The following is a 144,179-nucleotide window of genomic DNA, read 5'->3' as shown; positions in this document are numbered from 1 at the left end:
AAGATTCTAAGTGCAGTGAAATTGCAAAAAAAGTGCAATCCCACACTTTTTTTTTTAACCATGCTAAAATTTCACTAAATGTTAAAACTGACCTGCCATTATGATTCTCCATTACGAGTTCATAGACACCAAACATGCCTAGATTCTTTTTTTATTTAAGTAATGAAAAAAAAAATCCAAAGTTTAAAAAAAAAAAATTGTGCCATTTTCCAATACCCGTAGTGTCTTTATTTTTCGTGATCTCGGGTTGGGTGAGGGCTTATTTTTTGCATGCCGAGGTGTTGTTTTTAATGGTACCATTTTGGTGCAGATATGATCTTTTGATCGCCCATTATTGCATTTTAATGCAATGTTGTGGCAACTAAAAAAACTTAATTCTGGCGTGTTTAATTTTTTTCTCACTACTCCACTTAGCTATCGGGTTAATCCCTTTTTTTTGCTGACAGATCGGGCGATTCTGAACGTGGTGATACCAAATATGTGTATGTTTGATTTTTTTATTGTTTTATTTTGAATAGGACAAAATTTTATTTCTTTTATTTTTTTATTTTAATATTTTTTTACATTTTGCATGCTTCAATAGTTTCCATGGGAGACTAGAAGCTGCACTTGTCCGATCGGCTCTGCTACATACAGGCGATGATCAGATCACCTGTATCTAGCAGAATATCTCACTTGCTGTGAGCGCCGACCACTGGGCGGCGCTCAGAGCAAGGCGGCAGTGACAACCATAGAAGCCTCTAGGAGACCTCTGGTTGTCATGCCAACCCATCGATGACCTGCAATTAAGTGAGGGGCGTACCGATGGGCGGATTTCTGGTGCAATTGTCGGAAGCGCATGTTAAATTCCGCTATCAGAGTTGACAGCGGCATTTAACTGGTTAATAGCTAAGGGTGTATCGCGATTCCACCCGCGGCTGTTCCGGGCACATGTCAGCTGTTCAAAACAGCTGACTTGTGCCGGGAAAGATGTGGGCTCACCGCTGGGGCCCACATCAAAGGCAGGAAGTCCGACATCGGCGTAAATTTACGCCCGATGTCGAAAAGAGGTTAAAACACAGACGGCTCCTGCACATCTACTGTGCACACACCATATCTGGGATGTACAATTACAGTAGTTTATCTTAATGGGCTTCTTTGGTTAAAAGAAGTTCTAATAATATCACATAAATGTGATAAATACTGCCACACCATAGTTCGACTACATATTCTACCACATAGTGACCAAATAATACCACATACAGGGACAAATACAGCCACACCATGGCCGGACCATATATTACCACTACATAGTGACCGAATAATACCACATACAAGAAGCAAAAGCTGCCATGGTCCTATGTGGTGGAATATGTAGTCCAACCATGGTGCGGCTGTATTGATCCCTTTTATGTGATATTATTATAACTTCTTTTAACCAAAGAAGCCCAATAATATAAACTACATGACCAGACCACATATTACCACCACATAGTGAATGAATACTACTGATTATTAATAAAAATCACAATGCTAACAACACTATTATCACCAGTGCCATTATATTCAGGAGTGTACGAATGTATAGTATAGTGTTGGTGTACAGATAATACAGTAATAACCAGTGACATTATACACAGGAGCTCTGTACATAGTGTATAGTGTACAGACAATACAGTGATCACCAGTGACACTATACACAGGAGCTCTGTATATAGTGTATAGTGTTATGATCTGGTGATTAGGGAGCGACATGCGTCTAGCTCTGAGCAGGTGGCAACTATACTGACCGCAGTCCCTAAGCTCAACACAACACTAGAAGTAGCCGTGGAATGCTCCTAACTCGGCCTAGGCATCTCGTCACAGCCTAAGAGCTAACTACCCCTAAAGATAGAAGCAGGAAAACTATCTTGCCTCAGAGAAAATCCCCAAAGGATAGATTAGCCCCCCACAAATAATGACTGTGAGAGGAGAAGGAAATGACATACGTAGTATGAAACAAGATTTAGCACAGGAGGCCACTTCTAGCTAAATAGAAATAGTACAGAACAGAACGCTGTGCGGTCAGTAAAAAAAAACTAGAAAAAGTCCACCGCAGAGAAATGCAAAAATCTCCACACCTGACTAAAGGTGTGGAGGGCAAACTCTGCTGCCCAGAGCTTCCAGCTTAACTGAATAGATCCATACTGAAAAGCTGGACAAATGAACAAAAACAAAGAAAGTGCTGAACAACAAAGTCCACAACAAGAGAACCGAAAAAGGACAAGCAAGGACTTAGCTTAGATGAACTGGTCAGAGTGTCAGGAAAGTCCTAAGAGCAATGACTCCAGGTAGGAACAATTGACAACTGGCATTGAATGAGGGATAAGGCCAGACTAATATAGCCGAGCCAGAAAGACGATCAGTGAAAACAGCTGCTGAAGCTAAATCCAAGAAGCAGCCATACTGTTATGAAAGGTAATTCAGTACCACAATGGACATAGAGGTCAGCGCACATACAGTGACCTGGCAATAACCCAAAAAACAAGAACGAGCTCTGAGACGTGGGAACTCTGTTGACCGCAATCCCTAATCCTCTCCAACCACACTAAAGGCAGCCGTGGATTGCGCCTAACGCTCCCTATGCAACTCGGCACGGCCTGAGAAACTAGCTAGCCTGAAGATAGAAAATAAGCCTACCTTGCCTCAGAGAAATACCCCAAAGGAAAAGGCAGCCCCCACATATAATAACTGTGAGTTAAGATGAAAAGACAAACGTAGAGATGAAATAGATTTAGCAAAGTGAGGCCCAACTTTCTGAACAGAGCGAGGATAGGAAAGGTAACTTTGCGGTCAACACAAAACCCTACAAAAACCACGCAAAGGGGGCAAAAAGACCCTCCGTACCGAACTAACGGCACGGAGGTACACCCTCTGCGTCCCAGAGCTTCCAGCAAGCAGTAAAAAACAAATTGACAAGCTGGACAGAAAAAAACAGCAAACAAATAGCAAAGAGGAACTTAGCTATGCAGAGCAGCAGGCCACAGGAACGATCCAGGAGGAAACAGGTCCAATACTAGAACATTGACTGGAGGCCAGGATCAAAGCACTAGGTGGAGTTAAATAGAGCAGCACCTAACGACTTCACCACATCACCTGAGGAAGGAAACTCAGAAGCCGCAGTACCACTTTCCTCCACCAACGGAAGCTCACAGAGAGAACCAGCCGAAGTACCACTTGTGACCACAGGAGGGAGCTCTGCCACAGAATTCACAACAGTACCCCCCCTTGAGGAGGGGTCACCGAACCCTCACCAGAGCTCCCAGGACGACCAGGATGAGCCATATGAAAGGCACGAACAAGATCGGGAGCATGGACATCAGAGGCAAAGACCCAGGAATTATCTTCCTGAGCATAACCCTTCCACTTAACCAGATACTGGAGTTTCCGCCTTGAAACACGAGAATCCAAAATCTTCTCCACAATATACTCCAACTCCCCCTCCACTAAAACCGGGGCAGGAGGATCAACAGATGGAACCATAGGTGCCACGTATCTCCGCAACAATGACCTATGGAATACATTATGTATGGAAAAAGAATCTGGAAGGGTCAGACGAAAAGACACAGGATTAAGAACCTCAGAAATCCTATACGGACCAATAAAACGAGGTTTAAACTTAGGAGAGGAAACCTTCATAGGAATATGACGAGAAGATAACCAAACCAAGTCCCCAACCCGAAGTCGGGGACCCACACAGCGTCTGCGATTAGCAAAACGTTGAGCCTTCTCCTGGGACAAAGTCAAATTGTCCACTACATGAGTCCAAATCTGCTGCAACCTGTCCACCACAGTATCCACACCAGGACAGTCCGAAGACTCAACCTGCCCTGAAGAGAAACGAGGATGGAACCCAGAGTTGCAGAAAAACGGTGAAACCAAGGTAGCCGAGTTGGCCCGATTATTAAGGGCGAACTCAGCCAAAGGCAAAAAGGACACCCAGTCATCCTGATCAGCAGAAACAAAGCATCTCAGATATGTTTCCAAGGTCTGATTGGTTCGTTCGGTCTGGCCATAAGTCTGAGGATGGAAAGCCGAGGAAAAAGACAAGTCAATGCCCATCCTACCACAAAAGGCTCGCCAAAACCTCGAAACAAACTGGGAACCTCTGTCAGAAACGATATTCTCTGGAATGCCATGTAAACGAACCACATGCTGGAAAAAGAATGGCACCAAATCAGAGGAGGAAGGCAATTTAGACAAGGGTACCAAATGGACCATCTTAGAGAAGCGATCACAGACCACCCAAATGACTGACATCTTTTGAGAGACGGGAAGATCTGAAATAAAATCCATAGAGATATGTGTCCAAGGCCTCTTCGGGACCGGCAAGGGCAAAAGCAACCCACTGGCACGAGAACAGCAGGGCTTAGCCCGAGCACAAATCCCACAGGACTGCACAAAAGTACGCACATCCCGCGACAGAGATGGCCACCAAAAGGATCTAGCCACTAACTCTCTGGTACCAAAGATTCCAGGATGACCAGCCAACACCGAACAATGAACCTCAGAGATAACTTTATTCGTCCACCTATCAGGGAAAAACAGTTTCTCCGCTGGGCAACGATCAGGTTTATTAGCCTGAAATTTGTGCAGCACCCGCCGCAAATCAGGGGAGATGGCAGACACAATCACTCCCTCCTTGAGGATACCCGCCGGCTCAGATACACCCGGAGAGTCGGGCACAAAACTCCTAGACAGAGCATCCGCCTTCACATTTTTAGAGCCCGGAAGGTATGAAATCACAAAGTCAAAATGGGCAAAATACAACGACCAACGAGCTTGTCTAGGATTCAACCGCTTGGCGGACTCGAGATAAGTCAAGTTCTTATGATCAGTCAAGACCACCACGCGATGCTTAGCTCCTTCAAGCCAATGACGCCACTCCTTGAATGCCCACTTCATGGCCAGCAACTCTCGATTGCCCACATCATAATTTCGCTCAGCAGGCGAAAACTTCCTGGAAAAGAAGGCGCATGGTTTCATCACCGAGCAATCAGAACTTCTCTGCGACAAAACAGCCCCTGCTCCAATCTCAGAAGCATCAACCTCGACCTGGAACGGAAGCGAAACATCTGGTTGACACAACACGGGGGCAGAAGAAAAACGACGCTTCAACTCTTGAAAAGCTTCCACCGCAGCAGAAGACCAATTGACCAAATCAGCACCTTTCTTGGTCAAATCGGTCAATGGTTTAGCAATACTAGAAAAATTGCAGATGAAGCGCCGATAAAAATTAGCAAAGCCCAGGAACTTTTGCAGACTTTTCAGAGATGTCGGCTGAGTCCAATTATGGATGGCTTGGACCTTAACAGGGTCCATCTCGATAGTAGAAGGGGAAAAGATGAACCCCAAAAATGAAACCTTTTGAACACCAAAGAGACACTTTGATCCCTTCACAAACAAAGAATTAGCACGCAGGACCTGAAACACCGTTCTGACCTGCTTCACATGAGACTCCCAATCATCCGAGAAGATCAAAATGTCATCTAAGTACACAATCAGGAATTTATCCAGGTACTCTCGGAAGATGTCATGCATAAAGGACTGAAACACTGATGGAGCATTGGCAAGTCCGAATGGCATTACTAGATACTCATGGGGTGCATTAAAAGAGGTCTGGATACACATGATGAGAGCATTATACTGCCTCTGTACAAATCCCTAGTTAGACCGCACATGGAGTACTGTGTCCAGTTTTGGGCACCGGTGCTCAGGAAGGATATAATGGAACTAGAGAGAGTACAAAGGAGGGCAACAAAATTAATAAAGGGGATGGGAGAACTACAATACCCAGATAGATTAGCGAAATTAGGATTATTTAGTCTAGAAAAAAGACGACTGAGGGGCGATCTAATAACCATGTATAAGTATATAAGGGGACAATACAAATATCTCGCTGAGGATCTATTTATACCAAGGAAGGTGACGGGCACAAGGGGGCATTCTTTGCGTCTGGAGGAGAGAAGGTTTTTCCACCAACATAGAAGAGGATTCTTTACTGTTAGGGCAGTGAGAATCTGGAATTGCTTGCCTGAGGAGGTGGTGATGGCGCACTCAGTCGAGGGGTTCAAGAGAGGCCTGGATGTCTTCCTGGAGCAGAACAATATTGTATCATACAATTATTAGGTTCTGTAGAAGGACGTAGATCTAGGGATTTATTATGATGGAATATAGGCTGAACTGGATGGACAAATGTCTTTTTTCGGCCTTACTAACTATGTTACTATGTTACTATGTTACTATGTAAAATGGCCCTCGGGCGTATTAAATGCAGTTTTCCACTCATCGCCTCGCTTAATACGCACAAGATTATACGCACCACGAAGATCTATCTTGGTGAACCAACTAGCCCCCTTAATCCGAGCAAACAAATCAGATAACAATGGCAAGGGGTACTGAAATTTAACCGTGATCTTATTTAGAAGGCGGTAATCTATACAAGGTCTCAGTGAACCATCCTTCTTGGCTACAAAAAAGAACCCTGCTCCTAATGGCGACGATGACGGGCGAATATGCCCCTTCTCCAAAGACTCCTTCACATAACTCCGCATAGCGGCGTGCTCAGGCACAGATAAATTAAACAGTCGACCTTTTGGGAATTTACTACCAGGAATCAAATCGATAGCACAATCACAATCCCTATGCGGAGGTAGGGTATCGGACTTGGGCTCATCAAATAAATCCCGGTAATCAGACAAGAACTCAGGAACCTCAGAAGGGGTGGATGACGAAATAGTCAGAAATGGGACATCACCATGTACCCCCTGACAACCCCAGCTGGACACAGACATGGATTTCCAATCTAATACTGGATTATGGACTTGTAGCCATGGCAAACCCAACACGACCACATCATGCAGATTATGCAACACCAGAAAGCGAATAACCTCCTGATGTGCAGGAGCCATGCACATGGTCAGCTGGGTCCAGTACTGAGGCTTATTCTTGGCCAAAGGCGTAGCATCAATTCCTCTCAATGGAATAGGACACTGCAAGGGCTACAAGAAAAACCCACAACGCCTAGCATACTCCAAGTCCATCAAATTCAGAGCAGCGCCTGAGTCCACAAATGCCATGACAGAATACGATGACAAAGAGCAGATCAAGGTAACAGCTCAGGTAATACCGCCAAATGGTGCACAGATTTACGCTCGCGCAAGCGTCGACCGATCTGAATGGCCAAAGACATAGATTCATTCAGACCAGCAGGCATAGGAAATCCCACCATGACATCCTTAAGGGCTTCAGAGAGACCTTTTCTGAAAATAGCTGCGAGCGCACCTTCATTCCACTGAGTGAGTACGGACCACTTTCTAAATTTCTGACAATATACCTCTATTTCATCCTGACCCTGACACAGAGCCAGCAAATTCTTCTCTGCCTGATTCACAGAATTAGGCTCATCGTACAGCAATCCGAGCGCCAGGAAAAATGCATCGATATTACTTAATGCAGGATCTCCTGACGCAAGAGAAAATGCCCAGTCCTGAGGGTCGCCACGCAAAAAAGAAATAACGATCCTAACTTGTTGAACTGGGTCACCAGAGGAGCGAGGTTTCAAAGCCAGAAATAGTTTACAATTATTTTTGAAACTCAGAAATTTAGTTCTATCTCCAAAAAACAAATCAGGAATAGGAATTCTCGGTTCTAACATAGAATTCTGAACCACAAAGTCTTGAATACTTTGTACTCTTGCCGTGAGCTGATCCACACATGAAGACAGACCTTTAATGTCCATTGCTACACCTGTGTCCTGAACCACCCAAATGTCTAGGGGAAAAAAAAAGGCAAAACACAGTGCAGAGAAAAAAAAAAATGGTCTCAGAACTTCTTTTTTTCCCTCTATTGAGAATCATTAGTACTTTGGGCCTCCAGTACTGTTATGAAAGGTAATTCAGTACCACAATGGACATAGAGGTCAGCGCACATACAGTGACCTGGCAATAACCCAAAAAACAAGAACGAGCTCTGAGACGTGGGAACTCTGTTGACCGCAATCCCTAATCCTCTCCAACCACACTAAAGGCAGCCGTGGATTGCGCCTAATGCTCCCTATGCAACTCGGCACGGCCTGAGAAACTAGCTAGCCTGAAGATAGAAAATAAGCCTACCTTGCCTCAGAGAAATACCCCAAAGGAAAAGGCAGACCCCACATATAATGACTGTGAGTTAAGATGAAAAGACAAACGTAGAGATGAAATAGATTTAGCAAAGTGAGGCCCAACTTTCTGAACAGAGCGAGGATAGGAAAGGTAACTTTGCGGTCAACACAAAACCCTACAAAAACCACGCAAAGGGGGCAAAAAGACCCTCCGTACCGAACTAACGGCACGGAGGTACACCCTCTGCGTCCCAGAGCTTCCAGCAAGCAGTAAAAAACAAATTGACAAGCTGGACAGAAAAAAACAGCAAACAAATAGCAAAGAGGAACTTAGCTATGCAGAGCAGCAGGCCACAGGAACGATCCAGGAGGAAACAGGTCCAATACTAGAACATTGACTGGAGGCCAGGATCAAAGCACTAGGTGGAGTTAAATAGAGCAGCACCTAACGACTTAACCACATCACCTGAGGAAGGAAACTCAGAAGCCGCAGTACCACTTTCCTCCACAAACGGAAGCTCACAGAGAGAACCAGCCGAAGTACCACTTGTGACCACAGGAGGGAGCTCTGCCACAGAATTCACAACACCATAGCACTCAAAACCACAGGAGGGAGCCAAAGAGCAGAACTCAAAAAAATGCTACTTACAACCACCGGAGGGAGCCTGTTATGGACCTGGTGATTAGGAGCACCCGGAACGACCTGATGGTTAAACTCACACAGGACAAGCTCTGCGAAGTGGGAGCTCTGCTGACCGCAACCCCTAATCCTATAACACAACTAGAAATAGCCGTGGAGCGTACCTAACACGACCTAGACACCTCTTCACAGCCTAAGAGCTAACTAGCCCTAAAGATAGAAAATAAAGCCTACCTTGCCTCAGAGAAATTCCCCAAAGGAAAAGGCAGCCCCCCACATATATTGACTGTGAGTAAAGATGAAAGTCACAAACACAGAAATGAAACAGGTTTCAGCAAAGGGAGGCTAGACTTACTAAACAGACTGAGGATAGGAAAAGTATCTTTGCGGTCAGCACAAAAAACTACAAAAGACCTCGCAGAGTGTGCAAAAAGACCTCCGCACCGACTCACGGTGCGGAGGTGCCACTCTGCATCCCAGAGCTTCCAGCTAGCAAGACAAAATCATGATAGCCAACTGGACAAGGAAACAATGAACAAATAATTAACTAGCAGGGACTTATGTTATGTTTGCTAATGACAGGTGTTATGAAGGCAATCCAGAAACACAGTGTGCTTAGCGATCAGAGCGCACACAGTGATCTGACAAATACCCAAAAATACTAGAACGAGCTCTGAGACGTGGAAACTCTGTAGACTGCACACCTGATCCTATCCTAAACACAACTAAAAGCGGCTGTGGATTGCGCCTAACAACTACCTAGGCAACTCGGCACAGCCTAAGAAACTAGCTAGCCTGAAGATAGAAAAATAGGCCTGACTTGCCTCAGAGAAATACCCCAAAGGAAAAGGCAGCCCCCCACATATAATGACTGTGAGTAAGATGAAAAGACAAAACGTAGGGATGAAATAGATTCAGCAAAGTGGGGCCCGATATTCTAGGACAGAGCGAGGACAGTAAAGCGAACTTTGCAGTCTACAAAAAACCCTAAAGCAAAACCACGCAAAGGGGGCAAAAAAAACTCACCGTGCCGAACTAACGGCACGGCGGTACACCCTTTGCGTCTCAGAGCTTCCAGCAAAACAAAAGACAAGTTGGACAGAAAAAAAGCAACAAAAAAGCAAAAAGCACTTAGCTATACAGAGCAGCAGGTCACAGGAACAATCAGGAGAAGCTCAGATCCAACACTGAAACATTGACAAGGAGCAAGAATAGCAGCATCAGGCGGAGTTAAGTAATGAAGCAGTTAACGAGCTCACCAGAACACCTGAGGGAGGAAGCTCAGAAGCTGCAGTACCACTTGTGACCACAGGAGTGAATTCAGCCACAGAATTCACAACAGACTTAGCTTCTGCTGAAGTAGACAGGTCACCAGAAAGATCCAAGAGCGAACTGAACCAGTACAAGAACATTGACAGCTGGCATGGAGTAACGATCTGAGTGGAGTTAAATAGAACAGCCAGCCAAAGAATAAACTACGTCACCTGTGGAAGGAACCTCAGAAGCAGCAGCTCCACTCACAGCCACCAGAGGGAGTGCATGGACAGAACTCGCCGAAGTACCATTCATGACCACAGGAGGGAGTTCGAAAACAGAATTCACAACAGGAGTCCAAGAGCGGAATTCACAACATTATAGTGAATGAATACTACTGATTATTAATAAAAATCACAATGCTAACAACACTATTATCACCAGTGGTATTATATTCAGGAGTGTATAGAGTACAGAATAATGTCAGTGTACAGATAATACAGTAATCACCAGTGTCATTATACACAGGAGTGTATAGAGTAGAGTATAGTGTTGGTGTACAGATAATACAGTAATAACCAGTGACATTATACACAGGAGCTCTGTACATAGTGTATAGTGTACAGGCAATACAGTGATCACCAGTGACACTATACACAGGAGCTCTGTATATAGTGTATAGTAACATAGTAACATAGTTAGTAAGGCCGAAAAAAGACATTTGTCCATCCAGTTCAGCCTATATTCTATCATAATAAATACCCAGATCTACGTCCTTCTACAGAACCTAATAATTGTATGATACAATATTGTTCTGCTCCAGGAAGACATCCAGGCCTCTCTTGAACCCCTCGACTGAGTTCGCCATCACCACCTCCTCAGGCAAGCAATTCCAGATTCTCACTGCCCTAACAGTAAAGAATCCTCTTCTATGTTGGTGGAAAAACCTTCTCTCCTCCAGACGCAAAGAATGCCCCCTTGTGCCCGTCACCTTCCTTGGTATAAACAGATCCTCAGCGAGATATTTGTATTGTCCCCTTATATACTTATACATGGTTATTAGATCGCCCCTCAGTCGTCTTTTTTCTAGACTAAATAATCCTAATTTCGCTAATCTATCTGGGTATTGTAGTTCTCCCATCCCCTTTATTAATTTTGTTGCCCTCCTTTGTACTCTCTCTAGTTCCATTATATCCTTCCTGAGCACCGGTGCCCAAAACTGGACACAGTACTCCATGTGCGGTCTAACTAGGGATTTGTACAGAGGCAGTATAATGCTCTCATCATGTGTATCCAGACCTCTTTTAATGCACCCCATGATCCTGTTTGCCTTGGCAGCTGCTGCCTGGCACTGGCTGCTCCAGGTAAGTTTATCATTAACTAGGATCCCCAAGTCCTTCTCCCTGTCAGATTTACCCAGTGGTTTCCCGTTCAGTGTGTAATGGTGATATTGATTCCCTCTTCCCATGTGTATAACCTTACATTTATCATTGTTAAACCTCATCTGCCACCTTTCAGCCCAAGTTTCCAACTTATCCAGATCCATCTGTAGCAGAATACTATCTTCTCTTGTATTAACTGCTTTACATAGTTTTGTATCATCTGCAAATATCGATATTTTACTGTGTAAACCTTCTACCAGATCATTAATGAATATGTTGAAGAGAACAGGTCCCAATACTGACCCCTGCGGTACCCCACTGGTCACAGCGACCCAGTTAGAGACTATACCATTTATAACCACCCTCTGCTTTCTATCACTAAGCCAGTTACTAACCCATTTACACACATTTTCCCCCAGACCAAGCATTCTCATTTTGTGTACCAACCTCTTGTGCGGCACGGTATCAAACGCTTTGGAAAAATCGAGATATACCACGTCCAATGACTCACCGTGGTCCAGTCTATAGCTTATCTCTTCATAAAAACTGATTAGATTGGTTTGACAGGAGCGATTTCTCATAAATCCATGCTGATATGGAGTTAAACAGTTATTCTCATTGAGATAATCCAGAATAACATCCCTCAGAAACCCTTCAAATATTTTACCAACAATAGAGGTTAGACTTACTGGCCTATAATTTCCAGGTTCACTTTTAGAGCCCTTTTTGAATATTGGCACCACATTTGCTATGCGCCAGTCCTGCGGAACAGACCCTGTCGCTATAGAGTCACTAAAAATAAGAAATAATGGTTTATCTATTACATTACTTAGTTCTCTTAGTACTCGTGGGTGTATGCCATCCGGACCCGGAGATTTATCTATTTTAATCTTATTTAGCCGGTTTCGCACCTCTTCTTGGGTTAGATTGGTGACCCTTAATATAGGGTTTTCATTGTTTCTTGGGATTTCACCTAGCATTTCATTTTCCACCGTGAATACCGTGGAGAAGAAGGTGTTTAATATGTTAGCTTTTTCCTCGTCATCTACAACCATTCTTTCCTCACTATTTTTTAAGGGGCCTACATTTTCAGTTTTTATTCTTTTACTATTGATATAGTTGAAGAACAGTTTGGGATTAGTTTTACTCTCCTTAGCAATGTGCTTCTCTGTTTCCTTTTTGGCAGCTTTAATTAGTTTTTTAGATAAAGTATTTTTCTCCCTATAGTTTTTTAGAGCTTCAATGGTGCCATCCTGCTTTAGTAGTGCAAATGCTTTCTTTTTACTGTTAATTGCCTGTCTTACTTCTTTGTTTAGCCACATTGGGTTTTTCCTATTTCTAGTCCTTTTATTCCCACAAGGTATAAACCGCTTACACTGCCTATTTAGGATGTTCTTAAACATTTCCCATTTATTATCTGTATTCTCATTTCTGAGGATATTGTCCCAGTCTACCAGATTAAGGGCATCTCTAAGCTGTTCAAACTTTGCCTTCCTAAAGTTCAATGTTTTTGTGACTCCCTGACAAGTCCCCCTAGTGAAAGACAGGTGAAACTGCACAATATTGTGGTCGCTATTTCCTAAATGCCCAACCACCTGCAGATTTGTTATTCTGTCAGGTCTATTAGATAGTATTAGGTCTAAAAGTGCTGCTCCTCTGGTTGGATTCTGCACCAATTGTGAAAGATAATTTTTCTTGGTTATTAGCAGAAACCTGTTGCCTTTATGGGTTTCACAGGTTTCTGTTTCCCAGTTAATATCCGGGTAGTTAAAGTCCCCCATAACCAGGACCTCATTATGGGTTGCAGCTTCATCTATCTGCTTTAGAAGTAGACTTTCCATGCTTTCTGTTATATTTGGGGGTTTGTAACAGACCCCAATGAGAATTTTGTTACCATTTTTCCCTCCATGAATTTCAACCCATATGGACTCGACATCCTCATTCCCTTCGCTAATATCCTCCCTTAAAGTGGACTTTAGACAAGACTTTACATAGAGACAAACCCCTCCTCCTCTCCGATTTTTACGATCCTTTCTAAACAGACTGTAACCCTGTAAGTTAACTGCCCAGTCATAGCTTTCATCTAACCATGTCTCGGTTATTCCCACTATGTTAAAGTTACCTGTAGATATTTCTGCTTCTAGTTCTTCCATCTTGTTTGTCAGGCTTCTGGCGTTTGCGAGCATGCAGTTTAGAGGATTTTGTTTTGTTCCAATCTCCTCACTGTGGATTGTTTTAGAAATGTTCTTACCTCCCTTCTGAGTATGTTTTCCTGGGTCGTCTTTGTTCGAGTCTAATGTTTTTCTTCCCGTCCCCTCTTCTTCTAGTTTAACGCCCTCCTGATGAGTGTAGCGAGTCTTCTGGCGAATGTGTGTTTCCCAGGTTTGTTGAGGTGTAGTCCGTCTCTGGCGAGGAGTCCATCATACCAGTAATTCACACCGTGGTCCAGGAATCCAAATCCTTGTTGTCTGCACCATCGTCTTAGCCAGTTGTTTGCATCAAGGATCCTGTTCCATCTCCTGGTGCCATGCCCGTCTACTGGAAGGATAGAAGAAAAAACTACCTGTGCATCCAGTTCCTTTACTTTCTTCCCCAACTCTTCAAAGTCCTTGCAGATTGTCGGTAGGTCCTTCCTTGCCGTGTCATTGGTGCCAACATGTATCAGAAGAAATGGGTGGACGTCCTTGGAGCTGAAGAGCTTTGGTATCCTATCGGTCACATCCTTGATCATCGCACCTGGAAGGCAGCATACTTCTCTTGCAGTTATGTCCGGTCTGCAGATGGCTGCTTCAGTGCCTCTCAGTAGTGAGTCTCCCACCACCACCACTCTTCGTTGCTTCTTGGCTGTACTTTTTGCTGTCACTTGTTGCTGTGTGCCCTTTTCTTTTTTGCTTGCTGGTATTGCTTCATTCTTAGGTGTGCCATCTTCATCCTCTACAAAGATTTGATATCGGTTCTTCAGTTGTGTGGTTGGTGATTTCTCCATGGTCTTCTTGCTTCTTTTGGTCACATGCTTCCACTCATCTGCTTTTGGAGGTTCTCTGACACTTTTTGCACCTTCTGTGACCAGTAGAGATGCTTCTGTTCTGTCTAGAAAGTCTTCATTCTCTTTGATGAGTTTCAAAGTTGCTATTCTTTCTTCCAGACCCCGCACCTTTTCTTCTAAAAGGGCCACTAGTCTACACTTCTGACAGGTGAAATTTAATTCTTCTTCTGGTCGATCTGTGAACATGTAGCACATGCTGCAGCTCACCATGTAGGTTGTCACATCTGCCATGTTGCTCCTAGATCCTGCTGACTTGCTGTGTGTTTTCCTTCTTGTGTAATCTACTCAGCCAAGCTCTCTTGCAATAATGTCCTACAGGCAAAAATAAGGCGCGCGGTTTGGTGATGCTTTCGAAGCAGCTGGTCCCGGCTGTACCCAACGATCTTCTAGCTTAGGAAGACTTCGCTTCTCCCAGAAGGCACCTGGAATATGCAAATTAGCCTCCTGAAGCTTGAATCCCTGGTTTTCTAGTGTACTGGCATTACCGTGATCAACAGTGATATTATACACAGGAGCTCTGTATATAGTATACAGTGTATAGTGTCAGTGTACCGGTATTGCAGTGATCACCAGTGACCTTATACACAGGAGCTCTGTATATAGTACAGTGTATAGTGTCAGAGTACAGGTAATGAAGTGATCAACAGTGACATTATACACAGGATTTCTGTATATAGTGTCAGTGTACAGGTAATGCAGTGATTACCAGTGGCATCACACAGACACTTTGCGTATAGTGTTAGTGTACAGGTAATGCAGTGATCACCAGTTACATTATACACAGGAGCTCTGTATATAGTGTACAGGAAATACAGTGATCACCGGTGACATTATGTACAGTAGCTCTGTATATATTGTCAGTGTACAGGTAATACAGTGATCAATGGTAACATTATACACAGGAGCTCTATATATAGTGTCAGTGTACTGGTAATACAGTGATCATCAGTGACATTATACACAGGAGCTCTGTACATAGGGTGTAGTGTACTGGCAATGCAGTGATCACCAGGGACATTATACATAAGGGGTCACAGCAGGAGGACCTAGAATACTACTGACTATGGGTGAGTGATGGCTTCCTATTGGGATTTCTAGGGGGTCTGGGGATCCTATTTTTTATGGCAGCATCTATAGGAGTCTACGTATAGAACCTGGATGTTAGATCCATTTGGATTATACCTTTTTTTCCCCTCCCCCGTTTCAGGATTTGCTATACTTACCGGTATATATGTTGCACTATTGGTCCAGATAGCCTGCTGTGTTAGCAGGTTCCTTGTATTCCTCCTCTTTGTATTTTGCCCTGTGATTGGGCTGGTATTGTAGATTTATAAGTGCATTAATAAAATGATTGTTTTATCTTCTCAATCTATTGGTGTTCATTATACTCCATGTCCTCTAGTTCTTTATATGTCCTGGGAGTAGTACACCCATTACCATATTTGGCTGTACATATGCATTCACGTAGGGAGCAGGGCCATAGCCCCTCTCAGCCTGGATATTTTGTTATATTTGTTTTGATTTTTGTTCTAACATTATACATTAGAACTCAGTATACAGTGTAAAGTGTGCATGTACATGTGATACACCAACTCACCAGTGAAGTCTCTAGGCGAAATCCCGTGGCCTGGCACCCGCATCATATCGCATCCACAGTGACGGAAGAAGGGGAAAAAAATCCTATTACCTGCCTGCGTGCCATCCTTGTTGGAGATCTGGCACGTTCATGTTAAAATGGCCGCCAACCTAGCAGACACTGACAGCTGACATGAGTGCACCCGTCGCAGGTGTCGCATGAAAGTGACATCATATGCTGGTGACATCTGTTATGACCTGGAGGTCAGGACAATAATGGACCTGGTGGTTAAGAGCACACGGAATGACCTGATAGTTACTGATAATAAGGACGAGCTCCGGGACGTGGGAACTCTGCTGACCGCAATCCCTAATCCTATCACACACTAGAAATAGCCGTGGATTGCTCCTAACGCTCCATATGCAACTCGGCACAGCCTAAGGAACTGGCTAGCTCTGAAGATAGAAAAATAAAGCCTACCTTGCCTCAGAGAAATTCCCTAAAGGAAAAGGCAGCCCCCCACATATAATGACTGTGAGTAAAGATGAAAATACAAACACAGAGATGAAATAGATTTAGCAAAGTGAGGCCCGACTTACTGAACAGACTGAGGATAGGAAAGGTTGCTTTGCGGTCAGCACAAAAACCTACAAAAAGACCACGCAGAGGGCGCAAAAAGACCCTCCGCACCAACTCACGGTGCGGAGGCGCTCCCTCTGCGTCCCAGAGCTTCCAGCAAGCAAGACAACAATAAAAATAGCAAGCTGGACAGAAAAATAGCAAACCAAAGAAAAACAAGCAGGAACTTAGCTTCTGCTGGGAAGACAGGTCACAAGAACGATCCAGGAGTGAACTAGACCAATACTGGAACATTGACAGGTGGCATGGAGCAAAGATCTAAGTGGAGTTAAATAGAGCAGCCAGCTAACGAATTAACCTCGTCACCTGTGGAAGGAAACTCAGAAACACCCACAGCCACCAGAGGAGGTCCATGGATAGAACCAGCCGAAGTACCATTCATGACCACAGGAGGGAGCCCGACAACAGAATTCACAACAGTACCCCCCCCTTGAGGAGGGGTCACCGAACCCTCACCAGAGCCCCCAGGCCGACCAGGATGAGCCAAATGAAAGGCACGAACCATATCGGCAGCATGAACATCAGAGGCAAAAACCCAGGAATTATCTTCCTGACCATAACCCTTCCACTTGACCAGGTACTGGAGTTTCCGTCTCGAAATACGAGAATCCAAAATCTTCTCCACCACATACTCCAACTCCCCCTCAACCAACTCTGGGGCAGGAGGATCAACGGATGGAACCACAGGCGCCACGTATCTCCGCAATAACGACCTATGGAACACATTATGGATGGCAAAAGAAGCAGGAAGGGCCAAACGAAATGACACAGGATTGATAACCTCAGAAATCTTATACGGACCAATGAAACGAGGCTTAAACTTAGGAGAGGAAACCTTCATAGGAACATAACGAGACGACAACCAAACCAAATCCCCAACACGAAGTCGGGGACCCACACAGCGCCGGTGGTTAGCGAAACGTTGAGCCTTCTCCTGGGACAATGTCAAATTGTCCACCACATGAGTCCAAATCTGCTGCAACCTATCCACCACAGTATCTACACCAGGACAGTCCGAAGACTCAACCTGCCCTGAAGAGAAACGAGGATGGAAACCAGAATTGCAGAAAAACGGCGAAACCAAAGTAGCCGAGCTGGCCCGATTATTAAGGGCGAACTCAGCCAAAGGCAAAAAGGACACCCAATCATCCTGATCAGCAGAAACAAAACATCTCAGATATGTTTCCAAAGTCTGATTAGTTCGTTCGGTTTGGCCATTTGTCTGAGGATGGAAAGCCGAGGAAAAAGACAAACCAATGCCCATCCTAGCACAAAAGGATCGTCAAAACCTCAAAACAAACTGGGAACCTCTGTCAGAAACGATGTTCACCGGGATACCATGTAAACGAACCACATGCTGGAAAAATAATGGCACCAAATCAGGGGAGGAAGGCAATTTAGACAAAGGTACCAAATGGACCATCTTAGAAAAGCGATCACAAACCACCCAAATGACCGACATCTTTTGAGAGACGGGGAGATCCGAATTAAAATCCATAGAAATATGCATCCAGGGCCTCTTCGGGACCGGAAAGGGCAAAAGCAACCCACTGGCACGAGAACAGCAGGGCTTAGCCCGAGCACAAGTCCCACAGGACTGCACAAAATAACGCACATCCCGTGACAAAGACGGCCACCAAAAGGATCTAACCACCAAATCTCTGGTACCAAAGATTCCAGGATGCCCAGCCAACACTGAACAATGAATCTCAGAGATAACTCTACTAGTCCATCTATCAGGGACAAACAGTTTCTCCGCTGGGCAACGGTCAGGTCTATCAGCCTGAAATTTTTGCAGCACCCGCCGCAAATCAGGGGAGATGGCAGACAAAATTACCCCCTCTTTGAGAATACCCGCCGGCTCAGGAACACCCGGAGAGTCAGGCACAAAACTCCTTGACAGGGCATCAGCCTTCACATTCTTAGAGCCCGGAAGGTACGAAACCACAAAATCAAAACGGGAGAAAAATAACGACCATCGAGCCTGTCTCGGATTCAACCGTTTGGCAGACTCAAGATAAGTCAAATTCTTGTGATCTGTCAAGACCACCACGCGATGCTTGGCTCCTTCAAGCCAATGACGCCACTCCTCGAATGCCCACTTCATGGCCAACAACTCTCGATTACCAACATCATAATTGCGCTCAGCAGGCGAAAACTTTCTAGAAAAGAAAGCACATGGCTTCATCACCGAGCCATCAGAACTTCTTTGCGACAAAACAGCCCCTGCTCCAATCTCAGAAGCATCAACCTCAACCTGAAACGGGAGCGAAACATCTGGCTGGCACAACACAGGGGCAGAAGAAAAACGACGCTTCAACTCCTGAAAAGCCTCTACAGCTGCAGAAGACCAATTGACCACATCAGCACCCTTCTTGGTCAAATCAGTCAACGGTTTAGCAACACTAGAAAAATTAGCGATGAAGCGCCGATAAAAATTAGCAAAGCCCAGGAACTTTTGCAGGCTCTTCACAGATGTCGGCTGAGTCCAATCGTAAATGGCCTGGACTTTAACAGGGCCCATCTTGATAGTAGAAGGGGAAAAAATTAACCCCAAAAATGAAACCTCCTGAACTCCAAAGAGACACTTAGACCCCTTCACAAACAAGGAATTCGCACGAAGGACCTGGAACACCATTCTGACCTGCTTCACATGAGACTCCCAATCATCCGAAAAGACCAAAATATCATCCAAATACACAATCAGGAATTTATCCAGGTACTCTCGGAAGATGTCATGCATAAAGGACTGAAACACTGATGGAGCATTGGAAAGCCCGAATGGCATAACCAGGTACTCAAAATGGCCCTCGGGCGTATTAAATGCTGTTTTCCATTCATCGCCTTGTTTAATACGCACAAGATTATACGCCCCTCGAAGATCTATCTTGGTGAACCAACTAGCCCCTTTAATACGAGCAAACAAATCAGACAGCAACGGCAAAGGATACTGAAATTTGACCGTAATTTTGTTAAGAAGGCGGTAATCAATACAAGGTCTCAAAGAACCATCCTTCTTGGCCACAAAAAAGAACCCTGCTCCTAACGGTGATGACGACGGGCGAATATGGCCTTTCTCCAAGGATTCCTTTATATAACTCCGCATAGCGGCGTGTTCTGGCACAGATAAATTGAACAATTGGCCCTTAGGAAACTTACTACCAGGAATCAAATTAATTGCACAATCGCAATCCCTATGAGGAGGTAGGGCACTGGCTTGGGCTCATCAAATACATCCCGATAATCCGACAAAAACCCTAGAACTTCAGAAGGAGTGGAAGACGAAATAGACAAAAATGGAACATCACCATGTACCCCCTGGCAACCCCAGCTGGACACAGACATAGATTTCCAGTCCAATACTGGATTATGAACCTGTAGCCATGGCAACCCCAGAACGACCACATCATGCAACACCAGAAAGCGGATATCCTCCTGATGTGCAGGAGCCAGGCACATGGTCAATTGGGTCCAGTACTGAGGCTTATTCTTGGCCAAAGGCGTAGCATCAATTCCTCTCAATGGAATAGGATACTGCAAGGGCTCCAAGAAAAAACCACAGCGCCTAGCATACTCCAAGTCCATCAAATTCAGGGCAGCGCCTGAATCCACAAATGCCATAACAGAATAGGATGACAAAGAGCAAATCAGAGTAACGGACAATAGAAATTTAGACTGTACCGTACCAATGGTGGCAGACCTAGCGAACCGCTTAGTGCGCTTAGGACAATCGGAGATAGCATGAGTGGAATCACCACAGTAAAAACATAGCCCATTCTGACGTCTGTGTTCTTGCCGTTCAGCTCTGGTCAAAGTCCTATCACATTGCAAAGGCTCAGGCCTATGCTCAGATAGTACCGCCAAATGGTGCACAGCTTTACGCTCACACAAGCGTTGATCGATCTGAATGGCCAAAGACATAGACTCATTCAGACCAGCAGGCATGGGAAATCCCACCATGACATCCTTAAGGGCTTCAGAGAGACCCTTTCTGAAGATTGCTGCCAGGGCACATTCATTCCACTGAGTGAGCACAGACCACTTTCTAAACTTCTGACAATATATCTCCGCTTCATCCTGACCCTGACACAGAGCCAGCAAGATTTTCTCTGCCTGATCCACTGAATTAGGTTCGTCATAAAGCAATCCAAGCGCCAGGAAAAACGCATCAACATCACGCAATGCCGGATCTCCTGGCGCAAGGGAAAATGCCCAGTCTTGAGGGTCACCACGTAACAAAGAAATAATGATCTTTATTTGTTGAACAGGGTCACCTGAGAAGCGAGGTTTCAAGGCAAGAAACAATTTACAATTATTTTTGAAATTCAAGAACTTAGATCTATCACCAAAAAACAAATCAGGAATTGGAATCCTAGGCTCTGACATCGGATTCTGAACCACAAAATCTTGAATGTTTTGTACCCTTGTAGTGAGATTATCCATCCAAGAGGACAGACCTTGAATGTCCATGTTTACACCTGTGTCCTGAACCACCCAGAGGTAAAGGGGAAAAGAGAGACAAAACACACTGCAAAGAAAAAAAAATGGTCTCAGAACTTCTCTTATCCCTCTATTGAGATGCATTAGTACTTTGGGCCACCTGTACTGTTATGACCTGGTGGTCAGGACAATAATGGACCTGGTGGTTAAGAGCACACGGAATGACCTGATAGTTACTGATAATAAGGACGAGCTCCGGGACGTGGGAACTCTGCTGACCGCAATCCCTAATCCTATCACACACACAAGAAATAGCCGTGGATTGCTCCTAACGCTCCCTATGCAACTCGGCACAGCCTAAGGAACTAGCTAGCCCTGAAGATAGAAAAATAAAGCCTACCTTGCCTCAGAGAAATTCCCCAAAGGAAAAGGCAGCCCCCCACATATAATGACTGTGAATAAAGATGAAAATACAAACACAGAGATGAAATAGATTTAGCAAAGTGAGGCCCGACTTACTGAACAGACTGAGGATAGGAAAGGTTGCTTTGCGGTCAGCACAAAAACCTACAAAAAGACCACGCAGAGGGCGCAAAAAGACCCTCCGCACCGACTCACGGTGCGGAGGCGCTCCCTCTGCGTCCCAGAGCTTCCAGCAAGCAAGACAACAATAAAAATAGCAAGCTGGACAGAAAAATAGCAAACCAAAGAAAAACAAGCAGGAACTTAGCTTCTGCTGGGAAGACAGGTCACAAGAACGATCCAGGAGTGAACTAGACCAATACTGGAACATTGACAGGTGGCATGGAGCAAAGATCTAAGTGGAGTTAAATAGAGCAGCCAGCTAACGAATTAACCTCGTCACCTGTGGAAGGAAACTCAGAAACACCCACAGCCACCAGAGGAGGTCCATGGATAGAACCAGCCGAAGTACCATTCATGACCACAGGAGGGAGCCCAACAACAGAATTCACAACAGACATCACTGTCATGCACCACCAGCGATGGGTGCACACAGTGCCACACACATCTTCCTCAGGCCTCTGCTAAGACATCGGCCTATTGCGAAGGCGATGAGGCAATACATTTCAACTTAATGTGTGTCTGATGATGTACATTCAGTTCTAACCAGTGGGCCCCCTCTATGTCTTGCTCGGACAGTGTCCCAGTGGGCCAGTCTGACCCTGAGTATGCCTTTGAAGTGTGGAAGGAAACTCGAGCACCTGGAGGAAACCCACACAAACAAGGGGAGAACATACAAACTCCTTCCAAATTTTGTCCATGGTGGGATTTGAACCCAGGACCTTAGTGCAACTTACTTTAAATTAATCGACCAAAGCCACACAGAGTTAGAACCAGCTAAGTAGGTAAAACCTCGCTCTAAAAAGATCTCCTTTTTTTACCTGATGAAGACTTTGGTTGAACATTTGGTTTAGCAATTTAACCCCTTAACGACCGCTGATACGCCTTTTAACGGCGGCAGTTAAGGGTGCTTAAACCACAGCGCCTTTAACGGCGCTGTGGAAAAAGTGAATAGCGCCCCCCAGAGTCGGATTTTCTCTGGAGTCTCGGTTGCCGGGGGTAGCTGAGACCCATAGAACATGATTCGTTTTTTTTTACCGACCTCCGGGTTGCGATTGCCGGTAATTAACCTTTTTTCAGCGGTCGCAAAAAAACCAAAACGCGATTTCCCATTTAATTTCCCCGATAGTTCCCCGATACTCACCTGTCTCCCCCGGTGCTCCTCGTGGCTCCCGATGGGCGCCGCCATCTTGTTCCAGCAAAAAAATTGCAGGCGCATGCGCAGTGCGCCCGCCGGCCGGCACCCGGAAGGTCTTTGGGGTCTCGGCTGCCAGGGGTAGCCGAGACCCCAAAGAACATGATCGGGGTCAGTTTTTACCGACCCCTGTTTTGCGATCGCCGGTAATTAACTGTTTACCGGCGGCCGCAAAAAAAAAAAGCTATGTGTCATTCTCTGTCCTCTGATGTGATTGCACATCAGAGGACAGAGAAATAGGGGGATTCGGGGACCCTGTTATACTTACCGGTGTCCCTGGGTCCTACTGCGTCCCCTCCTGCCCGCCGGCTTCTTCATCCGGTAAGAAAATGGTCTGCTGGCCCTTCAGCTAGAAGAGTTGGGGCTAAATTTAGGGTTAGGGTTAGGGTTGGGGCTAAATTTAGTGTTAGGGCTAGAGTTAGGGTTAGGGCTAGGTTTAGGCTTCTTTCACACTTGCGTCAATACGGGGCCGTCGCAATGCGTCGGCCTGATGTACCGACGCACGTTGTGAAAATTGTGCACAACATGGGCAGTGGATGCGGTTTTTCAACGCATCCGCTGCCCAGTCTATGTCCTGGGGAGGAGGGGGCGGAGTTACGGCCATGCATGCGTGGTCGGAAATGGCGGACACGACGTGCAAAAAAAGTTACATTGAACTTTTTTTTGTGACAGCGGTCCCCCAATACACAACGGATCCAGTGCACAACGGACGCGACGTGTGGCCATCCGTCGCGATCCGTCGGCAATACAAGTCTATGGGAAAAAACGCATCCTGTGGGCACATTTGCAGGATCCATTTTTTGTCCAAAACGACGGATTGCGATGGATGCCACACGACGCAAGTGTGAAAGTAGCCTTAGGGTTAGGGTTGGGGCTAAATTTAGGGCTAGGGTGAGGGTTGGGGCTAAATTTAGGGTTAGTGCTAGGGTTAGGGTTGGGGCTAAAGTTAGGGTTAGAGTTGGGATTAGGGTTAGGGTTTGGATTAGGGTTAAGGTTAGGGTTGGGATTAGGGTTAGGGCTGTATTGGGATTAGGGTTAGGTTTGAGGTTAGGGTTGAGATTAGGATTAGGGGTGTGTTGGATTTAGGGTTTTGATTAGGGTTATAGTTAAGGTTGAGATTAGGGTTAGGGGTGTGTTGGGGTTAGTGTTGGAGTTAGAATTGGGGGTTTCCACTGTTTAGGTACATCAGGGCGTCTCCAAACACGACAGCCAATTTTGCGCTCAAAAAGTCAAATGGTGCTCCCTCCCTTCTGAGCTCTGCCGTGCACCTAAACAGTGGTCCCCCCCAAACATGGGGTACCAGCATACTCAGGACAAATTGGACAACAACTTTTGGGGTCCAATTTCTCCTGTTACCCTTGTGAAAATAAAAACTTGGGGGCTAAAAAAATCTTTTGTGTGGAAAAAAAATATTTATTTTCACGATTCGACATTATAACCTTCTGTGAAGCGCTTGGGCATTCAAAGTTCTCACCACACATCTAGATAAGTTTCTTGGGGGGTCTAGTTTCCAAAATGGGGTAACTTGTGGGGGGTTTCTACTGTTTAGGTATATCAGGGGCTCTGAAAATGCAACATAATGCCCGCAGACCATTCTATCAAAGTCTGCATTCCAAAACGGCGCTCCTTCCTTTCCAAGCTCTGCCGTGCGCCCAAACAGTGGTCCCCCACACACATGGGGTACCAGCATACTCAGGACAAATTGCACAATAAATTTTGGGGTCCAATTTCTCCTGTTAGCCTTGTAAAAGTAAAAATTTGGGGGTGAAAAGATCATTTTTGTGGAAAAAATATTATTTTTTTTATTTTCATGGCTCTACATTATAAACTTCTGTGAAGCAGTTGGGGGTTCATAGTGCTCACCACACATCTAGATAAGCTCTTTGGGGGGTCTAGTTTCCAAAATGGGGTCCCTTGTGGGGGGTTTCTACTGTTTAGGTACATCAGGAGCTCTGCAAATGCAACATGACGCCCGCAGACCATCCCATCAAAGTCTGCATTCCAAGCGGCGCTCCTTCCCTTCCGAGCCCCAATGGGTGCCCAAACAGTGCCCCCCCCCCCACATATGGGGTATCAGCATACTCAGGACAAACTGGTCAACAGATTTTTGGGTCCAATGTCTCTTGTTACCCTTGAGAAAATAAAAAAATGCAGGCTAAAAAATCATTTTTGAGATAAAAAAAAGGATTTTTATTTTCACGGCTCTACTTTGTAAATTTCTGTGAAGCACTTGGGGGTTTAAAGTGCTCACCACACATCTAGATAAGTTCCTTAAGGGGTCTAGTTTCCAAAATGGGGTCACTTGTGGGGGTTTCTACTGTTTAGGCACATCAGGGGCTCTCCAAACGCGACATGGTGTCCCATCTCAATTCCAGCCAATTCTACATTGAAAAGGTAAAACGGCACGCCTTCTCTTCCAAGCTCTGCGGTGCGCCCAAACAGTGGTTTACCCCCACATATGGGGTATCGACCTACTCGGGAGAAATTGCACAACAACTTTTGTGGTCTAATTTCTCCTGTTACCCTTGTGAAAATAAAAATTTGGGGGCAAAAAGATCATTTTTGAAGAAAAAAATGTGATTTTTTATTTTCACGGCTCTACGTTATAAACTTCTGTGAAGCACTTGGGGGTTCAAAGTGCTCACCACACATCTAGATAAGTTCCTTAAGGGGTCTAGTTTCCAAAATGGTGTCACTTGTGGAGCATTATGTAGTTAGCAACACGTGTGCACAACCGTATGAGGTGCACGGGTAGGTTCCCAAACCGTAATCAGCAAATAATACAAAACCCGGCACTCAACTTTGTGGTGTGAAGAAATGAAAGATTTATCATCCCAAATCAGAAAACGTTTCGGTCCCACAGCTGGACCTTCATCAGTAACGTTTAGTGGGACAATGTATAGATTCAAGTGGCTATATGGCCTGCCCGGAGGTTGCTACATATATAGTATTGGATATCCAGAGAGAAAAGTTACAGCCTATATAGGTGCTGTCATCGCGGCGTCCACTGCTGAATAGCAGGCCGGGATCACACATGCGAGAAACATGTCCGTGTCTCGCATGTGAAATCCAAGCTCTGGCGCCGGCACTCCAGAGTGGAGCGTGCGGCCGCATAGCAACACATGGAGCCGCACAGTGGTTTACCCCCACATATGAGGTATCGGCGTATTCAGGAGAAATTGCACAACAAAATTTATGGTTAAATTTCTGTTTTTACACTTGTGAAAATAAAAATAAATGGTTCTGAAGTAAAATGTTTGCAAAAAAAAAGTTAAATGTTAATTTTTTCCTTCCACATTGTTTCAGTTCCTGTGAAGCACGTAAAGGGTTAATAAACTTCTTGAATGTGGTTTTGAGCACCTTGAGGGGTGCAGTTTTTAGAATGGTGTCACACTTGGTTATTTTCTATTATATAGACCGCTCAAAATGACTTCAAATGTGATGTGGTCCCTAAAAAAAAAAAAGGTGTTGTAAAAATGAGAAATTGCTGGTCAACTTTTAACCCTTATAACTCCCTAACAAAAAAAAATGTTGTTTCCAAAATTTTGCTGATGTAAAGTAGACATGTGGGAAATGTTATTTATGAACTAATGTAGGTCAATGACCTGTAGTTACCTTCAGTCCCGGTGATGCGCCCTCTGCTGGATGTCCTTCGAGCGTGGGAAAAAAATCAGACAAGTTCCCAGGCTCGAGTTCATATGAGGACAACCAGCAGAGGGCGCATCACCGCGAATGAAGGTAACTACAGGTCATTGACCTACATTACCTTCATTCCCTGGGGTTTTACAGCCACCAGCACAGCTGCATTACAGCAGAGCTCCTGCCTGTAAAATATTTTAACCCCTTCAGATGGATTTACATCGTGGGACGTTACAGATCATCGGAAGGTATGTATATTGTTGGTTTATTATGTTTCCTTTGTTACAGAGCGAGGGTCTTCAGGTGGATTGAGAGAACAATAAAATATTCAAACAAACTGTGTTCATTTCATTAAAATAATTTTTAATAATGTGTGTGTTTTTATTAACCATTTCATGCTATTGGATTAATAATGGATAGGTGTCAGAATTGACGCTTCTCCATTATTAATCTGGCTTAATGTCACCTTACAATAGCAAGGTGACATTAACCCTTCATTACCCCGTATCCCACCGCTACACGGGAATGGGAAGAGAGTGGCCAAGTGCCAGAATAGGCGCATCTTCCAGATGTGCCTTTTCTGGGGTGGCTGGGGACAGATGTTTTTAGCCGGGGGGGGGGGGCAAAAACCATGGACCCTCTCCAGGCTATTAATATCTGCCCTCAGTCACTGGCTTTACTACTCTGGCGGAGAAAATTGTGCGGGAGCCCACGCCAATTTTTTCCGCCATTTAGCCCTTAAATTTAATAGCTAGAGTGCCCAAATTTTGCACATACACACTACTAACATTAGTAGTGTGGAATATGCAAAAAAAAAAATGGGAATATGAGATGGTTTGCTGTATGTAAACCATGTCTCATATCATGTCGGGTTTAGGAAGGAGATAGCAAAAGCCGGCAATTGAATTACTCCCATAGTTGAGGTCTACCTATGATGTAAATTACAGACGCCTCTCATCTTTTTAAGTGGTGGAACTTGCACTATTGCTGACTGACTAAATACTATTTTGCCCCACTGTATATATATATGTATATATATATATATATATATATATATATATATATATATATATATATAAACCTATTCTATGTGTACACATTTATTCTACCTATTCTATTGTAAGCTGTCAGTGTGATGTTACTGTACACCGCGCTGAATTTCCGGCTTTTCTCTCTAACACTGCTGCGTATTACTCGCAAGTAACACTGCTGGTCCGTGTGTAATCCGTATTTTTCTGGCCCCCATAGACTTTCATTGGCGGATTTTTTGCGCAATACGGTGACAAACGCAGCATGCTGCGATTTTTCTACGGCCGTAGAAGACCGTATAATACGAATCAGTAAAATATGGCTGATAGGAGCAGGGGCATAGAGAAGCATTGTACCGTATGCAATCCGTATTTTCAGCACCTCTCTTACGTCCGTAAAACACGGTAGTGTGACGCCGGCCAAAAGGGCATAAAAATACAAAGTTTGAAAATTGCAAAATTTTAAAAATTTACACCATATTTCCGTTTTTTTCAGAAATAATCGCAAGTAATATCGAAGAAATATTACCACTAACATGAAGTACAATATGTCATGAAAAAACAAGCTCTAAATCAGCGGGATCTGTTAAAGCTTTCCAGAGTTATAACCTCATAAAGTGATAGTGGTCAGAATTGTAAAAATTGGCTCGGTCATTAAGTACCAAATTGGCTCTGTCACTAAGGGGTTAAATACCAAATATTTCATTAGATTCTTTTGTTTGACTTTTTATAACTAATAAATAAGTGAATGTGAGAAAATATCTGCATATTTCGTTAATACTAGCTGATTGCACCGGATAGAACCTCATTCTTCTACTATTGGAGTTTATCTTCTATAAGCATGGTACCCTTACCCAGGGAGATTTGGATATTGAGGAGGAAGAAGCCAGCACATACATTATTACGGATGCGCAGTCACCTGAAACGCGTCGATGTCGCATACAATGTAACCTACATCGCTGATGCTGTTTTATCCTCTACTGAGCACTTTCAGTGAATAAAGAAAGAAGTTTGTTCATAAGTTTGTTGTTCATTAGACGCTGGAACACAGCGTTCTCATAGACCAAATCTTTCCTAACATCGGTAATATCCACCTCTACGTCTCCCTTCCATCCTCCCAGCCTAGCAAACTATATACTGCCCTTTTTTCAGCCTTTTGCTTCCTTCGTCTCGTTCCATTTGGTTTCTGTTAGTCAGTACACAGTTTTTAAGACCTTTTTGTCCCTCTCCGGTTTCCGTAGGTCGGCCATTGCTTAGCAACCATCAAACACCATCGCACAGTTTACGCTGTCCGGGTTTGTATAACTTCCTTCCACATTGTGTCTGACGCCTTCACAATATGTTTAGCCCCTATTTCTATATTCCCATCTCGCAGTGCGTAAAGACCCTGTATCAGCTCACATCTGCCATCATTCAGGTGTTTATCTTGGATCTATGCATAAGCGACATGTTTATTTTTCTATATGTACATTAGCGCTTTATGACGAATGCATGTCCCAGGTTTTAATGAACAAATGTAATATGTTTCAATTTTTATCATTTTGTTAGATTACTTTTTTGGGGGCACCCACCTATTACTGTTATTGTATATATACTCACGTGTTCATTTTTTATTTGTCCATGGTGGAGACTGAAGAGTTCACCCGAAATGCGTTGTACAGGCATAAAGGATAGAAATCTGATACCCATAAGCTCATTGTCTCATCTAGTGGGCTCGCTCCACCACTATTGTCACAATATCTGTAGGTTTTAGTAGTTGGTCCTGAGCCAACCATTGCCAGATTATAAAAGAGCAACCTGGGCCACTGCCAGAGACCCAGCCCTCCAGGTGAAGGGAAGTAATTGTCCCTATTGTCATCAGGGTGTCAAGGCAGAATGAGATAAGGATGACTTTCTGTGCCTCAGCTGCCTCATATATACAATTGTATCTGCATCGTAAAGAGTTAAGGTACCGTCACATTAAGCGACGCTGCAGCGATATAGGCAACGATGCCAATCGCTGCAGCGTCGCTGTTTCGTCGTTGTGTGGTCGCTGGAGAGCTGTCACACAGACAGCTCTCCAGCGACCAACGATGCCAATGTCCCCTGGTAACCAGGGTAAACATCGGGTTACTAAGCGCAGGGCCGCGCTTAGTAACCCGATGTTTACATTGGTTACCATTGTAAATGTAAAAAACCCCAAACACTACATACTTACATTCCGGTGTCTGTCGCGTCCCTCGCCATCACCTTCCCTGCACTGTCTAAGCGCCAGCCGTAAAGCAGAGCGGTGACGTCACCGCTGTGCTCTGCTTTACGGCCGGCCGGCGCTGACAGTGCAGGGAAGCAGTACGCCGGGGGACGCGACAAACACCGGAATGTAAGTATGTAGTGTTTTTTTTTTTTTTACATTTACACTGGTAACCAGGGTAAACATCGGGTTACTAAGCGCCGCTCTGCGCTTAGTAACCCGATGTTTACCCTGGTTACCAGTGAAGACATCGCTGAATCGGCGTCACACACACGCAGATTCAGCGATGTCTGCGGGAGATCCAGCGACGAAATAAAGTTCTGGCCTTTCTGCTCCGACCAACGATGTCACAGCAGGATCCAGATCGCTGCTGCGTGTCAAACACAACGATATCGCTATCCAGGACGCTGCAATGTCACGGATCGCTAGCGATATCGTTGTTAAGTTGTTCAGTGTGAAGGTACCTTTATTATCATCTTCTTAAATGGGTATATTTGTTAAAACATGCACGTTTTTAATATTTTTTTTTACAATGTGCTCCCTTTTTCTTAATAAACCTCATTTTGTCTTTTACTGTTTACATTTTGTTATCAAAGAAACCAGCCACTGCTGATATATAGGAGTCATGGGTGAACAAGCACAGTGTTTACCAGCTCTATTATAATGAACTTGTAAGCACTGCACTGAGGCTGGCCAAAGAGTGTGCAGTTAACTCCTGACCCCAGACCGCTCCTTCCCCTTGCTGCAGAGGAAAGGCTTTCTCTTTTAGCAGCATCAGAGCACACATAGTTTGTGACAATGCTGCTTGCTTCCAGTCAAAGAGGCATGCATGGAGCTGCTATTGTCATTGCTCACAGCATTGTGAACAGCAGCAGTAAGCATGCCATGGTACGATGTCAACTCGCTGTGCACAGATGTGCTACAGAGCTAGAAGTCAATCAAAGTGCGCTGTCAGCTTTCAGTCATAGAGGGATACATGGAGCAGCTAATGTCATCACTCACTGTATAGTGAGCGGAGGCTGTTTGCACGCCCTGGCCCTTTGATTGACATCCAGCTCAATAGCACATCTGTGTAGAGCAAGTTGTCAAAGTGCCAATGCTGTGAGTGATCGTAATTGCCGCTCCATGTATGCTTCTGTGACTGAAAGCCAGCAGCTCTTGGGAGGAGCACTTTGATTGACATCCAGCTCTGTAGCACATCTTTGCAGAGCAGGTTGTCAGCTCCTGGGAAGAAGGAAGGTACTTTAGTTAAAGCGACTGTACAGCATTAAAAGCTATTAACCTGAAGATTAACCCATATTTGCAAGATAATAGCATTTTTGGACATGACAGGTTCCCCCTAAGGACACAAATAAAGTTAAATATAGCAGTGGTATTGCGGAAACCAATACAAGGACAGCTGCCTGGAGTTTTCTCCATGAAGCTGGTGGCCCAATGAAGCAGATGAGTCCTGTGTGGATGTACCCTTATATGGGTTGTCCAATCATGGTGTTGAAGGGGGGCCCATGGCTTGGTGCTGTGTGCCGGAACTGAGTTCTTTTTGCCCTGAAACCCCTCTTCTAAACAGGAATCTGACTTCTGTGGGTTGTGCTGTAGGATGAGTTCTGTATTCACTTGTCGTTCGGGAGTCCTCGATACCTCCCCGTCCATGGGACCGGATACAGCAGCACACAAAGGAGACATTTGGTCCAGGTTCAACAGGTTCATCTTTACTGTGCAATTGGGATACATATGGCTGCAGTATACAGGATGAGATGGAGCCCCCTCCAGTTTATGTTCCCTTTGTCCAGTGCACTATCAGTCCTTGCCTCCATTCTGCCCAACCTGCCCCACATCAACAGACTCAGTTGGTACCAGGTACTTTATATCCGGCATTACAGTTTCCCTGAGACCCACCAGCTTACCCTCTCGCTGTGATCTGATCGGCCTCTTCCACTTAGGGGAGAAAGAGTCATGGCATCCAATGGCTCTTCTGGGTCCTACACCCTGGACCGTTCCCATACTGCTTTGGAGTGTTGTAACTGACCGGACCCTTCACTTCCTCACAGAACTGCCAAAGCAGGAATGCTTCACCTTCTTATCTGATCTAACCCCTCCCCATATGTGGGCTACTCCCAAGCTTTTAACTATATACTACCCTGAGCAGTGGCGTCACTTGAAACTCATGGACCCCAATGCAAAAGCTCCAATGGGGCCCCGAATTATTGCTTTAACAGTATTGGTCTATTCATATAGGCCAAATGGTCTCTTGAGGCCCCTTAAGCTTCAGGGCCGTGGTGCGATTGCATCACCTGCCACCTACTGTAGTTACGCTCCTGGCTCCTGCCCCTGAGTGCTGCAAACTGTATCCCTATGCCTTGTAATAGTTCCCCTAGTGCAGGGGTCCCCAACTCCAGTCCTCAAGGCCCACCAACAGGTCATGTTTTCAGGATTTCCTTTGCATTGCACAGGTGATGTAATTATTACCTGGGCAAGACTAAGGAAATCCTGAAAACATGACATGTTGGTGGGCCTTGAGGACTGGAGTTGGGGACCCCTGCTAGTGGACAGCCCTCCCCAATCGCTGGGGACTGCCTTGAGGTTAAACCTCCAGGAAAACCGAGACACAAACTGGCTTTAAGGATTAAAATGCAGATTTATATAAGAACGCACAACCATAAAACATTAATATACATTTGTGAAGAGGGAGCAGCCGCCATCTTTGGATATCGGGCATAATGCTGGCCTCCTATCAGAGATTGGCCTGACTCCATTTTGTCTCATATCAGAATTCGCCTGGTCACACGACTGCAGGGACATGAGCACGCCTGGCCCCATCTGTGACGCTGTGACTGTCCTGGTGGGACACGACCTGGCGGGTGGTCGGTCACAAAATGATGAAACACACAAGGGTACACCGGGGACACTTTAACAACGATGGGCCCTGTCGGTAGGGAACGGGGAATGGGCACCTCCTGCACTCACCTGAGGCTGTGCCCGGATCTTGCTACCATCCCTATACGGGTTCTTTCAACCCGTCGCCAACTAGGATACCTAGTCCCTCACTTGCCATGCTCTAATCCCTATATAGGGAACTGGCAGGTGAGAGCACTGGTCCCACCGCTGCACTAATACAACACTGGGAAAGTTACAAACAACAAAGGGACAAAGAAACAATAACACCACACTTAGCTTTCTCTGCTGCAATGCACCGCACAGCAGAGTAAGGCACCAGGAATGAGTATTCAGTTGTAGAACAACAGCACTAAGCAAGCTCCTATTCCAGCAAGGTTGGTATCCAAAGGACCTGTTTAACCAACAGTTAGCTGATGAACCAGGTGACCTTTAAAAGGAAGGTGGGAGTAGTCACCACCCACAACAGCAGAACAAGCTGCAATGCAATTACACCAGCGGCCACCAAGGAAAAACTGCATTAACCCCCGATGACCTGAAAGGAAAAAAGGTTTTAATCTGAAGGAAACCAGATCTGCCACAGATCCAAACATGGATAATGACACTATCTTTTTCCTACTTGAATGAAGACCCTTTAATAGGGTAATGGACTGAGACCGGTGTAGCAGGCAGATGGCACTTGAATGAGAAAGCCATGCCAGCAGGGGGCATGTAGGTGCCTGGGGGCTCAATTAAAGCATACATGTCAGACGGCTACAGAAGGACACGTCTATTGTCTTCCCAGCCGGACCGTCTACAACATGAAATTATGAATTATGGACACATCGTCCGAGGTACAGGCTCATAAAAAATATCCTCATAGCCCTGAAGAAATTGCGCATCTGACAGTGCAACTCCCGAGTCAGTGAGAGTTCTGGAACCTGAGATATAGAGATCAGCCTCCCACAGCAATCGAATTGGTCCAGGTTTGATCCCTGTACGACTGGCAGAACAAACACACATGCACTGGTACTGCCCGTGTACTGATCCGATCATCCTGAGAGAAGTTATTCCATTTATTAGGTATTGGGAATAGATTCTGCAGGGAAGCTGAAGGGTTGAGATTGTTAGCCCACTCAGGTACAGGGGGGAGGGACACAGAAGGATTAAGAGCTGAGGACACAACAGAAGAAGATGATGATGAAATAAGGAAGCGGGCATATGCCAGCCAGAGGGGAGCAAGCACATGCTTTTTGGGGGCTGCCCGGCAACTAGAAGTCTTGTACCTGTGGAACACAGAGCTCCCCGGCCTCCACAAGCGACCTTCAACCTGGTAATTTGACCTCTAGCTTTATACGTCTAAGCCTTGTACTATTATTGTTATATTTTACTCTGACTGTAACCCTTGGTATATTTTTACTGTATATTTTTTGTAATTATCTAGTGCCCCCTTAAGGCAATTAAACCATAAATTAATTTTGGGCTGATCCTTTTATTCTGATTGCGAATCTTAGAATACCCAGCGTGGGTAACAGGGCAGTCTCCCCGGCGGCTATTTGCTCTAGCTGCAGTTCCCTTATTGAACTGAGAGACAAAGGGGGCACCGGAGAGCTGTGCCTGTGTAGTTACGTCACGGATTGGTGACATGGGAGGAACCAGTTTCCTTCACAACATTACTATACAATTTAACTCTTCTTGACTCGGCATCTTCTTCCCTTACATGCCCCCATGGTAAATGATGGTCGTCCCCGACCATATAACTCTGTAAAACTTTTAAACGACACACATCAAAGTTCAAAACAGTCCTAACCACTCTGTTCTTCTCCTGTGTATGAAGTCCTTCTCTGTTGGTGTCTGCGGGTCACTTGGCTGGAATGACCCCGGCTCCACTGGGTTGGGACCCTGTACAAGAGTGTTCTTGTCCTATTTTTCTTCTACCCCCTTAGAGTGTGACGTAAGAGTGCACTGATCAGCAACCTCCTTTTAGTGTCACCAGTAGGCCGAGGTCACACTTGCGAGTGCAATGCGAGAAACTTGAGCGAGTCTCTTGCATCAATACCCGACGCTGCCCCCGGCACTTGGGACCGAAGCGTTCAGCTGCATAGAAATACACGCAGCCGCATGCTCCGGTTCCGAGTTTCGGCGGCAGTGCCGGGTATTGATGCGAGAGACTTGCTCGAGTTTCTCGCATTGCACTCGCAAGTCTGACCCCGGCCTTAGAGCAGAGATTACAAGTTCTGCAGGAATCAGCTTGTAAGCACTGTGCATGGTCGCCTCCACCACTGCTAACTGGTAACCTCGGCAACGAGCAGTAAACAATACATTCAAAACAAGGATTTTAATAAGATGTAAATTGCAAAATTGCTTTTTTATTACAATTGTACCAATAAAAGTCCATAAGAATTAATGTGTATGATGTGAGTGTAGGTTAGCAGCTCATAGTGGGCTCTGCCTCAGAGGGATCCCCTCACTCAGCTTCCAGGGTGATGCAGGACCCAGGACACATCCTTACATCACTGGAAATAATTCCTGCAGTATAGCGCTGATTTCCAGAAGACAGGGCGCAAAGAGCAGGGGGCGGGCGGATGTGTAGACAGGCAGAGCTTGGGTCGGCAGGAGCAGAGCTGGGAGTGGGCAGGACATATAGACAAGCAGAGCAGGGGCGGGCAGGAGCAGAGCTGGGGGTGGGCAGGACATATAGACAGAGCAGGGGGCGGCAGGAGTAGAGCTGGGGCGGGCAGGACATATAGGCAGAGCAGGGGGCGGCAGGAGCAGCGCTGGGGGCGGGCAGGACATATAGACAAAGCAGGGGGTGGCAGGAGCGGAGCTGGGGGCGGGCAGGACATATAGGCAGAGCAGGGGCCAGCAGGAGCAGAGCAGGGGCCGGCAGGAGCAGAGCAGGGGGCGGGCAGGACACATAGGCAGAGCAGGGGCCAGCAGGAGCAGAGCAGGGGCGGCAGGAGCAGAGTAGGGGGCGGGCAGGACATATAGGCAGAGCAGAGGCCGGCAGGAGCAGAGCAGGGGCGGCAGGAGCAATGCTGGGGGCGGGCAGGACACAGACAGGCAGAGCTGGGGCCGGCAGGAGCAGAGTAGGGGGCGGGCAGGACACACAGGCAGAGCTGGGGCCAGCAGGAGCAGAGCAGGGGCGGCAGGAGCAGAGTAGGGGGCGGGCAGGACATATAGGCAGAGCAGGGGCCGGCAGGGGCAGAGCAGGGGCGGCAGGAGCAATGCTGGGGGCGGGCAGGACACATAGGCAGAGCAGGGGCGGCAGGAGCAGAGCTGGGGGCGGCAGGAGCAGAGCTGGGGGCGGGCAGGACATATAGACAGAGCAGGGGGTGGCAGGAGCAGAGCTGGGGCCGGCAGGAGCAGCGCTGGGGGCGGGCAGGACATATAGACAGACCAGGGGGCGGCAGGAGCAGAGCTGGGGGTGGGCAGGACATATAGGCAGAGCAGGGGGCGGCAGGAGCAGCGCTGGGGGCGGGCAGGACATATAGGCAGAGCAGGGGGCGGCAGAAGCAGAGCTGGGGGCGGGCAGGACATATAGACAGGCAGAGCAGGGGGCGGAAGGAGCAGAGCTGGGGCGGGCAGGACATATAGACAGGCAGGGCAGGGGGCAGGCAGGACACAGACAGGCAGAGCTGGGGCCGGCAGGAGCAGCGCTGGGGGCGGGCAAGACATATAGACAGAGCAGGGGGCGGCAGGAGCAGCGCTGGGGGCGGGCAGGACATATAGACAGAGCAGGGGGCGGCAGGAGCAGAGCAGGGGGCGGGCAGGACACATAGGCAGAGCAGGGGCCGGCAGGAGCAGAGCAGGGGGCGGGCAGGACACATAGGCAGAGCAGCGGCGGCAGGAGCAGAGCAGGGGCGGCAGGAGCAGAACTGGGGGCGGGCAGGACACATAGACAGGCAGAGCAGGGGCCGGCAGGAGCAGAGCAGGGGCCGGCAGGAGCAGAGCTGGGGCCGGCAGGAGCAGAGTAGGGGGCGGGCAGGACACATAGGCAGAGCAGGGGCGGCAGGAGCAATGCTGGGGCGGGCAGGATATATAGGCAGAGCAGGGGGCGGCAGGAGCAGTGCTGGGGGCGGGCAGGACACGCAGGCAGGGCAGGCTCCGTGTATGCAGATGTAGCACTGGGAGTGCAGTCTGGGCGGCGCGTCCACACACGGCGCTGCTGCGGCCACATCTCTATAAATAGCCCGGCCGGCCCGGCGTGCTGCACGTTGTCCTGTGGCTTGTGGAGGTGAGTGTGCGGAGGCTGCGGCAGAACCGACGGCTGCAATATGGGTCAGATTGCGCCTTCTGTGATGTGCGGATTTGCCAATGATGCGGGGTGTGCCGTACTGTGCCTGCTGGGGGTTATAGTTCTCTGCAGGTTCCCATGTGGCCGGTGCGAGGCCTGTGCTGGGTATTGGGGGCTGCGGGGGGATGCCCGGCATTAGTGCTGCCCGCCCCGTTATTTCCTTGGTCCTATGACTGTAAATTGTCGCAGCTGCTCCTGTTGTCGCTTCTGTGCTCGTGCAGTTGGAGTGCAGCGATTTCCTCTTGGTAATTTAACCCCGTCGGCGCCTGCTGGCTGTGGCTGCCGTCCTCCCGCCATTGTGGATTTCCCAGGTCTTCTAGCAGGGTTTCCTGTTGCAGTGTGCTACCATCTGACTGGCGCTTCTTCCCTCTTGTCCCCATTATCTGTGTGTGCCCAGCAGCAGTGCCCTCTCCTGTCAGTGGGTGCATCTATAGCCGGGCACCCTGCTCATCACTTCCATATCTATCGTCCCCTCACCTTATTGGGGTCTTTTACAAGAATTGCATGGTATAATGTAACATTTGCGTTGCCTGTCATGGGGACCCCCTCACCCAACTCCTTGGCTCCATCCCTTGCAGCTGAGACTGTAGGAATCTGGTTGCTCAGTTACTTATGGTCCGTCCCCACCGCCAGTTTCATCAGGTCAGCAGTATTGGGGTCTGTAGCCAGCTAGGGCCAGATTCCCACATCCATGTTCCACAGACAGAGTGTGGCGTGCCATCCACGGACCGGACGCCCAAGCTTGACAACCACGTGGAAGTCAGATGAGTCGCAACCGGTCTGTACCCACAAAACACGGCCGCGAGCCTGCGCGGAGCTCACACAGGTGAAGAGGACACGGCCCAAAAATCACTTTGGCTGTGTGTACACTTTGCGGATTTCCTGCGGATCCGCAGCGTTTTTTTCCGCGCAGAAAAGCTGTAAATCCGCAAAGTGGTTTACAGTACAATGTAAATCGATAGGAAAACAAAAATGCTGTGCTGATGGTGCAGAAAATTCCACACGAAAAACACAGCGGATTGAAAGGAGCATGTCACTACTTTTGTGCGGATCTACAGCATTTCTGCACCCTTCCAATGTAGAAATCCACAGGGGTAAAAACGCATGAAATCCACAGAAAATCCGCAAGAAAAAAGCATCAAATCTGCACTTGCATTTTCTGCCAGGAGATGCAGATTTTGTGCAGAAAACTCTGCACCCAAATCTGCAACGTGTGCACATAGCCTTAAACTTTTTGTTAATTTCAATGTCAACGTAAAAAAAGAATCCAAGGCCACACTGTGTCCCAGCAAAGTGAAGGCGACTTCATGAAAACTCGCGTCCGCTTAGGTTTAGATGCTGCAGAACAGTTTGTTTGTTTTTTCTCTTCCTTGTCCCTACAAAATTGATTGGAAGCCTGAAAAAAAAAAACTTGATGTAAAAATGCAATTATGTATCTTAAGGGCAGAATCAAAGCTTTTCTGTACCAAAAAACAAAACAAAAACCCTTACAAAACTCTGCTTTAAATTTGCCAAAAAAAGTGAAAAATACATTAAAAAAAATCCACCCTGATTGTTACAAATTGTGATGCTGATATAAAACGCAGCACATGGACAGTGTGTGAGTACAGCCCAAAAGCTGCAGAAGAAACTGAAGCCGGATCCGCTGGTCAGTCTCCAGCACACTGTGTGAACAAGCCTGTAGATGATCTCGTTATCTGCCCGGAGGGTTTCTGCAGCCGCTTTTTTCTGATTTCTCACTGCAGGCTTTTTACCTGCAGCCTGCACAGTTGTGGAGATTGAGAGTTCACTAACACGAGCCAAAAATCTGTCCCTTTCTCGTTTTTCTCCCCCATCAGATTTTGAAGTTAATACAGTTGTGAAAAAATCTGCAGATCTGTGCTGTCTCATTGAGTGCAGTCCCAATTTTATCATATTGCATTAATCTGATTTATACTCTAGTATGAGCGAACCCGAATACTTGAAACCTTGTTGGAAGCAACAGGTGTAATGGCAACAAGCGCAGTGGTGATGTCTGAGTCAACATGGGGGAGCTGAGCTACGTTACGTTGGCCTTTTTTGCTTTTGTGATTGTATAAGGCCTCATGCACATACCAGAGTGGTGTACTGAGCCTTTATGGCACTTGCAGTCTTTGGATCTCCATATGGCACTGCATTACAGATCTGGTCTTGCCTGTAAAGAGGGCTTTTCAGAGATCTCCTCTAGGGCATGTCGTCTGATGGATAATTTGGGAACTATTGTCTATTATGACTTCAATAAAATTGGCTTTTGTGACATTGCATAGTCCTAAGGCCCATGATGGGACTCGCTAAGAGGGGCATGGCGGAGGCATCCAACAGCTACGCTGACGTGCTTAATCTGATGGTGTGTGTGTGTGTATATATATATATATATATCTCTCTCATTAGAGGGTGTACAACTCCTAGCATTGCTGTTCAGGTTCCATTCCTCAACTCTATGGCCATGTTCAGGCTTTCTTTTCTTTTCCTTTATTTTTTTTTTTTTTATGTGGATCTGAGTCACAAGTTCACAACCAACATAAAAAAAAAAAAAAAAACCTCCATGTGAACATACCATGCGCATATTGGAATGAATGCAACGAGCTGTATTATATCAGACTGCACTCGCTTTTCAACACATTTTTGCATCGTTTCTCCCCTCTATCCAGCCGTTGTCTAAGAATAGGTGTACAGCATGATCCCTGCACTAAGTGCCTCTGTAACACGGAGTCATGAAATGCATTGAGTCCTCAGCAGTCCGTGCCAAGATTACATTTCCATATCTCAGGTTAGCTGTTTTCAGATTAAGGAAAATTTCTTTCACCTCTGCCATCTTCTCTGCAGCGACCAAGTTCATGCAGAAGACCACACGTGTGTCTATATAGAGTCCTATGCGGGTTCTGTCTGATCTACACTCCGACAGCACTCACGTTAACATCGCTTATGTGAATAGGCCAAAAGTGAGAAACGGAGTGTTTGTTTGCTAGTGACAGCTGTCTCATGTAACACTACACAGGGGCTGTGACCAGATGACGCTGTGAGATATTGATGCGTTGTTACAAAGTCCTAGATGTGTCCTGTAGGTGCTGTGCCGGAGCCTCCTGATGTGTCCTGTAGGTGCTGCGCCGGAGCCTCCTGATGTGTCCTGTAGGTGCTGCGCCGGAGCCTCCTGATGTGTCCTGTAGGTGCTGCGCCGGAGCCTCCTGATGTGTCCTGTAGGTGCTGCGCAGGAACCTCCTGATGTGTCCTGTAGGTGCTGCGCCGGAGCCTCCTGATGTGTCCTGTAGGTGCTGCGCAGGAACCTCCTGATGTGTCCTGTAGGTGCTGCGCCGGAGCCTCCTGATGTGTCCTGTAGGTGCTGCGCCGGAGCCTCCTGATGCGTCCTGTAGGTGCTGCGCCGGAGCCTCCTGATGTGTCCTGTAGGTGCTGTGCCGGAGCCTCCTGATGTGTCCTGTAGGTGCTGCGCCGGAGCCTCCTGATGTGTCGTGTAGGTGCTGCGCCGGAGCCTCCTGATGTGTCCTGTAGGTGCTGCGCCGGAGCCTCCTGATGTGTCCTGTAGGTGCTGCGCAGGAACCTCCTGATGTGTCCTGTAGGTGCTGCGCCGGAGCCTCCTGATGTGTCCTGTAGGTGCTGCGCCGGAACCTCCTGATGTGTCCTGTAGGTGCTGCGCCGGAACCTCCTGATGTGTCCTGTAGGTGCTGCGCCGGAGCCTCCTGATGTGTCCTGTAGGTGCTGTCCTGTTGAAGCCCACCTTGTAAAGTTAGCAAGATGTATGCCACTTTGGCTGCACAAATTATGCCAGAAATGTACTCCCTAATGACAGGAGTAATATTTCTGGCAGAGGCACATGTCAGTTGTAAGATGCACCTAATATAAGTGGTATGTGTCTCTTAATGAATTGGTCGCATCCTACTCCAGTCCTGCCTTCAGTAAGACTGGATAGGTCCTCATTCATCAGTGTTTACATAACATACTTTAAAAAGTATCAAAATTGTTTACTTTAGTTTTTTTTTTTTTTTTTACCTCACTTTTGGCCAACTCCACCAAAGTGGGTGGAGGAGCCAGGACATGGTAATGTCGTCTTGATAAATTAATCAAAAGTAGCTGCATTCTTTATGCCATAAATGTTATGCCAGTCTCTGACTGGTGTAACATTTCTGGCTAGAGTCACGGAGGCGCTTTTTGATGAGTTCTGCGCATCTTATTCCTGCACACCTCTCCATTAACCTTTATCAGGCTGTATAATTTTACAACGTTAACAGGCTGCAGAGGAACAATTGTACCTTCATATATATTTTATTGAAATTTGGCCAATATATTCTGGACCAAAACTGCAGAGATGTCACGAAATTTCAGCCCTCTACGGCTTTTCGAAAAAAAAAAAGTTAATTGCAATTTTAAAACGGAAGAGTTACAATTGTACCTACTCAGCCGGACGAAGGTTAAGGCTGGCAAACAACACCCCAGTCCTAATGAATCTGACCCTTGGGGTATGTGCACACGTCAGGAATTCTAGCAGAAATTTTCCTGACAAACGGACATTTATGCCAGAAATCCGCATGCGTTTTTCACGCGGTTTTGACACGTTTTTTATGCGGTTTTTTTTTCTCCCCCCAAATGCATAGAATAGCAGGAAAAACAGAAAATCCGCAAAATTAATGAACATGCTGCTTTTTTACCGCGATGCGTTTTTTTGCGGAAAAAACACGTCATGTGCACAAAACATGCAGAATGCATTCTAAATAATAGGATGCATAATGTATGCATTTTTATAGCGTTTTTACCGCGAAAAAACGTAAAAAAAGCGAAAAACCTGAACGTGTGCACATAGCCTTAAGGTACCGTCACATTAAGCGACGCTGCAGCGAAATAGACAACGATGCCGATCGCTGCAGCGTCGCTGTTTAGGTCGCTAGGAGACGTCAAACACAGCAGAACGATGCAGGAGCGATCCAGTGACGTACTTATCGTTCTCGCTGGTTGTTGCTCCATGGAAAAACCTTGCTGGCGTCGTTGCTTTTGCTGTTCAACGGGACGATACACGCCGACCTGACGACCAAATAAAGTTCCGGACTTCTATCTACCACTAGTGATGTCACAGCAGGATCCTGATCGCTGCTGCGTGTCAAACACGAGATCGCTATCCAGGATGCTGCGACGTCACGGATCGTTGTCGTTCTCGTTGGTAAGTTGCTTAATGTGACTGTACCTTTAAGGTACCTTCACACTAAGCGACGCTGCAGCGATACTGACAACGATGTCGATCGCTGCAGCGTCGCTGTTTGGTCCAACGATCTGAAGCCCCCGGGTAACCAGGGTAAACATCGGGTTACTAAGTGCAGGGCCGCGCTTAGTAACCCGATGTTTACCCTGGTTACCATCTTAAAAGTAAAAAAAAACGCTTCATACTTGCCTTCCGCTGTCTGTCCCCGGCGCTCTGCTTCTCTGTACTGGCTGTGAGCACAGCGGCCGGAAAGCAGAGAGGTGACGTCACCGCTCTGCTTTACGGCCGCTGTGCTCACAGTGAGTACAGAGAAGCACAGCGCCGGGGACAGACAGCGGAAGGTAAGTATGAAGCGTTTTTTTTTTTTTTTTACTTTTAGGATGGTAACCAGGGTAAACATCGGGTTACTAAGCGCGGCCCTGCGCTTAGTAACCCGATGTTTACCCTGGTTACCAGGGAAGACATCGCTGAATCGGCGTCACACACACCGATTCAGCGATGTCAGCGGGAGATCCAGCGACCAAATAAAGTTCTGGCCTTCTAGCCCCGACCAACGACATCACAGCAGGATTCTGATCGCTGCTGTGTCAAACTGAACGATATCGCTAGCCAGGACGCTGCAACGTCACGGATCGCTAGCGATATCGGTTAGTGTGAAGGTACCTTTAGTGTTTTAGTATCCCTGGAATCTTTATTTTACAATTCGGCATGGTCTAGGTATGGCTTTGTAAAAGATTTCTCTAGAGGATTTGGAAAATAACTCTTTGATAATAAATAATTCCTTTGATACCCAAAGCAAACAACTCAAGTACTTGCCCTGCAGAGCTGCTGGTTAATGAGTATATCCAAGACAACAAGTGATTATCTCCTCTCTGCCCTCAGTAGGATTGATGACTCTTCCAGCTTAAGTGGCATTATAAATCCTTTAACCACCTGTCCTGTCTGAGATCCCGCTCTCATAAGGCATTGTCCTTTAGTCTCCTAATGTTATTACTATCACACTGGTTGAAGCCTTTCTTGCGCTATAAATTTCTAGTTGGAAATAGAGAATAAGTCAGTGGTTTCCAACCCATGGATCTTATGCTGTTAACAATCTTCGCTTCCGGCATTCTCGGGATAGTTTTGTAGCAGCTGGATAACTGTTTACATGAACTTGCTAAATTTGAATCAATTTATCATATCGGAGAAATCTGCTTCTTTCTCTACCAGGAACTGATTAGTGATTTTGAAAATTCTCAATTCTGGAGTAAATTCTGTATCCAGTGAAGACCTTACTGAGATAGGAGACGGCAGCTGCCACTGATGAAATTCTATGCAGGAGGGGGGAAGCTCGGCCTCTAGCGCCCACCGCGCTCTACATAGAATCTTATCGGTAACCGCTAAAATCTTATTTCCATAATGTAAGGATATGTTCACACATTGCATTTTTGCTGCTTTGGTCACTAAGGCTATGTGCACACGTTCAGGAATTCTCGCTTTTTCTCGTGTTTTTTCGCTACAATACGACAAAACAGCGATAAAAAAACCTCTTACATTAAACCTATTAGAATGCATTTCGCATTTTTTGTGCACATGCTGCGTTTTTTCATGGCGGAATCGCATTTACGGAAAAAAACGCAGCATGTTCATTCTTTGTGCGGAATTGCAGGGATTCCGCACACATAGGAATGCATTGATCCGCTTACTTTCCGCATAGGGTTATGCCCACCATGCGGGAAGTAAACAGATCATGTGCGGTTCGTACCCAGGGTGGAGGAGAGGAGACTCTCCTCCAGGCCCTGGGAACCATATAATAAAAAAAAAAAAATAAATAAAATAAAAAAAATAAATTGTGATATTCTCACCTTCTGGCTTTCCCGCTCCTCACAATGCTTCCGTTCCCAGTGATGCTTTGCAGCAATGACCTGTGATGATGTGCGGTCTCGCGAGACCTCTGCATCATCTGAGGTCATTGCTGCTAGGCATTATTGGGAACGGAAGCATCGCGAGGAGCGGGAAGACTGCCGGGGACGCCGGAAGGTGAGAATATAACTATTTATTTTTTTTAATTATTTTTAACATTAGATCTTTTTAGTATTGATGCTGCATAGGCAGCATCAATAGTAAAAAGTTGGTCACACTTGTCAAACACTGTGTTTGACAAGTGTGACCAACCTGTCAATCAGTTTTCCAAAGGATGCCACAGACCGCTTGGAAAACGCCAGCACTCTGCAAGCTAAAAACGCTTGTAAAACGCTAGCGTTTACTAGGAAAACACATGCCAATTCCGCATGCGTTTTACCTGCCGCACAGTTGCAGAATTGCCGTGGCAATTCCAGACGTGCACATAGCCTAAAGTTATCAGCATGAACAAGAGGCAATTAAAAAAAAAAAAATGCCGCAAAATCTTTTTTTTTTTTTTTTTTTTTTTTTGTTTTTGTTTAATCAGCTTCTTTACTGCCAAGAGCAGGTTTTTGCCTTGCAGAAAAAAAAATACTGCAAAAATACAATTAAACATAATCTAATCTCTTCACTGAATAGAGATTATACCCCAGAACTGAAAATGAATCTGTTCTGGAAAAGAGAAACAAATTTCTGATATATTGCAAAGCTTCTTATATAAATAAATTGCAAATAAATGATTACGCTTTTTAAATACAGCCTCTTTATGTACTTGCCCCACTTGTACAGATATGAATGCAAAAAAGGAGAAAATAAAACCCCAAAGAAATGCTGAACTCAAAACTGATACAATGTGTAAACAAAAAGAGGACAAATTGTAAAAAATTAAAAAAAAAAATTTCTGTTTTTAATAAACACTGCTAGACAGACCGTAGGATGTAAAAATGTTTTTTTTTTTTTTCCCCTCTTCTGCTTCTTGTGATGAAAATCCATTTGGACTATCAGGTTTTTTTTTTTTTTTTTTTGACTATTGTTTGCCTTTTGGTCTCCATTGATACTTCTGTGCTGACACTCAATTTCCCTGTTCTGTTTTGAGGAACATAAGCTGTGAAACCACATTGGACATTATAAGTTCTGGTTTGTCTCCAGTTTTGGAACAGAAGGAAGCTGTCCATACTTGAATAATTTTCAGTTTTGTCAAGAAGGGGGGGGGGAGACAGACCCCCACAATGAAAGGGGTCCCTCGGCCTCTGTTTTGCCTCAGATAGGCCATAACAGACTAATGGAAAGTTCAAACGGAAGTGTGAACATAGCCTTGGCAGCATTAACGGACAGGCAAAATATCCACAGTACTTCTCAGTTCATAAGGAGGCCTTCCAAAGGAATCCCCAGCAAGTTATCTACCGCTCAGCAGGCAATGGTATATTCTGACAGTATACGGAAGTAGCTATATCTGAACAAATGACTATGGCAACTTCAAAGGTCATTGAGGACGCTGGAAGGATATATAAAGACCTGGCGTTCACTTCACTGTCTTATGGGAAGCTCTGCCCTCTGAGGTCTTCAGATCAAAACACTGTGCTGCATGTTCTGGTAATCTGGGATTCTAAGAATTCAAGGTACGTCCTACTCCAGATTCTAGGAAGTTGCTCACTGGTCCTGCATGAAGATTTTTGGGGACAACTGGATGGTGGCCAGCACTAGAAAAGAGGGTGAAGTTGTACCGTTCTTTGCAATTCAACCATAACATTCTTAAGCGGCGTCAACTGGTGTACAGAGACTATCGTGTGCCCCCTGGTTTAGCATTGAGAACCTTTCAAATTGTCACTGGAGACTGCGATACTTCTAAATGGCCTTATGTGCATGACTGTTTGGGAGCACCCATATAATCACATTAAATCCCCCTCTTTCCTCACTGGTTCTTTGAGACTCTAAGGCCAGCGTCACACTAGCGAGTTATATGGACGTATGAGAGGCGCAGAAAATACGGATTGCATACGGTACAATGATTCTCTATGGCCCAGCTCCTATCTGCCGTGTTTTACTGAGCCGTATTATACGGTCTTCTACGGCCGTAGAAAATCACAGCATGCTGCGTTTGTCACCGTATTGTGCAAAAAATATGCCAATGAAAGTCTATGGGGGCGAGAAAAATACGTATTACACACGGTCCAACAGTGTGACTTGCGAGAAATACGCAGCGATGTTCTATAGAAAAGCCGGCAGTTCAGTGCGGTGTACAGTAAAATCACGCTGACATTTAGAATAGCTAAAATAAATGTTTACATTAGTATAGGGGTGTGTATGTAAAATATATAATATGTACCGTATATACTCGAGTATAAGCCGACCCCCCCCCCCCCCCCTAATTTTGCCACAAAAAACTGGGAAAACTTATTGACTCGAGTATAAGCCTATGGTGGAAAATGCAGCAGCTACCGGTGAATTTCAAAAATAAAAATAGATGCTCCATACTGTTCATTATGGCCCCATAGCTGTGCCATATAGTGCTCTGCACCGTTCATTATTGCCCCATAGCTGTGCCATATAAAGCTGTGCCATTACTGCTGCAATAAAATAAAAAAAGCCATACTCGCCTCTCTTGCTTGCAGCTCCCGGCGTCTCTCCGCACTGACTGATCAGGCAGAGGGCGCCGTGCACACTATATGCGCCCTCTGACCTGAACAGTCAGAGCAAGAGGACGCGAAGACAGAGCGGCGCCCGGCGGGTGGAACGCGGACAAGTGAATATAAAATACTTACCTGCTCCCGGCGTCCCGCTCCCTCTGCCTGTCACACGGTCTTCGGTGCCGCAGCCTCTTCCTCTATCAGCGGTCACCGACACCGCTGATTAGAGAAATGCATATGCAGCTCCACCCCTATGGGAGGTGGAGCCGCATATTCATTTCTCTAATCAGCGGTCACACGTGACTGCTGAACAGGGGAAGAGCTGCAGCACCGAAGACCGTGTGACGGGCAGAGGGAGCGTCAGGACCGCCGGGACTAGGTAAGTATGCCTCAGCGCCCTCTCCCCCTCACCCGCCGCCCACCGTGACTCGAGTAGAAGCCGAGAGGGGCACTTTCAGCCCAAAATTTTGGGCTGACAATCTCGGCGTATATACGGTGTATGTATGTATGTATGTACTAGCTATTGAACCCGTTCTACGCCCGGGTGGCGAGCATTTATATTGATATATGGTCTCCATCCTGTCATGTGCTGCTCCCATCCTGCGGCACCGTTCTTTAATTTGCTGCTCCCATTCATATGCCCCATAAGATGCTCCATAGTATATGCCCCGAATCAGGTGGCGTAAGTAACAAATAGCTGTGGCATGAAGTGCCACAGCCTCATGCCACAGCAATTTGTTACTTGCGCCACCTGATTCCTTTCCGCCGCCATTTTCTTGGTCCTCCTGCTGGCGGAGTCGGCGCCTGCGCAGTCCGCGCTTTCCGGCGCCATTTTCTTGAAGACACACTGCAGTGTGTCTTCAAGAAAATGGCGCCGGAAAGCGCGGACTGCGCAGGCGCCGATTCTTGGTCCTGCTGCCGGAAAATGGCGGCGGAAAGGAATCAGGTGGCGTAAATAACAAATTGCTGTGGCATGAAGTGCCACAGCTTCATGCCACAGCAATTTGTTACTTACTTGATACTTACCACTTTCTTCGTCCTCCTGCTGCCGGAATCGGCGCCTGTGCAGTTCACGCTTTCCGGTGCCATTTTCTTGAAGACACACTCCGGCTCCTCTGCCTGTGACTGGTCAGTCAGAGGGCGGCGCCGGCGCGCATTAAGCGCGTCATCGCGCCCTCTAAACTGTGAACGTCACAGCAGAGGACCCGGGAGACGGAGCCGCACGCAGCGCTGGAACGGGGGACAGGTGAATATACTTACCCTCCTGGCGGTCCCTGACTCTCCGGTGGAGATCGCGGTGTGCGTTCAATAACCGTCACCCTCTCCAGGCTATTAATATCTGCCCTCAGTCACTGGCTTTACCACTCTGGCGGAGAAAATTGCACGGGAGCCCATGCCAATTTTTTTTTCTGTGATTTAACCCTTAAATTTGGTTGCTCTAGCTATTAAAATAAACAGACACTTCTTCCATTACTAAAGAGAAATATGTAATAAAAGAAGGGATATGAGATACCATGTCTCATATCATGTTGGGTTTCAGAAGGAGATAAGAAAAGCCGGCAATTGAATTACTGGCTTTTCTGCTATCTAGCGCTGTATGATTATATATAATCTATATCTATATATTCTCAGTATATATGTTTTTACAATTATTTGAGCCCATGGATCCATTGTATGTCCGTATTGCAAGCCTGCGAGAAAATCTCGCAGTACGAATGCCATACAGATTACATACAGAGGATGCCATGCACAAGACACACCCTGCCTACGGATGAGATACGGACCACTATTTTGGGGACTTTTCTGCGTATTACGGCCGTAAATAACGGACCGTATTTTCATACGCTGAGTGTGGCGCCGGCCTAAGGAGTATATAAATATTTTATAAATTTATTAAATGCCATTGCATGGCTATTTTTTTCTGGATGTACAGCCAGGCACCACAGTGGTAGACAAACTTTATTTGAACGTCATCAGTTTTGATCATGCAAAACCACTGTCGGCACTTTATTAATGTTTAAACTGCTCCTCAGGTTTCCTTTGTGTTTTTTTTTTTTTTATTATTTATTTATTTTTTTTTTTATATTATTCGTGTCTACAAGATGTAAGGTGGGATTCTCCACCCGCCCTATATGCACCCGAGGCGTACATAGAAATAATGGAGCCCGCATTACACACACTATTTAGTGAGGCACAGTAAAGCACAACTCTCTACTCTGCAGCCCTTGCAGAGTAGTTTCTCATATTGAAGCTCCTAGATTCCCCTCTCATTGCCCCAATAAAGTATGATGCCAACAAAAGTGCCACCTAAACAGTGATAACCACATGGTGATTTCTTAGATAGTACCCTAACACGCACTGTATGATGACCTTACAGTACCACCGGCTAAAGTATGGTGACACCAACACAGCCCTCCGCACAATATGATGGCCCTGACATAACCTTCCATATAGTATGATGGACACCATACAAACATCCACACTGTATAATGGCCCCCCACATGGCAGTTCCATATAATATATAACTAGCAGTCCCATATCGTATGGTGAGCCTCACAATGAACTGATTTACAAAAATACATTTCTTACCTCTCCGACTCCCCACTGCTCTTGTTTCCTCAGTCTTCTGCAGCTCTACACAGTGGACATGCTGTAATTTCAGGCTCGCTGCACTAGGGGCAGCAGAGGGAGAATGATGGAGGGAGGAAGGTGTGTCCTCTATCATTGTCCAACTGTGTCTGGAGGGGCAGCAACAGGCCCCTGTGAGTGCAGTACACCACTGCCATGTGCTCATATATGGTAATGTGTGACAGTGTTGGCACTCTTGAAATTGTTCCAGAAAATGAAGTATTTCTCCCAGGAAAATATTGCAATAGCAAGACATGTGTAATGCACTTATTTCCTTTACTAGATGGTGGCCCGATTCTAACGCATCGAGTATTCTAGAATATGTATAGTAGTATATAGCACAGGCCACGCAGTATATAGCAATGTGGGCACCATATCCCTGTTAAAAAAAAAAAAAAAATTAAAATGGTTACATACTTGCCTTCTGGCGGCCCCCGGATCAAGCCCAGGTGTTTAGCGATGCTCCTCGCGACGCTTTGGTCCCAAGAATGCATTGCGGCAATAACACGTGATGTAACTGTCTCGCGAGGCGGCTACATTATCTCCGGTTATTGCCGCAATACATTCTACATTCTTGAGACCAGAGCATCGGGAGGAGTGGTAAAGGCGCCGGAAGGTGAAAATATAATAATTTTTAACATTAGATCTTTTTACTATTGATGCTGCATAAGCAGCATCAATAGTAAAAAGTTGTTCACACAAGGTCAATAGCAGCATTAACGGACTGCGTGACACTGCGTTATGCCGCGATGTAACGCAGTCATTTTAACGGACTGCTAAAACGCTATGGGGGCACTGACTGGGGAGTAGGGAGAGGCGCTGACTGGAGGGGGCGCTGACTGGAGGGGAGTAGGGAAGGGCAAATTCACGGCTGGACTGTGCCCGTCCCTGATTGGTCGTGACCATTAGCGACGCGGGATTTCCGTGACAAACAGACGGAGGTGACCCTTAGACGATTATATAGCTGTGTATTGTAACAGCACAAAAAAAAAAGTAAAGGGCAAATCGGACCTAATTTCACACACAACCCCAAAAATGTACTGGAAGTAATTGTTGGCACCTTTCCGTAATTATGGGTAGACCACTTTGTTTTAAGCATGTGATGCTCGTTCAAACTCACCTGTTAGCCTTACTGTTATATTATATTCTATGTGTACCCGCTCAGGTTTGTTCGCGATAAAAACTCATTAACAATGCATACATTATGCATCCTATCATTTAGAATGCATTCTGCATGTTTTGTGCACATGATGCGTTTTTTTTTTTCAGCGAAAAAAAAAAAACGCATCGCGGTAAAAAAGCAGCATGTGCATTAGTTTTGCGGATTTTCTGCGTCTTTCCTGCTATTCTATGCATTTGGGGAAAAAAAACGTCAAACGGGGAAAAAAAAACGCAGGCGGATTTCTGGCAGAAATGTCCACTTTTTGTCAGGAAAATTCCTGCAAGAAATTCTGATGTGTGCACATACCTTAACAAGTTTGGACAATCTTTGACTCAATCTTTGCATTTGTCTGTGTGTACCACACTAATGGAGAACAGAGAGGAGAAGGGAACTGGCTGAGGACTTGAGAACCATAATTGTTGAACAATATCAACAATCTGAGATCTCTAGAGATCTAGACATTTCTTTTGTCCAAGGAGCTCAACATAAACAAGAAGTTTACAACTTAAGGTACCGTCACACAGTGAAATTTTGATCGCTACAACGGTACGATCCGTGACGCTCCAGCGTCGTAACAATATCGCTCCAGCGTCGTAGACTGCTGTCACACTTTGCAATGTACGACGCTGGAGCGATAATTTCATGACGTATGTGCGATGTAGAAGCCGTTGGTTACTATGCGCACATCGTATACGATATATGTTACACCATGCGATCATGCCGCCACAGCGGGACACTAGACGACGAAAGAAAGTTTCAAACGATCTGCTACGACGTACGATTCTCAGCGGGGTCCCTGATCGCAGGAGCGTGTCAGACATTGCGATATCGCTCGAACGTCACAGATATATCGCTCGAACGTCACGAATCGTGCCGTCGTAGCGATCAAAATTTCACTGTGTGACGGTACCCTTATGGCACTTTAGCTAATCTCCGTGGATGTGAATGGTAGAGAAAAATTGATACAAGGTTGCAAAACAGGATAGTCCAGATGGTGGATAAGCAGCCCCAATAAAGTTCCCAAAAAACTCAAGCCTTCCTGCAGGCTGGATGTTTATCAGGGTCAGCGCAAACTATCCATTGACCTTTGAATGTCGACAAAGACATAAGGCTAGTCTGCAATTTGCCAAAATCCATGTCACAACTCTGCTGTAGGGTGCCCCAGGATCAGGGGCCCTTCCCTGTCGCTAACAATAGGGGGTGCACTAGCTCGCCCTATTTCCAGAATTACGTCTGAAGGTGAAGATGCCTTCTCCCACCCAGGAAAGAGGGGAGCAGCCGTGCACCATAGTACACCAACCAAATGAACAAGGCAACACGAACATGTTAAACTGAAAATGCCAGGCATGCAAATATTCACTCGCATATAACAAATGAATGCATTGGGGAGTGGAGGATAGGGCGAAACCTAAGTTAGAGGAGGAAAGTGAATTATCACACTTACTTACCCAAGCAACAGTCACAGATAAATCCACCAAACTCCTCATATAACCACTAACTTATGTCGTCCCAGCCATGCTACTTAAGCTATCTATGTGTTTGTCAGGACCCAGATTATATACAGTCGTGGCCAAAAGTATTGACACCCCTGCAATTCTGTCAGATAATACTCATATTTTCTTCCTGAAAATGTTTGCAAACACAAATTATTTGGTATTAAATCTAAAAGAGAATGAAGCAAAAAGCAAAACATTGATAATTTCACACAACTCCAAAAATGGGCCAGACAAAAGTATTGGCACCCTCAGCCTAATACTTGGTTGCACAACCTTTAGCCAAAATAACTGCGACCAACCGCTTCCAGTAACCATCATTGAGTTTCTTACAATGCTCTGCTGGAATTTTAGACCATTCTTCTTTGGCAAACTGCTCCAGGTCCCTGATATTTGAAGGCTGCCTTCTCCAAACTGCCATTTTTAGATCTCTCCACAGGTGTTCTATGGGATTCAGGTCTGGACTCATTGCTGGCCACCGTAGTCTCCAATGCTTTCTCTCAAACCATTTTCTAGTGCTTTTTGAAGTGTGTTTTGGGTCATTGGCCTGCTGGAAGACCCATGACTTCTGAGGGAGACCCAGCTTTCTCACACTGGGCCCTACATTATGCTGCAAAATTTCTTGGTAGTCTTCAGACTTCATAATGCTATGCACACGGTCAAGCAGTCCAGTGCCAGAGGCAGGAAATCAACCCCAAAACATCAGGGAACCTCCGCCATGTTTGACTGTAGGGACTGTGTTCTTTTCTTTGAATGCCTCTTTTTTTTTTTTTTTCTCTCCTGTAAACTCTGTCGATGCCTTTGCCCAAAAAGCTCTACTTTTGTCTCATCTGACCAGAGAACATTCTTCCAAAATGTTTTAGGCTTCTTCAGGTAAGTTTTGGCAAACTCCAGCCTGTCTTTATGTCTCGGGGTAAGAAGTGGGGTCTTCCTGGGTCTCCTACCATAGTCCCTTTTCATTCAGACGCCAACGGATAGTACGGGTTGACGCTGTTGTACCCTCGGACTGTAGGGAAGCTTGAACTTGTTTGGATGTTAGTTGAGGTTCTTTATCCAACATCTTGCGTTGAAATCTCTTGTCAATTTTTCTTTTCCGTCCACATCTAGGGAGGTTAGCCACAGTGCCATGGACTTTAAACTTCTTGACACTGCGCACGGTAGACACAGGAACATTCAGGTCTTTGGAGATGGACTTGTAGCCTTGAGATTGCTCATGCTTCCTCACAATTTGGTTTCTCAAGTCCTCAGACAGTTCTTTGGTCTTCTTTCTTTTCTCCATGCTCAATGTGGTACACACAAGGACACAGGACAGAGGTTGAGTCAACTTTAATCCATGTCAACTGGCTGCAAGTGTGATTTAGTTATTGCCAACACCTGTTAGGTGCCACAGGTAAGTTACAGGTTCTTTTAATTACACAAATTAGAGAAGCATCACATGATTTTTCGAACAGTGCCAATACTTTTGTCCACCCCCTTTTTTGTTTGGTGTGGAATTATATCCAATTTGGCTTTACGACAATTCTTGTGTTTCTTCATTTAAGACAAATTAAATGAAGATAATACCAAATAATTTGTGTTTGCAATCATTTTCAGGAAGAAAATGAGTATTATCTGACAGAATTGCAGGGGTGTCAATACTTTTGGCCATGACTGTAGGTGAATAGGAGTGGCTAACCATGCTCTGCTGAAAGCCCAGACTCACAGAGCTTCCAACATGGCTGATTAACCCCTGTACTGCACCATTTAAAACGAAAGTGAATGCTTCTGCGCTGAAAGTCGTGGTAACCCTGTGACAATCCGTCTGGGAAGGTGTCTTGTGGACAGATGTAACCAAGATGGAGTTGTTTGTAGGCCTCATTCTGGTTTCAGTAAACAGTAGCTGTTTGTGTTTTATCAAAGAAAAGAACACAGTACCTACAGTCAAATAAGGTAGAGGTTTAAAGATCTTTTGGGGTTGTCCTGCTTCCTCTGGGTGCCTTGACTGTAAGCAAGGCATCATATCATCTGAAGATTACCAAAGGATTTTGGGTTGCAATGTAGTGCCCAGTATCAGAAAGCTGGGTTTCTGTCCTGGTCATGGGTCTTCCAGTAGGACAATGGTGCCAAACTACAAAAAGCACCCAGAAATGGATGGAAACAAAGGGCTGGAGAGTTCTGAAGTGCCCAGCAGTGAGTCTGGATCTATATCCCATTGAACACCTGTGGAGAGAAGCCTGGTATTCATGCTTTTTCAGAAACACGTGCTGAAAAACTCTGCCTATCTGCTTATACACCAGTATATATTATATAATTTTCCCTCGTATATTTCTCAATGTGCACAGGTCCTTGGGGTAATAACTGTCATGTATTTGCCCTGCCTGTACTGATGATGCAGTTTTGCTCACTTGGGCATTTGTTTTATATATAATATAATATATATATATTTTTTTTAACAGCATGTTGAGAAAATGTGCCCTGTGGAACGTGGGTTAAGGCTTTTAAACTATTACTCATGTGGGGTCTGTGAATCGGATCTCTGCATAACTTTGATCCAGACTTGTGTGTTTGCACATGTGGGAAGGGTAGATGAATAAGTGGCGAGTGGCCCTTTTACATTTTGTCAGTTCTCCACAAAGCCGGAACAAATGGCTTATTTTCTGAAGTGTGTGGAGCAGACAATATATTCCCTTGTTCTTTTCCCAGTGGGGTGAGTGCAGCCTGATCAGGAGATGGGAGTTATTCCCTCTGTGTTGTGAATTAAATTCCCCCTACGCTATTGGGACTTTAGGCTTCCTGTGACGCCACTGTGAGGGGCAATCTGCCAACTTGGTACCATTGTCTGCTATTAGAAATACGTTGGTGTGTCTGGTTTACTATTAAAGGTACTGTGAGGGTATGTGCACACGTTCAGTTTTTTTTCGCAATAAAAACACGATAAAACCGCATTAGAAACTGCAGACATGCATCCTATCATTTAGAATGCATTCTGCAATTTTTGTGCATATGATGCGTTTTTTTTCTGCAAAAAAAGCAGCATGTTCATTAATTTTGCGGATTTTCTGTGTTTTTCCCGCTATTCTATGCATTTGGGGAAAAAACACATGCGGATTTCTGGCAGAAATGTCAGGTTTTTGTCAGGAAAATTTCTGCCAGAAATCCTGACGTGTGCACATAGCCTGAGGCCTATATAGCTGATCTCGCATGTAAAGCACCATGGAATAAATGGCGCTATAATGATGATTAAAAAATAATTCTGAGCAGCTTGTTATGGCTAGAATGCCAGAACTGCCATGACAGCTGACACTAGAAGCTTGGAAGGGCTCGCTCTCATCTGCGTTACAGGAAAAAAAAAATAGCTCCAATATCGATCCAGGAAAGTAGGGCGAGTGTCCTCCCCTAGCATCCGTATGACATGCGTGTGCAATGCACTGTTACGCTTTTACACACCGTAATTGTAACTTATAGTTGTTTTAATTACTACTCAAACAATCTTATTCTTCATGTGGTTCTTTGATTAGGTATTCATCAGTATGGCTTCTGCGACCGGGTGTTACTGCCTATGGGGGAAGCTGGAAATGGCTGTTGGCAGAAAACCTGTTTGCCAGACCGCTATCTACTGTGTATGGGGCCTGAACATGCTGCCGCTCCCAGATATACAGCGCCTGTCACTTTGCACTGCAGATAATTTTTGCAGGGTGTATGAAACTTCTAAAAATGTTATTCCCTTTGCCGGCAATGTATAATGCAGACTTTTTGTAAGCAAACGTTTTCCTTGTGCATTTTCTTAGGCTACTTTCACACTTGTGTTTGTACGGGTCCGTCGCTAAGCGTCGGCGCGATGTACCGACACGCGTTGTAAAAATTTGGCACAACGTGGGCAGCGGATGCAGTTTTTCAACGCATCTGCTGCCCATTGTAAAGTCCCAGGAAATGGCAGACCCGACGTACGAAAAAACTTTCCCTTAAACGTTTTTTTTCGTGCCGACGGTCGCCAAAACACGACTCATCCAGTGCACGACGTATGGCAATACGTCGCGGTCCGTCGGCAATATAAGTCTATGGGAAAAAAACGCATCCTGCGGGCACATTTGCACGATGGATTGCGACTGACCGCAAACGACGCAAGTGTGAAAGTAGCCTTATGAGAAAATGGTTTTGTCCTTTCTAAGGTGAACTCTCCTTGTTTTGGTGTTTTAGAGAATGAGTAGGACTTCCAGGTAATTTTCACTGACGATGACCTTCACGTGTACAGGGAAGATAACAACATTGTAGTATGGAGTGAGGAATGTGGTAATTATGTACTGCAGGCCACAAAGTGTTAAATCCGTTCTCACATATAATGTGTGCGGATAGGACTTTGAGGAATTGGGCTGTAAAACTTTAATTTTGGACGGATCAACCCTTTGCTACCGGGGATCATACCTTCTGACCCTCTAGGCTGATATGTGGTGGTGTTAAGTGCACGCTCCTTCCTGCAGAACAGCTGACCTCTACCGTGATAGGAAAGGGTTAACCTCTGCCAGTGGAAAGCTCCAGTTGTTGAATGGCTGTCTGTCTCTGCCAGCTGTCCCTTTCTTCTGGGCAGTCTTCGCACCATTGTGTCAGGGATGCCACCCTCTGCATGTGGGGTGACTCTCTGCAGATCCCGCTGTCATTGGCTGCTGCCCTCTCGGTTACCTTTTGCCTACTAGCATTATGTAGCCGGTCCCTGCATGTGACTTCTGTCCTGAGTCCTTGGTCACAGCTGGGGCGACAGATGACAAGTGCAGGTTGTACAAGCCGGAGCTGAGCGCACGGTGAGTCCTCCATGGCCTGTAGGATTCCATACACTTCCAGCTTGTTTCTTGGGAGGGTTCACTCACGGCCTTCAGATATGAGGGTGCCGGCATTTTAACATTTCCTGATCCTTCTCTTTTAGAAAGGGATTGTTATTGTGCTCCCTGTATTCTCTTATTTACATCCTAGAGGGAACCTGCCTGGATTATTCATCCCTGGGGCGGTAACGGGGCTGCCATACAATGCATTCAAAGTTGTGAGAAAAGGGGTCAAAAATCCACTTAATATTTATTGGATCAGCTCATTTACTGTTAGCCAACACTTGTATTTTGGCACTACATTTTGGCTGATGCTTATTTTTCCATTTTAGTTCCATTGTTGGGACAGCTGAATTTCTTTTTTCATTGTTGTGGTGAAATAAGGGCAGTCATTGTTAGCCCCATATGGCAGTGCAGTCTGGCCCATCCAGGTCACAACTCTACCTGGTTGTTATGGATGCAGTGACTGTTTACAATGCTTTGGCATAATAATCGTTTTTTGCACATTCTGAAGTTGTCCAGGAGGGGGTAGTGTAATGTCAAAAATTACATATGATGGAGCTATTACATTCTCGGTTATGTTGTTTTAATCTTATTTTATTGTGGACAGAAAACCAATAATGGTGTCAGATGAATAATATCAGGAGCTAATCTTGCATTTGAACTTGACCGTATTGTGTCAATCTCGAACTCTAATGTGTATATCCTGCATAACATTTCTTTGTGTGTAATAATAAAAAAATATATATTTTATATTTTTTTTGTTTTCAATTCCTTCACTATTAATGTACAGCAAGGCTTAATTTACACCATATCTTGCATCAATATTTATAAGCTGACAACCAGGAGCAGATCCAAAACAGGTGCAAATGTTTTCTATTTCATGTATTCTTAAGGATTAGTGCCTGCTTTTAGCTTTCAAATGCTGTTGCGTAATAAAGACCAAAATATACAAATTGTCAGAAGGATATGTTAACACAACTTCTTAAAAAAATAAAATAAAATAAATTAAAATAAACTCATACTAGTAATTACCCGATCCATTTGCCATATTGGTAGTCCAAGGCCACAGCCCTGCGAGTTGCCTCCTACCTGCCAGAATCTACTGCACCTTTTCTGACTTCTAGGCCCAGCGAGACATGCGTATTACATCGCTTCTTAACGACAATTGAGGCACCAGGGAAGGGGCGTACTTAGAAATCATGGGGGCCCCATACCAGAAGTTCTAATTTCCCCTCAAAAAAATTGCTGGGGTCACAGAAAAGCACATCCCACAACTTGCCTGCCTAACTTCCCTCCTGCTGAAGTCCTAGATTCCTCTATAATTGCCCCTATCAAATATGATGCCAACAAAAGTGCCCACCTAACAGTATGATGCCCTCATGCTGAAGCCCTACACATTGGCCTTTACAAGCTCGGTATAATGATCCTACTGTACTCCCAAGCCAAAGTATTGTGACCCCAACACAATATGGTCCCCAACAGCCCTCCATGCAGTATACTGGGCCTAAATGCAATATAATAGGCCCACACTGTATAAAGGCCTGCACTAGCCCTCCAAATAGTATAATGGCCCCCACACAGACCTCTGCACAGTGTGATGGACTTCACACTGTAGAATTACTTGCATACAGTATAATGGCACTCCAAATATTATAATGGCTGCACATAAACTTTCACATAGTATAATGTGCCCCCCATAATCTTCCATAGAATCTTAATGCGCTCTCCCCATGATCCTCCCTCCATGGAATATAATGCACTCTCCCCATGATCCTCCATATGCTATTATGGCCACGAGTCATGGATTAATATATGCAATACTCGCCTCTCCTTGTTCTACCCAGTGGTCCGGTCTGCCGAGCCAGTGGTGTGCAGCAGCGGACATGTCAGAACAGTGGGCATGCGGTAATTACTTCCTCACGCCTGCTGCTCTGACACATCAGATGTTGGGGAAGATTGATGGGGGTGGAAGAGTCTGCTCATTCCTCGGTCAGGATTGTTGCACTGATGGCTGGAGCCCCCCTCCGGCTGTCCGCGTGACCATGATGGAGTAGAGCATGTAAAGAAGCTGCGGAGACACCATCACGTGTTTCTCGACGCAAGCAGTGAATAGCCAGGCCTTTCCCCGGGAAGGAACAACCACGGGAAGGGCAGCATCCTATGAAGGAAAGCCACCTATGCCAAGCATGGTATCCATCCACAGACAGCTGTTTCGGGGTTTTTGCCCCTCATCAGTGTGGAGTAGGAATCTGGCTATTAGGAGCAGTGCCTAGTAAAAAGGCTATAAAGGCACAGATGATTGGCCTCGGGGAGACCAAAACATCCAACACCGCGGAGACACCATCACGTGTTTCTCAACGCAGTGATTCCAGAACACTGCCCCCATCCCTTATGGGAAATATGCAGATGCATGTAAAGAAGCTGCGGAGACACCATCACGTGTTTCTCGACGCAAGCAGTGAATAGCCAGTGTCCTGGAATCACTGCGTTGAGAAACACGTGATGGTGTCTCCGCGGTGTTGGATGTTTTGGTCTCCCCGAGGCCAATCATCTGTGCCTTTATAACATGATGGAGTAGAGGGCATCAGCAGACGCTTCCACCCCCTTTACTCAGTGGGGGCACGGACACAGAGTCCACCCCTTGGGCCACAGAACAGTGGTGTGGCCTACTGCCATTGCCACTGCCCCAGGGATTCCAGCAGGTAGGCCACTAATCTGGTCCAATGACCATGGACTACAGCCATGCTGTTGGATCAGTGTCCTGTGGATCTTTGTTAAATTCTATTCCATATGCCAGAGAGTGAGGAAAAGAAATTAAAATCTGCGCAAATGCAGCATATAATACCATTCAGATCTCCAAATGCCTTCTCAATTTTTAAAATTTGCACCAAATCTGCCACCCTTCGCAAGCTTTAGCTATATGTGTGGTTTGTGTGTGGGGGTGGGGGAAGAGCGAACCGCGTAAGATGGCAGCCACGTGTTGTCTGGTTTCCCCCCTTTCCCCATCACGTATTGATAGACTTGCATTGGTGAGTTAGTGCTATCACTCCAATCAAAATCGGACATACTCTGTGATTTTGTGTGGACCATTTGCTCTGCAAAAAATGCACGAGTGTGAGCAGCCCCATAGACTATAAGTTTTCGAATTGTTAAATGGCATGGCTAGAACTTGTACGAGCCCTGAGATGATAGCAAGGAAGGTGTTCTCCAATGTAGAGGGACAGAACGATCTATAGTCTTAGGGGGGGCTGGCAAAGAAAACCACTTACCGAAAAGGGGGTTTGTAAAGGGATGACGGTAATGGGCTGAATATTGCAATTTATGTTTTTAGTTTATTTTTCTACTAAAGGTAAGTACGGTACTAACATATGTAAAAGTAATTTTTTTTTTTTTCATGTCAAAGGTGTCCATACTCTTCAAGGCCCCATTCACATCGCATATCTGCAGTAAAGGCTTGACTAGTAGTAAAAACTGTATACTGTTATGGGTTTTTATTGGCACTACGTGTCGGTTTGTTTAGAGTGGTTGACCTTAGGTCTCATAGAAAATATATTAATTCCTGGAGGAAGACACGTGGTGTCGAAACATGTTGTCCATAAGGGATTGAATGTATGCAATATTGTCACTGAAACTGACGAAATCTGGAACTTTTTAATGGATAAATAAAAGGTATATTTTACTCTACCATTGGACTGATCGCTGGAGAAACAAAGACCTTTTCCTTACACGTGTGGATTTATCAGCTTTCCGTGCGAACTGTAACCACAGGTTGGATGTTATATATATATATATATATATATATATATATATATATATATATATATATATATATATATATATATATATAATATAATTTTATTAATTTTTTTTTTTTTTATTTTTTTTTTCTCATTCACACTCTCACCCTCCCTGGGGACAACTGTTTGAATTCTCCCCAAACCCCCCACCCCTTTTCCATGTAAAAAAATAAAATAAAAAAAATGTAGACTATACTTCAAAGAATCAACAAATATAAAATTATTTAAATCCAAGTACAGTACTTATTCTCCACAGACTCACTGACTTGCATGGCAAAGTGTGATCTGAATGTCGCATTAAATTCTAGTATGCCCCAATTTTTTTTTTTTTTTTTTTAAATATATTTTAACTTTCCCCTCCTCACAAACTGTTCAAAAAAAAATAAATCTCCATGTCCCCATAGATAAAATATTGGTCATAGTGCGATCTGATCTGCTGTCAAATGGCACTCTTGACTAAAAATGCAGTCATGTGTACGAGCCTCAAGTTTGGCTACTATAATCGTACTCTATGGAAAATCCTATTGCCCTATAATTTGCTTTTCAGACCAAACCCATCAACAAGAGCTGAATTGTGCATCTTCTCCTCCCTTCAAATCTTTTGATGTTTTCAGTAATTATACAGACATGGCTGAAAGTTTTGGCACACTTCCACAAGATGTCGTATTTCTCCCAGAATATTATTGCAGTTACAAGTATTCTATAATATACATGTTTATTTCCTGTGGAACAACACAAAAAAGGGGGTGGGACAAATTGGATATGATTTCAAACACAACCCCAAAAATGGGCCTCACAAAATTGTTTGCACCCTCAACTTCATATTTTAGTTGCACACCCTTTGGAAGAAATAACTGCAATTAATTGCTTCCTATAACCATAAACCAGCTTCTTACACGTCTAGATCCGGATTCCTTTCTGGCCACTTCAGAGCTCTTCAAGCACTTTGCTTCCATCTATTTCTGGGTGCTTCTTGAAATGTTTGGGGTCATTGTCCTGATGGAAGACCCATGACCTAGGCCGCAAACCCAGCTTTGACACTGGGCACTACATTGTTACCCAAAATCTGTTGGTAACCTTCAGATTTCATGATTCCTTGCACGCAGTACCAGAGGCCAGCATATTTGACTGTAGGTACTGCCATTTCTTTGTAGGCCTCATTCTGTCTTCTGTAAATGGTAGAATGATGTGCTTTACTAAAAAGCTCCATCTTGGTCTCCTTTTCCCAGAAGGTTTTTGGCTTGCTCACATGCAAGTTGGCAAACTGCAGTCTAGTTGTGTGTGTTTTTTTTTTTTTTTGTCAGCAGTAGAGCCTTCCTGGGTCTCTTTCCAAAGCGTTTCCTTCAAATGTGGACGATGCACCCTGAGCTTGCAGGACAGCTCGAATTTCTTTGGAACTTGATTGGGGCTGCTTATCCAGCATCTGGACTATCCTTTATTGCAACATTTCATCAAGTTTTCTCTGCCCTACAAGGAGATTGGCTACAGTGCCACGGGTCTTGATTATGTTGTGGACAAAGGAACATCAAGATCTCTGGAGATGGACTTGCAACCTTGAGATTGTAGAAAAATTGTTTCTCAAGTCTGAGTTCTTTGTGTGTGCCATACTAAGCATGGAGAACAGCAGACAGCGGCATTTAACTACCGCTTCTGGCTGGAAATGAGCGCATCACTGACCCCCGTCACATGATCGAGGGTCAGCGATGCTTCTGCATAGTAACCATAGAGGTCCTTGAAACCTCTATGGTTACTGATCCCGGCTAGCCTAGCTGTGAGCGCCACCCTGTGGTCGACGCTCATAGCACACCTGCATTTCTGCTGCATAGCAGCGATCTGATGATTGCTGCTATGTAGCAGAGGCGATCGAGTTGTGCCAGCTTTTTGCCTCCTATGGAGGCTATTGAAGCATGGCAAAAGTAGGAAAAAAAAAATATAAGTTTAAATCAACCCCCATTTCGCCCCATTCAAAATAAATCATTAAAAATCAAACCTACACATAATTGCTATCGCCACGTTCAGAATCGCCCGATCTATCAATAAAAAAAAGCATTAACCTGATCGCTAAACAGCGTAGCAAGAAAATAATTTAAAACGCCAGAATTGTGTTTTTTTGGTCACTGCGAAATTGCATTAAAATGCAATAACGGGTGATCAAAAGAACATATCTGTACCAGAATGGTATCATTAAAAACGCCAGCTCGGCTTGCAAAAAATAAGCCCTCAACCGACCCCAGATCATGAAAAATGGAGACGCTACGGGTATCGGAAAATGGCGCAAATATTTTATTTTTTTAAATCAAAGTTTGGATATTTTTTTTCACCACTTAGATAAAAGATAACCTAGACACGTTAGGTGTCTATGAACTCGTAATGACCTGGAGAATCATAATGGCAGGTCAGTTTTGGCATTTAGTGAACCTAGCAAAAAAGCTAAACAAAAAACAAGTGTGGGATTGCACTTTTTTGCAATTTCACCGCACTTGGATTTTTTTTCCCCGTATTCTAGTACACAATATGCTAACACCAATGATGTCGTTCAAAAGTACAACTTGTTTCACAAAAAATAAGCCCTCACATGGCCACATTGACGGAAAAATAAAAAAGTTATGGCTCTGGGAAGGAGGGGAGCGAAAAACGAACACTGAAAAACGGAAAATCCCAAGGTCATGAAGGGTTTCGGATTTTTCAGATGTGATGTTCATATATTGCCCTTACAAGTTATTTTCCACAGGTGAGTTTGAATGAATATCACATGCTGGAAACAAAGTTGTTTACCCACAATTTTGGAAAGGTGCCAACAATGTTGTCCAACCACCCTTTTTAGGATTGTCTAAAATATACAAATGAAATAAACATGTGTAATTGCGTTAATTTTCTTGGTGAAATACCGTACTTCATTTTCTGGAATAATTTCAGGGGTGCCAACATTTTCAGCCATGACTGTATGGTATAAATCATTCAAAACTGCAACTCTCCATTCAGAAAAAAAACAAGGGACAGAAACTGCTCCTGTTATGAAGGGGTTAAACATAATTTACAGACTAAAGTCTTTCTCCTTGTGTTGCTGATCCAGCCATGGGGGAGTTTTTTTTTTTTTTTTCTTTGTAGAGCACTCTTCCCTGCCAGCAGTCTGGTTACGAAGGGTATTCTCACAGCCTGGATGTGCTTTTTCGGGTGTAAAGAAAAAAACAAACAAAAAAACAACTGCATTTTACAGTGGCAGCGAAATTGAGGCTTTTTTTTAAAACAAAAATAATGCATTAAAAAACACACCTGTAAAGTGCCACCATCGTATGCCTTTGGAAGCAGTGTTTTTCCATCTATGGGGAAAGTTTTGAGTTCAGAAAATAACTTTTGTAAAAGCTCCCCCACATGGGAACATGCCCTTATGGTGAGAACAGTAGTTAGCAGTGTGCAGTCTTGTGCATGGTAAATCGGTGGTTGTGTGCATAATTCTGTGGCTCCGGGTCTTCTTGCATGTGTGGCAGATTTGATCTTTCTGGACGTGTGCCTATGGTTCTTCTGCTAACACATCACCCCTCCCGTCTCTTCTCCTCCCACAGGTTAGAGCGCACCAGCAACAATGCAGGCACACGAGATTTTCAAGAGTATCCGGATCCCAGAGCTGGAGGACGTTCGCCAGTTGGTGCGTACTCTTCCCACGAACACCTTGATGGGCTTTGGTGCCTTTGCAGCTCTAACAACATATTGGTACGCCACAAGACCTAAAGCTCTGAAGCCCCCCTGTGACCTGGCCATGCAGTCTGTGGAAGTGAAGGTAAAGTGTCTGGCATCTGCGGCACCTGCCGTGTGCGCTCTTCGCGCTTCATAGGTTTCTTCTCTACCTCCAATCCTGCTATGTGATCCAGTCTTGTTCCATAATTACTAGCAAGTAAATGCTCACTACGTCCACACATCTCTGTACATGAGGGATGGTCTACAGAACTATTGACCTAATGCAAGTCGCCGTTTCTCATGGCTTATAAACCTTCATTGTTGTAGCTGATCGCAGTTAATCATACACCTACATTATATCTGATCACTTGCATTATTGATAGATCTTCAGTCTACGTCTGTCTGTGTTGAGTTGTAACTTCACGCCTGACCATGGATGTAGACCTTGTGCTCTGTAGAGTAGGCTCGCATAGGTCTTCTGCTTTCATTAAACCCTGTAGATGCTTACAAGAGAATTTCTAGGATGAAAATGTTTCTTTTTGCAGTCAAACGACACATCTCCGAATCGTAAAATGCAAGTGACTAGCACACTCCAAAAGTGTTGTGATGCAAAGTGGGGGTTTTATTTACATACAGTATTCACAAACGTTTCGGTCGTTACTGGACCTTCATCAGTGTGCTAATATACTAGTATGCTTAGAGAAGCCCCGAGTAGCAAGGTTAGATTGCATCAATAAAAAGCCTGAAGACCTATAGGTCGTGGGGGTAGGCACAAGCCGCAGAGATACAATGGTGTGTCACGAGTGACACTAACTGCTGGATGGAGCAGGAGCCACGCGGAATGTACTGCCAGTATGGGCTGCAAAATAGTGCGCATGAGGTAGAAACAAGCTACTGTGATAGTCCTTGACACATTACCCTATCACAGTAGCTTGTTTCTACCTCATGCGCGTGATTTTGCAGCCCATACTGGCAGTACATTCCGCGTGGCTTTTGCTCCATCCAGCAGTTAGTGTCACTTGTGACACACCATTGTATCTCTGCGGCTTGTGCCGCACTCCGCACTATCTCCTGCACTCTTCTGAGGACAAAGCACTGATGTTACCTAAGGTAGGACTCCTCCTATCCTGGGAATCGCCTGCACATCATCTCTCCTCTATAATTTAATAATGTAATGGAGTTATTCATGCACATTACCTGCTCTATTGCCGCTTGTCATCTAATATTTCCTGTTGCTTGTCTAGCACCAACCTATACTGCAGCGCAGGCCACCCTATAATCAGACGCCTATCCCACACACTAGGACCCTGTTATACCAGACAATCTCCATCCAAACACTTAAAAAAAATAAATTACAAACACCATGCAGATATTCCTGTTTAGGGTCAAGGTGTCATGGCTGCCAGCATTTTCTTTGCACAGCTTCACAACTCCTTCCAACACCACCCCCAACAGCCAGTAGAAACGTGAAAATTAACCCTTTCATGTTGCAGTGCCCTGTAATGTCTTTTGCTACGTTTAAGCAGATTGGTGGTCATATAACGGCCACACATCTAATTGCACAGTGATCATTAACACGATCTTTCTGTGCGCATAAAATATCATATTTGGCAGTGCGTGTCCTGTGTACAATGATTTTTCAGCTAGCTTAAAGAGAATCTGTCAGCAGGTTTTTTTCTATGTAATCTAAAAACTTCATACTGGAGGAACAGAGACCCTGAATCCAGTGTTATGTCACTTATTAGGCTGTGATGTAATCAATTTCATCAGCGGGAGATTATATAGGTCAAGTGTGGTGACTGATTCCCTTTAATCAGAAACTATTAATATGGACATAAGGGTTATAGACTGAGTGATTCCTCATATCGGCTGTGGTGCTGAGAAATCCTCTTTTATCAGTTTATATAAGGGACCTCTTCCAGGCTGCAGGGCGGATGTTGTCTGGAGGAGATAAGGCTACGTTCACATTAGCGTTTTGCGTGTTTGCGTCGGGCGACGCATGCGTCCCTATATTTAACATGGGGGACGCATGGACATGCATTGTGCTGCGTTGTGCGACGCATGCGTTTTTTTTTTTTGCCGCAAGCGTCGGGCGCAGAAGACGCAACAAGTTGCATTTTTCTTGCGTCAAAATTTCGGCAAAAAAGGCCGCATGCGTCGCAAAAGCAGCATTTTTGCGTGCATTTTGGTGCGTTTTTATTTGCGTTGTGCGTTGCGTCGCCGATGCAGCGGCGCACAACGCAAATGTGAACGAACGTAGCCTAACTCTGCCCCGAGAGATTATTTTACATACAGGGGAATTACCAGTGTGAGACAAACGAACACTGAACAGGAGAAATTAACCTTGTCGTCTTGCTAACACATTTAGCTTCCATTATGTGTCCATTTTCAGAAAGAAAGTGTTATGCAGAATTTCGTACAATACACCCTACTTAATTTAAAAAAACAAAACAAAAAAACCCCACAATGGAACCCATCCAGGTCTCTCAATATTCATTGGGACTGTCTGCTTCCTTTCACATCAGTTATGAAACAAAACATTGTAGTGGATGTCCCATGAGCAAAGTACATTTTAATTAATGGATCTTAGAATGAAAATTTCCACTATTAAAAGCGTTTAATTAAAAAAAAAAAAAAAAGTTCCTGTGTGGGGTTAATGCTATAAATGTGCCCCTGCTGTGTAATGGCTGTCTGACCGTACAGGAACATGGTCTGATCCTACCACATGAGGAGGTCACGATATACAGTATACTTTGCTCATGGGACAACCACTTCAATGTTTTGTTTCATGACTGATGTGAAACGAGGCAGCAAGTCCCAATGAATATTGTGAGACCTGGATGGGTTCCATTGTGGGCGTTTTTTTTTTTTTTTTTTTTTTTTAGAGCTATTGATTAAATGGTACTTTGCGACAACCCGTTTAACTCCATTTCTGTTCCTATATTGCAAAAAAAGCTACATAGAAATAAATACAAGACCTCCAATTTTGTGATAAAATGTGCTAATATCGGAGTATAATACAGTTGTGGCCAAAAGTATTGACACCTCTGCAATTCTGTCAGATAATACTCATTTTCTTCCTGAAAATGATTGCAAACACAAATTCTTTGTTATTACTATCTTCATTTACTTTGTCTTAAATGAAAAAACACAAAAAGAATTGTCCTAAAGCCAAATTGGATATAATTCCACACCAAACATAAAAAAGGGGGTGGACAAAAGTATTGGCACTGTTCGCAAAATCATGTGATGCTTCTCTAATTTGTGTAATTAACAGCACCTGTAACTTACCTGTGGTACCTAACAGGTGTTGGCAATAACTAAATCACACTTGCAGCCAGTTGACATGGATTAAAGTTGACTCCACCTCTGTTCTGTGTCCTTGTGTGTACCACATTGAGCATGGAGAAAAGAAAGAAGACCAAAGAACTGTCTGAGGACTTGAGAAACCAAATTGGAGATGGACTTGTAGCCTTGATTGCTCATGCTTCCTCACAAAGACCTGAATGTTCCTGTGTCTACCGTGCACAGTGTCATTGAGAAGTTCAAAGCCCATGGCACTGTGGCTAACCTCCCTAGATGTGGACGGAAAAGAAAAATTGACAAGATTTCAACGCAAGATTGTGCGGATGTTGGATAAAGAACCTCAACTAACATCCAAACAAGTTCAAGCTGCCCTGCAGTCCAAGGGTACAACAGTGTCAACCCGTACTATCCGTCGGCGTCTGAATGACAAGGGACTGTATGGTAGGAGACCCAGGAAGACCCCACTTCTTACCCCGAGACCTAAAAAAGCCAAGCTGGAGTTTGCCAAAACTTACCTGAAAAAGCCTAAAATGGTTTGGGAGCATGTTCTCTGGTCAGATGAGACAAAAGTAGAGCTTTTTGGGCAAAGGCATCAACATAGAGTTTACAGGAGAAAAAAAGGCATTCAAAGAAAAGAACACGGTCCCTACAGTCAAACATGGCGGAGGTTCCCTGATGTTTTGGGGTTGCTTTGCTGCCTCTGGCACTGGACTGCTTGACCTTGTGCATGGCTTATAAAGTCTGAAGACTACCAACAAATTTTGCAGCATAATGTAAGGCCCAGTGTGAGAGAGCTGGGTCTCCCTCACAGGTCATGGGTCTTCCAGCAGGACAATGACCCAAAACACACTTCAAAAAGCACTAGAAAATGGTTTGAGAGAAAGCACTGGAGACTTCTAAGGTGGCCAGCAACGAGTCCAGACCTGAATCCCATAGAACACCTGTGGAGAGATCTAAAAATGGCAGTTTGGAGAAGGCACCCTTCAAATATCAGGGACCTGGAGCAGTTTGCCAAAGAAGAATGGTCTAAAATTCCAGCAGAGCATTGTAAGAAACTCATTGATGGTTACCGGAAGCGGTTGGTCGCAGTTATTTTGGCTAAAGGTTGTGCAACCAATTATTAGGCTGAGGGTGCCAATACTATTGTCTGGCCCATTTTGGGAGTTTTGTGTGAAATGATCAATGTTTTGCTTTTTGCTTCATTCTCTTGTGTGTTTTTTTTTTTTTTTTTTTTTCTTTTCATTTAAGACGAATTAAATGAAGATTAATACCAACGAATCTGTGATTGCAATCATTTTCAGGCAGAAACTGAGTATTATCTGACAGAATTGCAGGGGTGTCAATACTTTTGGCCACAACTGTATAAGGTAGTAATGTTATACAAAGAGCTGGTGCCCACTGTGAGGCAGTGACTGGTGCTACCTGTAGGGGTCGCTGAATAGCGAAATCTCTCTCCCCCCCCCCCCCCCCCCCCCCCATATGTGCATGGAGGCATAATGAGGCCATGGGAATGTATTACAGTCAGACATAGCTGTGGTTGCAATGTAGACTAAAGCGAGTATAGGTCTTGGACATGCTGGCTGTCCATGGCAGATTTGGGGAAAACCTGCTCTGGGCTTATGTGTGAAGAAATAGACTGCAGATGGTGGTAGTGCAGTCCATTCCATTCCTGGCCCAGATTTTCCATGTGGCCCAAGGCCTCAGGTTGCTAGGTAAAAACCATGCAGTATAGGGTTTGGGTGTCAGGGTCACAGTCAGTGTCATTCTGGTGTATGCTAAAGGGTGGAGCAAGTCGGCTCTGCAAAGCTCCTGTGTGAGGCAACACAGGCAAGTAGAGCCAGGCAGCCTGGGGAGCGGAGACTCTTGGCACCCACAACGTGCACAGCAATTTAGTCACCCACGGTAACTGGTCTAGGAGGTGGACATCTTGTGCCCGGCAGTGATCTGAAGGTAGACTGTCCCGTGCCCTAAGGTGGACTGGCGTTTTTAGTGACTGAACTGGAGGATATGGTTCCCAGCTGCGAACCGGAGGATATCTTGTACTGTGTAAAGCTGTGAGTGAAGAGACATTAACACGGCCGTGCAGTCGCCCACGGCAGCAGGTCAGAGGTGGACTGGTGTGTTTAGTGACTGTAATCCAGAGGATATATGCCTGGCTGCGATCCGGAGGATATTGTGTGCTGTGTAGGAGTTGGGCATTAAAGGGAACCTGTCCAACACCCCCCCCCCCCCCCCCCCCAGGCGTTTGTGACTAAGGGTACCGTCACACAGTGGCATTTTGATCGCTACGACGGCACGATTTGTGACATTCCAGCGATATATCCGTGACGTTCCAGCGATCTCACTGTGTCTGACACGCTCCTGCGATCAGGGACCCCGCTGAGAATCGTACGTCGTAGCAGATCGTTTGAAACTTTCTTTCGTCGTCTAGTGTCCCGCTGTGGCGGCATGATCGCAAGGTGTGCACGATATTGTATACGATGTGCGCATAGTAACCACGGCTTCTACATCGCACATACGTCATGAAATTATCGCTCCAGCGTCGTACATTGCAAAGTGTGACAGCAGTCTACGACGCTGGAGCGATATTGTTACGATGCTGGAGCGTCACGGATCGTGCCGTCGTAGCGATCAAAATGCCACTGTGTGACGGTACCCTAAGAGCCACCTTGTGCAGCAGTAATGCTGCATTCTGACAAGGTGGCTCTTTTAGTTCTTGGTGCTGTAACTGCCGAAATAGTCAGTTTTGTAATTTGTCCTAAATGCCTTTTCTTCAGTCAAGGAGGCAGGCCTTTCCCCCCTGCTGCAGATGCCACACAGCCTCCTCACCGCTGTTTTGAAATGAGCCTGCGCTCTTTTCTCTTGCCTTGGGCAGGCGCAGTGAACGCTGCCCGTCTATCCTCATATGCAGTCAAGCTGACTGCGCCTGTGCGGACGCCCTGCCTGTGAATCCCAGCCCCATAGTATGAATAAATAAGACACTGCGGGGCTGGGCAGGGCGTCCGCACAGGCGCAGTCAGCTGGACTGCATATGAGGACAGACGGGCAGCGCTCACTGCGCCTGCCCAAGGCAGGAGAAAAGGGCGCAGGCGCTGGCTCATTTCAAAACAGTGGTGAGGAGGCGGCGCCAAGAAGATTTGAGTGACGGCTGTGTGGCCTGCCTCCTTGACTGAAGAAAAGATATTTAGGACAAATTACAAAACTGATTATTTCGGCAGTTACAGCACCCAGAACTAAAAGAGCCACCTTGTCAGAATGCAGCATTACTGCTGCACAAGGTGACTCTTTTAGTTAAAAACGCCTGGCGGGGGGTTGGGTATGACAGGTTCCCTTTAATGCTGTGAAGTAAACTAATTTAAAGACTTTTCTTTGGCACTTTGCTGGGTTACTGCCTCATCATCACTGCAGTGTGCTACTGCAGCACTACACCACATTTAGGTGGAAACTCAATGATGCATGTCCTCTAAGCTGCATCATTGTGTAGTAGTAAATGCAGCAATATCTGCACAATATTTGGCGATTACCACTGTTTAATTTGCTGTGTGATTTCCATTGTGTAAATTCGGCAGCAAATAAATTGTGAACGTACCAACCAGTGGTGGGGGCCGTAAATCAGTTATGTATGGCGTTATTAGTGACATCGAAAGAGTGTTCCCTCACATCCCACCCATACACTTTTTATGGAAATCTCTCTGCCAACTATAAGTCCACAACTTATGAAGTGCATCCCCTCTTTTTTTTTTTTTTTTTTTTTTTTTTAGTGGTGGGGGAAAAAAAACCTTTAGTCAGTCAGGGGAGACATAGGGAGGGCGACTTTAGTCAGTCGGGGTGATGGAGCCCTCTTTCATCCCTATCTACGCCTTACTCCCAAGTGAGGAAGACCCCCTCTATTACCTCTGACTAAAACCCCATTTATAGTTGCAGGGGGGCCCTTCAGTTAAGGTACTGTCACACTGAACGATATCGCTAGCGATCCGTGACATTGCAGCGTCCTGGCTAGCGATATCGTTCAGTTTGACACGCAGCAGCGATCAGGATCCTGCTGTGATGTCGTTGGTCGCTGCAGAAAGTCCAGCACTTTATTTCGTCGCTGGACTCCCTGCAGACATCGCTGAATCGGCGTGTGTGACGCCGATTCAGCGATGTCTTCACTGGTAACCAGGGTAAACATTGGGTTACTAAGCGCAGGGCCGCGCTTAGTAACCCGATGTTTACCCTGGTTACCATCGTAAAAGTAAAAAAAACACACTACATACTTACCTTCCGCTGTCTGTCCCCGGCGCTGTGCTTCTCTGCACTGGCTGTGAGCGCCGGCCAGCCGGAAAGCACAGCGGTGACGTCACCACTCTGCTTTCCGGCCGCTGTGCTCACAGTCCGTGCAGGAAAGCACAGTGCTGGGGACAGACAGCGGAAGGTAAGTATGTAGTGTGTTTTTTTTACTTTTACGATGGTAACCAGGGTAAACATCGGGTTAGTAAGCGGCCCTGCGCTTAGTAACCCGATGTTTACCCTGGTTACCGGCATTGTTGGTCGCTGGAGAGCTGTCTGTGTGACAGCTCTCCAGCGACCAAACAGCGACGCTGCAGCGTCGCTGAGTGTGAAGGTACCTTTAAGCGACGCTGCAGCGATACCGACAACGATGTCGATCGCTGCAGCATCGCTGTTTGGTCGCTGGAGAGCTGTCACACAGACAGCTCTCCAGCGACCAACGATGCCAGTAACCAGGGTAAACATCGGGTTACTAAGCGCAGGGCCGCGCTTAGTAACCCGATGTTTACCCTGGTTACCAGCGTAAAAGTAAAAAAAAAAACAAACACTACATACTTACATTCCGCTGTCTGTTCCCAGGCGTTCTGCTTTCCTGCACTGTGTAAGCACAGCGGCCGGAAAGCAGAGCGGTGACGTCACCGCTGTGCTCTGCTTTCCGGCTGGCCGGCGCCCACAGTGCAGAGAAGCACAGCGGGGGACAGACAGCGGAAGGTAAGTATGTAGTGGTTGTTGGTTTTTTTTTTTTTTTTACTTTTACGCTGGTAACCAGGGTAAACATCGGGTTACTAAGCGCGGCCCTGCGCTTAGTAACCCGATGTTCACCTTGGTTACCAGTGAAGACATCGCTGAATCGGCGTCACACACGCCGATTCAGCGATGTCTGCAGGGAGTCCAGCGACGAAACAAAGTGCTGAACTTTCTGCAGCGACCAACGATGGCACAGCAGGGGCCTGATCACTGCTGCCTGTCAAACTGAACGATATCGCTAGCCAGGACGCTGCAACGTCACGGATCGCTAGCGATATCGTTCAGTGTGAAGGTACCTTTAGTTGTGGTGATCAGGAAGTCTGGTGCATAGATCACTTACTTTTGTGCTGCACCACCAGGGAGCAATCTGTCTCGCTCTATGGTGCTGGTGAGGAGAGGGGAACGCAGGGGAGAGCTCTGTTGCAACCTGAGGTCTGTCACCACTATGTAAGCCTGAACGCTGACACTTTGCTGTGCCAGTGCCTGGGCCCACATGAGAATGCTCTGGTGGGCCAGTCCGATCCTGCCTGTAGAATGGTGCAGGAGTGTCTTTACATCTGCTGTGCCTGATAGAACAGGGCATGATATGCGGAGCAACACAACACTGAAGGAGAACCATTTCCATGCTAGTAATCAAATGAATGTAAGAAGTTTACAGTGTATTGTATGATAAAATATCCTGACTGGGATCCTACAATCTCGCACCTTGCCATTGTGTAGTGCTGGTACTTTGAGCGTCTGTGACCAGTCAGTGGGCAGAGTCTCTGATCCGACACTATAGCTCTCCAGTCTGTATAACCTGATGGCCTAGTGTCCTGGTGTGAATTTTCCGTGTGATGTAAATAACTAGTGGTGTAAATTACTTTAAAATCCTATTACGGGAATTTAGATTTTGTCCTTGGACTTGATGCTTTAATCGCTTTAGTTCATGGAAACTGGAATGTAGCAGGTTTCATATTTCTAATACTTGCCCAAGTACAGACTTTGCTGTGCCCTGGTTAATAAGAGACTAATGTGATCAACACATACTTCTATTCTTACAAGGAGTAAATGATTTATGGGTCTTGTATGTGGTGATGGTCTGGAGTTGGAGGGTAATTGGTTTTAAGATATTTTACTTTAAGGAACAGTTTCCCACTTGGAGTTCTTTTCTTCAGTCCAGTTCAAGGTCACATTCCATACTCTGAGAAAGTTGGGCGAAGGCAATATCGCTGCCATCTAGGATAAAACCTCTCTATATGTGGTGGTTCTGCTGCTGTAATTAGAAACAAAACCACTTGGCGCAATGTGATTCTGATTAACTTGTTCCAGACTCTTTCTTGCGTATTGCATTTAATAAAATATTTTGAAGACCATTGCCCTTCAGCAAATGAAGATGTGAGATGGCTCCTGTCCCGGAATGTAATCCGATTAAACACCTGCAGAGGGTGGAAAAACATCTACCTTTCAGTTTCCACCATGAATACATCTGAAAGTACCTAGGACTTGGCAAACAGCCTGGTTTAATGATTGACCAGTGATTTGAGGCTGCAGGTGGGACAAGTATCCATCGTTTAATATCAGATCGATATTTAAAGATTTTATCTCGTGTGTCATGTGCTTTTTAGCTCATTGCAGCACTAAAAAGATCCTCATTTTGCAATATTTTGTTATGCATGAACTATGTGCAAAATCGCCTGCAAGCACAGGTCACCTAGTGGAAAACTGCAAAACCATCGTAGGCGGTCCTTGTTGTAATCGTTGACAAAGTTGTTGAACAAAATCTCCGGACATGTCCGTATTGGACAATGTCTGACTATGCAGGAATAAGCATCTACTAAACCAAGGGGCACTAATAAGAGCAGAAGAAATGCTCCACAGCGTTTTAACAGATACTCCAGAATTGCTGTTTCTCAGGAATACAAGGATTTGCTGAAAGTCACACTAGGAACACAGACCGATTCTCACTGAAAAGTAAAATGTGTCTATTATACGTTTATGGCTGAGTTATCTTACCGCTGTACTTGACTTGAGGCTCATTCCTTAATATACAGTTTTTTTTTTTTTTTTTTTTTGTGTGTGCTCATGTGTAGTGATTTAAAGATTGGCTTGACCTTTACAGTGCTTCATTAATATTAATTACAATGGAAGCTTTGTGTATAGATGTATGCATGGAGTGAACTAGATGTGGTATAAATCTTTTACTAGGTACATCAACATAAGTGAGTTACCGTATCTGAGTATAATCCGACCCGAGTATAATCCAACCCCCCCTAATTTTGCCACAAAAAACTGGGAAAACTTATTGACTCGAGTATAAGCCTAGGCTAGGAAATGCAGCAGCTACCGGTGAATTTCAAAAATAAAAATAGATGCTCCATATCGTTCATTATTGCCCCATAGATGCTCCATATAAAGCTGTGCCATATAGAATGCTCTGCACCGTTCATTATGGCCCCATAGATGCTCCATATAAAGCTGTGCCCCATATATAATGCTCTGCACCGTTCATTATGGCCCCATAGATGCTCCATATAAAGCTGTGCCATATATAATGCTGCTGCAATAAAAAAAAAAATCACATACTCTCCTCTTTGCTCAGGACGCCGGCGCTTTCAATATTTACCTGCTCCTCGTGCGGCTCCGTCTCCAGCACTGACGCTCAGCAGGGGGCGCGCACTGACTACGTCACCGCGACCTCTGACCTGAGCGTCCCTGCCAGAGGACGCTGAAGACTGAGCCGCACCAGAACGAGGAGCAGGTAAATATTGCGCAGCGCTTCCCTCCCCGTATACTTACCTGCTCCCGGCGCAGTCCCTGGACGTCCCTGCTTCTTCCACCGCTGCATCTTCTTCCTGTATTGAGCGGTCAGTTACCGCTCATTGCAGTCATGAATATGCGGCTCCACCTCTATGAGAGGTGGAGCCGCATATTCATTTCTGTAATGAGCGGTACCATGTGACCACTCAATACAGGAAGAATCTGCAGCGCTGGAAGAAGCAGGGACGTCCAGGGACCGCGCCGGGAGTAGGTAAGTATAACTAGATAGCCCCCCCCCCCCCCCCCCCTCCCCTGCCGACCCCCGGGTATAACTCTAGTATAAGCCGATAGGGGGACGTTCAGCCCAAAAAAATGGGCTGAAAATCTCGGCTTATACTCGAGTATATACGGTAAGTCCTCTGCTTGTAATTTTTTAGTCACTGTAAATGGGTGCTCTAGCAATTTTTCCAGCTCAGTCACCTGATTCCACTGGCTTTCATTTAGCATCAGTTGAGGGTTAACCATGTCTGCAAGAAAGGTTTTCAGTTCAAGCCAAGCGCTGAATCATTAAGTACTGCCCCATCGTGTGGCATGATCAATAATTGCCCCTTTTCCAGCACGTCTCTTCAAAATTGAGTCAACTTTAGGGGCTCTGGCAAGGTGAGAAAATTGGCTACTGTTGCCAATCCGTGCAGCAGCCTGTCCTTCTTGCAGACTGTCTTATAGCCAGCTGTAGCGTATGCACAACACAGCGCATGTGATGAATGAAAGAACGTATTGACAGTTTCAACAAGATCATCTAAACTATCATGTTGCTGTTCATCTGAAGCAACTTCAGTTTGCTCCTCAGTTACAATACTGTGTTCCTCTATTTCAAACATTTCTGTGTCTGTGGACCCAGAATGTTCTTCTGCTGGTCACCATCATTACTCTCATTAGCTTAACCCCTTAATGACAGCCAATACGTCTTTTAACTGACCTGAGATATAAGAGAATAGCCTCTCCATACAGGTGAAAATCCAGCAGCTGTCGGTTGTACACTATAGCTAACAACTTGCTGCATCAGCCACGATCCGTGTTTGCAACTTCAAAATCTGTTTAACCCCTTCGATGCTGCTGTCAATAGTGACTACATCATTATAAATGGTTAGCAGAGTGTGGGGGCTTCCTCTTTATCCAAATCTGTGCCCTCAGATCATGATTTTGTGGTCCTGATGTTTGCGATGGCAATTCATGACCAAATAGCGGCCTTAGTCTGATGGCTGTAGTTCTGTTCAGAAGTTTGTGCATTTTCCCACCTAAATGTCTTTTTCATTATTGTCCTGCCACTTTGCATTAATTCCTGTAAAACACCTGAAGGGTTAATAAACTACCTGATTGCAGTTTTCAATATGTCAGCGTGTGCGGTTTTTAAAATGGTATCGCGTTTGGGGATTTCCCAATATGAGACCCCTAAAGTCACTTCAAACATGGATAAGTCCCTAAAAAAAAAAAAAAAAAAAATTTTTTGTAAATTTCTTGGAAAAAATGAAAAATTGCTGCAACATTTTTAAACCTCCTAAAAAAGCTAACAAAATAAAAGAACATTTTACAAATGGTGCTGATGTAAAGCCGACATGTGGGAAATGTTATTTATTAATGGTTTGCTGTGGTATGACCATCTGGATTAAAGGGATAATCATTCAAATTTAGAAAATTGCAAATATTTTAACATTTTTATCAAATTTTTGATATTTTTTTTATAAATAAACACAACATATTGACCTAGATTTACCATTATCATAAAGTATAATGTGTCATGAAAAAACAATCTCAAAATCACTGGGATTTGTTGAAGCGTTGCAGAGTTATTACCACATAAAGTGACACTGGTCAGATTTTAAAAATTAGGCTCCGTCACTAAGGGGTTAATAGTCCTTATCATATTTGAAGCATTGTCCGTTATGACAAAGAACTTGCGCTTTTTTAAGTTCATAGTCTTGCAGAACCTTTTCCACCAAGACCTGGAGAAACTCACTGGTGTGATGAGCTTTGGTGTCTTTTACTGTCAATATACATACATAGTAACATAGTTAGTAAGGCCGAAAAAAGACATTTGTCCATCCAGTTCAGCCTATATTCCATCATAATAAATACCCAGATCTACGTCCTTCTACAGAACCTAATAATTGTATGATACAATATTGTTCTGCTCCAGGAAGACATCCAGGCCTCTCTTGAACCCCTCGACTGAGTTCGCCATCACCACCTCCTCAGGCAAGCAATTCCAGATTCTCACTGCCCTAACAGTAAAGAATCCTCTTCTATGTTGGTGGAAAAACCTTCTCTCCTCCAGACGCAAAGAATGCCCCCTTGTGCCCGTCACCTTCCTTGGTATAAACAGATCCTCAGCGAGATATTTGTATTGTCCCCTTATATACTTATACATGGTTATTAGATCGCCCCTCAGTCGTCTTTTTTCTAGACTAAATAATCCTAATTTCGCTAATCTATCTGGGTATTGTAGTTCTCCCATCCCCTTTATTAATTTTGTTGCCCTCCTTTGTACTCTCTCTAGTTCCATTATATCCTTCCTGAGCACCGGTGCCCAAAACTGGACACAGTACTCCATGTGCGGTCTAACTAGGGATTTGTACAGAGGCAGTATAATGCTCTCATCATGTGTATCCAGACCTCTTTTAATGCACCCCATGATCCTGTTTGCCTTGGCAGCTGCTGCCTGGCACTGGCTGCTCCAGGTAAGTTTATCATTAACTAGGATCCCCAAGTCCTTCTCCCTGTCAGATTTACCCAGTGGTTTCCCATTCAGTGTGTAATGGTGACATTGATTCCTTCTTCCCATGTGTATAACCTTACATTTATCATTGTTAAACCTCATCTGCCACCTTTCAGCCCAAGTTTTCAACTTATCCAGATCCATCTGTAGCAGAATACTATCTTCTCTTGTATTAACTGCTTTACATAGTTTTGTATCATCTGCAAATATCGATATTTTACTGTGTAAACCTTCTACCAGATCATTAATGAATATGTTGAAGAGAACAGGTCCCAATACTGACCCCTGCGGTACCCCACTGGTCACAGCGACCCAGTTAGAGACTATACCATTTATAACCACCCTCTGCTTTCTATCACTAAGCCAGTTACTAACCCATTTACACACATTTTCCCCCAGACCAAGCATTCTCATTTTGTGTACCAACCTCTTGTGCGGCACGGTATCAAACGCTTTGGAAAAATCGAGATATACCACGTCCAATGACTCACCGTGGTCCAGTCTATAGCTTACCTCTTCATAAAAACTGATTAGATTGGTTTGACAGGAGCGATTTCTCATAAACCCATGCTGATATGGAGTTAAACAGTTATTCTCATTGAGATAATCCAGAATAACATCCCTCAGAAACCCTTCAAATATTTTACCAACAATAGAGGTTAGACTTACTGGCCTATAATTTCCAGGTTCACTTTTAGAGCCCTTTTTGAATATTGGCACCACATTTGCTATGCGCCAGTCCTGCGGAACAGACCCTGTCGCTATAGAGTCACTAAAATGTCTTGGTATTTCATTTTTGTCACAAACAAATCGGACATTGATGGCAAAATAGTTCACTCTGTGATGTGTGCAGGCATCCATTTTAAGAAACAGAAAGCGTCCCTTGAGAGTTTTTTTTTTTTTTTTTTTGTGTTTAATTTCTTCCTTTCTTCCTTCCTTCCCCCATTCGGACACATAAAAGCTGGTCGTGAAGATAATGAAATAGGCACACTATCCTTTACAACAAGCTATATGGTCTGTTTTTTAAATGTATCTACTGTCATTGTCACAGTAACTTTGTCACTGACAAAATATCTTGCAACTCATGGCTGCAAAGTTCTCTGCTCCTTTGTTTGGCTGGAAGAGCTGGGCACTGGTTCATTGGTTTGGATGCAGTCTTTCTCATCCACTGCTTTCAGTACTGGATGAAAGCGCTGTAAATGTCTCTTTAGATTAGAAGCTCTGGTAGGAGCATTTTTATCTTTGCCTGAATATGCACTGATCTTGGCTTCACAGCATTTGTTTTCGTCTGGATCATTTGTCATACACTGACAGACATAATGTTTTCTATCTTGAGTGATGGTGAAATGTTCAAATTCAGCTGATTTAATGTGACGCTTCTTTGACATTCTCAGGTTTTTAATTCTGCATTCACAATCCAAATGACAATTGTTTTTTCCTAAAACCAATTGTACAAAATTATTGCCAGGTCGTACAACTGATATAGTGGTCACTAATACTGTTGTTCCTCATGTACTCACAGTTAACTGATGCAAAGTTTGTTGAAAGGATAATACTTCTTAGTCTTCCTCTTCTGAGTAGCAGCTGTGAGATGCTTGGAAGACGCACACCATACATCTAGTCTAGAGGAGGAGCTTTACTACTAAGAATTTGCAACACATTTTCACTTTGTTTCATACATTCTAAGTAGGGGGGTTGGGGCAGCATGAGGTTAACCAAGTGTAAGATTAGATAAGGGCAGTGGAGAACAGTGACACACAAGAAGTAAAGGTACCGTGACACTCAGCGATGCTGCAGCGATATAGACAACAAGCCGACCTAAACTAGATTGCTGGAGTGTCGCTGTAGAGACGTCAAACACAGCAACTCCAGAACAATGCAGGAGCGATCCAGTGACGCAACGGCGACTCACTTCTCGTTCTCGCTCTCGCTGGTTGTTAGCTCCATGTCAAACAGCCGGAGTGTACCGATCCGACACACATCTAGGGGCCCTATGCTCGTTGCTGGCGTCGTTGCTTTTGATGTGAAACATGACGATACACGCCGACCTGGCGACGAAATAAAGTTCTGGACTTCTAGCTCCGACCAGCGATGGCACAGCGGGATCCAGATCGCTGCTGCGTGTCAAACACAACGAGATCGCTATCCAGGACGCTGCAACGTCACGGATTGTTGTCGTTCTCTTTGCAAAGTTGCTGAGTGTGACGGTACCTTTAAGAAATGTCTCCATCTCCAGCAGAACTGATTATCACTGTTGTTCATAGTTTGATAGAACATATATATTTGAGTAACATTTATAAAATTCATATGAAAGTTCAATTATGAAATATTAATACTTTTTTTTTTTTTTTTTTAAAGCTGGAGTCGGTACACTAACTCCAACTCCACGACTCAACAGCCCTGCTTGTGGAGTGTCAATGACTGCCTTCTGGACAGCTGTAAAGTCGGCAGTCCTCCCCATGATTGTGGAGCCTACTAAACAGACTAGAGGACATTTTTAAACGCTTGGGAAGGCTTTTTTAAATTATTTTAGTTTACTGAGATAATAACTTTTGGGGTTTAAACTGGCTGTAAGCCACAATCGTCAACATTAACAGAAATAAACACTTGAAATAGATCACTGTTTGTAATGACTAAGTTTTCCTTTTTGTATTGAAGAACTGAAATTAATTTTTTGATATTCTGGTTTTGTGAGAAGCACCTGTAATTCATGTTGGTCTGAGTAGCGATCTCTCTCCAGTCCAGGTCATTATTGAAGTGGTCAGTCACTTTTTTTTTTTTTTAAACCCAGGGACAAGAACCTGCTCGTAGATCCACTCTGCTGGACAGTGATGAGATCGTCTCTTACTACTATGATGACTGCAGAACAGTATATGAAGTGTTTCAAAGAGGACTGCGAGTATCAAGTAAGTATTATAGAATGCTGTATGTAAGCCCTGAAAGGGGATGGCCGTAACTTGTATCGGCCAAACCTGGTGACCGGTTCACTTTAAGACTACCAAAATTTCGAGAAGCAAATAAATGGATTTACTATGTCATTATAGAAAATGTCAAAAGCCTTTTATCCTCTATCCACTGTATAGGTGATGTATGATCATTGGAGTCTTCTGCCCACGAGTGTATTGGTTAAAGGGTGTATCCGGGACTTTACACAAAAAATATGCCTAAGCACTAATGGGCAGGTAATTGCAACTTACCTGCTTGTTGTGCACGGCGCTGTTCTTACCCCCCCAGCACAGTGCGGTTTGTGACTGCTCCTGCTGGGGATTAAGCTCCCTTTGCTGACACGACTTGGTGGGACTTCTGAGGTCTTTCTGATTGACAGCTGGCTCCCCCAGTTAGTCAGCGGGGATCCAGCGGTCAATCAGAACAACCTCAGAAGTCCCACCCCATCGACAGAGTGGACCGGAGAGGAAGGTTTCACTCTGTAGATGTGACTTTAGCAGAGGCGGCTGAATCCCTGGCAGGCGTGGTCTGTGACCACACTGTGCCAGGGAAGAATTGCGTCGGACACAACAGACAGGTGAGCAGCAATTACCTGCCTGTTAGTCCTCAGATACATTTTCTTTTTTCTTTTGTAAAGTCCCGGATATCTCCTTTTTAAGTCCTTTTTGTGTCAATGGCGCAGTATAGAATATTCATGCTCACCACACCATCCAATGTCAATGTGAATGGTGGTCGCATGTGTGCAGTAGTATTACATTCGTCATTTTGGTGTGCTAAAGGGACCAAACTTGTAAGGTCCTAATGATATCGTCTGCGTTTAAGATGGCATTTGGGACATTCACTTTAAAAAGCAACAGGCATTAGATATGTAGACATCTAGTAGCGACCGCCATAACATTGTGATAGGTTTACCGTGACAGAGGAGCCAGAAGACTGCAGTGTCTCATTTCTCATACTCATGCTGGATTTATCAGAGACTGAGGGTTTCAGTGTTCTAATACCCTCCTTCTCCAACTTGGCTTCTCCCGCGCCCCACCACCCCCACGCCCCCTTTCCTCCACTCCCCCCTTTCCTCCACTCCCCCCTTTCCTCCATTCCCCCCTTTCCTCCACTCCCCCCTTTCCTCCACTTCCCCGTGTACACCTGTTTGTGAGTATATTTGTATGATTTTTTTTTTTTCTTTACCGCTCTTCGTATTAACTTGTTAGTCTGGTGGGTGTATTAAGGTACACTACTACTCCCCTCCTCCCTGGGTGGGAGAGGTGTACAGATGGAGGGCCGATCCGATTCAGGAGCTAAATCAAGGCATGTGGCCCTGGTATCTTCACAATCAGATGTAATCCAGGGAACAGGGCAAGCTAGGGCGCCCCTATGGTTAGAGACAGGGAAGGAGCCCCTGGTCCTGGGATACCAGACAACAGTTGTGACAAGCATGCATTCCCCTGCTTTGGAAGAAAGATACTGTTCAAACAATCTCCTTCTGGTTTACCTAAGTAAATGAGGTGGTGATGGAAGAACTCGCTTCTACGATTAATAACTCATATGATTGGTTACAAAAACCTGGTTTTATTGTATGGAATTCAAAATGTCAGATGACTGCCTGGCCTTTATAGGGGAGAACTGATCTGCTCCGTAATTTTTTTTCTCATCGTTGCTTACCTATTACCCTCCACCACCTCCTCTTCATACTGTTCTTTTCTGCATTTGCATTTAGCAATGTATTTCCATATCCTGTGGTTTTTGTTTCTTTTTCTTAATTTTGAAGCCTCTTTGCAGTATGACTTTCATTATCTTTTCTAGATAACGGACCTTGCTTGGGGCATAGGAAGCCTAATCAGCCTTATCAGTGGATATCCTATCAAGAGGTAACTATGACTGAGACAAATAGTTGTATAATACCGCTTGCACACAATTCATTTGCCAATACGCTTCAGAGAGCTGTTGGTTGAGGGCTATTCCTCTCAACTTTCTTCATACACACTATATTTTACAGGTACACTTTGGCTAAAGAGTTAACAGAATGACATATAGCTCAAGTAAAGTACATGCATGTGTGGCAAGACACTTTTTTTTGGCAAGAAGAAAAAAAATCTTGCTAAAAATTGTGCATAGCCTGGAGGCAGCTTCCTACACTCAACTTGAACAAATGCAGATAGTCCTTCCCCATCACTGAGAGATCTGCACTCTTCTCCTGCCAACACTGATCAGCCAGATCGGTGCAGGGCAGGAGGAGAAGCCACCAGGACCTATACATCACAAAATTTGTACAGATGCTGCAGGTCCTGTCTTGCTGAAGGATTTTTCAGGTCATGTGCGTGAAATGAAGGCAAATATGCTAATTTTATTTTCCTTCTCTAAAGGTATCTGACCGGGCAGAGTATCTGGGATCTGCCTTGCTGAACAGGGGATGTAAACCAAGTTCTGAACAGTTCATTGGCATTTTTGCACAAAACAGACCAGAGGTAAAATGTTCCCACTCTACTGATTGTTACTGAGAACACAGCGCTGGATATTGGAATGAATAGATCTGGTTTATACTTGCATCCATCCTAATATTTATGTATAAATATGTCCCTTTATTTAAACACTGATGTATAATAAGCAATTGTTGAATACAGGGTGCAATGTGTTTCTTACCGATGTCGTAATAAAAGGTCTTACAAGTAATTTCTTGCCATTGTTTAGACTAATGTGACGACATTGTATGAACTCTGTTTACAGTGGATAATCACAGAACTGTGCTGCTACACCTACTCCATGGTGGCTGTGCCGCTCTACGACACCCTCGGCGCTGAAGCCATTACCTATATTATAACCAAAGGTACTCATTTCTGGCTTGTCAGGTTTGTTACCTGTAGAGCAGTAGCATTTATGAATTTTACTATTGTGACTGCTCTTCTTGTAGTTCATGTTGCTTATTTCCTTTTGATTGAATATTTGGGGAACTGCGCCATCGCTGTGGTTTTTGTAGAAATGTAAAACCAACATTGTTATTCTATGAGACAGTGGTGAACTTGTTTTAATAGTCACCTTTTTTACTTTATTTTTTTAGCGGAGATCTCTGTGGTGTTCTGCGACAACACTGAAAAAGCTAAATTACTACTTGCGAGCGTTGAAAATGGAGAAACCTCCAGCCTTCGTACAGTTGTGCTTATGGATCCCTTTGATGAGGATCTTGTGGAGAGAGGCAAGAAGTGTGGGGTTGAGATTGTCAGCCTGAGAGACATGGAGGTCAGTCATGATTAAATAACGCTTATTTCTATTCATGGAGTTTTGCTTTTGATAATAGGAGCATGCTGATGGCGCTCTGCAATCACAATGATGGCTGCGCTTGTAACACTTCACCTCCGGTCTCTCTCCTCATAAGTGGGCAACTAGTTAAAGCGGAGTGGCTCCTTAGGCTACTTTCACACAGGCGTTTTTTTTTTTTTTTTTAATACGTCGCAATGCGTCGTTTAGGGGAAAACGCATCCTGCAAAGTTGTTTGCAGGATGCGTTTTTGCCCCATAGAGTAACATTACCGACGTATTGACACACGTCGCAACCGTCGTGCGACGGTTGCGCCGTGTTGCGTACCGCCGGGAGCAAAAAAGTTAAATGTAATGTTTTTTTGCTCCAGACGGACTGCTTTTTCTGATCGCGCATGCGCGGCCGGAGCTCCGCCCCCACCTCCCCGCACCTCACAATGGGGCAGCGGATGCGCCGGAGAAATGCATTTGCTGCACCCGTTGTGCGGCGCTAACAACGCTCGCGTCGTAATCTCGGCCCGACGCAATGCGACGGGCCGAATTCCGACGCTAGTGTGAAAGTAGCCTTAACCTGCTTATTCTGTTAACATGCCTTTTTAGCCATCATTATTGATCCTCACTCTAAAGCACCTTAAAAACATGATTCCTTGGATCACTGGCTACACAGAAGCTTTTAAAGCCTTAGGATGGAATGGTTTAAATGTGTTTTTCCAACCCTATTCTACCCTCCTATTACTTAAAAGGGTTGTCCACTACTAGACTAAATGTTCAGCCCCAATGAAATCATAAAGCCTATACTCTCCTCCCATGCCTGCGCCTTTACTGCGGTGTTGGCACTCGCTCTCCCCAGGGTTGTGATGCGGTGTTCTGACTCGTGGCGCTGGCACCCAATCTGTGCTGACGTCACTGTCTGCGCCTTTGGACAAACTGAACACGAAGAGGAAGCCAGGGCTGCAGCTGATCCCAGACTTCTTCTTTATGTTCAGTTTTGTCCGAAGGCGGAGACAGTGACTCTAGCGCTGGTTGGGCGCCGGCGTCACAACACCGCATCACAGCCCCCAGGGAGCGCTGAAACCGTGGGAATGGCGCCGACATGGGAGGAGAGTATAGGCTTGAATTTATCGGGGCCGAACGTTTTAGTTTAAGAATGGGTTGTCCTAGTAGTGGACAAGCCCTTTTAAATCTTGACCCAGTTGTATGGGGATGAAGTAATTTACCGTAGATAATATTTTGTCCAGCATAGGACATTTACAGTGTTTTAATGTTCTGTAGGTTTTTCTTCCTTTTTAATGTAGTGTTAATATTTTTTTTTTTTTTTCTCTCTCTATTCCAGGAAGAAGGAAAGAATCATCACGAGAGACCAAAGGTGAGTTAAGGTGCATTCATAGGTGTGGGATTTCAGGAGACTTATTGATTTTGTTCAGGTCTGTCACTTAATAGTGGCCTTAGTTGTAGTTTAAAAACATTTATTGGTTTCCAAAGAAAATTCTGAGATCTAAATTATTTTAAGAGGAATCTGTAACTTAAAATGGTTATTAAAGTGGATGTTAACCTAACAAAATGACTGGTGATGAGCGAATATACTCATTACTCGAGATTTCCCAAGCACGCTCGGGTGTCCTCCGCGTATTTTAGTGCTCGGAGATTTAGTTTTCATCGCCGCAGCTGAATGGTTTACATCTGTTAGCCAGCATAGGTACATGTGGGGGTTGCCTGGTTGCTAGGGAACCCCCACATGTAATAAAGCTGGCTAAAAGATTTAAATCATTCAGCTGAGGTGAGGAAAACTAAATCACCAAGCACTAAAAAATACTCTGAGGTCACCCTAGTGTGCTCGGGTGATCTCGAGTAACGAGTATATTCGCTCATCACTGGAAATGACCCATATTCATTTGTTAAATACCACAGTTCTATTGCACCAGTGCTTCTGTAGACCACCAAAAGTCTCGTTTAGTGATGAGCGAGTATACTCGTTGCTCAGGTTTTCCTGAGCACGCTCGGGTAACCCGAGTATTTGTCAGTGTTCGGAGATTTAGTTTTCCTTGCCACTGCTTTATGATTTACAGCTATTAGCCAGCTTGAATACATGTGGGGATTCCCTAGCAACCAGGCAACCCCCACATGTACTCAGGCTGGCTAGTAGCTGTAAATCAAGCAGCTGAATAAAAAAAAAAATCTCAGAACACTAACAAATACTTTGAGATCACCTGAGCGTGCCCGGGAAAACACGAGCAACGAGTATATTCGCTCATCACTAGTCTCATTATTTCACCAGCAAAGATGGTATCTGCACATGAACGATAAGCAGCAATGACTGACCAGGGAGGTAGTGGGGTACTGTAAGGACACCGGCACTGGAGTGATAGGTGGTGGTGGTGGTGGGGATAACAAACAATTTTGTTTGGGATATGTTGTTTTTAAATGTATTTCCATACCTTTCAGCCACCAAAGCCAGAAGACCTGGCAGTAGTCTGCTTCACAAGTGGGACAACAGGTGACTATATTCATTACAGTAGTGAAAATCCTCTAAATTTTGCTCGCTGTTAAACTATAAGTGTATTGTGTGGGTTTTTAGGTGATTTTTCCTGAGCTTTTTTATTTGGATAAGACTTCTATTGTATAAACTGGCGAGTGGTCCGCTTACCCTCTTCACATCTTTAGAAACCTGATGTTCAAAAGTCTGAACATTTTATGAACAGCAAGATGTTTATAAACCTAGATGCAGATCTTCAGTCCACCACAAAAGACAGTGGGCAAATGCCGTTGGGAAGAGCAGCTCCGGAATGCAAACTGCTGCTCTACTCTAACAAATGAGAAACCGAGCCAGGAGCAGAGGTCCTAGTGGTTAGCCGAGTGCAATATTATCTGGGATGTGTATAATGGGGCCGCGCGTTTGTGCATTTTACAATGACGTGTCCAGAATAAATGTGGGGCATACTACTTGTAAGATTGTTCATCTGTTTTAAGTGACTTGTTTACAAGTCTGTATACATGTGTTTTTAATTCTCCCAATAGGAAACCCAAAAGGTGCAATGCTTTCTCACAAGAATATTGTCAGCAACAGTGCTGCGTTTCTTAAAGTCACAGAGGTAATTGTTCCTGGGCTTTTCTGTTCAGCATGTGATCTAGCAATGTATCGCCACCCAGCTTTTTACAACGTTATATTTGGCATCGCCCTGTATGTGTTTTTACTATTTCTTTACTAACGTGGTTTCCAATTTTGAATGCGCCTGAACTGAATCTGCTATAAAGGGATGTTTCCGTATAGTGCAGCTTTCTTCAGCGTCTGATTTGGGTGCAGTCGCACAGATATACTGCAGAAGCTCTTTTGGAAATTTCAGGATTGTCCTACTGAGCAGTGATGGGAATGAACAATTATCATTATAGTGCAGAGACTTGACCTATTAGGAAGGAATGACTGATTCTCTCTACAAGCATATGGTTGTAGGGCTCATGATATTGACCATCAGACCTGAGTAAATATCTTAAGATCTGCTTTAAAGGGAATTTGTCAGTAGGATCAGCCTTCCTAAGCAAATGTATATGTCTCAGCTGTTCTGGTCTATTGGCCGGACACATCTCCCTGAGAATCTGCCTCCAGAGATTATTTTAAGGCCGGCGTCACACTGGCGCTTTAAACGGCCGAGTGCAATGCGATAAAAAAATTGCATTGCACTCGGACCAATGATAAGTTATGGGGCAGCTCCAAGCAGCTGACTTTTTGTCAGCCGTTTTCCTCGGTTGGAGACAATCGCAGCATGCTGCGATTGTCTCGGACCGAGGAAAACTCTTGGCTCATTCGCACCCATATAAGCCTATGGGTGCGAGTGAGACAGCGCACACCACTCGGATATCATCCGAGTGGTGTGTGCTATAAGCGGACTCCAGCAATGGAGGAGATGGAGAAATTCATTTCTCCGCCTCCTCCGCAGCTGTGCTCCGATCCTCCCTGTACGAGAGAATCGGAGCACAGACGCATGACACTCGGCTCCTGCTCTGCTGCGAGCAGGAGCCGAGTGTCATTAGCATATCGTATCGGATGATCTCGCATCGGATGCAATACGCCAGTGTGACGCCGGCCTAAATCATTCAGTTACCAGTGTGAGACATGTAGTGACTGACAGTCTGTTCTTCGGATCTATAGATCTCACACTGGTAAAGCCTCATTTCACTTAAAATCTCTGGAGGCAGATTCTCATGCAGACCAGTGTCCAGACCATAGATCTGAACAGCTCATTTACAGAATTAAAAAACAAAACAGTGGAATAAGGCTGATTTCACATTTGCAGTTGTCCGCAGCGTTTCTGACGCATACATCCGCATGCATCTTGATTTCCTATCTTTAACCCCTTTCTGACCTCATCGGACGAGATAGTACGTCCGAGGTCAGAACCCCCGCTTTGATGCGGGCTCCGGCGGTGAGCCCGCATCAAAGCCGGGACATGTCAGCTATTTTGAACAGTTGACATGTGCCCGCAATAGCTGCGGGTGAAATCGCTATTCACCCGCCGCTATTAACTAGTTAGATGCAGCTGTCAAACGCAAACAGCGGCATTTAATCGGCACTTTCGGCCATCGGGCCGGAAATGAGCGCATCGCCGACCCCTGTCACATGATCGGGGGTCAGCGATGCTTCTGCATAGTAACCATAGAGGTCCTTGAGACCTCTATGGTTACTGATGCCGGTTTGCTATGAGCGCCACCCTGTGGTTGGCGCTCATAGCAAGCCTGCATTTCAGCTACATAGCAGCGATCTGATGATCACTGCAATGTAGCTGAGCCGATCAAGTTGTGCCAGCTTCTAGCCTCCCATGGAGGCTATTGAAGCATGGCAAAAGTTTAAAAAAAAAAGAAATATAAAAGTTTTAAATCACCCCCCTATCGCCCCATTCAAAATAAAACGATGAAGAAAAATCAAACCTACACATATTTGGTATCGCCGCATTTAGAATCGCCCGATCAATAAAAGAAAAGGCATTAACCTGATCGCTAAACAGCGTGCGAGAACAGAATTAAGTTTTTTTTGGTCGCCGCGACATTGCATTAAAATGCAATAAGGGCGATCAAAAGAACATATCTGCACAAAAGTGGTATCCATAAAAACATCAGCTTGGAACGCAAAAAATAAGCCCTCAACCAACCCCAGATCACAAAAATGGAGATGCTATGGGTATCGGAAATGGCACAAATCTTATTTTTATTTATTTATTTATTTTTTTTAAACAAAGTTTGGAATTTTTATTCACCACTTAGATGAACGAGAACCTAGACATGTTTGGTGTCTATGAGCTCTTAATGACCCGGAGAATCACAATATCAGGTCAGTTTTAGCATTTAGTGAACCTAGCAAAAATAGCCAAACAAAAAACTTGTGGGATTGCACTTTTTTTTTTTTTTTTTACAATTTCACCACACTTGGAATTTTTTTTTCCTGTTTTCTAGTACACGACATGGTAAAACCAACGATGTCGTTCAAAAGTACAACTCGTCCCACAAAAAATAAGCCCTCACATGGCCATATTGACGGAAAAATAAAAAAGTTATGGCTCTGGGAAGGAGGGGAGCGAAAAACGAACACGGTAAAACGGAAAATCCCAAGGTCATGAAGGGGTTAACATTGCAGACACAGGTGCATGTGTTCGCTCGCGTTTGCTTACGCATGCGTATTTTCATGGTGTGCGGCTGGGCGCGGCTGACGCACCATGTTAGAACTTTTTTGGCATCAAATTTCCACTGCCATACGCATGCGGACGCTCGTGGAAGGAATGTGTCAAAACAACGCATTAGTCTATGGGAATGCAAGGACATGTGTTCGCTTGCGTTGGCACAAGGGTTTACATACAGAAATCCCATGAGCCACGCCCATTCGACGTAGCTTGTCAAGGAAATTCTCCTTGAGAAAAATTTTCAGAACACATTGCACATAAATGTGAATGCATGCAAATGTTGTGTTTTTTTTTTTTCTTTCACTTCTTCATCTGTTAAATACTACTTTCCCTGTCATTTCTCATTTCCCAACTTAATTTAAAGCCTGGATCTCCATAAATTATGTGCATGTGAGGTTTTTGGGTTGTTACCAATATGTGGTGAGAATTTCATGCCCATAGCACATCTAGAAATATTTACTTGGAAAACTGACGTTTTCAATACTTTTTTTCTCCCGCTGTAAATGTCTTGGGGGGTATTGATCTTACTGACAGTTACCCTTTAAACAAGCATGCTTACAACTAGGATTAAATGAATGGATACAATAATGCTGGAAACTGTATGATGGTAACATGCAGGCTGTGAATCAGGAGGCCAATAACTCACCAGTGCCCTTTCAGCTCGTTTAGAAATCTGAGGGAAAATAGTAGTGATCAGCCGTATAATAGTCATCAGATTACATATTGCACCTAATAATGTTGCGAAAGGGCTTATTAATAAGCTGACTACTGTAAAACAAAATGTCTGATGGTTTATCACGAAGTGTATGAGGGCCAATAGTTTCCTGATAGACTTCTAGGAAATGTAAGTGGGTGCTGTCTGAAAGGGAATCTGTCACTCCATTTTTCGCCTATGCCACCGCCATCAGGGGCTTATCTACAGCATTCTACAGCATAAGAAAAACAGGTTCTATTATACTCACCCAGGGGCGGTCCTGGTGCAGTCTGGTCCTATGGGCGTCACGGTTTGGGTCCAGCGCCTCCCATCTTCATGCGATGACGTCCTCTTCTTTGCTTCCTGTCGCAGCTCCTGCGCAGGCGCACTTTATCTGCTCTGTTGAGGGCAGAGCAAAGTACTGCAGTGCGCAGGTGCCGGGAAAGGTCAGAGAGGCCCAGCTCCTGAGCACTGTAGTACTTTACTCTGCCCTCAACAGGTCAGATAAAGTACGCCTGCGCCGGAGCCGCATCGTGAAAAGAAGAGGACGTCATCGTATGAAGATGGGAGGCCCCCGGACCGCCCCTGGGTGAGTTCAATCTAACTAGTTTTTCTTACCTTTCAGGTTACATCGGGGGCTTATCTACAGCATACCAGAATGCCCCTGATGGCAGTGGACTTGGCTTATAGGCGAAAAATGGGGTGACGGCTTCCCTTTAAATGCCTTGATTCCATTTAGTGTAAATCTCAAAACGCCTTCTCCTTTTTTCTGTAGGTAATGTAGTGAGGTGCTGCAAAACTGCTTTTCTTTATGGCAATTGTGCATGCAAATCGTTACATCTTTTTACTAACCATCTGACTTGATTACCGTACTTTTAATTTGAGGGGAAAAAATAAATCTTTGTGCTGATCTCTTCCTTCTGGTGTCCAGGAGTTGGCGTTTCCTTCTACTCAGGATGTTGTTATCTCTTTCTTGCCGCTGGCGCATATGTTTGAGAGAGTTGTGGAGGTAGGCATGAGGCCTGGTATGTTTTATATGCTCAGTACTTTTTTATCATATTTTCCAGAGCTTGCTTACACTGAACGCCAGTGATATACATGTTTCCTATTTGCCTCTGGCACACATGTTTGAAAGACTGGTACAGGTAAGATCCCTTATAGTCTCTTGTGGATGTGCCCATAGGCTAGACATGGGAGGTAGGTAGTAAGTAGCTTCCATTACATGTGAGTTTATGAAAGGTGCACCTATCGACTGGCTTATTTCAACACTTGTAATACAACCATTAAAGGTGGTTTGTTTTTTTAGGAAGTTATAAAATGCCCAATGCCCTTTCATAAATTCTCGACTTATCCACCGTAACCTACACAGGTTGGTGGCCCAAAATATCTGTAAAGTAGGCAGCTCCATGACCCTACAAAGTGCGAACAACCTGTATTTGATCGATATCTTGCAGTTTTCACAATATGAATTTGATACTTTGACCTCAATTCATTAAGTTTTTTTTTTTTTTGCCAGAATTCCTCTGCAAAACTATATGAAATTTTGCAAAATATTTATGTAACTCATTGCCCCCCAAAACTTACTACTTAATGTTTTTACTCCAGGCGTGGCCACCTCTGCCAACTTTAAAAAAAACAAAACAAAAACACCATGGCAAGAAAATAATGTACGCTACGGAGAACTGAAATACGTTTCTTGCTTCGTGCATGGCAGCTGAGACTCTTGATGAATTTGTCTCCTCTGACTCTAGCTGTCCCTTCATTACAGGGACGTGAACGTCAGTAAATTGCCTATTAATCAGGTTTTTGTACTTCTGCCAAAAATGTTTTTAAAAAAAATACGTTTAACTTGGCACCATTTGTATTAAAAATTAAAGCCCAAATCTTGCAATTTTTCTGACTGGCCATTGGGACTTTTTTAGACACTTCCTTTTTGTTTCAGGAAATAACACTTGTACATAGCCACAATGGTGAGAATTTGACCCTATATTTTGTGTTTGAGTGTCTAATGAGCGTGTGCAGAGGTCACTGTGGGAGGAGTCGGCTGTGACTTCCCTATTGTGATTAGTGGATCCTTTGTCATCTGTATATAGAGGTGTTTCCTGTTACTGCAGGTCAGCCTCTACTGATATGGAAAATCCTATTAACTCTTTAAAAGAAGTAGGGGTCTAAGAGAAGGAAAAAAAAAAAGCCTCAGTAGACAGTGTAAAACTCTCAGCACAGGATGACTGTTCAAACCAAGTCCAGGCGCTCTGCATCATATAGGGGCCAATAATTTAAATACGCCATCCCACCTGCTTTTCCCCTCATTCTCCACCCCCCTCTTTTTTTTTTTTTGACAGATTTGTCTTCAGAGGCAGAGTAGAGAGGAGAAGGAAACCATGGTCACAGGAGTTTGTGTATCTGAGATGGGATTGCAGGAAGGCCGGTGTCACACCAGCGTATAGTATCGGATGTGAGAATCAGGAGTGATATGCTAATGATACTTGGCTCCGGCTCTGCTGCGAGCGTGAGCTGAGTGTTGGGGCGGTGTGCGCCGACGCTCTCGCATGACAGGATCGGAGCACAGCTGTGGAGGAGACGGAGACAGTAATTTCTCCGTCTCTGCTGCCGATGTTGGTGGGAATCGCACTGCACTTGGGTGATATCTGAGTGTAGTGTGATATTTCACATGCACCCATAAAACTGTATGGGTGTGAGTGAGCAGAGTTTCTCTGCAAATCGCAGCATGCTGTGATGGTTCTCATGCCGAATCTCCTTAAAAAAATAATCGTTAACACTGTGCCAAGTGCTATGTGGTGATTCATCGCACTGCACTCACCAGTTGTACAGTAGTGTGACTGCGGCCTTCCATACGCAGCTGATATCACGGGTGCACCATTTACCATAGATGTCGCATCTGACCCTGCTTTCTGCACCTTGCTGACCCCCCCATAATAACCTTTTCCAAACTTGGACAATGCAATACAGAAGATTGTCACCATTGTGGCTCTGACCCCATGTGTAAAAGTGGTATTTCCCAAAATAAAAAGTAGTAAAGTCCTGGTGGCCATTGAAAAAATGTGTTTGTTTTTGGGAGGGGGGGGTGGGGTGGGGGTAGTTGCTCTAAAGAATAAATAAAAATCTAAATTGGTAATGTGGAACTCGTTAGGCTGTTTTTGTTTTTTTTAAATAATGTGAACAAAAAACATTGCCACTTTTTTATTTATGTTTTTATAAAATACATGTGACACACAAACCTAGTCCAAACAATAGGTCTTTATGATGATTACCTCTTGTTTAGTCTGGCATGAAAAATGCCAGCCTTGATAAATGGCTCCTCTGTTTTGTAAAGATCACTTTTCCTTATAATCACAGGCAGGAGGCCTACAATGATGGGTAACACCTATTTTAACCCTTTCACTCCCAGGTGGTTTCCCTTTTTCATTTTTTTCCTCCCTTTCTAAGAGTCATAACTTTTTTTTTTTTTTTTTTTAAACAATAAATTTTTATTGAAAGTTTTCGGTTTACATTTACGTGATAATCAAGATAATCAAAAAAAAATCAGGATAAGTCTTTACATACAATCTGAACAATAGTGCATGTGGTTAACTGACATGCAATCATACAACCTAACCAAAGTAAGGGAAAGGGGGAGTGGGGGAGGGGAGCCCGAGTAAAGAGGTGTATAACGTCTAAAGGGTTTGGTAGGTTATTCTGAATCCGACTGAATGTAGTTAGTTGGGTATAGTACCGGTGTGGCAAAAGGGGTATGGTTGGTGTATTCCGCCCAGGGGAGCCATATTTTCTCGAATTTTCCAACTTTGTCCATTAGTATAGCCGACAATTTCTCATTGATCATGTACCAGGTGAGGCGTGTTTTGACTGCGGAAAAGTCTAAGTTTGGTTTTTTCCATGCCAAAGCAATGATTTGTTTCGCTGCTAAAAATATAAATGAGATAAGGGATCGGGTATGATTAGGGATGTTGGGGATGCGCTTGTTAAGTAGTGCCTCCCATGGGTTTTTTTTAAGGTTAATGTTCGCTATGGAAAAAACCAAATGGTATATCCTAATCCAGAACCTTCTGACAATCGGGCAAAGCCACCATATATGGAACATGTCTCCTGTTGAATTGCAACCTCTGAAGCAATTTGGGGAGTGGTTAGCCACAGCTTTAGCTACTCTAGCGGGGGTCAGATACCATCGGGTTAACACTTTGTAGTTGGTTTCTAACATAAGTGTGTTTAACATTCCTCCAGTAGATGAGGACCAAATTTGGGACCATTCCGAGTCTGTCAGGGTAGATCCGATGTCCGACTCCCAACGAACGGTATATTTCAAACAATGCCTATGGGAAGGGGCATTAATGTATGAGTAGAGGAGAGAAATAATCCCCGAGGCATGTGGGTTTTGACGACACTTTTGTTCAAAAGGGGTCATGGAGTAAGGAGGGGTAGAATTTTTTAATAAGGAGTTGGCAAAGTTTTTTAATTGTAAGTATCGAAAGATTTCTCCGGAGGGGAAGTGGTACTTTTCCTGTAGAGCCGCGAATGGGATTATCCCATCAATATTGAACAGCTGGTGAACCCTGGTTATGCCGGCTTCGACCCATCTATAAAAACTTTTGATAGATCCCACGCCTGGGGGGAATAGGGTATTACCCCAAATGGGAGCGAGGGGTAAAAAGGGTGAGATCAGTTGTGAGGAATATTTTAAAGTGTCCCAGATTGTAAGAGAATGCTTTATAATGGGGTTCGAGATATGTTTGCGTTGAGTTGGGAGGATCCATAGTACTGTGTCTAGAGTACTGGGTTGCATTTCGAATGCTTCCAGGGATAGCCATAATGGGGGTTCGTTATAAGCATGGTATAAAGTCAGTTGGCCTAATTGAGCTGCTCGGTAATATTTCAAGAGGTTGGGGACTCCCAAACCCCCTTTTAGGCGATGGCGGTATAAAGTAGCCTTGTTAACTCTCGGGATGCCTCCTCTCCATACGAAGGTGTCTATAGACCTTTGGGCCATTTTAAGGAAGTGTGAGGGGATAGGTATAGGCAGAACGCGAAATAGATAGAGCAATTTAGGGAGGATTGTCATTTTTAGCGCACGTACTCGGCCCAACCAAGAGAGATGTAGTTTCTCCCATGATTGGAGCAGAAGGCGAAGTTTCCGGAGCATAGGAGGATAATTAGCCGCATAAAGGGAGTCTAGGTTAGCTGTTAGTTTAATCCCCAAATAGTCCAAATGGTCAGTGGCCCATTGGAACGGAAAGTTGTGCTGAAGTAGTGAAACAGTAGGTCGCGAAAGGGATATGTTCATAGCGTAGGATTTGCTGGTGTTTAAGTGGAGGCCGGATATAGTTTCGAAGCTTTCTAGGGTATGTAAGAGGGCCGGCAAGGAAGTCTTAGGGGACGACAAAAGCAAAAGCATGTCGTCAGCAAATAAAAGAAGTTTATGAGAAACTGACGCCACTTCCACTCCCTGAACTTCAGAATTAAGGCGCATATGAATAGCTAAAGGTTCAAGCGCCAAAAGAAACAACAGGGGTGAAAGGGGACATCCCTGCCTGGTTCCCCTACTAATAGGGAAATACGTGGAGGAAAAGCCATTATAACGTACGTAGGCCGAAGGGGAGCTATAGAGAGCGTAAATCCAAGAGAGAAAGTGGTCGGGAAACTTCCATCTCCGCAGCACCGCAAACAAATATGGCCATGAGATAGAGTCAAAGGCTTTCTTGAAGTCTAATGACAGTAGCATACTTGGTATGTCACGGTGTTTGCAGAGGTGCAACAGATGGGAGACCCTCCGTATATTGTCTGAAGCTTGTCTCCGAGGGACAAAACCCACTTGATCTTTGTGGATTAGGGTACCCAGGCCAGAGTTCAGTCTTTGGGATAATATTTTGGCTAAAATTTTGAGATCTATGTTGATAAGGGATATTGGTCTATAATTAGACCAGAGTAGGTGGTCTGTGTTGGGTTTAGGTATCATAGATATTGCAGCAATTAGAGAGGCTGCACCTGGCTTATTGCCTTCTCTCAAAGAGTTAAAGTAATTAGTGAGGTGGGGGATCAGAATTGGAGCATATTTCTTATAGTAGAGGGCCGTAAAACCATCGGGGCCTGGTTTTTTATTGGTTTTCAAGTGTTGAATGGCTAGTTCGATTTCACTTGGCGTTACGGCTTGGTTGAGGAGTTCAATCAAATCGGAGCTAAGAGCTGGAAGGGGAATAGAGTCTAAAAATGTCTCTATCGTTTCTGAATTCGAGGTAATTGGGGCCTTGTACAGCTGCCTAAGTTTTTGTTGGAAAAAGTGGGAAATTTGTTGTGGATTAGATGTGATACCAGCAGGTGTGCGTATTCGAATAGGGGGCCTGGGTAAGGGTAGGCATTTTAAGCGTCGAGCTAAATTAGAGTTATTTTTATTATTGAGAGCGTAGAAGCGTTGCTGTGACCATCGTATGGCCCGGTCTGCGATCTCAGTGAGACTAAGATCTAATTCAGTGCGAGCATGGAGAAGGTCGCGATACGTAGTTGGTGAAGGAGTGCTTTTCATCTGAGACTCTAAGGCTGACACCCTGCCCTCCAGTTCAGCTATCCTCGCGTTCCTGTCTTTTTTCTTGCGGGAGGCCTCTTGAATGCAGAGACCTCTAAGCACTGCTTTATGTGCTTCCCAAAGGGAGATTGGCGATGTAGCTGAATGTTGATTCAAGGAGAAATAATCATCAATGTGATTTTTCAGCCTTTGAGAAATATCGGGATAAGAGAGCAGTGAGTCATTCAGAGCCCAGTTGAATGAACGGGGCCGTGGGTGGAGCGTCGAGCATGTGAGGAGATTTGGGGAGTGATCTGACCAGGGTGTAGAAAGAATGGATATATTAGAGATGTTTGGGAGGAAGGATGGGTTAGCGAATATGTGGTCGATTCTAGTGTGCACTAAGTGGCGTGCGGAGAAGTACGTGTAGTCTCTATTGGAGGGGTGGATCTCCCTCCATAAGTCCACCCAGTGGTGTTGGGCGAGAATCTTATTAAGAGCGGTTGAATCCGCAGAAGGGTAAGGCTGCGGGGGATTAGAGGAATGGGGACTTGAGGATTTATCGAGGCTAGCTTTCAGTATGCAATTGGAGTCTCCACATAGTATTGTGGTGCCTTGGGCATGTTCGGAGACTAATTCCAATAACTGGGAAAAGAAGGCAGCTTGGTGGGAGTTGGGAGCATAATAGGAGACTAAAGTGACCAGTTCATCTGATATCAAACCTGTCACCATGATATAGCGTCCTTCCTTATCAGCCACTGACGACTTAAAAACGAAGGGGACAGATTTTTTAAAACAGACCGCGACTCCTTTGGTTTTATTTGGGGCGTTCGCCATGTAGAAAAGTGGATACGAAGTGGACATAAATTTGGGGTAGGAGCTGGTTGAGAAGTGCGTCTCTTGGAGGCAAACCACATCTGCCTGTTGGGATCTATAATAACGAAAGGCCTTAGTGCGTTTGTGAGGGGAATTTAGGCCCCTCACATTGTGTGATAGGATCGTTAATGGCATGATAGATGGTTGTTGAATTTGCTTATGTTGGCAGTAAGTTTTGGGTCGTTGGCGGAGTTAGAGAAATTATTGTTAGGTGGACCAAATTGGTAGAGTGTACTCGGGCGAGTAGTAGGGATGGAAGGGAGGGCAGGTTGAACAATAACTATGATTAGGAAAGGGTAGGAAGAACTCGTTGGGAAGGGGGGGTGGGACTGTTGTTGGCTAAGCACATAGTGCGAAGCATCAGTGTACAAGGACACTGTGGGGTCATGAGGGTCCGCTAGGGGGCAATAACTTTTTTTTTTTTAATCTTTCAGTCCACATAGCTGTATGAAAGCTTGTCGCCGGGAAAGATGCAGGCTTGGCGTGCAAGCCCGTGTCTAAGGCAGGGAACACCGCTTTAGATGTAAATGCACATCAAAGGTTGTTAAGGGGTTAAAATGCCATATGGTGATGTCCTTCACAATAGGTGATGGTCAGAGGTTTTCCAATACCTACTGACACAATGACTACAGACTACATGGCAGGGCAAGAAAATTTTGGTATGAAGCTGATTTTCTGAGGTTCATGTGGTTGCTGTTTAAAAATAAAAACCCTCAAAGATGGCTAATGCTGTACAGAGCATAAAATAAGAATAATCTACACTCCAAAGATTGAAACTAGATAAGATACCTGTTTTTTCTAATCAATGGAAGCAAAAAAACGAATTCATTAAATTACCATTTAAGTATTGAGTGACGCACACATGTATGTCTTAGTGACTCTTCACTTTGCTCCCACTGCTTTCAACATGTTAAAAGGCATTTTCTGGCTTTACTTTTTTAATTTTTTTTTTTGGCCAGCCCCCACCTGCTCAAGTAACTGCTCCCAACTGCTCTTCTGGTCTGACTGACTGCAGCGGTGTCAACACTAACAGTGTACATGTCCACTGCAGCCAGTCGCGGAGCTCAGCGGATCATGCCGTCTACATTGGCTGAGCTGCTGGAGCAGAGTGGAGTGCCAGCTCAGGTTATTCTTTTATCCCTCTGCTAGCCCCTATAGAAGTGTTTAGCGCTAAAAAAAAAAACTCGAGAGAACCAAAATTGTCTGTCTGTTTCACGATAACCCGCCATCCCTCTAAAGTAGCCAACTGGTTCTCCCTATCCCTAATGGCATTTGTGTAGGTGATTTAAGTGAAAGTGATTGGTCCGGATTAGAAAAAAGGGGGTTGTTTGTTGTCTTTTTCTGGTGTCTCCTAATGTCATACCAAAAGGTGTAACACTGGTTTGCAATATTTGACCCATCTAACGCTCAGATCTTGTATTTTTAGTGTGTGGTACTTTGTCATGGAGCAAGAATAGGCTTCTTCCAAGGAGACATCCGCTTACTGATGGATGACTTGAAAGTTCTGCAGCCCACTATTTTCCCAGTCGTTCCCCGTTTGCTGAACAGGATGTTTGACCGGGTGACTACTGTAATACACACAACACATGTTGGGTTTTTGTTCTCCACTTGGCTCTGACATTTACTTTTTCTTCTAACATTCAGATTTTCGGACAAGCGAATACTACTTTAAAACGCTGGCTGTTGGACTTTGCTTCCAAAAGAAAAGAGGCAGAACTCCGGAGCGGAATTATCCGAAAGGACAGTGTTTGGGACAAACTCATATTTCAAAAAGTTCAGGTAGGGGACACTACACTAATTGTATGGCGTCATTGCTGTACGCGCCGTCTGAGATCTGGACGGGAATGTTGTGCTATGTGATGAGCGGATCACTCCAGGCCGTATTTACAGAAGGGTGAGGCTATATTGTTCTTAATGCACCTGCTCGTATATGGATATCTGCTACAGGGAGGACTTAAAAGTAAGATTATCCTGTGTGTTTACGCCAGAAAAGAGAGGCTCTCACATAAGCAAGAGCTTAGACTGAACTGTGCAGTAAAGGATCAATGCTCAGCAGGGAGTCTCCCACCTGAGCGAGGATCCAACGACCTCACCGCAAATCGAAAACTGATCTGATTGCTACACCGCAATTTAGGTCATGACACAAGTCACACCGGTAAATCTAGTTCTAGGCCGCTGCCACAGCAGAGCGTGATGCAAGTGAATGGGGTCAAATCCAACTGGTTTAGACTTTTTGCAACTCTTATTAGTCACAACTCCATTCATCTGCTTTATGCTGCGGTGATATAAAAGCTCCACCAGATAACCATGTAGCAAATGGTGTCAGTAATCAAATGCATAAAATAGTTGGATTTGCAGAATAAAGAAGGAAGGTGAGAAAGGTAAAAACAAAGTCAGATGATGTGGTGATTAGATTACTCCTATTCTTCTGGTGGGTTCACTTTTTTTTCTCCTCTTTGTAACGTGCTGTTGTGCATCATGAATTTTTACGCTTTGGGCTTGTTTTCGTTTATGGTTTAGTACTTGGCTCTCAGTAAAGGTGAACATTACCCACAGGAATGTGTGGCATTGTAAGCAGAACTACTACAGCATGTAGATGAGTCGCTGTATGCCTTCATCTTTGGCTCCAAAATTCCTCGGCCACTTAAAGCAAGTCAAAAAACAAAAATGATGAAGCAGCTCCTTTATTTGTTGGCATTTATTGTACCAAATTCATAAAAATTGTGCAGGTGGTTCATTACTTTAGTGCAAAGTCAAAAAATGATCTCGCTGTTAAATTCATGGTACTTGTTGGATATCATTGCCCGTATGTACTACTATGCATTTAATAAACAGACTTAACCCCTTACCGGCATCGGACGTACTATACCGTCCGATGCCGGCTCCCCTGCTTTGATGCAGGGCTCCGCGGTGAGCCCGCACCAAAGCCGGGACATGTCAGCTGTTTTGAACAGCTGACATGTGCCCGTAATAGGCGCGGGCAGAATCGCGATCTGCCCGCACCTATTAACTAGTTAAATGCCGCTGTCAAACGCAGACAGCGGCATTTAACTACCGCTTCTGGCCGGGCGGCTGGAAATGACGTCATCGCCGACCCCGTCACATGATCGGGGGTCGGCGATGCTTGTGAATGGTAACCATAGAGGTCCTTGAGACCTCTATGGTTACTGATTGCCCGTCGCTGTGAGCGCCACCCTGTGGTCGGCGCTCACAGCACATGTGCAATTCTGCTACATAGCAGCGATCAGCAGATCGCTGCTATGTAGCAGAGCCGATCGGGTTGTGCCTGCTTCTAGCCTCTCATGGAGGCTATTGAAGCATGGCAAAAGTTAAAAAAAAAAAAAGTTTAAAAAAATAAAAAAAACATAAGTTTAAATCACCCCCCTTTCGCCCCAATCAAAATAAATCAATAAAAAAAAAATCAAATCTACGCATATTTGGTATCGCCGCGCTCAGAATCGCCCGATCTATCAAATAAAAAAAAGTGTTAACCTGATCGCTAAACAGCGTAGCGGGAAAAAAACTCGAAACGCCAGAATTACGTTTTTTTGGTCGCCGCGACATTGCATTAAAATGCAATAACGGGCGATCAAAAGAACATATCTGCACCGAAATGCTATCATTAAAAACGTCATCTGGGCACGCAAAAAATAAGCCCTCAACCGACCCCAGATGAGGAAAAATGGAGACGCTACAAGTATCGGAAAATGGCGCAATTTTTTTTTTTTTTTTTTTTAGCAAAGTTTGGAATTTTTTTTCACCACTTAGATAAAAAATAACCTAGTCATGTTTGGTGTCTATGAACTCGTAATGACCTGGAGAATCATAATGGCAGGTCATTTTTAGCATTTAGTGAACCTAGCAAAAAAGCTAAACAAAAAACAAGTGTGGGATTGCACTTTTTTGCAATTTCACCGCACTTGGAATTTTTTTCCCGTTTTCTTGTACACAACATGCTAAAACCAATGATGTCGTTCAAAAGTACAACTCGTCCCGCAAAAAATAAGCCCTCACATGGCCAAATTGACGGAAAAATAAAAAAGTTATGGCTCTGGGAAGGAGGGGAGCGAAAAACGAACACGGAAAAACGAAAAATCCCCTGGTCATGAAGGGGTTAAAAAAAAAAACCGGAAAAAAAAAACCTCCCTTTCCCTGTCTTTTTTTTTTTTTTTTTTTTTTAACCATTTTTGCAACTTTTTGAATAAAGTCCATCTTTTTCAAAATGTTGTGGAACATGCAACTTGAAAGATGTCCAGAACTACACCAGATGTGAGGGAGAAACTGGAGTAGTTTTTTTGCACAAACAGACTTCAAGAAAGGTACAAACAAAATAATGAATTGGATGCAATGGTAATGATGACTCTCATCATGTGTTCCCCCTCATTTCTAGGACAGCCTTGGGGGAAGAGTACGGCTGATGATTACTGGTGCAGCTCCAGTGTCTCCCACTGTGCTTACCTTCTTGAGAGCGGCTCTTGGCTGTCAGGTGGGTACTTAGATACTGTACTACTGCTAACTAACAAGTGTGTGTGCTAAAAAATATATATATATATATATATATATATATACACACTAGATGGCAGCCCGATTCTAAAGAATCGGGAGTCTAGAATCCATATATACTTTATTTATTCAAATGTAAGAATAATACAATTAATAAATAATAGTAAGAAAGAACAAAAATAATAGGCAGTATATGGAGAAAACACCAAACAAAAGTTCAAAATTGGTGTGAAAATGTCACTGACCCACTTCACAACTAAATATATATAGTTTTGGTAAATGGTATTATCATTTTTTTGACGAAATTCGGCAGGAGCTTGAAGAGCAACGTCACTGGGCCCGCCTCCACGCAGTAGAAACTTGCTGTGAGGTAAAAATTCAAAAATCACACCAAAATGGCGGGCGGAGTGTGTCACAGTACGGCACGTTTCTGATTGGTCGCTCGCAGCAGGCGGCAACCAATCAGACACTGGACACTGTTGACGTCACTTATCTCCGGACATTAGCTCCGGACAGGAAGTTGGCACAAATTGCAGGAAGTAGTACTCTAGATATATATATATATATATATATATATATATATATATATATATATATATATATATATATATATATATATATATATATATATATATATATATATATATATATATATATATATATATATATATATATATATTCAAAAGTTTGGACACACCTACTCATTTTAAAGATTTTTCTGTATTTTCACGACACTGAAAATTGTAAATTCACACTGAAGGCATCAAAATGTGAAACAACTGAAACTGTCTTATATTCTAGGTTCTTCAAAGTAGCCACCTTTTGCTTTGATAACTGCTTTGCACACTCTTGGCATTCTCTTGATGAGCTTCAAGAGGTAGTCACCGGGAATGGTTTTCACTTCACAGGTGTGCCGTGTCAGGTTTAATAAGTGGGATTTCTTGCCTTATAAATGGGGTTGGAACCATCAGTTGTGTTAAGCAGAAGTCTGGTGGATACAGAGCTGATAGTCCTACTGAATAGACTGTTAGCTGCTTTTTTCTTGCCATAATACAAATTCTAAGTAAAGAAAAACGAGTGGCCATCATTACTTTTAGAAATGAAGCTCAGTCAGTCTGAAAAATTGGGAAAACTTTGAAAGTGTCCCCAAGTGCAGTGTCAAAAACCATCAAGCGCTACAAAGAAACTGGCTCACATGAGGACCGCCCCAGGAAAGGAAGACCAAGAGTCACCTCTGCTTCTGAGGATAAGTTTATCCAAGTCACCAGCCTCAGAAATCGCAGGTTAACAGCTGCTCAGATTAGAGACCAGGTCAAGGCTACACAGTTCTAGCAGCAGACACATCTCTACAACAACTGTTAAGAGAAGACTTTGTGCAGCAGGCCTTCATGGTAAAATAGCTGTTAGGAAACCACTGCTAAGGACAGGCAACAAGCAGAAGAGACTTGTTTTGGCTAAAGAACACAAGGAATGGACATTAGACCAGTGGAAATCTGTGCTTTGGTCTGATGAGTCCAAATTTGAGATCTTTGTTTCCAACCACCGTGTCTTTGTGCGACGCAGAAAAGGTGAATGGATGGACTCTACATGCCTGATTCCCACCGTGAAGCATGGAGGAGGAGGTGTGATGGTGTGGGGGTGCTTTGCTGGTGATACTGTTGGGGATTTATTCAAACTTGAAGGCATACTGAACCAGCATGGCTACCACAGCATCTTGCAGCGGCATGCTATTCCATCCGGTTTGCGTTTAGTTGGACCATCATTTATTTTTCAACAGGACAATTACCCCAAACACACCTCCAGGCTGTGTAAGGGCTATTTGACCAAGGAGAGTGATGGGGTGCTACACCAGGTGACCTGGCCTCCACACTCACCAGACCTGAACCTAATCGAGATGGTTTGGGGTGAGCTGGACCGCAGAGTGAAGGCAAAAGGGCCAACAAGTGCTAAGCATCTCTGGTAACTCCTTCAAGATTGTTGGAAGACCATTTCCGGTGACTACCTCTCGAAGCTCATCAAGAGAATGCCAACAGTGTGCAAAGCAGTCATCAAAGCAAAAGGTGGCTACTTTGAAGAACCTAGACTATAAGACATATTTTCAGTTGGTTCACACTTTTTTGTTAAGTATATAATTCCACATTTGTTAATTCATAGTTCTGATGCCTCCAGTGTGAGTTTACAATTTTCATAGTCATGAATATACAGAAAACTCTTTAAATGGGAAGGTGTCCGTCCAAACTTTTGGTCTGTACTGTGTGTGTGTGTGTGTGTGTGTGTGTGTGTATGTATGTGTGAAATATATATTCTATCTCTCTCGAGTATAAGTTCAGATTTTCAGCCCACTTTTTTGAGCTGAAAGTCCCCCTCTTGGCTTATACTCGAGTCATACCCAGGGGTCTGCAGGGGAGGGGCAGCGGGGGCTGTCTAATTATATTCACCTACTCCTGGCGCGGTCTCTGGCTTCCCCGGCGCCGGCAGCTTCCTGTACTGAGCGATCACATGGTACCGCTCATTACAGTAATGAATATGCGGCTCCACCTACCATAGAGGTGGAGCTGCATATTCATTACTGTAATGAGCGGTAACGGTGACCGCTCAGTACAGGATGAAGCGTTGGAAGCAGAGACTGCACAGCGCCAGGAGCAGGTGAGTATAACGGGAAGGGGAGCGCTGCGCGATATTTACCTGCTCCCCGTTCGTTCCAGGCGTCGCTCTGTCTTCAGCAGTGACGCTCAGGTCAGAGGGCGTGGTGACGTGGTTAGTGCGCACCCTCTGCCTGAACGTCAGTACTGAAGACGCTGAAGATGGAGTGGCGCCGGAACAAGGAGAAGGTGAATATTGAGGCTGTGTTCACACGTTCCGGTTTTTTCGTGGTTTTTCCCTATAAAAACGCTATAAAACCGCATACAAGAAGCATCCCATCATTTAGAATGAATTCCGCATGTTTTGTGCACATGATGCGTTTTTTTCCGCATGAAAAACGCATCAGGCACAAAATCCGGACATGCTCATTCCTTTTGCGGTTTTTATGCGGATTTCCCACTGCAAAATGCATTGGGAAGTGTCCGGAAAAAACCGCGGAAAAAAACGCGACAAACGCGTCAAAACCGCGGCAAAAAACGCATGCGGTTTTCTTCCGGATTTCATGCAGAAAATGTCCGGTTTTTCACAGGAATTTTCTGCATGAATTCCTGAACGTGTGCACTTAGCCTGAAAGTGCCGGGGGCCTGAGCAACGGAGAGGTGAGTATGTTTTTTTTTTTTTTTTTTTTTATCGCAGCAATAGGAAATGGGGCAAGTGTCTGTATGGAGCATCTATGGGGCCATAACGTTTGTGGGTCATTCCATGTCAAGTGAACCAATGATTTTTACCACTATATTTTTAATTCATTTGAGATTTTGTTACTTGGTAATAGTGTGTCAGAGAATGCAAAACAAAATAAACACCATTCTACTCAGAACTGTACAGGCTTTCACCAGATATGTCACAAGAGTATCTTTGATAATATTTTACCTATGTGAAAGCAAGCGCAAAACTTTAAAACGCATTTCCGAAAAAAAGTTTAATTTAAAAACTGCACATGTGCCTGCTCTGCTCCTATTCATATCTGTACCAAAATACAAGCTGGGATCGTGATGGGATCATATTTTTTAAAATAAAACTATTACAGTGTCAGTTCAAAAATCTTGATTTCAGATCTGTTCAGCCTGTGGTCTAACAGTGTGGGGTCTAGATTTACCAAATAATCCATGATTGCTAGATATTACTGTATTATTTTATTATGTTACAGCTTAGAAGCAGGAGAGGACAGAGGAGAAGCTTTGTTAGGGCTGAGAATGACCAGGGGTAGACATTGAATGCAGAGCAGATGACCGGCCGGCAGCTCGGGCCTCTACAGACCGTATTCACACCAGATCTTATCACCCAGGAAACTCCTCAAATGGAGGGAGAAAAATATTGTTAACATCCAGTTCATGTATTGTACAAACCAGGACTACGGAGAGGAGGAGAGTTTGTTATAACATCGGTTACAGGAAGCAGAAAGGGGACTCCGCAATACCGCACTGTCATCCCATGTAGTGGAAATAAAGACAGTGACATCTATGATGTGGTAGAAGGCGGCACAAGATCGGCAATGGATGACATAACTGGTGATGTGACCTGTGAATATGATCGGCGCTGGCGGCTACTGTACTCTCCAAAGATTGTGAAAATGAAGACGTAGAAGTGACTTTTCTGCACTTTCTGGTCCAGGGCCGTCCTTTGTGTATCCAAGAAAACCAGACGTTGTAAAAGTGAACAAAAATCAGATATAACTCAGGTGGAGCCGAGCACCATGACAGGCCGCACATACTCTGACACAGAAGGAAACGGCCAGTGCTAGTGAGCCCTTATGGACAACATGACATTTCACCCACTAGAAGGGACACATTAATGATAACAGGCCAGTGTAAAAATCTACTATTGATTGTTTGATTAGTTCATATTTTATAGAACGAGGATTTAACTACTGTACTAGTCTTCTTAGACACTTCAGAAATTACATGTTTAGTGATATAATAGAAAAAAAATTGTTCCATGTATAAATAGGTGGTAGAAATATTGGTTCTTTTAATCTTGTTTTTAACATATAATTAGGATCAGACTATTTAGAAAACCACACTTGAGGATGTGATCACCTTTTATCTTTTGGCTTGTTCAAAGAATTCAGGTTAAAAATGCTGAGTAAGTTGTTATGATAATTAAGATGTATTTATTCTGGCACTTCGGGATTTGTTTTTTGTTTCTTTATTGTTACATATAAATGTTGAATGCAATAAGTTGTAATTTGAAAAGAAAAAAGGAAGAAACTCGCACAAACATAAAATCAGATGATTCAAGGCTTAAAAAAAAAATAAATACAAATTTGATAGATCCCAAGTGGAGTCCCTGTACAAATATAAACAAGGACACGAGTAACACACATGCATGTTTTCACAATTTTAAAACATACGTTTTTTTCAGAATTGCGCATCAAAATTTTTAATTTGATTTCTTCAAAACACAATATAAAGAAACATAGTCTTGTGACATATCAAATGAAAGCTGGTACCGTTCTGAGAAAAATGATGCGCCTCCCACCTCTATATCTTAATTCTAGCCCGAGATATGATAAAAAAATGTAAAGCCATACCAGGCCAAAATCCGCGCTTTTTCAAAACTTTAAAAATCTGTAAAAAATTAACTGATGAAGAAGATATGCAAATTGCCTCTTCTGAGAAAAAGAGGACTTAAACTCTATAGCGCCACCTGTTGGAAGTAGCGATCCTACAAGTCACAATCAACTCTTTAACGAGTCGTGCAATATGACTTAGGATTACAGCCAAATCAGTATCTCAATTCGCAGACAGTGTTTCAGGCTGTTGGCCCTCGTCAGTGCGAAGCATGAGAACTGATTTGGCTAGGTGAGAGGCTCTGGACTGTGGTCTAAGGGGTCTGCGAATTGAGATACTGATTTGGCTTTTATCCTAAGTCATATTGCACGACTCGTTAAAGAGTTTATTGTGACTTGTAGGATCGCTACTTCCAACAGGTGGCGCTATAGAGTTTAAGTCCTCTTTTTCTCAGAAGAGGCAATTTTCATATTTAATTTCCCAGAGGAGCATTGCATGGCGGATAAGCCTCCTTACCTTGACAAGCCAGAGATGGTATGTCACTCTCCACAAGGAGAAACAATACCCCTGATGAAGAAAATTCTAAACTTTTAATTTGTAATTAACTAAAGTTGTACTTCATAAAAACAAAAAATAAAAAAAATCTAAAGACGTCAGGTAAAAAAAATATTCATATTTGGATCACTTGATATGGAATGACCCTTGTGCAGCACTATATGGGGCAGGTGTCTGTATGGAGCATCTTATAGGGCCATAATCAAGGTTTGTACAGCACTATATGGGGCAAATATCTTTATGGAGCATCTTATGGGGCCATAATCGGCATTTGTGCAGCATTATATTGGGCAAATGTGTCTATGGAGCATCTTATGGGGCCATTATTAACCTTTATGCAGGATTTATATGGGGCATATTTTAATATGGAGCATCTTATGGGGCCCATCATAAACTTTATGGAGCATTATATGGGGCTCCTGATTCAATATGGATATTCAAAAACACTTAACCTACTGATGTCTCAATTAATTTTACTTTTATTGGTATTTATTTTTACTTTTGACATTTACCGGTAGCTGCTGCATTTCCCACACTAGGCTTATATGTGAGTTAAGTTTTCCCAGTTTTTTGTGGCAAAATTAGGGGGGGGGTCGGCTTATACTCAAATGAAAAAAAAAAATATAACTTTCTCTATCGCTCACACAGGGTTAATGGCAGCGTTAACAGACCGCGTTATGCTGCGGGTAACGCACTCCGTTAACGCTGCTCTTAACCCTGTTTGACCAACTTTTTACTATTTATGCTGCCTACGCAGCATCAATAGTAAAAAGATCTAATGTTAAAAATGATAAAAAAACAAAAAAAAACCTGCTGTTCTCACCTTCCGTCGTTTGCCGATGCATGCGCTGCTGCCGCCAGCTTCCGTTCCCAGAGATGCATTGCGAAATTACCCAGAAGACTTAGTGGTTTCGCGAGACCACTAAGTCATCTGTGTAATTTTGCAGTGCATCTCTGGGAACGGAAGCTGGCGGCAGCAGCGCGCGCATAGGGACAGCTTCGCTGGACAACGGCGGGTGGGAATAGAAATAACTTTAATTTTTTTTTTTTTTTTTTAAACCGGGATATGGTGCCCACACTGCTATATGCTACGTGGGCTGTGTTAGATACCACAAGGCTGCTATATACTACGAGGCCAGTGTTATATACTGCGTGGGCTGTGCTATATATTATGTGGGCTGTGTTATATACTGCGTGGCTGCTATATACTACGTGGGGTGTTTGATAATAAAAGTTGTGGTCTTGAGTATTATAATGGACTATTCTGTAATCCCTTAAATCGGTTTTCAAGGATTATGGCTGTTGCTTTGCATAGATAATGTTACATATGTCCATGGGCTGCATTTTATTACTTGTTTGGTGTAACAACCTATTCTCAAAGTGTGGTTCTGTTTCTGGGAAAAAGCAAACCCCTTTTTTCTGGATAATTCTGTTTTAAGTGTTGAAAAATCTGAGTACTTCTGTAGGAATATCACTTTAAATCTATACCTATCATAGTAAGTAATGGTAAATCGCTCAACACTAATGATCTCTGGTGGTCTGACCAATCCTGAGAATAAAGGGGCACAGTGATGTCCGCTGTACTCCTGGCGCCGCCTAGCTGTACAGGTCATTGCAGTAGAAGGTAGCCCAGGGCCACTTTGTATGGAAAAATGGTGAAGGGTGTATTTCACTTCCGTATTGGGTGGGGATGTGCAAGCACGGGGTCTGATATCAATATAGTGTTTGGATTTCTGCCTGTTTATGGTAGCATTGCCTTCTGTAACTATATATTCCCCATATAAACACCCTATTCCATATTGTACTTTACATGACCAATCTTTGGTGCTGTCTCTTATCAGTTCTATGAGGGCTATGGACAGACTGAATGCACTGCTGGATGTTCACTGACTATTCCCGGTGACTGGACAGCAGGTAGGCCATACTCCTGAAGTATTTTCAATGATCGTAAATGCCTGTACATCGTCTGCCAGTCCTAAATAACCCTTTAACTACTAAAACGTAAATGGATTTAATGAGTAACTGTTTTTCTTTCTATTTCATAAATCAATAGCGCACAGAAGATATTAAAGAGTTGGTTATTTTTATCAGTGCAATCTTCTTTATCCTTCTGGACTGATCATTCACTTTTTTTTTTAATTCTCAATTTTAAGCTAAAATCAGTATTCAGTGAAGACAGATTGTTACATCACTGAGCCAGGAGAGGACAGTGGATACTGATAAGATTCTACGTAGAGGGGGGAGCTAGAAGCAGATTTCCCTGATAACTTTGCAATATATGTTATCTTCTCATGAGATAGATATATATATATATATATATATATATATATATATATATATATATATATATATATATATATATATATATATATATATATATATATATATATATATATATATATTATAAGCCGAGATTTTCAGCCCACTTTTTTGGGCTGAAAGTCCCCTCCCCCCCCCCCTCGGCTTATACTCGAGTCATACCCAGGGGTCGGCAGGGGAGGGGAAGCGGGGGCTGTCTGTGTAATTATACTTACCTACTCCCGGCGCCGTCCCTACTTCCCGGCGCCGCAGTTTCTTCCTGTACTGAGCAGTCACATGGTACCGCTCATTACAGTAATGAATATGCGGCTCCACCTCCCATAGAGATGGAGCCACATACTCATTACTGTAATGAGCGGTAACGGTGACCGTTAACTACAGGAAGAAAATGCGGCGCCGGGGAACAGACCTGCAGCGACGGCGCCAGGAGCAGGTAAGTATGATGGGGGGGCAGTGCACGATACTCACCTGCTCCTCATCCCATCGGCTGCGGCGCCGCTGTCTTCCGCGTCCTCTGCAGTGACGCTCAGGTCAGAGGGCGCGGTGACGCGATTAGTGCGCGCCGCCCTCTTCCTGAACATCGGTGCAGAGGATGGGAAGACACAGCGGCGCTTAGCGGTGGAACGGGAAAGGTAAGTATGTAATTTTTTTTTTTTTTTTTTTAATCGCAGCAACAGCTTTTGGGCCAAATATCTGTATGGAGCATGTTATGTGGCCATGTGCAGCATTATATGGGGCAAATATCTGTATGGGGCATCTTATCCGGCCATGTGCAGCATTATATGGGGGCAAATGTCTGTATGGGGCATCTTATCCAGCCATGTGCAGCATTATATGGGGCAAATGTCTGTATGGAGCATCTTATGGGGCCATGTGCAGCATTATATGGGGCAGTTCTCTGTATGGAGCATCTTATGGGGCCATAATCCACATTTGTGGAGCATTATACGGGGCAAATGTCTGTATGGAGCATCTTATGGGGCCATGTGCAGCATTTGTGCAGCATTATATGGGGCATATTTTAATATGGAGCATCTTATGGGGCCCATCATAAACTGTATGGAGCATTATATGGGGCTCCTGATTCAATATGGATATTCAAAAACACTTAACCTACTGATGTCTCAATTAATTAATTTTACTTTTATTGGTATCTATTTTTATTTTTCAAATTTACCGGTAGCTGCTGCATTTCGCACCCTAGGCTTATACTCAAGTCATTAAGTTTTCCCAGTTTTTTTTGTGGCAAAATTAGGGGGGTCGGCTTATACTCGGGTCGGCTTTTAACTCTAGTATATACGGTAATTTTATATTATAAAAGCAAAAACGACAGTTACTTTTTATTCTTTATATAAGGGGTTGTCTGGTCCAGATCAATAAGTCTGCAGTCTGTGAATTAAGAAACTATTGCATTTCTTTGTACTAGCAGGGTCGCTCGTGATTAGTTTTGAGTCTGCATGGCAGGCATCTGTGTAGACAGTATACAAAAATATTCTGCAACGAATTTTAAAGGTAATATATCAGACACCTGCATCATCTGAATCTTCTAGCCAGTATTTGATGCGATCACCACTTAATGTTCAATTTACAATGGGAAAGCATTTTAGGCGCTAGGCAAGGTTGGCATGGGTATGGGAGATAGATTTTATGAGTTTGTATCTCCATCCAGGTCACGTTGGCGCACCGATGCCCTGCAACTTTATAAAGCTAGTAGACGTGGATGAAATGAACTATTTTGCAGTGAAGGGAGAGGGTGAGGTAAGTTCAGAGCACAATGTTAATTATTAAAGTATCATCAATATCTGTCTCTAACTTTTGCAACAAATTTAATTCATTAGGTTTGTGTGAAAGGGTCAAATGTTTTCCAAGGCTACTTAAAGGATGATGAGAAAACTGCTGAAGCTTTGGACAAGGACGGCTGGCTGCATACAGGGGATGTTGGGAAATGGTTGCCTGTAAGTAAAATGCATATTTACATTTACTGCACTACGGGAAAAAAAAAATAAAGGATCTCTTGCACATGACAATAGAAATCCCAAATCGGATAAATATGCTGGGTATCAATCTGTCCAGAACACTGAACCATTACATATACATGGAGGAACAGGAGGAGTACCAACAGCCTTACAAAATGACCTGCGTTGGGCTACTGGTGTGTATGTTTCTAACCAATGTCAGAAACCGACTCCATTAGGGGCTGTTCTGTAGTGGGACATGTGATCACAAACCAGCACTATGCAGGATAGTTGGTATTCACCAGAGAATACTAGCATCAGTGCCACCAGGTACTTTCAGATGAGTAGGTTCATAAATGTGTGTCTGTCATGAAAGAACCTTGAGTCGCCAAGGTGAACCTTTTTCTGCAGCATCATGCAGCATCACCAGTTTGGTAGTGGTTCAGGTATGATCTGGGGAGGCAAATCCTTAAATGATGTTATTAACCTCTCATTGCTGTTTGACTGATTTTATCTCCTTTTGTCAGACCTTTCAGTGGTGTATTTGGCTCTGGGTCCTTCTGGTGTAGAACATTGTTCTGCCTCGTGTGGTTGAAGTGTGTAGGCAGTTCCTGGATGACAAAGGCATTGAGGCCACTGACTGGCTCTCACATTCCCAAGACCTACGTCCATTTGAGAAGCTCTTTGACATTATGTATCAGTTCTTCTGACAGACTGTCCAGGAGTTCACTAATGCTCTGATCCAGGTCTGGGAGGAGGTTCCCCTAAAGACACCATCCGCTGCCTCATAAAGAGTATGCCTAAATATTTTTGGGAGTCCAGACAGTCACCTAGGGGACTTGCATAATATGGAGTCACATTATGAGTTTCCATGATGGAATTCCTGCAAATAGGATCTGCCAGTGGTATAATAATAATATTATTTTTTATATAGCGCTAACATATTCCGCAGCGCAGTTTGCACACATGATCGGTTTAAATTTCTCCTTCGCCTCATTGGGGGACACAGGACCATGTGTGTTATGCTGCAGCCACTAGGAGGACACTAAGCAAATGCACAAAAAAGTTAACTCCTCCGCAGTATACACCCTCTGCTGGCTCTCTCGTGAACCAGTTCTTGCTTAGTGTCTTCAGACCCAGACTTTATTAACGGAAAAAAATGGAAAAATAAAATATTCACGGATTGGACGGGCGACGGGGCCTTTTAAGGTTCCGCTCTCCCAAAAATCTTTAACAGGCGGGAACGCAGAGTGTCTCCTCCCTGTACCCCCTCCTGCAACTTTTACGTCTGTCTGGGGTCTTATAGGGGCGACTGATCCTTAAATGGGCCCGCTCTCCCCACACCAACAACGGACGGGAACATGAGGTGTCACCCTCACGTACCCCCTTCCCGGGGCCAGGCCTTCATCGAAAAGCTGTTCCCTGCAGTGGACCCCAATGTGGCGAAGGAGAAATCCCTGCAGCAGCTATGGCCCCTGCACCACCACTGTCCGAAAGCGGCTGATGCCAGGAGGCAATGGGACCCTCTCCACCTCCCTATCAAAGGGACGGTGGATTGAGGATGAATATAGTGCCACAGACCCCTACAGTAACGTGAGTACCTGGATACAGAAGATGCACTCTGTCCGCAGGGGGAGGAAGGCTCATTCTCTCCCCGTCCAGGGATCCTGTTTGGAGGGCCGGAGCCCAGAGGTCATTAGTGCTCCTCACTTTTCTCTCCTCACCGCCGCCGCTTGTGCGCCCCTCCCCCGTTCCTCGCTGGAGCTGTCCCGCCGCGTCCACTTCGCTGTCCGTGATGGCGCTGGCCGCGACTTGTGCCAGTGCCGACCGGCCATTGAGGCCGTCACCGCTAATTTAGGCCCTGGCTTCTGGCCGTGGTAGGCCAGATCCGGCCCACTCCGCCCCCACTACCTGGCGCCTGCCGGATGGCTTTTCTTCCTGGGACGCTGAACATTGCAGGCTGCATCCCTCGGACAGGGGCCTGACGGCGATGGGGAGTACATTCCTCCAGGAAGCGTACCCGTGCGGCATCCCCTCATCCGCTGGTTCCATATCTCGTTCCCCTTCTCCAGGGGCTTACATAGTTACATAGTTACTAAGGTTGAAGGAAGACTTTAAGTCCATCTAGTTCAACCCATAGCCTAACCTAACTTGCCCTAACATGTTGATCCAGAGGAAGGCAAAAAAACCCATGTGGCAAAGAGTAAGCTCCACCTTGGGGAAAAAAATTCCTTCCCGACTCCACATACGGCAATCAGACTAGTTCCCTGGATCAACGCCCTATCAAGGAATCTAGTGTATATACCCTGTAACATTATACTTTTCCAGAAATGTATCCAGTCCCCTCTTAAATTTAAGTAATGAATCACTCATTACAACCTCATACGGCAGAGAGTTCCATAGTCTCACTGCTCTTACAGTAAAGAATCCGCGTCTGTTATTATGCTTAAACCTTTTTTCCTCCAAACGCAGAGGATGCCCCCTTGTCCCTGTTTCAGGTCTATGATTAAAAAGATAATCAGAAAGGTCTTTGTACTGTCCCCTCATATATTTATACATTAACATAAGATCACCCCTTAGTCTTCGTTTTTCCAAACTAAATAGCCCCAAGTGTAATAACCTATCTTGGTATTGCAGACCCCCCAGTCCTCTAATAACCTTGGTCGCTCTTCTCTGCACCCGCTCCAGTTCCGCTATGTCCTTCTTATACCCCGGAGACCAGAACTGTGCACAGTATTCTAAGTGTGGTCGAACTAGTGACTTGTATAGAGGTAAAATTATGTTCTCCTCATGAGCATCTATGCCTCTTTTAATGCATCCCATTATTTTATTTGCCTTTGTAGCAGCTGCCTGACACTGGCCACTGAATATGAGTTTGTCATCCACCCATACACCCAGGTCTTTTTCACTGACTGTGTTGCCCAGAGTTTAAGAATTAAGCACATAATTATACATCTTATTACTTCTACCCAAGTGCATGACCTTACATTTATCCCCATTAAAGCTCATTTGCCATTTATCAGCCCAAGCTTCTAGTTTACATAAATCATCCTGTAATATAAAATTGTCCTCCTCTGTATTGATTACCCTGCAGAGTTTAGTGTCATCTGCAAATATTGAAATTCTACTCTGAATGCCCCCTACAAGGTCATTAATAAATGTTAAAAAGAAGAGGGCCCAATACTGACCCCTGTGGTACGCCACTGCTAACCGCTACCCAGTCAGTGTGTTCCATTAATAACCACCCTTTGTTTCCTATCCCTGAGCCAGATCTCAACCCACTTACACATATTTTCCCCTATCCCCATTATTCTCATTTTATGTATCAACCTTTTGTGTGGCACCGTATCAAAAACTTTTGAAAAGTCCACATACACTACATCTACTGGGTTCCTTTGGTCCAGTCCGGAACTTACCTCTTCATAGAAACTGATCAAATTAGTCTGACATGAACGGTCCCTAGTAAAACCGTGCTAATACTGGGTCATGAGGTTATTCCTCTTCAGATACTCCAGTATAGCATCCCTTAGAATGCCCTCCAGGATTTTACCCACAGTAGAGGTTAAGCTTACTGGCCTATAATTTCCGAGTTCAGTTTTTGTCCCCTTTTTGAATATTGGCACCACATTTGCTATACGCCAGTCCTGTGGTAAAGACCCTGTTATTATGGAGTCTTTAAAGATTAAAAATAATGGTCTATCAATGACTGTACTTAATTCCTGCAGTACTTGAGGGTGTATCCCATCCGGGCCCGGAGATTTGTACATTTTAGTGATTTGTTTTTTTAGACGCCGCCGCTCTTCCTGCTGGGTTAAGCAGGTGACATTTAATGGGGAATTTTTATCACTAGTCATTTTGTCTGCCATGGGACTTTCTTGCGTAAATACTGATGAAAAAAAGTCATTTAGCATATTGGCTTTTTCCTCATCCTCATCCACCATTTCACCCAGACTATTTTTAAGGGGGCCAACACTATCATTTTTTAGTTTCTTACGATTTATGTAGTTAAATAATATTTTGGGATTATTTTTACTCTCTGGCAATGAGTCTCTCTGTCTCAATCTTTGCTGCCTTGATTTGCTTTTTACAGAATTTATTTAATTTTTTGTATTTATTAAATGCCTCCTCACTACCTACTTCCTTTAATTCTCTAAATGCTTTCTTTTTGTAACTTATTGCGCCCCTTACAGCTCTATTTAGCCATATTGGTTTCCTCCTATTCCTAGTATGTTTATTCCCATACGGTATATACTGTGCACAGGTCCTATCCAGGATGTTAATAAACGTCTCCCATTTTCTATGTGTATTTTTGTGTCTCAGGATATCGTCCCATTTAATTGCACCAAGATCCTCTCTCATCCGTTGGGAATTTGCCCTCCTGAAGTTTAGTGTCCTTGTAACCTCTCTATTACACATCTTTTTAAAGGATACATGAAAACGTATTATTTTGTGATCGCTATTTCCCAAGTAACCCCCAACCCTTATATTTGCTATGCGGTCTGGCCTGTTGGTTAATATTAGGTCTAGCAGTGCCCCCTTTCTTGTTGGGTCCTGAACCAGTTGTGAAAGGTAATTCTCTCATAGTTGTCAAAAACCGATTACCTTTGCTGGAACTGCAGGTTTCTGTTCCCCAACCTATTTCAGGGTAGTTGAAGTCCCCCATAATAATGACTTCTCCTTGAGTCGCAGCTTCATCTATTTGCTTTACGAGGATATTCTCCATTGCTTCCATTATTTTTGGAGATTTATAACAAACCCCTATCAGTAATTTATTATTTTTTCCCCCTCCCCTTATCTCCACCCACAGGGATTCTACATTCTCATTAAATTCACCTATATTATCACGCCGGATGGGTTTTAAGGACGATTTTACATATAGACACACCCCACCCCCTCGCTTATCTGTACGGTCATTTCTGAACAGGCTATAGCCCTGCAAGTTAACAGCCCAGTCATGGCTCTCATCCAGCCACGTTTCAGATATCCCCACCATGTCATAATTATGCTCCAACAACATTAGTTCTAATTCGTCCATTTTGTTAGCGAGGCTTCTGGCATTAGTATACATGCACTTGACGTTCCTCTCTGTACCTCTACTCTTTCTTAAATTATTAACTGTTCTAACCCCACCCCCCATGCCACCGCCACCCCCAACTTCCTTATTTGTGCCCAGGTATCTGTCTGCACTATCTTCCCCTCCTATAAATTGAATACCCTCCCCCCAATCCCTAGTTTAAACAATCCTCCAACCTTCTAGCCATTTTCTCCCCCAGCACAGCTGCACCTTCCCCATTGAGGTGCAGTCCATCCCTAGCGTAGAGCCTGTAGCCAACTGAGAAGTCGGCCCAGTTCTGCAGGAACCCAAACCCCTCCTTCCTTCACCAATTCTTGAGCCACTTATTAACCTCCCTAATCTCCTGTTGCCTCTCTGGCGTGGCACGTGGTACAGGCAGTATTTCGGAGAATACCACGTTGGAGGTCCTTGCTTTCAGCTTGCAGCCTAATTCCCTGAAATCATCTTTAAGGACCTTCCACCTACTTCTAACTTTGTCATTTGTGCCATGTGCACCATGACCGCTGGGTCCTCACCAGCCCCTCCCAGTAATCTGTCCACCCGATCAGCAATGTGTCAGACTCTAGCGCCAGGTAGGCAGCACACCGTTCGACGATCCCTGTCTTTGTGACAGATTGCCCTATCTGTTCCCCTAATAGAGTCCCCCACCACCAGCACCTGTCTGGCCTGCCCTGCTCTCCGCTTCTTTGGAAAAAGGGGAATACCTGTCGTCAATCTACATCATCAAAGACTCATGCCTTCACATCCCAATCTTTGAAAGTCATCAAAGATTCCTATGCTTTGTGGTTGGAGACGATCATTTTCAGTTCACCGCTCTGCACGTCGGGCTCGCCACCGCCCCCAGGGTGTTCACAAAAGTCATGTCAGCCGTCATGTCTATCCTACACTCCCGGGGCATGGTGATTCGTCTATATCTAGACGATCTTCTCATCAAAGGTCCAGCTTATCGGGCTTGCAAAGAGAGCGTCTATCACCATCGACACTGTCTCGTCTAGGTTGGCTGGTAAACATGGAGAAATCGTCTCCAGTTCCATCCCAGCGAGTCCCCTTTTTGGGGATGATCTTAGACACTTCCCTAGGGTTGGTAATTCTCCCTCTGGAAAAGATTTCTTCTCAAAACCGGGGAGCCCAATTGCTATCTCTGGGCCGTTCTCACAACTTGCGGTTCGCCATGCAGGTTCTCGGGAAAATGGTGGCATCTATCGAGGCAGTGCCGTTTGCCCAATTTCACTTCCTTCCCCTGCAGCAGGCTTTGATCTCAGCATGGGACAAGAATCCAGCCTCCCTGGGTCGCCGCTTTCGCCTGGCACCCAGAATCAGGCGATCTCTCAGGTGGTGGACTGCAACGTCGTCCTTGGATCAGGAAAGGTCTTTCCTCCTGGTTCACTGGCTGGTAGTGACCCCCGACGCCAGTCTCCTCGGATGGGGAATAATATTTCGTCACCACACGGCTCAGGGTCGTTGGTCCGCTCAGGAAGCCACCTTCCGATCAACATCCTAGAGATCTGAGCGATAACGCTGGCTCTTCAGCACTTCCATCACCTCTTGGTGGGACGTCCCGTCCGGATCCAATCGGACAACTCTACGGCTGGGGTGTACATCAATCGCCAGGGAGGCATGCGCAGCAGAAGAGCGATGACCGAGGTTTCACACATTCTACAATGGGCCGAGACAAATCAATCGCTCATCTCCGCAGTCACATTCTTGGGGTAGAGAATTGGGCGGCGGACTCTCTCTGCCGCCAGGGTATAGCCTCAGGAGAGTGGTCTCTTCACCCGGAAGTCTTTTACAGGATTTGCCAGCGTTTCGGCACTCCAGATGTGGACCTCATGGGGTCTCCAGGCTGAATGCCAAGGTTCCAGCATTTGTAGCCCGATCCCGTGATCCGTTAGCCATCGGCTCGGATGCCCTAGTACTCCCATGGAGCCAATTTTGTCTCCCATACATCTTTCCGCCTCTTCCACTGATCCCAAGGGTTATCTGAAAAATCAAAGTGAAAGGTGTTCCGGTGATCCTTGTTGCTCCGGACTGGCCTTGCCGAGTTTGGTACGCGGAGCTAATGCATCTCGTCGCCGATGTTCCCTTGAGGTTACCGGAACTCCGGGCCTTCTCTCCCAGGACCCATTTGTCACCAGAACTCGAGAGTTCAGAGTTTAATGGCCTGGCGATTGAATCCTGGATTCTAGCCCAAGCCGGGTTCTCCCATCAAGAGGCATCTACCATGATCAATGCTAGGAAGCCTGTTTCTGTGCTTATTTGCCATCGTGTTTGGAGAGCTTTTTTCGCATGGTGTAAAGATAAGGGTCTTTCTCAGTTTGGTGTTTTCCATCCCCTCCTTTCTGGAGTTTCTCCAAGCAGGTCTGCATTCAGGCTTGGCGCTGGCCTCTCTCTCAAGGGCCACATTTCGGCCTTCTCCGTCCTTTCAAAGCGTCTGAAAGCTTCCAAGCCTCAGGTTAGGACCTTCATGCAAGGAGTTTCACATCTTGTCCCTCCGTACAAGATGCCTTTAGAACCTTGGGACCTTATCTTGGTCCTCAGTGCTTTTACAAGAGACTCCCTTCGAGCCATTATAGGATGTTTCCCTCTCTCTCCTTTCATGGAAAGTTGCCTTTCTGGTGGCCATAACATCCATCAGACGGGTTTCGGAACTGGCGGCCTTGTCTTGCAAACCTCCATTTTTGATTTTTGCATCAGGACAAGGTGGTGCTCAGGACGTCCCCGTCCTTCTTGCCTAAAGTCATCTCATCTTTTCATCTGAATGAAGACCTTGTCCTGCCCTCGTTCTGTCCGGCTCCAGTCCATCGTACTGAGAAAGCCCTTCACACTCTGGACTTGGTGAGGGCTCTCAGAGTACATTTCCAGGACGGCAAGTTTTTGCAAAGCTGATGCCCTTTTTGTGCTTCCGGATGGTCACAAAAAGGGGTTACCTGCCTCGAAGGCCACAATGGCCAGATGGCTTCTTTCAGCGATTCAAGAAGCTTACCGTGTCCTAGGCCAGCCTATCCCCCTGGGGATTAAGGCACACTCCACTCGGTCAGTGGGGACCTCCTGGGCCATTCGGCACTAGGCATCCGCACAGCAAGTGTGCAAGGCTGCTACTTGGTCCAGTCTTCACACGTTCGCTAAATATTACAACATTCATGTTCAAGCCTCCTCAGATGCGGCTGTCAGCAGACAGACAGATTCTGCAATCGGCAGTTTAGCATTTGTAGGCCTCATTTAATCACTTAATTCTTTCAGCATTGGGTGCGTGAGATTTCACCTGTTGTGACGTTTTCCCACCCAGGGACTGCTTTAGGACGTCCCATGGTCCTGTGTCCCCCAATGAGGCGAAGGAGAAACAGGGATTTGTGTACTCACCGTAAAATCCTTTTCTCTGAACCAATCATTGGGGGATACGGCACCCACCCTGTTAGCCCGTTGGCTTGTAGTCTTTATTGGTTTTGACATATTGCAATTCTGTTTGTGAAGTCCTATTACTTTGGCACCGAACTGGTTCACGAGAGCCAGCAAAGGGTGTATACTGTGGAGGAGGAGTTTTTGTGTATTTGCTTAGTGTCCTCCTAGTGGTAGCAGCAGAACACCCATGGTCCTGTGTCCCCCAACGATTGGCTCGGAAAAAAGGATTTTACGGTGATTACACAAAAATCCCTGTTTTTTACTTTAAGGGGAAGCAGCCGTGCATTAGGCTTGAGATTTTGCAGAGGCCCAAGGATGGAGGGGGATTGGCGCTTCTGAACCCTTGGTTCTACTATTTAGCTGCTCAGGGCCAACGGATGAGGGGGTGGAGGGAAGTAGCTGGCATGGTTTGAGCACAAAAGTTGTTGGTTCAGTTGCTTGAGATGGACCCATTGGTTCAGGGGCTGGAGGCAGGTAGTTTTAGGAGGTTGGGATTTATTCCCCACGTTAGCGCTGATACATTAAGTTTGGGAGGCAATAAAGACTAGGGGATTGGAGAATTTGACAAATTTTTTCCCCGATATGGCAAAATGAAACATTGCTGGAGTTTGATAAAATGGGGGAATTTAAAAATTGGACGAGGCTGGGAATACAGTACGTGGTTCAGATACAGGACAGCCAGGGACTAGTGTCTTTTGAAAAGTTACAGGGAGACTATGGGCTACCGTAGGTCTGTAGGTCCCAGTGTGGACAGCTTAGACATGCATATGGAAGCAAGACTGTTAATTTGGAGAGCCATAAAGATATACTGGTGGACTAGGTTTGCGCAAAGTGGGGAACAAAATGGGTGGTGTCAGTCCTTTTTTATAAGGATTTACTGTATACCTTCTTAAATCATTATGCGATTAAAGACTCTCGGAGATATATGTTCTTCATAGAGTATATAGGACTCCAGAACTGCTGTATAGAGCGGGTCCGAGACAGGCTTCTGAGTGTTCCCGTTGCCAGGCTGAAGGGGCAGGGATCCTCCATATCCTATGGCAGTGTCAAAGGCTGGACCCATATTGGATAACAGTGGTTAATGCCATTTGAGGGAGCGTATAGCTGTAGGATTGAGAGGGATCCTGTGGTGTGTATTCTGATATACGTGGAGGAGATTCGGGTACATAATAAATATAAGGTGGCAATAGATTACTATATATTGCGCGGAAACTAATCGCCAGGTACTGAATAAATGATGAACCGCCGACACTGAGAGAATTTCTTAGACAATCTGATTCTATTGTGAACATAGAGAAGAGTATTCATGTTAAAAGAAAAGGGGGGGGGAGAGGAAAACATTTGAGACCCTGTGGACACCTTGGGTGGAGAGAAGATGATCCTGACTGAAGGCTGTATTACTCATTTGCTGTTAATATATGTAATAGGAGGGGAGGGAACGGAAATTTGGCAATATTGAGATTGTCTGTTAAATTTTTATTTAACGAAATTTTTTTTTTAATCTGATTTAAAAAAAAAAAAAAAAAAAAAAAAAAATCCTTTTAATCAGTATAACGGCGCCGACCTGACACTCTGTAGGTTACTGTGCACAATCCTGCTGACTGGTTCCCTTTAATGATGGAAAATATTTTTTGATGGACGCCATGTCCTCAATAGTGGTGGCTACCAACCGGTTCTATCCATGAGAATATCATCTGATTGAAGAGGATTGGTTGGTGCAATGTTTAGACCCAACAGTAATCGGCTGCTTGTCAGGCAACATGCTTCTTAGAAGGGACCATCCAGTTGGGACAACCGTGCTGACATAACTTTATTTTTTGTAGCTGTACTTAAACCAGCATTCTAGAGGTTTTTTTTGGTAAGCTTACCACTGGAGTGGCGCTAATAATCTGAGGTCCCTGACCCTACTTATACTCACCTGCCACCATCTTCACTTTCTATCACCATTGGTCTCCAGCAGTTTGTGAAATGCCAGATCACTTCAGTATTTCAAAGAGCAAGTTGGAGGTCCATCTTAAGTCTGAGACCCTCATTCTAGCTCTCAGACTTGCATTCAAGGCTGTGGAGTCGGAGTCCATTTTGGTGGAGTCGGTGTCATGGAAATTGAGAAGTCGGAGGTTTGGCTAGCGTTACTCCACAGCCCTGCTTGCATTGAGAGTTTGATGTAACTTCCAGCCAGTCAGAAGTTGAGGTCTCAAGATGGCGCAGCGCTGAAAAAAGTGATGCCAGAAGGTGAGTATAAGACCGAGGGCAGGAACTTTATAAATTAGAAGCGCCACTCCAGCGCTAGAGGGGGGAAAAAACGCTGGAGTGCTGCTTTAATTAGAAAACTGTGATCCAGAGAAGAATCTATTAACGCCCCTTTGATTGAAATTTTAAATTTCAATAAGCATTGAAATCCCATCTCTCTCTACAATGCAGTAGAGGCCAAGTTATAAGCTGCCTTTTTTTTTACTGCTAAATACAGTTTAAAATAATAAAATACTCAAAAACAATGTTGAAAGATAGATTTTTTTCATTTGAGTAGATTATTTAATCATTTATTCCAACCTAAACTTAATTTTTTTATTTTTCCCCTTTTTTAGAATGGTACGCTAAAGATCATAGACCGAAAAAAACATATATTTAAATTGGCCCAAGGTGAATATATTGCTCCAGAAAAAATTGAGAATATCTACACAAGGAGTGAAGCTGTGGTACAGATCTTTGTTTATGGAGAGAGTTTGCAGGTAACTAGAACTTATCAGCATGAGGTGTTGTGGGGTGGAAACTGTGTATTTTATTACTCCTCTCCTCTCCTCGCCTCTCCAGGCTTTCCTTGTGGCCATTGTGATTCCGGATCCGGATAATGTTCTCAACTGGGCAAAAAAGAGAAAATTTGAAGGTCCATATGAGGATCTATGCAAGAATAAGGTAAGTGGTGTACTCACTTCCTTAAAGGCTTTATACGGAAAAAGTGTGCTTCATTACCTGGACTTCTCTGCCCCACAAGAAAAAGGAAAAAAAAAATCGTATCGCAGGTCATCTCTGGTATTGTAGATCATTTCTATGGAATTGATTGAACCAGGACTGCATTCAAGTCGATGGGAATTATCTAGAATCCTAGAGATGGTCTACAACTTTTTTTTTATTTTTTTCTCTTCATGGGGTTTTCTTCATTTTAAAGGCATCCCTCATGTAACTATCCTTAGAAGTGGTCAGTTTATTTTAGCATTCCCTTCCGAAAAATTGTCCAGAGCCGAATGTTGATATAGCATGAATACTCCTTACAGATTGGATATATAATATATTTTATTGAATAACTATATAAAGAGCCCTTGAACTTCCTAACATCATTGCCCTAACCAGATAACTTCAGAATATCTACTTGTACGTTTCTTAATTCACAGGACTTTAAAAATGCCGTTCTGGAAGATTTACTGAGACTGGGAAAAGAAGCTGGTTTGAAAACTTTTGAACAAGTAAGAGTTGCTGGGGTCACCTCCGGTGGTCCACATGTACATTAGCAGCAGTAGACTGACTCTGACCCTACCCTGACAAGACACTTTTAAAGCTTGGGGCGAGATGGGGAAATAGCAGCTTTTCATGGTTGAGACTGTTATATTTTTCCATCCAGGCTCTGACCACGGGAGGTAAAGCTATGGAAACAGCAGCGTGCGGCTGAGCAACACTGCATCATTTACATAAAAATAATTGCCAATATATTGGATTTATTTACATCGTGTTTTTTTCCCAATATATGTTAAAATGTACCATTTTTAATATAATCCTCTATTTAAACACACAAGACCTCACTGCATTCTTCACACCAGCCACAAAGCCTAATATTTTGACTCGTACTTCCTGTTCTTTCATGAGGTCACATGAACATATGCAGGAATAGTGGCTCTGACCCTAGTGACTTCAATATAATTGGAAATGACACTCGGCTCAAACTGTTAGTGTGTTGAGTATCATTTGATTCTCTCGCGTGAGACTCGCCTCGCTGGTGCGAAGATGGGAGAAGGTAATTTCTCCATTTTCTTTGTCTCTTAACATCGGACTGCACTCAGATGACATCTGAGAGCAGTCTGAAGTTTCACATGAACCCATAATCTTGAATGGGTGAGTGCTATCTGATTATTGCAGCCACTCACAGCATACTGCAATTGTCTTCTCATGCCAAGTCTGCATGAGAAAATAATCGCAGATTTGCACTGCCCCATAAAACATTGGCTAACACTCGGCCGTGTTATACGCCAGTATGAGCATACCCTAATACCTAGCGTAGTGGCCAAGTGTAAAAATTGCACAATTTGACAGAACATCTATTTTATTTTTTCCTTCACCCATCACGCTACACGTGAGCGGGATCTGCCCACCAAGCACGTGAAACCTAGTGAAATAAAAGGGTGGTACTTCTCTCCTGCATCAGTTGGTTTCCTGTCCAGCATTAGGTTCCCATCAAGAAGCAGGGCGGTTAAAGGAAGCAAGAAAGCGCTTGCCCAGGCCCGTCCCAGCTTCTGTAAGAGTGTCTGCAATGCCAGCTTTCAGGTCCTGGAAGCGCCGTCAAGTGCGAGCTCACGTGTACGGGCGGCGGTGACGGTTGCTCAGCATGTCTCCAGCCACACCGTTCTGTGAGAGCCTCAACAGCGTTCACCCAGAGGGGGCAGCCGACCCGTCAGAGGAGCAGAGTTACTCTGGACTCCTCCTTGTCCAAAGAGGATAATTTGTTTCCCCGAACAGCCTCTAAATCTGGGAAGGCCTAAAGATGCCAGCATGAAAAGAAATAACCGAGAATGTGCACTGTGTAAAATCCCTCTAAGGGTATGTGCCCACGCGGCGTCCTGGTGTGCGGATTTTTCCGCACTGATTTTAGATAAATCCGCAGGGCAAAATCACTGCATTTTTCCTGTGGATTTTCCGCGTTTTTTGTGCGGATTCTACTGCGGTTCTACACCTGCGGTATTTTAATATGGAGCAGGTGTTAAACCGCTGCGGATTCCGCACAAAGGATTGACATGCTGCGGAAAATAAACCGCAGCGTTTCCGCACATTTTTTTTTTTTCCGCAGCATGTGCACAGCGGTTTTTGTTTTCCATAGGTTAACAACACTGCGGATCCGCAGTAAAAACTGCAACGTGTGCACATACCCTAAGTCTTTTTGGCCTGAATACAGAAACCTATTGGTGAGGAAGCCTCTGACTTTCACTCAAATCAGAGCGGAGGTGGAATGTGCCCTTAAATATTTATTAATAGAAAGGAAGTTCCTCGGAGTCTGATATTTTTCAAGTTTTAGAAGGGAAATATGAATATGGATCTTCCTCGTCTTCAGACAGTGACATAAAAGGAAGAACCTGTTTTCTGATAGGAGATCCACACAAATTTGTTTAAGCCGTTAGGGCAATGATGGGCCTTAACCCCTTCACCCACGGAGCTTTTTTCGTTTTAGTTTTTCGCTCACCTTATCTCCTGAGCAAAACTTTTTTTTTTTTTTTTAATTTTATTGTGGTCGTGTGAGGGCTTATTTTTTGCGGGACGAGTTGTACATTTGAACAATACCATTGGTTGTACCATGTCGTATAACAGAAAACGGGGAAAAAAATTTCAAGTGCTATGAAATTGCAAAATAAGTGCAATCCCACACTTGTTTTTTGTTTGGCTTTTTTGCTAGGTTCATTAAATGCTACAACTGACCTGCCATTATGATTATCCAGGTCATTACGAGTTCATAGACACCAAACATGACTAGGTTCTCTTTTATCTACCGTAAGTGGTAAAACAAAATTCCAAAGTTTGCTTTAACCCCTTCCCGACCCATGACGCCACGTAGGCGTCATGAAAGTCGGTGCCAATCCGACCTGTGACACCTATGTGGCGTCATGGAAAGATTGCGTCCCTGCAGATCCGGTGAAAGGGTTAACTCCAATTTCACCCGATCTGCAGGGACAGGGGGAGTGGTGTAGTACAGCCCAGGTGGGGTGGCTTCACCCACCCGTGGCTACAATCACTCTGATTGGCAGTTTCACTTCCAACAGCCAATCAGAGCGATTTGTAATATTTCACCTGGCAATTTGTAATATTTAAACTGGTGAAATATTACATTCCAGCCATGGCCGATGCTACAATATCATCGGCCATGGCTGGAAACACTGGTCTCTCCTCCACCCCCCCCCCCAGTCCTCCGATCAGTCCTGTACACTGCTCCACTCCCCTCCGTCCTCCTGTCTGCTCCACCCATGCTCCAATCCAACCCCCCCCCCTGTGCTCCCTTCCCCCCCACCCCATCATACTTACCGAGCCTCCCGGGATCCGTCCGTCCGCAGTGCGCCCTTCGAATCTGGGGTTAGAACTAGGGTTGGGGTTAGGGTTTCGGTATGTGCACACATATTCTGGTCCTCTGCGGATTTTTCCGCAGCGGTTTAGCTGTGCGGATTTATCAAATCCACTGGCGGATTTACCGTGTTTTTTCTGCGCATTTCACTGCGGTTTTACAACTGCGATTTTCTATTGGAGCAGTTGTAAAACCGCTGCGGAATCCGCAGAAAGAAGTGACATGCTGTGGAATGTAAACCGCTGCATTTCCGTGCAGTTTTTCTGCAGCATGTGCACAGCGATTTTTGTTTGAACTGTAAACTCATGGGAAACTGCTGCGGATCCACAGTGTTTTCCGCAGTGTGTGCGGGCTATGTGCGGATTTGGCTGCGGATCCGCAGCGGATTGGCCGCTGCGGATTCGCAGCGGATTGGCCACTGCGGATTCGCAGCAGTGTTCCATCAAGTTTACAGTACCATGTAAACCTATGGAAAACCAAATCCGCTGTGCCCATGGTGCGGAAAATACCGTGCGGAAACGCTGCGTTGTATTTTTCGCTGCATGTCAATTCTTTGTGCGGATTGTGATAGGAATCCGCAGGTGAAATCCGCACAAAAAAACACTGGAAATCCGCGGTAAATCCGCAGGTAAAACGCAGTGCCTTTTACCCTTGGATTTTTCAAAAATGGTGCTGAAAAATCTCACACGAATCCGCAACGTGGGCACATAGCCTTAGGGTTAGGGTTGGAATTAGGGTTGTGGTTAGGGTTGTGGTTAGGGGTGTGTTGGGGTTAGGGTTGTGGCTAGGGGTGTGTTGGGGTTAGGGTTGTGATTAGGGTTATGGCTACAGTTGGGATTAGGGTTAGGGGTGTGTTGTGGTTAGTGTTGGAGGTAGAATTGAGGGGTTTCCACTGTTTAGGCACATCAGGGGTCTCCAAACGCAACATGGCGCCACCATTGATTCCAGCCAATCTCGTATTCAAAAAGTCAAATGGTGCTCCCTCACTTCCGAGCCCCGGCGTGTGCCCAAACAGTGGTTTACCCCCACATATGGGGTACCAGCATACTCAGGAGACATTCGACCCCAGTAATTGTTGCGCAGTTTGTCCTGTTACCCTTGGGAAAATAAAAAATTGTGGGCTAAAAAAATAATTTTTGAGAGAAATTTTTTTTTTTTTTTATTTTCATGGCTCTGCGTTATAAACTTCTGTGAAGCAGTTGGGGGTTCAAAGTGCTCACCACACATCTAGATTAGTTCCTTTCTGGGTCTAGTTTCCAAAATGGGGTCACTTGTGGGGGAGCTCCAATGTTTAGGCACACAGGGGCTCTCCAAACGCGACATGGTGTCCGCTAACAATTGGAGCTAATTTTCCATTCAAAAAGTCAAATGGCGTGCCTTCCCTTCCGAGCCCTGCCGTGTGCCCAAACAGTGGTTTACCCCCACATGTGAAGTATCGGTGTACTCAGGAGAAATTGCCCAACAAATTTTAGGATCCATTTTATCCTGTTGCCCATGTGAAAATGAAAAAATTGAGGCTAAAAGAATTTTTTTTGTGAAAAAAAAGTACTTTATTCATTTCTACGGATCAATTTGTGAAGCACCTGGGGGTTCAAAGTGCTCACTATGCATCTAGATAAGTTCCTTGGGGCGTCTAGTTTCCAAAATGGGGTCACTTGTGGGGGAGCTCCAATGTTTAGACACACAGGGGCTCTCCAAACGTGACATGGTGTCCGCTAAAGAGTGGAGCCAATTTTTCATTCAAAAAGTCAAATGGCGCTCCTTCCCTTCCAAGCCCTGCCGTGCGCCCAAACAGTGGTTTACCCCCACATATGAGGTATCGGTGTACTCAGGACAAATTGGACAACAACTTTCGTGGTTCAGTTTCTCCTTTTAAAATCGGGAAAATTAAAAAATTGTTGCTAAAAGATAATTTTTGTGACTAAAAAGTTAAATGTTCATTTTTCCTTCCATGTTGCTTCTGCTGCTGTGAAGCACCTGAAGGGTTAATAAACTTCTTGAATGTGGTTTTGTGCACCTTGAGGGGTGCAGTTTTTAGAATGGTGTCACTTTTGGGTATTTTCAGCCATGTAGACCCCTCAAACTGACTTCAAATGTGAGGTGGTCCCTAAAAAAAAAAAAATGGTTTTGTAAATTTCGTTGTAAAAATGAGAAATCGCTGGTCAAATTTTAACACTTATAACGTCCTAGCAAAAAAAAAACATTTTGTTTCCAAAATTGTGCTGATGTAAAGGTGGTTCCACATTTGCGGTTTTTTTTTTTTTTTGCGGTAAAAAACGCAAAAAAAAACATGCGTTTTTTTTCCCTATACTTAACATTAAAAACGCATGCGTTTTTTTCTCTGCATGCGTTTTGTTGCAGAAATGCAACATGTTGTAATTTTAGCGGCATTTAGCGGCGTTTTTTTTGCCACAAAAAAAAAACGCATGCGTTTTTTCGCGGTAAAACCTATTGATGTCTATGTAAACGCATGCGTTTTTAAGCACATGCGTTTGCATGCGTTTTTATAGAAAAACACAAGAATACACACTTACAAACTGTAACACAAACTGTAACACAAACTGTAACACAAACTGTAACACAAACTGTAACACAAACTGTAACACAAACTGTAACACAAACTGTAACACAAACTGTAACCCTAGGGATCCTAACCCTTAGGGTTGGGGTTAGAGTTTGTGTTAGGGTTAGGATCCCTAGGGTTAGGCTTTGGGTTAGGATCCCTAGGGTTAGGTTTTGGGTTAGGATCCCTAGGGTTAGGCTTTGGGTTAGGATCCCTAGGGTTAGGGTTTGGGTTAGGATCCCTAAGGTTAGGGTTTGGGTTAGGATTCCTAGGGTTAGGGTTTGGGTTAGGATCCCTAGGGGTTACTAGGGATCCTAACCCTAAGTATTTATGTTTATAGTGGGTTTTCTAGTTGATTTTGATGATTGGCAGCTGTCACACACTTCTCATTATGCGTTTCAAAAACGCAAACGCAGGGAAAAACGCGTTTAAACGCAAAAACGCATGCTTTTAAACTCGTTTTTGCATCAAATGCGTTTGCGTTAAAAACGCTGCGTTTTAAAACGCAAGTGTGAAACCAGCCTAAAGTAGACATGTGGGAAATGTTATTTAACTATTTTGTGTCACATAACTCTCTGGTTTAACAGAATAAAAATGCAAAATGTGAAAATTGCAAAATTTTCGCCAAATTTCCGTTTTTATCACAAATAAAAGCAGAATTTATTGACCTAAATTTACCACTAACATGAAGCCCAATATGTCACGAAAAAACAATCTCAGAACCGCTAGGATTCGTTGAAGCGTTCCTGAGTTATTACCTCATAAAGGGACACTGGTCAGAATTGCAAAAAACGGCCAGGTCATTAAGGTCAAAATAGGCTGGGTCATGAAGGGGTTAAAAAAAAAAAATTGTACAATTTTCCGAAACCCCTAGCATCTCCATTTTTGATGATCTGGGGTCGGGTGAGGGCTTATTTTTTGCACGCCGAGCTGACTTTTTTAAATTATATCATGTTTGTGCAGATATATTCTTTTGATCACCCGTTGATGCATTTTAATGCAATGTCGCGGCGACCAAAAAAAGTAATTTTGGCGTTTTGATATTTTTTTTCTCGTTACGCCGTTTAGCAATCAGATTAATCCTTTTTTTTTTTTTTTTTTTTTTTTTTTTTTTAATCAGGCGATTCTGAACACTGATGCCAAATGTGAAGGTTTAAGTTTTTATTTTGATTGGGGCGAAAGGGGGTGATTTGAACTTTTTTTTATATAATTTTTTTTTTTTTAATATATATTTCTCCTTCGCCTCATTGGGGGACACAGACCGTGGGTGTATGCTGCTGCCAATAGGAGGCTGACACTAAGTGATACAAAAAAAGTGATCTCCTCCCCTGCAGTATACACCCTCCTGCTGGCTCTCAGCTAACCAGTTCTTGCTTAGTGTCTGTAGGAGGCACATGGGTCTGTTTCAGACCCCAACGTTTTTATTTTATTGTTTACTTTTCTATAAATTTTTATTTTTTAATTAACGGAGTGAAGGGGGCGATGGTTCCTTTCAAGGTTCCGATCTCCCCCGAACCATCAACAGGCGAGCACGGCGAGTATACCTCCTCGTACCCTTTCCTGCGACGTGGGAAGCCATGCCTGAGCTCACTTCAGGGGCAACTGTTCCTTTCATGGTCCCGATCTCCCCACACCAGCAGCAGGCGACCACATGGAGTGTCGCCTCCCTGGAGCCAGGCCTAATGCCGGACAACTGGCCCTGTCCACCCGGACTGAACTCCGTGGCTGTACAGAGGCCCCTCTCTATGGCGTCCGAGCAGCCCCCAGTGTCCCACCACTGTGAAAGCGGATGGCACAAGGAGGCGGACGGTTCCTCTCCACCTCCCTAACAAACGGATGATGGATTGAGGCTTATCCCTGCACCGTCCACGCTGCACAGAACAGCGCTGAAACCCACATCCGCGGCGGCTCCATGCCGGGATGCGCACCAATGGTGAGTGGATCCATCATCAGAGGGATATCCCACATGCTGACAGGCAGCCTCAGCCACTTCCCTGTGGCCCACCTCCCTGAGGTAACGCTCTGGATGGCTGCAAAAATTTAGCCCCTGGCTTCGGCCGATTTGTAGGCCGCATCCTGGAAGTCTTGCCTGGAACTACCTACTGGTGACTTCCGCCGGCTACAGAAATTTAGGCCCCGGCTTAGGCCTATTCAACTGTGGCTCCGCCCCCCAAATTGGCGCTTCTCGCTCTCTGCGAGATTTTATCAACTCTGCAGCTCCCGGTGGCCATCTTGGTCCACCCGGCCAGCTCACACTGGGGTGACAGTATTTTTGCATTAAAGGGGCACATCGACTCTACATCAGTACCCGGGTAAGGAAGTACCTGGTCTTAAAGGCACATGACCAGTATTCCCTGGTCTTAAAGGCATATGGCCAGTATTCCCTGGTCTTAAAGGCGCATGACCAATATTCCCTGGTCTTAAAGGCATATGGCCAGTATTCCCTGGTCTTAAAGGCGCATGACCAGGGTTCCCTGGTCTTAAAGGTGCATGACCAGTATTTCCTGGTCTTAAAGGCGTATGACCAGTATTCCCTGGTCTTAAAGGCGCTTGATCAGTCCGAGGAGCCCTCTGCCGCCGACCCCAGCTTTATCCTCTAGTTCCCCTCAGTGGAATTCTTCACTGACCAATCCATGGTTCTCGGACCAAGAGATTGAATCCCTCTGTGTACCCTCTGTGTTTGGAGTGCTCGCAGGACCAATATACATGGTCCCTATCCTACATGGGAGCCGTCGGCTAGCAGGGGCCGCAAGTATTAAAGAAACGTGCAGGCATCTAGAAACATACAGGCATCTAGAAAACTGAAGTTTTTCGTTTTCTGCTCCCTCACCAATGATTTGATGACAACAATGCTCTGAATATGGATTGGATATTGCCTGAGCTTGCCAGAGCTTCAGAGACTAAACTCCCTCGAGAGCATTTGCCATTCAATTCGGGTAAGCGATTCACTGGACAGAAGCCTCTACGTGGGATGCCATGCCTGGCCTGTTTTTTTAAGGGCGACGGGTCCTTTAAAGGGCACCGATCTCCCCACACCATCAACAGACGAGCACACGGAGTGTCGTCTCTGTTTCCTCTTCTGCATCCAGGCCTAACGCCAGACAACCTGTCCTGTCCACCTGGAGACCTGAACTCTGTGGACATATAGAGGCACCCTTTTTGGCGTACGAGCTCCCCCCTCTGCATCACCACTATTTAGTGGATGATGCAAGAGGGCGGACAATTCCTCTCCACTTCCCTGTTAAGAGGTTGATGGATCGAGGGTTCCTAATTTTTATCTCTGCACCGTGAAAAGAGGAAATGGCAAGAGACTATGACCTGCTGGATGCAGCCGCACATTCTGCCATGGGGCAGTTTAACCGGGTAGAATCTCCTGTGGTATACCTACCAGTATCCCTACCTGATGGGTCATCAATTAAAAATACCACGGACTGTCAGATAGCAAATCTGGTTCGTTCCGTCTTGCGGCTTCGGGTCCAGCGCTCTATCCTCCCTAGCGGCCGCATGGATTGCTAGAGCAATGGTCTCCTGGCTGGAGACCTTAACTACCTTGATTCACACCAGCAACAACTGGCCAATCAAATCTTTTGAGCGGGAGACTGATAAAGGATTGTATAAGGATTGTCCAGCACAGTCTAGATCTAAGGGATCTTGGTTCCAAAGAGGGGAACGAAAAGTAAGATCGACCCTGGACCTCAAACTTCTAACAACCTTTGACATGGTCCTCCTTCTTTGGATGGAGTCCCTCCGCTCAGCCATTACTTCAACAGAAAAAGGTGCAGTTTCCGGCATCCATCGACATTCGGGTTGCTGGCCCTCTGCAAAAATTCCTTCGCCTTTCCATTCGTCAACAGCATTTTCAAGTCACAACCTTGTCCTTCGGCCTTGCTTCCGCACCCAGAGTGTTCGCTCGGGTCATGGCGGATGTCATGTTTCTTTTGCACTCTAGAGGCGTGCTCGTCCTGCCCTGTTTGGTCTGTCTAGCCGCCCTTCCAGGACTACGCTGAGTCTATATCTCTTGCGATACCTTCTCTCCTGGGCTGGCAGCTACACTTAGACAAGTTTTCCTCATTTCCAGCCCAGCAGATATCCTTTGAGGATGATCCTGCACACTTTTAGAAGGATGGTAATTCTTCCTCGAGACAAGGTCATGGCCCTTCAACAGGGAGCTCGCGCAAGGAGAGTTCTGAGGACTTGATTACTCACCCCCTCATTTCATTCGATTTGCTAAGAGAGTTCTGAGCAAAAATGGTGACGACAATGGAAACGGTTTCCTTCGCTCCGCTCGTTTTCAGCAAGTCAAACAGACTTTCAGACAATAGTCTCTGAGCTCCTTCTTCATCCAGGGCCTTTCTCCCGGTTCAATGGTTATTAGTAACTTCCAATGCCAGTCTTCTCCCCATCATTGTTCTGGAGATCCGAACGGTAGTCTTACAGCAGGTCCACTGCCTTCTGGCGGGTCTCCCTATCCGAATTCAATTGGATAATGCCACGGCGGTGCCTTACGTCAGTCATCTAGCAGGTACCCACGGTCAGGCGCCGTGACCGAGGTACCTCACTTTCTCTGATGGGCCGAAGTCTATTATTCGGTGATCTCGGCAGTATATATCCCAGAAGTAGAACTCTGAACGGCAAACAAATTCAGCCGCCAGGGTTCCGCCTCAAGTCAGTGGGAACTTCACCCCGAAGTCTTCCATCAGATCTGTCCTTACTGGAGCTCTCCAGTTGTAGGTGGGATGACATCCAGACTGAAGGCCAATGTACTCGAGTTCGTGGTTCGGCCTCGAGATCCAAGAGCCATCGCTCTCCATGCTCTGGTTCTGCCGTGGTACCAGTTTCCATAACTCTCCTTCCACTGCTTCCGAAAGCCTTTCGGAAGCAGAAAGGGGCCCCAGTGATCCTCAGAGATCCGCACTGACCACGTCCGTTTTTTTTGTTTGCGGAGCTAGTATCTTCTCGCCTTATCGCAGCACAACCGCAAGTAGGGACTTTCTCACAGGGAGTTTTCACACGTAGTTCTTCCCTATCGCATACCGTTAGATCATTGGGACCTTATTATTCCTAGGAGCCTTACAGTAGGCTCCTTTTTTCATCCGGGCAGACTTTACTATCAGGGAAAGTCGTCCCGTTCTCCTCTGCGATATTCTCACTCTGAGTCTTCGGAGCTAGCTTCTCTGCTCTTTCAGACTTTTTTCCCTTATTTCCTTCGAGGCAAGGTTGTCCTCAGGCCATCTCCATCCCTTGTTACCAAGGTGGTACTGTATTACCACTGTTATGAGGGCATAGTTCTTCCCTCATCTCTTTTGGCTCCAGTCCACAAAATGGAATAAGATCCCCCATATTCTGGACGAAGTGAGTGCTCTGAGTAGGTACGTCTTGAGGACGGCGTCCTTCTGAAGGTTGGACGTTTTATTTGGGCTTCCTGACGGTAGAGGAAGGCTTCCTGACATTTTCAGGAAGGGTTTAGCCGTTTCATCGACCATGATAACATGGTGAATTCTTTTCACCATCCAGGAGTCCTTCCGTGCTAGATGTCAGCCTATCTCACTGTCTATCAAGGGTTCTAGGCACCAGGCGTCAGCAAGGCACGCCTGCAAGCTTGTGGGTTCGTCCAGTCCGCATGCATTCTTGAAGCACTATAATTCCCACACTTCCACAGATGTGAGTCTGGGCAGGCGGACTCTGGAGGCCGCGGTGGCGCACTTGTAAGTAGCGGTTACACAGGGCCTGGTCTGTTGTTGTCCCCACCCAGGGACTGCTTTGGGACGTCCCACGGTCTGTGTCCCCCAATGAGGCGAAGGAGAAATAGGGATTTTTGTGTACTCACCGTAAAATCCTTTTCTCCGAGCCATTCATTGGGGGACACAGCTCCCACCCTGTTATTAGCTTATGATTGTTTTTTATAATCTGACATGCTATACTCTCATATATAATATGACCTGCTATACGCTCATATATTGTTATTGATCTCCTACTGCTTTTGCACCGAACTGGTTAGCTGAGAGCCAGCAGGAGGGTGTATACTGCAGGGGAGGAGCTAACTTTTTTTGTATCACTTAGTGTCAGCCTCCTATTGGCAGCAGCATACACCCACGGTCTGTGTCCCCCAATGAATGGCTCGGAGAAAAGGATTTTACGGTGAGTACACAAAAATCCCTATTTTTTAAACACTCCCCCCCCCCCCCCCCCCTTCAATTTTGGCATGCTTTAATAGCCTCCCAATAGAAGCATGCACTTCTCGATTGCCTCTGCTACAGAGGTGATATACATAACCAAAGAATCCACCAGTGGACTTGCCACCTCAAAAAACACTATTAAACAGCAAAAAACACCATACCAATATGCAGGTGAAGATGAGGCATAGGCATACATTTAAAAATATATATGTTATTAAAGCATAAATAAAATAACATAACAAGACAAGGAATTTCAATAAAAAACTGATGGCAAGCAGGAATAACAACCAATATATAATGGGTAAAGCCACTCTAGAGATACCATATCATACTGCTGTACAAATATTAAGGCATGCATTATGACCAAAACCGGAATAAACGCATGATATATTAATGGACACATAAAGCTAGCTAGAAGCTGATAAAGTGTGAGTGGAGGATAGAGAAAAATACATACTGCTCACAGGGGCATGTATAACTATAGTAAGAGCCTAAGATACGGGGCTTCTAATCCTCCAGCAGGTGTAACCACAAATAAAAGCAAGCTCAACAAATGTGTCTAACACAGCAGAACAATGCGATAGTGACCAGTCTGTGGAACAACATTCCTTACAGACCAATCCATTAGTAACGGTTCTATAAAGAGGCAATAGTAACCGGGCATGCCCCCGTTTGGAAGAAGTCACAAGGCGAAACGGCGCTGTCGGGGTTACTGGTGGGCACGCAGCATTGAGACACTTTAATATGCAAGTTACTATTGCCTCTTTATAGAACCGTTACTAATGGATTGGTCTATAAGGAATGTTGTTCCACAGACTGGTCACTATCGCATTGTTCTGCTGTGTTAGACACATTTGTTGAGCTTGCTTTTATTTGTGGTTACACCTGCTGGAGGATTAGAAGCCCCGTATCTTAGGCTCTTACTATAGTTATACATGCCCCTGTGAGCAGTATGTATTTTTCTCTATCCTCCACTCACACTTTATCAGCTTCTAGCTAGCTTTGTGTCCATTAATATATCATGCGTTTATAGTCCGGTTTTGGTCATAATGCATGCCTTAATATTTGTACAGCAGTATGATATGGTATCTCTAGAGTGGCTTTACCCATTATATATTGGTTGTTATTCCTGCTTGCCATCAGTTTTTTTTTATTGAAATTCCTTGTCTTATGTTATTTTATTTATGCCTTAATAATATATATATTTTTAAATGTATGCCTATGCCTCATCTTCACCTGCATATTGGTATGGTGTTTTTTGCTGTTTACATCGAGGTGATGCACAGATCACCTCTATGCAGCAGAATTACAGCATTGCTATGAGTGTCGACCACAGGGTGGCGCTCACAGCAATCTGCCATCCAACAACCATAGAGGTCTCGGAGACATCTGGTTGTAATGGTAAAGCACCGATTACCCCCCGATCACGTGACGGGGGTCACGTGACGGGGGTCAGCGGTGCACGTACTTATGGCCGGCAGCGCTTGTTAAATGCCGCTGTCAGTTTGACAGTGGCATTTAACTAGTTAATGGGGGCGGGCGGATCGCGATTCCGCTCCTGCCCATTGCCGGCAAATGTCAGCTGTTGAAAACAGCTGACATGTTGCGGCTTTGAGGTGGGCTCACCACCACAGCCCACCTCAAAGCGGGGGGATACTACCAGCTGATGTACTATTCAGTCATCTGGCAGAAAGGGGTTAAAGATTGCCAAATCCCTAGTGCAGGGGTCCCCAACTCCAGTCCTCAAGGCCCACCAACAGGTCATGTTTTCAGGATTTCCTTTGCATTGCACAGGTGATGCAATTATTACCTGGGCAAGACTAAGGAAATCCTGAAAACATGACATGTTGGTGGGCCTTGAGGACTGGAGTTGGGGACCCCTGCCCTAGAGGATGTAATGTTTGGAGCAAGAAATGTACTTTTCCTATTAATAGCTGAATACAAACACTTTTTAACAAGGAATGGAAAAAGCCAGAAAAAACAGAACCCTACCCTCATGCTCAGAGGAGAAGGAGAGTCGTGCAACAAAGTCCCCAGAATAGGGGTGACCGTCTCTGAGAGAAGCCCTTTGAGGATACTGGTATTCTAAGGGTACCGTCACATTTAGCGACTTTAGAGCGATAACGATAGCGATCCGTGACGTTGCAGCGTCCTGGATAGCGATATCGTTGTGTTTGACACGCAGCAGCGATCAGGATCCTGCTGTGACATCGCTGGTCTTTGCTGAAAGTCCAGAACTTTATTTCGTCGCTGGATCACCTGCTGACATCGCTGAATCGGCGTGTGTGACGCCGATCCAGCAATGTCTTCACTGGTAACCAGGGTAAACATCGGGTTACTAAGCGCAGGGCCGTGCTTAGTAACCCGATGTTTACCCTGGTTACCATTGTAAAAAAAAAACAAAAAAACACTACATACTTACATTCCTGTCACGTTCCCCAGCGTCGGCTTCCCTGCGTCCCCCAGTGTCAGCGCCGGACGGCCGTAAAGCAGAGCACAGCGGTGACGTCACCGCTCTGCTTTCCGGCCAGCGCTCACACCGTGCAGGGAAGCTGATGCCGGGGGACGCAACAGGAATGTAAGTATGTAGTGTTTTTTACTTTTACAATGGTAACCAGGGTAAATATCGGGTTACTAAGCGCGGCCCTGCGCTTAGTAACCCGATGTTTACCCTGGTTACCCAGGGACTTTGGCATCGTTGGTCGCTGGAGGCTGTCTGTGTGACAGCTCTCCAGCGACCAAACAGCGACGCTGCAGCGATCGGCATCGTTGTCTATATCACTGCAGCGTCGCTAAATGTGACGGTACCTTAAGAGATCCTCTGGCTAGAAAGGCAGAAGGTTACTTGAGGCACACGTGGGAAGCTGCAGTGGGGGGGTTTGAAATCAGCAATTGTGAGGACCTGTACTGCTCGTTCCCTAATGATTTGGCTGCAGCAATTGGAAGATCTAAAGGCTAAACCCCCTTGAGAGATAGAATTCTGGCTAACCTGCCGTGAATGCAAGGAAGGTCAGCATTTTTAGCAGATGAATCAGCAGGTTCTGCCCGGCTAGTGGCAAGGTCTGTAGGCTTGTCAAATGCGGCTAGGTGGGCCTTATGGCTTAAAGGCTGCCCAGGGGACTTCCAGACAAAAAAATACATTCTGCTCTATTCCTTGCGACGGGCAATTTTTATTTGGCAAAAAAATGTATGCCATATTCGTAAAACCTGGAGATTTGTTTTTTTTTGTTTGGATTTTAAGCACAAAAAACAGAGGGGGTCCTTTTTTTAGAGGAGAAAATATATACTTTAATGGAGGACGTCCTCCAGGAGAAAAAAGGAAATTGTAAGATAAACAGAAAAAATCCTGGATTTATGTTCGGTGGTCCCTTTTCTTTCAAGGAGCAAAAAAATCTTCCCAATGATGCCAATCCTCAGGTGTTGGGGGGAGAGAGTGGGGGGAGGCTTTCCCTCTTCATCCATGCCTAGTATAACCGGTCTTACAGCAATTGGATTTTGGAAAGGACAGGCCTGAAAATTAAAATTGTCAGAGTCCTCCATAGTCCACAGACTTTAAAACACCCATCAAAAGGTCCTCCGAGGAATAATTGGCCTTAAAGACAGAGGTGAATGTATGTGTGTAATATATATATATTTGATTTTTGATGGCTCCATTTTGTCTGAAAAGGACATGGGTTTTTCTTTCAATGAGGGTAATGTCTGTGTCCAATCCATGGATCCTGTTGGCGATCGCGGACCTTCTTACTCTGGGTCCAGTTTCTTACTCTCAAATTAAAGGCTTACATCTAACAGCATGGAACTTGAGGGCACTATCCAGTCAAAAAGGTTCTTTCCAGGATTAATCTCCACCATATTGAAGAGTAGGAAACCGATAACAAAAATTTAAGGCAGAACTTGGAGGAAGTTTTGGGAATATTCATGTGAGAAATTAGGAGGGAAGGTTACGATTTAAACCCATCCTAGAATTTCTCCAAAGGGGTTTAGAATTTGGGTTAGCTATTTATACCCTTTAGTTTCAAATCTCAGCCATGGGAGCATTATACGATCACAATCTGGCAGCTATCAGGTGGATATCGAGGTTTATAAAATCCTGGCAGATCTAGACCAGTCCCAATTCCTAAAGTTCCCCCATGGGACCTAAACCAAGCGCTGGAGACATTAATCAAAAATCCATTTGAACCGTTGCAAGAATAATCTGTTTAATTCCTGACTCTGAAGACCATAATATTGGTAGCACTGACCTCAGTATGTAGGGTTAATGATATTCTAGCCCTTTCGATAAACCATCCATATACTCTGGTGTACGAGGATAGAATTGTGTTAAAGCCAGACCTGGCCAATATTTCCAAGGTAGCAATGAGGTTCCATAGAAACAAGGAAATCCTCCTACCTGCTTCTTGTAATAACCCTAGTGACCCTGGAGAGAAGTGTCAGTCTTGATGTCAGAAGAGCTTTGATGGAATATGTCTGTAACCAGTCAGTGGAGAAGGCGCCAATCCCGGTTTGTAGCTTTTCAGGGCAATAGAAAAGGGTGGAAGGTATTAAAAAGTACAATGGCAAGTTGGATCAGGGAGGCTATTGGTTAAGCTTACTCTGCTAATGAGGGCATTAAAGCTCATTCCACCAGAGCCATCGCAGCCTCCTGTATCTATTGACTAGATTTGTAAGGCTGCAACGTGGTCCTCACCTTCTACATTCTTAAGCACTACAGACTAGATCGATCCTCCTCTGCTGACCTAACCTTTGGCAGAAGGGTGCTGCAAGTGGCGGTCCCTCCCTAAGGTGATAAGCTTCTCTATAATTCTCTAAGGTGTGCTTTCATGGGTGAAGGGAAAATGCCAAGGTTACTTACTGGTGGTAGTCTGGTTTGTTTTGTTTTTTTCCCCCAGAACCCATGACGGCACTGTATATGCTCATTCCCGTGAAAAGTATCCCACCAGTATCTAGGTATACCACAATCAGGGTGGTCCTAACCACTAGTATTAAAACTTTACCATGTTTCTTAGTGACATCCTGTGTGAATAAGGGCAGAGCAGTACCAGGTCCCGATTGGACCCAGCAAATGGAAAGCTTTTTAAATGCAATGTCCTGCTTAAAGGGAGGCCACATCCTTGCCTGTACTAAATGCAGAAACCTGAAACTTGACCGAAAAGAATTGCCGTAACTGGAGTATAAGTTGGTATGCATGCAAAATATAGGAGCATGTTCACATCGGCCATTAAACTGACAAAAACCAAATCCGAAACAAATTGAACAAATACCCTGCTGTAAGTAAATAAAAGCAACAGTACATATAAATAACATATGGGTACTGTTTTTTTTTTTTTAATCAAAGCCTAAAAGCCATCCCACCATAACCTGATTTAAACAATGTGATTGTCAAATAAAAAATTCCTTTTACTAAAAATGAAAAAAAAAAATGCAGAACAAATGGGGAAAACGAAATAGACATGCCAGAAAGCAGTAAACTGTGAAAATAGCACTAAGAATTTTGCTTCGTTATTTGCGGAGTCTTTTGTGTAGTTCTCTTTGGGTCTCTAAGTTTGTTTGTTTTTTGTTATTTCTAGGTGAAAGACATTGTTCTGCATCCAGAAATGTTTTCTATCCAAAACGGCCTACTGACTCCCACCTTGAAAGCAAAGAGGCCAGAGCTAAGGAAATACTTCCATGCCCAAATTGAAGAACTTTATGCTAATAATAAAGTATGAGTCCATGTTCATAGTCATCTGTATACAACCACTAAGAAAACAATGGTCATAGGAATAACAAGGAAGACCTCTCTACAATGCCTTACGGGTCCCCTGTATTGTCTTTTGTACTGCGATCTAAGATCCTAAAACTAGGCCTTATATTTGGGAAAAATTGGACACTCTTACAGCAAATGTCAATCTCTGGAACTTCTGCCTCTAATTGGATTTTTTGCCCTGTCACTTGGGTTTGTGTACAAGACTTTTTACACTTCTGTTCCAAAACTCCAACTTTTTGCTTGCCAAATCATATAATTTTTCTAACATCTCATATCTAAAAACCCAATGCACAGAAGATTTCTCGTTCTGACATGTTATGGGATGTGTAAGAAATATTCTGAAGTGGTGACCAGTAATCTGTTCACAATTTTCTACATGTAAATGAGATTTGGTAGTGCACGGCGTGTAAAACACCTCTTAAAGGAACTACTCCCCCTTTTCTAAAGGAGTGTCTGTCAATGTCCAAAAGCTGCTAGAGGCCTGGGATACAGTTTAATGTTCATAGGACTGGCAACCAAGAAAAAAAGTGCAATTATCACTGATGTCTGGGAAGAGTATCTAATTTTACTACGTTAAAGGGACCTGAAAAACGGTCCGATCTGCAGGCAGCTTATTACAGCACGGAGTAAAGGAATAGATTTATGTAGTGGTGTTGGTGACGGCAGTATAACTTGTATTTTAGTCATTTCAGTCCATGCACATTCTGGACTTTCCAGTCTCGTGGGTGGTCCTAATCAGTGTATGCAGACAACGATCGGTCAATCAGTGAGTAGCACTGCCCACTTGACGGAAAAGCCCAGAGTGGGCAGGGATTTAAATGAATAAGACAAGTTATACTCAAGCTACTTAGATCAACCTGCTCCGCTCCTGCTCTAGTTCATGCTGCCCGCAGGTTAGACTGCATTTTCAGTGACCGGTTTGCTTTACAGAAATGTCTACTTTTCGGGAGGGATAAATTAATATTGTCAGAACCACACATTTTAAGGCTTTTTAGGTGTCCGTGTAATATATATATATTTTCTGTTTTGTTAAATACAAGGCACAAGGGAGTTGTACATAACAAGCACAATGGTTTGCACTATGTAAAGACCTATGATTTATGTAAAGACCTGTGATTTAAAGCACTGCATTCTAGGCGGAGATCGTTTATAGCTGCATAATGAAAGACAATTTTTATCCAAATGATTTGTGACTTGTTAAAACTGAATTTAATTGTTATCTTAACGGTTTTTTGATCTTGTAAGAACCAAAAAATGTTTTTGTCCCAGTTCCCTTTACAGTCCCTTCCAAAAATGAAGGAAACCAAAATAAATAATAATATGACATTCTGACTGATCTTTTTTTCATCTACCGCGGGAATTGAAATATTATACCCATTCCTTCTCTAGAAGACTGCTGCTATAACATGGTGGTGTGGTGAGATCTGATTTCATCACAAAATATTTCATAGAAGAATACTAACAACTTTTACTGCTTTTTAATGCAAATGCGGACAAAGCAACACAGATGGTTTGGGCAAATTTTAATGTTATGTCCAACTTACGAGGCTCTAATTTTTTTTTTTTTTTTTCTCCCCAGTGGGAGATGTTGGGTGAAAGCGGGATTGGGAATATTGGATTTCAATAGGTCACAACAGAGGTACCTGGCTGTGATTTGAGTACTCCAAATAAATGAACGATTATAAAAAGAAAAAAAAAGTTTATGGTAGCGTTGCAAGAAAATGTAGTGTGGCCAGCTTTTAAGGTACAATGTGATGCGCAGCGTTAGACTGGTGACCACCGACATGTTTGATGGTAGTTTCATAGCCTGTTCACACAGGCCGACGATGCTTCAGATGCACATTACCGGTCAGTGTTCGGCAGCACAGGTCCTACACAGGATGATGCGCTGATGAGAACGACAATCTTTCATGCAAACAAAGATTTCACCCAACAAACAAGCGTTTTGCCAGTTCGTTGGGTGAGCAGTAGCCTGTTTACACTGCTGGATTATCGCTTACAAGCGTTCCTAGGAACACTCACCAAAAATCATTGCAGTGTTGGAAGCCATCACGCACCATCTGCAATAAGCACTGGACAAACCATTTGATCATTGAACTCTGAAAGCATTTGGAGTAATGAAAGAGGACAAGAACATCAAAGATGGACAACATTCTAGTAAGGGTCATAAATGGTCAACTAAAGCAATGTAAAACCATATATATAACCTCTATGGTGTTTTGCATATTTATCCATTTTTCTGGTGATACTCAATAGCTTGCATACCAGTATTTGAGATGGACAGCTTCTCTCAGGCCTTTGCCATTAGTACAGTCAGGTGCTAAATTATATTAGTGGGCACATCTGTGCTCGTAATGGACAGTTGTCCTCAGACCTGTAATAAAGACTCTTCTGAGTGCAAGGTCACCATCCACCGGAAGA

At 44.6% G+C, this 144,179-nt stretch overlaps 1 protein-coding gene across 5 annotated transcripts; it reads left to right on the top strand.

Annotated features, from left to right (window-relative positions):
- The first annotated feature begins 36,483 nt into the window (after positions 1–36,483).
- Positions 36,484–143,084, top strand: ACSL1 (acyl-CoA synthetase long chain family member 1). Of its 5 annotated transcripts, none has more exons than XM_069744314.1 (21): positions 36,484–36,881; positions 64,113–64,327; positions 80,853–80,967; positions 82,808–82,872; positions 83,368–83,469; positions 83,729–83,828; positions 84,060–84,238; positions 85,589–85,621; positions 86,698–86,749; positions 87,271–87,344; positions 91,683–91,760; positions 99,429–99,563; positions 99,647–99,781; positions 102,393–102,488; positions 110,055–110,127; positions 112,202–112,290; positions 112,371–112,487; positions 123,546–123,689; positions 123,772–123,873; positions 124,350–124,421; positions 141,580–143,084. In XM_069744314.1, the coding sequence occupies exons 2-21, from the start codon at positions 64,133–64,135 to the stop codon at positions 141,718–141,720; spliced, it is 2,097 nt and encodes a 698-aa protein (XP_069600415.1). In that variant the 5' UTR covers positions 36,484–36,881; positions 64,113–64,132; the 3' UTR covers positions 141,721–143,084. The 5 variants fall into 5 exon arrangements, with proteins under 5 accessions (XP_069600415.1, XP_069600418.1, XP_069600416.1 ...); XM_069744317.1 differs by lacking the exon at positions 91,683–91,760 and adding an exon at positions 91,547–91,624 and having other exon boundaries at positions 36,621–36,881; XM_069744315.1 differs by lacking the exon at positions 36,484–36,881 and adding an exon at positions 45,575–45,665.
- The last annotated feature ends 1,095 nt before the right edge of the window (positions 143,085–144,179 follow it).

The sequence above is a fragment of the Ranitomeya imitator genome, chromosome 1 (genome assembly GCF_032444005.1).
Source record: "Ranitomeya imitator isolate aRanImi1 chromosome 1, aRanImi1.pri, whole genome shotgun sequence".
NCBI classification, from domain to species: Eukaryota; Metazoa; Chordata; class Amphibia; order Anura; family Dendrobatidae; genus Ranitomeya; species Ranitomeya imitator.
This window is presented reverse-complemented; position numbering and strand designations above follow the sequence as displayed.

Coding starts and splice junctions, on each gene's coding strand:
- ACSL1 (XM_069744314.1), top strand. CDS start 64,133: ATGCAGGCACACGAGATTTTCAAGAGTATCCGGATCCCAGAGCTGGAG. Junction 91,761..99,428: donor TGTTTGAAAGACTGGTACAG/GTAAGATCCCTT, acceptor TTGTATTTTTAG/TGTGTGGTACTTTGTCATGG. Junction 102,489..110,054: donor GAGCGGCTCTTGGCTGTCAG/GTGGGTACTTAG, acceptor GTCTCTTATCAG/TTCTATGAGGGCTATGGACA.